Source organism: Contarinia nasturtii, unplaced genomic scaffold (genome assembly GCF_009176525.2).
Source record: "Contarinia nasturtii isolate CC-2019 unplaced genomic scaffold, AAFC_CNas_1.1 Cnas_scaffold_695, whole genome shotgun sequence".
Lineage (NCBI taxonomy): Eukaryota > Metazoa > Arthropoda > Insecta > Diptera > Cecidomyiidae > Contarinia > Contarinia nasturtii.
Window position 1 is genome coordinate 8,995,635 of NW_022198046.1, and position 125,301 is coordinate 9,120,935.

The window sequence follows — 125,301 nt, forward strand, 5'->3', positions numbered from 1 at the left end:
TTTGCGCTGTCTGTTTGTATATTTGGTTTTTGCTCACATAAATTTGTATTCGTCTTTTTGCAGAATATTCTGTATGTTATTGTTTTCTTCTTAGGCCGTCAAATGATTTCGATGCTATTGTTTGGTGGGTGAATGGTTGATTTTGAAACCAAATCACTAGCACAAGGAAACTCATTTTATTTTCGATTGTCATTGTGAATCGCAATTATTTGTGGTGACAAAAAGTGTTAAAACATAATGGATTGCGTGGAACAGTGGCAAAAAGTGGTAATTAAAATCCTGAGCCTTTGAGTGGCATCGTTATTTGTGTGTGTGAGAGAGAGTACTTTTTTCTGTGGTCGGATGGTTTGCATCGTCAAATGGATAATGCGACAAACGACGCAAACTAAAAGAAAAAGAACACTGTGGATATTTTTCTTTCATTCTCTTCGAAATAATGAGACCTATTAAATGCAAATCACTTACAAATAATAGAGTTCTTCCGTTCATCCCGCTTTTTTATCACACCCTTCTGGTTTGTGAATAAAGAAGAAAATGAAAGATTAGACTTTTTTTCTGAATAATTTTGTGAACGTTCAACCAAATCCATGCTTTTTTATCGGTTTGTTTTTTTTTCGACTTTTTTTTGACGCTATTTTTCTGTCTTTGATTGCACTCAATGTGTAAGCCGACACTTGGAAAAGTCTGAAATTAATGAGCTGAGTTTTTGAATCGACACTTTTGTTGAGTCACTACAAGATTTGTGATGAAGCTTCCTGCATGATTTTTAATTTGTTCCCTTTTTTTCCGCCGAATAACCGAAGGGATACGGAAAAAAATCAAGAGAGTGGGATTTGATGCTCATCCGATCCCCCAATGACGTTATTTCATTTCCGTTTAAATTATATAACATTTATTCCACAAGTTTGCGATTGCAATTGCATTGAAATAAATTGCTTTTGAGATGTTTGCATTTAATAGGAAATTAAATCGATAGGATCTAAAGAAATGCCAGACAAAGGTGATAAACCCCATTTTAAAGGAAAAGGTACATATTCATGACGCTTTATTCAAATGAAATCGAATTTATCTCACTTGAAATGAGGTTTTTTCTCGCTTCTCGAGAAATTTAAACACTTAAATTATTCGCTTTATATTTCCGATTGAATTTTCCACGATTTTTTTTTTGTTCACTGGCAGTGACGATATGACGTCTGAAAATCACTGGCCAATTTAATTGCAATCGCCTTTGTGGCCGTAATCATGGTTCAGTTTGATATATCATATTCAAATCCGATTTGCAATTGAAAAAACGCTTTTCAAATACGTTTCAATGAAATTTCAATTGGCCGGATCAATTTCATGAGTGTGCGTCAAGCTAATACATGAACAATGTAGATAACGAACATTCTCTTTTGCATTGTCTCTCTTATTTCCATTTTCTATTGGGCATTCATTGTATGAGAAACTTTTTCACCGAACTAATGCCAAACAATGAAATGAATAAATCGTCAAAATTATATCATAAAAGACGCTTATGAAAAAAACTTCAACAAAAAAGACCTGATCACATAAAATCGCTACCACTTGCCGTACTCGTGTTATCAATTACACACCAAAACTTTTCTCCGATTCCTATAGTTATATTTAACTTTTCGTTTGTTTTCGTTTGTTTCTCTATCATATTTTGAGCAGAATTATTTTTTTTGAATGAGAAAAAAAATTTTGTTTGCTTTTTCCGCGCGAATAGACGGGGCAGAAAAAAATTAAAAATGTAAACGTCTTTAATGGGCAATCATAAGAAAAATATGTTTAGTAATTTTTTGTTCGTGTGGGCTGGTGTGGGCTTTTCGTTTCGATATGACGATTCTCGGCTGGTTGTTGTTGTTGTGTACATTAAGTGCCTTTCATTCAAATATATATTATTTCTCGTTCTCTTTCTCTCCTTACCATTGCACGAATATTTCTCCCATTTATGTTTTTGTTACAATTCTTGCGCTTACGAATTTTCATCTTTCAACCTATTTTTGCTATGATTATTGGCCCTATTTCTTCTTATTATTACTTATTACTTGGTAAGTTTCGTTTAATATATATTTTTTCTACGTAGACACAACTTTTGCACAACGTAATAACAAAAACAGTCAACACAAGCTAAATAGCATTGTTAACAATAAGTTTGTATTTTTGTGAAATTGCACATTGCAATTCTGTTCCATGGTAAATCATTTGCCCTTGTTACCGTTGTTTGTGACTTTTTACAGGAAAACTAAAGTGAAGCCCGCATTTCACCTTCTTTACCGGCTGAAAGAGGAAAAGTATCGCTCACAATCACTCTCGGCATATTTTTTTTTTTTAGGAAAATTGGAAGAATTCTAGTTGATGTAGATCTTTAGATTTTCGACTTCGAAAAAATGTATCAAATCGGAAAAGAGTAGTTTTGCATGCGCCATGCCATTTGTGAAAATTATGAAATGTACCTCATTTTCCTATCTTTAAGTTGGGTTTGGTTGCTGTTATTGTTGGGCGTTGCGATATTGAATTACTGATACACTAATCCAACTTTTGTAAGTGGCTCACATAGGCTTCGCATCGACCATTCCTCGTCTTGCAAATTTAACTTGCGACGACGACGACGAAGTCGTCGACCACGACACATAGAGATGGGATGAGAGAAAGAGCGCGCGCGAGAGCAAAAAAACTGCTCTTGAGCATTCATTTCGACATTATATTTCTGATTACAATAGAAGCAGAGAGAATAGCATATAATGAAATTTGTAATATTTTCTTTTCGCTCGTAATATTAAAAGTTTCGTCTTGATGTTGTTCGAGGCGCTGTTCACCATAGAATTTAGTGGATTGCGTCGGGTTTTGATATTCCTTTTCATCCTGATTATTGTTGAACTTTTAATTGAATGGTTTTCCTTCGCATAAAATACAATTTTTTTTTTCTGTTCACCGTGATTTCCATTCAAATCTATTACGAGTGCAAACAATGTATACATATAGGTTCGCTCAAGAATGTGGTTTGGTGAAATTCGTTAAAAAAATCGGGACAGAACTTATTATTTTGATTAGCAATTTCAATTCAGAATTTGTTGAGTAAAATATTTAATAAAGTAGGATTAAAATGAGTAAGTTTTGAAATTGTACAGTTGCATAACGTAAATCTCGTTGAATCTATAGATATATTTAATTTTCGATGTGGCACACGGTGAGATGCAATTGGCGCAAACACTGAATTCTCAAACTGATAATAATAATAATGATGCTGAATTGGTTCGGGATGAGGTGGCGGCGGCTTATCGTTGCACTTCATTATAATCGACACGTTTCATTTCGAAGTTGAACAATTAAATTCGTATTTGCTGATTTATTTAAAGAAAAATTCAATTTGCACTCGCTTCGTTTGTCAGATCATCAGCTTCGAATTGAGTTTGCCAGATACTTGCCAATTTATCATTTATCCATTTTTCGTGCGCACACAGTGAAGATTTAGTTTGAGCAAACAAAACATTGAAACCATCAATTTAAAGCAATGAGACCGAGCGAGCCGAGCCAGAGAGAGAGAGAGAGAGAGAGAGAGAGAGAGAGTGTGTGAGAGAGAAAGAAATGTATTTGGCTACTGTTAAAAAGTGTTGCTGATACTGCAGTAGTCCAACGGCTGACTTTCTTCAGCATGGAAGATTTTCACTGCTAATTTTCCGATTGTTGTTCTTTTATAGAAAATTGTATCGGATTTTTCGTACATTCATTTTCACCGCTCATTCTTATTATATTATTTATTATTAAGTATGAATTATTGTAGCGGGAATGCACAAGTCAATGGTGTTTATTTATTGTATCGCATTACACATTGCATCGACACGATTCAAGACTTTGAACAACAAACGAGAAAAACTAAAACATCGCACCAGCATCCGGTAATTTATTGACGCTTAAACTTCAGTTGTGCACGTAAGCAAAACGAAGACCAACTATTTTATACGTTTTACGTTTGCTGTGTTGGTTTTTTGTGTTTGCAATAGATGCGAATACAATTACCAATACATAATCTAACGAAAACATGACTATACACATTGCATAAAATGAAACACACAAAATCCCCAAACAAAAAACAAACTTTTCATTACACAAAATTCAAATAAATTGAGAATAATTTGCTCGATTGCATTGAAGAGTGCGGAGAAGAATTGTGATGACGGTTATTATGCAAACAGAAGCGTTTTCCATTGCATTAAAAAAATAATAAATAAAACATTTCACAAAACAAGCTCAGGTCAATATTTCCATTATTGGTTCTAATTCTGTAACATTTTCCTTAATTTAGTCGACGTTGTAAAATATTTCACTATCTACACCGAATCATATAATTGGATAAAAAATGTGTTGAAAATAAATTTTGATTTTATGCCACTATATTGCGCGTTTTGCAACTGAAACGGTGCCCTCGAACAAATTATATTTGAAAGAGAAATGAAAAATCTAGAACTTGAGATGTTTGTCATTCAAAACGAACCTCATTCAAATTGCAACAGATAGAATAGAATCGAGAAGAAAAGAAAATGGCAACGACAACGTAGAAAATTGTCATTCCATTTCAAGGAGGAACTAGTCGAATGGGAAAATTTTCAACAGAAAACATAGTTATAAAAATGTGAAGCGGATAAATTTGATCAGTGAAGAAATGGCACTAGAGATAACGCGCGAGAAAAATATGATAAATGCAATTTTCTTTAGTCAACTGTGCACAGATTACAAGACATCAACTTCAATCTACAGGCAGTCTGTTACAAAACTAAGTTTATGATGTATTTCTCATTCGTCGACGCTACAATCTCTTCACTCTTCTGGCACGGTGTATGGCATTAGCACACATAGCACCAGTTCTAGATTTTTCTTAAGCTGACGAATGTAATAAAACTACAACTACCTGCATAACTTGTATGCCATGCCCCGTATATTTCTTTTTATGTTATATCATTCATTTTATTTCAATTTTTGCTTTGTATTTTTATTTCAGTGTGATCTGAATGTGAGAGTAAAGAAGATTGAATGAGATAGAAAGATGAGAGACAAAGACAGGATGGAAAACGTGTGTACGAGAGAATGAAAAGTTTGGGTTTATCATGTGTTGCCAGCAAGCGAATGCAACCCAGTGGATTTATGCGGCAGGCATTAGAAAATTTATTCAAGTCGACCGGATAAATAAAAATATGAAAAACAAAACAAAACGATGTGATGGAATGAAAGTTCTAAGAAATAAATGAAATACACACACCCATTTGTACTACGGCATCGTTTTATTTGCTTTTTTCTCATGGTGCGTGTGAATATTTTTTGTGTGTGTGTGTGTGAGGGAGCGTGTAGAATACTTTATGGCCAAAGCTCACACCGGTGAGTGTCTGACACCTTCATTCCCACTTGTAATGCATTTTGAGCAACGCTTTGTTTGTTGTCTGCTCGAAATTTAATTTGTACAACGTTTCGTGTGCGCGCGTATGTGAAGGAAAGGGTGTGAGCATTTGTTGGCTGTACGAATTGCTTTGGTCGTCCTTCGAAATCGTTAAAGCTGAAACGTGAACATTTGTTGTAAGAAGATTAAAATTCGCAAGTATCAGAGATAGGAAAAAGATATTGTATACGATGTGGTCGAATTTACTCATATCACACGCGTGCACACAATTCTCTATATGCATTGTAACACAAAAAAAACAACAGCAAAAAATATATAGTAAAAATACATCTCCCAAGCTTATTTTATTGTATGTACCTTTTTTTCTGATGCTGTTTTCTCAAGTAAAATAATACGAAAATTGTTTGATGTCGTGAATTCTTCTCTGCGTTTTTCTCAACACGTTGCGTTTTTTTTTCGCTCTCGCGTCACGCTTGTGATTTATGGTGGCTGATGAATGGATGCAATCTGCAATTCTTTGGCATCGTTCTGACTCAATGCTGCACAGCAATAAGGATTAAATTTACCACTAACTCTGGACACAAAATGTACACTATAAACAATTGTTTGTACGCAACATAATCTCATTTATTGCAATTAAACGAAATTTCCGCGATTAAAATCAAAATTGAATTTTTTGTTGTTAAATAAAAATGAATAAAGTGAGCGTGAGCGCATGGTGTGGATTTGCATCATGCAAATTGGAGATATAATTAATTTTTTGTTTTCTGTTTTAAAATATTTTTGTGAAAATTAAATTAGGCAATGTGACCGCTTTTGCTAAATGGTCAATTCTCGTCGTGGCTGATGGTCTCGTACGAAGTGTGAGCGCGTTTGAGAGACAGAGAAAAAGTGAGTATTTTATGAATTGTGGTTTTAATTGTTGCAGAAAGCCAAATTACACTCACTGCTGGTTGTCGTTGCACGTTTGCATAAAATGTAGTCATTAGAGCTCGACAGCACATTTGTATTCTGGATTATTTTTAAAACCACAATATTTCCAGGGAGAGAATGCACAACCACTGAATACCCAGATATAGAAAATTGGGTACGCGCAATTGCATATGAATTGTGTGCACTGTGCTCTAGGAGGTCATTTACGAAGACTAGGGTAACGCAAATTCATTTAAATGCAACCATATTTTTAGCACCTGAAAAAGTCATCTTTTTTTTTTATCAGCAGTCACAAATGACTCGTCTCCTATTTTCACCATTGCACATTTTTAACATCATCGTTTAATTCCGCGTCGTTTTGGAAGTGGCGTAAAATTGTAAGATATGATCGTTATAATTCACACCCTAATCGTGTGGTCCGACTTCTACATGTGTGTTTTTGGTAGCAATACTCACATTTAATTGAATAATAAAATCATAAATTTTATTTAAAAAATAATCGCTTCGAATTACTATATCGCTTTGAACTGCGAACAATTTTTTTTTTTCATCGATGAAAGGGAAATATTTGAATCCATAGAGTGCAATTAGCTCATACTGTTTGTAACTTGGATTTAACATTGGATTATTGATTACCACCCTTGAATTCGATATTAGCTGCAATGTGTATACAATCCAAAGCAAATAATTTTTATCATGCAATCCATCCATATTCTATCAGAGTGTGTTCGAATTTTTAATCAACTGAAAATTGGAACTGATTTCTAAACTTGAATTTAACACTTTCAATCAGAGTGTTTTCAATAAAACAGGCATTTCTATCACATTGATTGCCACTCAGAAAGCTAATTTAGTTTGGTGACAGCTTTAACTAATTTAAAGTTACCCTACCTCCTTTTGTCTTATTTAATCTCATAAATTGGTATTTTGTTCACTATTAAATTCAAGACATGAGAATTTAATCTACGACTTTAACTTACATGCTGGGTTCTTGATGATAATGCCATCGAAGGGAAACACAATATGAAGATTGAAGACCAAATTTTTAAATGATGATCCAACCAAAAACGTTTGAAATTCATTATTAAGTTTGACATTTTTGTGCCAAAGGACGTCCGTGAATGTGATATAAAGTCACGTGGAATTTCCTCATCACTCAATTATCGATAGTTTAGTTAATTTGATGAATGTAAAAGTCTGTTACGTATAAATACTGTAGGTAAAGCAAAATAAAATCGATGAAACGCAATCCACGATGCAATCGATATTAATTGAGTTGTTGAAACAAAAACCTTTCATAAAATGAAGTTGTTTACGTTTTATTGAAATGGCTATTGATTGAGTTGATCAACAAATGGGGGTGCAGTGATTGTTGTCATTAAGTTTCGAGTTAGAGCAACAACAACAAAAAATAAGCGCATAATTTAAATTAAACCTGCTTGTAAACAATAGAACGTAATCAACTGAAATAATGGTCATGGGTAAAATGCCAAGTTGCATGTAGTGGTAGTTGTTATGCAGCAAAAAGTGTTGTCAAGTTGAAAATGCGAAAATTTATTTTATTTTTTTTCAGCAAAAGCTGCAAAACGGAAAAGCGACCAATTAGAATGACTTTTGTTGTTACTACAATAGCACCGAAAAAAAATGTGCAGCTTGTGGAAAAAGCTTTACGCAATAAGTAGAAACACAAACTGAAATACGTGTTAGGTTAATAGTTTTGATCTTTTAGTAAAATGTAAGCAACAAAACATCAGCTGAAAAAAAAGCTAAATAAATAAATAAAAACACATCCCGTGCAAAAAACTAACAACGACGGAAAATGAGAAAAACCATGCGAATTATGTTAACGTGCAGAAGATCATCAAGTGAAGTGCTGTGTGGGTACAAACTAAACCCTAAACTAATGCTTGCACCGTAATCAAGTTTGAGTTTTGTTAGTGTGGATAGCGCGTAAAATGCATGTAATTTTTTTGTTGTTGTGCGGTTGATTTCTTATTTTACCGCCAGCACAAAGCATTAGGCAAAGCGTGTGAATGGTATAAATTTTCTTCGTTTGTATGAATTACCTCAATTTATTTTTATTCATTTCGTTTTTCGATGTTTTTTTTTTCAACTGCCATTTCATTCACTCGCTTTGGTTTACGAATTCATCGACGGCGGCGACGACGATGGCGATAGTGTTGGCGGCGATAGCAGTGGTAATGGTTACGACGGTGTGGTAGCTCAAAGCGCCCAGTAAAAGAAAGATAGAGAGTGAAAAGTTTGCGTGAATTCAAGCACTTCTGACAACAGCGGCATAATGATCGCAACATATATTCGCTATAGCAAAACACAACCACCAATGCTACACGGGAGTTAACCGAATGTTCATTGCATCCCAAATTCTGATAGTCCGCATAAGTAAATGATGCCACAAATCGTGTTTGCAGCTCTTTCTCTCGCCCTCCCTCTATCTCTCACCATTCAAAAAGTTAACTAGGGTATTTTGGCGATTCGTTCGCATTTTCACTAGCGATTTCCTGATAGTTTATTGTATCGATTAAATGCGGTGTGTTTCACGAACCAAAACAAATTGTGTGTTCGTCGGGATCAGCCAACGTTCTCTCTGTCTCTCATACGTATATAATTTCTCTCTCTTTCTTGCTCATCAGCGGGTACTCTCAAAAAACGTCACATAATTCAATGCTTTTGATAGTTTTAACTGTGAATAAACATCGTTATTTCGTAAAAATATTCTGGAACAAAAAAAAACTGTGCATTGAGAATTTGAGACTGAATTTTATTTTTTTGTTGAATTTTTGCACTTCCGCCTTGTAAATGCGATATTGTCTAGCGGAAAATTCGCATTTCAACGCTTAAACTGATCTATTTTCGATTCAAAAAACAAACGGGGTGAACAAAGCAACTGCAAAAAACGGTCTGTAAACAGAATTGCAGCCGGGTTTCTGCAAATACACAAATTTTTTCTGCGCAATTAAACTTTTACGGTACATAATAAATACATGATACGATGTATTCTTTTTTTTTCTCTCTCGTTTTGCGTCCGGATGGTCTTTGCTGTTGTGTTGTACATACATTGAATGAAAAAGCATTCCCTGAATGAAAACAAATGCTGACATTTAGAAACTTTAGTTGGATAAGGGGTGGCAACTTGTTTACACGTTTCCTAGTTCTCGCGAACACTTTTTATTTGTATTTTGTTTTGCAAGAAAAGTAATTAACTCGAAAACTACAAAATGAGAACAATTTCGGTATTTTGTTTTTGTTTTTTTGCCAGGCCATTTTGTAAGGGAAAAGGTAATGAAAGTGGATATTGTAGCCAAAAGGAACGAATCATTCGAAGAAACGACACAAAATAGTAGCTCAATGATCAAAAATTATAAACGTAAAAAAGGAAAGGTCATTAGAGCATCGAGTAATTGAGTAAATAAGCAAAAGTAGAGCGTGCACAATGAATAACATTAGCATAAAATGTGAATCCGAATATCAGTCCGAATTACTTAACTTTGCCATATAAAAGGCCGGAATTTGTTTAGAAACAAGCACTCATTTTGTAATGATACGTGAAATGTGTTTTGGCTCGACTCCTTTTTTTCTCTCCAGTGTGGGCTATTCGAAGAAAGTCATTTCACATGCCGATCATATTTTGCTGGCGATAATATGAAAAAAGTGTCCATACAATGTAGATGCTTATAAGCTTCTTCGTGTGTCTGCCGTTCCCTGACTGCATGTGTCTATGAGCACGACAATGGTAAGGCAGCGAATCATTTGCATAAAGATATCCATGGTAAAATGTGTAAAAATTACATTTCGCATATGTTTCGACGGCAGTTGGAACTGGGTTGCATTGTTATTTATGGCCAGATTTTTAACTCATGGTTGACCATGTGTAGAAAACTTTATTTTGCGAAACGCTTCAAATGCCTTCTGATGCGAATGAAGTGGCGTTGATGCTACTGCTGCTCTACTGCTGTGCCTTTTGTTCTATGTGCCGATTCAAAATAACAAAAACTTATTGAGCAATCCATCCATTCTAATTTCATTTGTTCTCGTTTTGAATGTGTGATTTCATTTCAGACTTTTCGGTTTGGAGCATGTGATTTGATTCCCAGAGCATGTAAACAGAATGGTTGCGTTGGATGTTGTCTGGCAAGAAGAAAAAGACACACACACACATTCGCCCAAAAAGTGTCTAGCATTCGAATAAACTATGTGTTTGCACTTGTATGGCATACAAACTAATATCACCGAGAAACGACAATGCGAAGCAACGCTGCACCAAAAACCATTTCAATTCAATACAATAAAAGCGATAAGAGATACACACATGCACACGCACACGCACAAAACATTCTACCGAATGAAGATTGCCGAAGTTCAAGCGATTTGCTATTGTTCGCTTGTATTTTAACGGATTTTGCAATTAGTCTTTGCCTCATGCTTGTCCCCGTTCATTATTGCTTTGGGCGAAACCATGACGTATCTTGGTTTCTCCAAATTCACACAGTCACATATGCCATTTATTTGCCAAACCGAAATGTGCACGCTTGGCTGTATAAAGAGGCAAAACCTGCGAACGCACCACCGTAATAAATGCTTGTGTGAAACAAATGCCAACTTGTTCGATAATATACTGCAGCAGATGTACTTAATTCACATACAACTCAAGTAAGCAAGCATACAGGCACATGCTTTCACACACACACAACAATAGCATTTTATTTATCACATCTCGGCGCGGCGAAAGTATGTTGCAGCACCACTAAACTGTCATTTCACATCACACCAATTTATTTTTGTCAGCTCTTCACCATTTTCGCTTGTCTAACCGAATGAGATGCTTTAATAAATACTCTTCGCTTATTTAAGCACGCATTTAATGGCGATTTGTTGGTGCTATATTCACATGATATCTCGATGAACTCTCTTTCCATGCGATGAATTCGAGTCGAAAATGTTTTGGTTTTTAACGAAACAAAAACATCGAATATAAAACCCAATTAATTCTATCGAAGTCATCTTGTTAATTATGTTCGATCGATTTGTTTATAATCAGATTCAATCTCTTAATCCAAAGATATCGAATACAATAAATCAACAGTTAAGACGACGAATTTTAAAATGTTGTTTCTTTATTGAAAGAGTGAAGGCAATTTGATGAGATGTCGAGTAGAAGGCGAAAGATAAACAAGTGGCCGAAAACAAATCTGCCCTTGTTCAAATGGCCACAGGCACTTTCCTTTATTTAGTTTTATTTGTTCACGCAACAGACACACAATGAAGCGGAAAAAAAAGGTATATGACCAAAGTGTATAAATATCAATAAAATCATTTTGAATTCAGCACGGATACCGATTTCAGAAAGCTAAACCAGCCAATTCACTCAATATCGAACGCAAGTTAATAAATATTTTCCGAATGCGCATTGAATTGTAAAAAAAAAATTCGATCCCGAATCCGAAATATACACATTCGTAAAAATGTGAGTAAATGTTGAAGCGATAGCAAAAACAATTCGATGACGGGAGCCGATTAGTCTGAGAGATAGATGAAGCATCAAAAAATCAAAATTCTATTTGGATAATGCGAAATGGAAAGGTTTTGATTGTACAAGATTGAGTCAATATATGAAGTGGAAATCAAGGTCAAGTGGAAGATTTAATTGATTGAAAATAATTCGAAAAAGGGAAAAAACACATTTTGAAGAGAAATACGTTTTTACTTTTTCTGTGTTTTACTTTCGTACAGTTTTTTTTACATTTTGCCTTGAATTCACAACAAACTGTAAAATGCGTCATATTTTCCCATGAGTCTGAGGCTCAGACTCCGGGCTCAAACTATTTGCAGAGTCAAATATCAAAAGCATTTAGCATACACGTTTGTATATTTATTTTTAGCACAGAATTTCTATTTGGAACTTACAAATGTTGTAATAGTAATTTGGAACCAACACATGGGAAAGGTATACAAATTTTAATAGTTTTGATTCATTGCACATGTGATTTGTTTAAAATGTGAAAGCTTTACGCCGGTGTTAACGATATTAAATATGGTTTTTCACGTTGTAAATCCGTTTCGTCAATGCTGCTGCAACACACACACCGCACCATAAGTGAAATTAATTAGTTGAATAAATAATTAATGGGTTCGTCAAATAGAGCGTCTAGCCATTCGTACCGCTCGATGGAAATGCCACCGGTTTTGGTGCAATTTAATGAAAATGAGAGTGCAATGTTGTCTGCGTGTACTGCTATAGCAGTAGTGTACTGCTGTAGCTATGAGCATCCACAATGAGCTCTGTATACACATTGAAGAAGCTATTTATATTTCAAATGTTTGCGTAGCAAATTATTATTTGATCAGTGAAGAAAATCAAGGTTGTCATTCTAGACCAAAATGAACATTGTCATCGAGAAAACTCATTAAATTAAAGCCGGTCACAACTCTGGCCTCAAGCAAGTCTAACGATTCTAGAAAAAGTTGTGTGTTTTGAGTTTTTTGTTAAATGGACGGCAATTCATTCCAATCGTCACAGAGCGCATTTACCGAGTAGTCAATCCAAATAAAACGTTCAATTAGCAAAATTAAAAAACCACAATGGGATGCTCAAATAAACAGTCGCTTTATTAACTCAATTTATTTCATCTCGGCACATACACATTTGACGTTCCATAGAAACTTTTAATAAATGAAAATTAGTTTCGATCTATAGTTTTTTTCCATCGAAGCACTACGGACTCTTTACTGCTTCATTTAGTATTCAAACGGCAAATCATTACAAAACCAGAAAAGAACGGGTCAAAATTTAGTTTTCGCGCGGTTTGGAAATAAACAAATTTGTTTTTCATTCGATGCATTTTTTTTTCTCCAAAACTCTCTCACTCTTGTGCAGTGTGTAAAATAAATAAAACTTTTCCGTTTTTTAGACTCTTTTTCCGGTGATTTCGTGAAATTGCCTGCTGTGCGAATAAAATTTACGGCTGTAAACACAAAAAACCAGATGGTTGCCTCCATAAAAAAGCAAGCGTCAATATAGCTTTGAATGAATGAAATCTGGAGGTGGGTGAGATATAGAGAGAGAAGAATAAGAAATAGAGGAAAAAAAAATTGTTGAAATCACGAGCGTAATTTTTTCCGTCGATTTCACCTTCCAACTTTTACCCAACATGCGATGTTGTGTTTTTTATTTCCATTTTATTATTCGATCGTTCAAGTTTTACCTTTTGACTCTCTCGTCGATGTAAAAAAAAAACAACCGACGAATCCTTTAAATTTTAATTTCAAGTGGTGCATTTGCGTAACATTTTGACTCGAATACCGAATAGAAGGCAACAGTGAACAGCGATTTATTTAGGACAGGTAATCAAATAACATTGAAGCGTTAAGAAAGTTTTGTGTGCCCGAAAAAAAAGTAACTAGCAAAGTAAAAAAAAACACACAAAAATGTGAATGGTATCAGTAAATGAATTGATGGCGAAATATTTCGGCGGCGAACCACTCGAATGAATGAGAGTAAGTTACATGGGTATAAATAAAAAAACAATGTTAAGTATCGAAAATATGCCGAACATTTGACATGCAAAGTACGGTTGCAAAAAGTTGCAAACATGCTTTTAAGTATCGCAATTAAATGAGCTAAACTCACGGTGCTCATAATTAGCGACTATAAAACGAATAAGTGTGAATCAAGAGGGAAAAAAGACATTTGCATTGATTTGTTGAAATGAATGTAAACGATTTCCCTAAAAATGAGCAATGCGTTTCTTGTACGAATGAACAATAAATTGCTTAAATTTTTGAAAGCCAAACAGAACAATCAATAAAAACTTGTATTATTACGATTACGGTACACTCGCGCGTCAATCGTCATTTTGATCTTTTCCAATTTTCGATTACGACTCACAATTCAACGCTAATGAGAACGAACATTTTATGATGCTTGAATTTGAAGCAAACAACTGTAACCATTATTGCAAGCGAACGCGGATAGATTGAGTGTGGGCGAAGGATATGTAAAAGGATTGAATCGGTTAAGTCGTGAATGAACCACATCAAAAATTGGTTTAATTTAGAGCAAAAGATTCGGCTGTTGCGAATTTCAGGTACTCCACAAAGTAGTTCATTGTTATTTTTCTTATGGGGGATAGGTAGTTTTCGATGAATTTGCATGGGGAAATGCGCATCTTATTTTTCGGTTTTGGTTAAATAGCACGGATATAATAGTATTATGGTAATGATGATGATGACAATGTGCTGCCATTGACAATGCAAAATGAATGAATACGCGGGCGCTCGAGACAATGCCCTTTCAAAAAATATACGCACAACGCGCACCTGAAAATATGCACAAAATAAGAATGAATAAGTGAAAGAGATAGATAGATAGACACTGAATGCGACAAACTTACGTTGTTCGTGTCTGCTGTTGGCGTGACACTTTAATTTCCACTTCATAAAGTTTATGCTAATCAGAAAAGGTATTGTTTTTATTACAACAATGGCAGCCGCTAGCATTTAAGCTTACGATCCGAATAAATTCTTCACGGAATTCTCAGCTCAAACTTTTAAGTTGATATACATAGAACAACAGAAAACGACCGACAACGACGTCGACGATGACAACAAGCAACATCATCCGACCGACCGGTGCAATATTCTCCCATGAATGAACCGGTATATTATTACATAAATTATTTTTTTTTTTAATGTGTGCATTTTGTCTTCCAAATTCGTTGTCTTCCTGCAACCATTACGTCGCGCACACTCTCAAATTTTCCACCTGTTTTGTATCGCTCGGCGACAGTGACGGTAGCGGCAAATTTGGGCTACGACCATATATGAATACAATGTGCCTTATGTGCATTGTTAAAAAATAGTGCACAAATTCACATTCGTGCAAACAATCCGAAATTTATGGAGCGTATGCATATTTTATGTGAATCATTTTTTTTTATTTGGCGAACTTAATTAGTTCATATTCAACGATGCTGACGAAAATTTTATCGTCTGACTTATTTCACTTATATACATGCATTCATATAATATTTTATTTGTGCGATTACGTTTTTACGCTGCCAAAAACAGGGCCCAAAGAAAATAATGAGTTGAAACGAACTGTCTTCAACCTTAATTGACGACGATTTAATGTGCTTGTGCACCAATGCAAATATATACACCAAAAGAAGGAAAGGGAGATAGAAAGAGGGAGAGAAAAAACAACCATAGCAAAAGCTTTCACTATTCTATTTCGTTCCGTGAGTTAATAATAAATATTTTCTCGGGTATTTAGCTGAAGGTGCATAAACTTTTAACAAACAAGATTGAATGGGATTTAGTGCGAAAGTCACATTGAGACTTTTTCTTCCAAAAATTATGCATAAGCGTTGTATGCTGTGTGCTCCGTTTAAATTTTAATTAACTTAAAGTTTGTGCTTAGTGCACAAGTTGACCGAAAGTAAATTCAAACTCCACTATAAGCGCTACAACTCTCCGAAAACACAACTACTAAATAGCTTGTATTGAATGCTGATATTAATTGCAATTAAAAACATGCGCTTTCCACTTTAATTCACATGGACCGCGCACACTGAATACAGTTTATGTGCGGGGACGAGCCCGCAATCAATGCGGTTGACTATAATTAAAACTTTTTGAATGACTCATTTGGAATCATCAATTCTTTGATTTCAAGTGTGCACGCTCATACATTTACACAGACAACACTTCAAATTAAAAGTAAAGGGTAACAATGCGTAACGAGGAAAATAAATCCGGTTTCATTTTATAACATGCATACAAGTTTATTTCAAAGCCACACTTAGCGTTTTATTTCAAAGTAATATTAAAATTTCTTCATTGTTACATTTTTCTTAATGTAAAATGTTCATCTTACCCGCTTAAATTAACAAGAAAAATAGTATGTATAAAAAAACCAAAGTGAATCACTTAAAACGAAGAAGTTCTCATTATTCGGAAATTGACCTTCATTATTATTTCGAATAAAATGTTACATTCACATCAAATTGCTTGGTTTTCTCACAAAAACTTTTTTGCATATATTGTATTTAATCCACTTTGAATTGAAAAGCCTGAAAAGAAGAAATCATGTTGATAACCACGGAATAAATTGTAGTTTTTCGCATTTCATTTGAAATTTGACTCAACTTTTTGTGGTTTATTACGGTGCATAATCTATATAAATGTCTTCATCATAATTCCCTATTTGAATTTTAAAAAAATATTGTGCTTTCAATAAGAATTGTGTCGAGGCAAATTATGGTGATTTGCAACTATCAAGTGCAATCGCAGCCAAAAGTGCAAAGCTTTTACTGTTGCAGAGCGCAGAGAGGAGCGAAAATAAAAAATCGACAACTCAAAAATCCGCTTTGTAAGGGAAGTGTAGCAATAACGATAAGCCGCGTGAAAGTTAATAAAATACCAAAAATATGTTAAGCCATTAGCTACTTTTAACAGTTCAGTTCTTGTAGAGATATTGTGTGTACAATAAAAAATTATTCTCGCTCAAACAAAAAGAAACAAGAAAAATAAGAAACTTTTCTTTCGAACGTGATTTGGATTGAAAGTTGTGGGTTTTCAACATGCCTGGGGCACAATGTCACCATTCGAGAATAACTCATGATTTCTTTTTCGCTTTGAATTCATAATAAAAAATCAATTTTCTTATTTATGTATTGCGTAATACTAGTAAGTGACTTTCACTTGTACCTAATGAAATTAGCTACTACCTCAGTCGAACGAGCAAAAGCGAGACAAGGAGATCTATAAAATTGAAGTGTAATAAAAATAGATTTGCATTGGTGGTGAAATATTCAATTCGGTTTATTCGGTTAAGTAAATGTTCGTCCGGTACAGGGAAATTAGACCGCAAATTTGTAATGAAATCCATCATAACGGAAACGAAATCAACCCCATTTTGCGAAAGATTGAAATCTTTTTCATTAAATCGTCTCTTCTTGCTCCTCAAACTCTCTTCCTTTTTCCTCTTTCAATTTTGCTCCGTTCGATATGCTTCAAGTAATCAAAAATGGATTGTCTTCCGTACACCATGCTTCGTTTCGCTGATCGCATCAATTTTGCCTTTTCAGAAATAAAATCTTCTATGATTTAATAAGATACTAGATTTATATTTGTTGGTGCGTGTGTTTTCATATCTTCTTCTTCTCTCTCTCTCAATTCAAAAGGATAGAATAAACATAATTTGATTTAAAAACTTCATCTCCGCTGGAGTGTATTCCAGCACCATATATTTGCTGCAACAAACACTCTTTGATTCAATGTCAGTGTGAAAATATAACACCAAACAGATATCTGCTACCGGCTTCGGAGTCACGCAAATGAATTTTTTTCGTGTATGTCTGGACGAGCCAACCGGCTAACCCTATGAAGAGACAAAATGCGAATTCCCCTCATCTGTGCCATCTTGTATTCCATAGTTGAACTCAATTTAGTTACAATGAATTGAATCGAAAAAGAGAAAAAAAACAACAACAGTAACATGGCTACATAGATCTGTTGACCAGTGAGATACGTATAGCAATGGAATGAAAGAATGAAGAAAGCGTATATGTGTATGTATGCATCAGCACGCATAGATGTACAGCTCTGTGTGGCCGTGCTATTGTTGTTGTTTTTTCACTTTTTCATTTCAATGCTACAGAATTAAATTCAGTTTTTGCATCTAATTCACACTAAAATCAGATGGCGCTCATTAGCGAGATTCGCAAAAAATAGTCTCCAATCTCATACAAATATACACCGGCTGGGACGAGCATAACGGCACGAAATAAAATGTTAGAAATAATATGAACGTGTGTTTTAAACAGAATGAAAAGCGGAAGGAGAGTACATGAAAAAGAAAATCGTTTAAAAGAGAGACAGATTGATGTGAAATCGAGTCCTACGCAATAGAAAAATTTGCTCTTATTTTCACAGAACAGTGTTGTGATTTTTTTTTTTGCGTCATGTTGAGCCTATAATGTTCATGCTTTTTTATGAATGGTGAAAAAAATAAAATTGTTAAATTGGCATTATTAGCGATAGCTGAACGAGTAAAAAAATCAAGCCACGTCAGTTGAGTTGGTTACGAAACCTTGCACAGCAGAAACCCGTCAACCTCTGTATTTACGTACTGTGTACATATCTCATTCTTCCAGGGCCGGTGAAGAAGAAGGTACAAGAAACAAAATACAACGATATGGAGAGAAAAAAGCGTCGGTATCGAGGCTGAAGCGCGACATGTTTTTATTCCTCTTCTTCTTGTGTTTTTCTTCCTTCATCTGTATCGTGTTCGTTCACTGTTCGTCGAATATAAAGTGGAGTGCGTTGATTGAATTGAAACCCTAAAGAATAATACAATTTAATGTAAGATTGACTTCGGGTTATTTAAAGTCAACAGCCACAACAACAGAAGCTGACAACCAACTTAAAATATACAAACAAATGTTACAACAAAAAGCAAAACAAATTCAACGACCGAAAGTGAGAGAGAGAGGGAGAGACTATAAACAGAAGAAAAAACCGTCAACCGTTGAACAGTGGCAGTTCTTTTCATTTCTTTCTTTTCGTTTGCTCGCTTGTTCCCCGTGGTAGCGGATGCCTCCATTTCTCTGCCTCCCATTCACTTTTCAATGATGTTCTGTTATTTTGCCTTTTGTTTGTCTGATGAGAATCATATTGTGTTACGATGTGACACACATTTTTATTATAAAAATCCGGTAACAATGTGAACGTAACTGAGCCGAGAGAGAGGGAGAATAAGAAGACGAAGGAAATGTGTTGTTCTCGCATACGCAACGACGATAACCAGAGGTGAAAAATGTATTTTGGCCATGTTAAAAAATTTGGCGTACAGTTGGCATTTGATTCTTGTCTTCAAAGGATTTCCATATAAATGTATTCGAGGCGCGTGCTATGCCTGTACAAAACCTTATACACATACGACATGCACAACTTACGCAAAGCCCATAAGATTACACATAAATTTTGCGTTGAATTATATTAATGCTGTTGTATGTTGGTGCGTTCATTGCTCGTTGTTTATATTCTGGTATATTTTATCAAGAGATAAGCGATGTTTTCCATAATAATTTCCATTGAATATTACATTTTAAGAATGACTTTCTCTTTTATGCTTTTGCCATAAATACAATAAATTCATATTTGTTATGTGACGAATAGAAGCGCAAACAAGAAATTATTAGCTAATTTCATTCATGGAACTGTCATATTTACCTGCAAATTGATCCATTTATTTTTCTTCAGAGGAATGTGTATGATGACAAGAAATTGAATGCGCGACCCACCCTATTGCTTCTTTAGATTCCAAATGAAATGTTTGGCAGAGTTTTATTTTTCTTTTCGATGATATGCGATTGACAGCAGATAAATCAACAGCTCAACTTATCACAGTCAACTGTACGGTCGAAGGCTGACACGTACCATTTACACACTCGCATATTGCATGGATAATTTGGTTTCACTTTACGGTTCCGGTCAGTTAGGCATACATTTAGTACAATCTATTTATTCGCTTAATCTTTTTTTTGAATTTGCCGTATGGATTTTCTTTTGGGTTCAATTTTTTTGTTCTTGTCAGAGCGATAAAGTTAGAGAGACGGAGAGCGAAAGAAAACTTCGAATTCAAATAATGGTGATGTTTTCAATTCAGGTGCGGAAGTGTCTGTTTTTTATTAGAATTATTGGTCTGGTCGGCATATAATAAAAACGCTAACTTTTTCCATTAAAACATGAATTTTGACATTGAACTGTGGTGCCTTTAAACACTTTTGTGGTCGAAGGGAGTGCAGAAACGTTCTTTTATGTTTCGGAGACAGACAAAGTGAGGGAAACAGAAAGAGATCGAGAGAGAAATAAAGAACTATTATTATTCACACGCAAAATATGAAGAAAAATACGATATACAGTTTGCTGCAGGTACTAATAGGCCGGTAAACAATTTCTAAACCGTTTCATTGCTATCTCTACATCAATATTTTACTATTTCATAATCAAGTAATGGACGCCTTTTTATCCCTAGCCATTCATAATACCTGGCGTTGATGTTTCTTTTATTTTGCGTTTGATAAATACTCGGAAAGTATTTTTTATCGCTTTTTTGTTGATATTGATGGCGGTGGTGTTGTTTGCCAGCCGCATTTTCGAATGAATATATATTGACAAATAGCACATCCGATTGAGGCGTGTCAAAGACATCACCATAAATAATAAATTGCAAAATGCGCCGACAACAGTCATCATATTACACACGCTCAAAGAAAAAGCACTGTTACATTGCCACAGCCAGATACTCACACTCATCCACTGACTCATTCGCACACACAAACACACGAGAAAGAGAAAAGGAAATAAAAATAATAAGTTAGGCGTGGATTGTGTGAATGGCAGTGAGAGAATAATAACGAGAGGAAAAAAACGCAGCAAAAGGAGCTATAAATATGTTTCGACATCACTTCAGTGTATATCTATCGCAACGGCTATATAAAGTACGGGCGTTTTTATTCTTTTTTCAATTTTATTTTCGGCATTTGGTCGCACTTTATCAATTCAATAGCAGCAAGCTGTTGTCAATATATTTCTTTGCCGTCGACTTTTCAATGTGAATGAGAAAAGTTTGGTAATGAATTGGAAAAAAAAGCAATACATCGAAATAACAGCGATTCCAAATGCGAACAGAATGTAAATAAATGGGCAAAAATTGCGTTGTTTTGCATATTTTCGGCCACTACCCTGTACAAACATTTACATTTGAAATTAGTTGTACATCGAAGTGGTTGTCGTGTTTTCAGCCTCATCTTTGGCCAATACCAATGCTCGAACGGTTAATGAAAACATTTATCCTTCACCAGATTTCCAACAATACACGATATTTATTCATTTGAAATTCTTCGCTAATACCGAACTGATTGAAGCTTATCATTGGTTCGTACACAATCATAAAACAGAGCATTTTTCAATGGGAATACATATCGTTAAACTAGGTGAATATCTTTTGTACAGCACGTTCATCAACTATTATTAGTGGTAACAACACCCGTGTATGATATTTCAAGCAACCGAAAATGTACATCTTTTCAAAAACTCAAATTACATCGCCAAACTTCAAAACTAATAACATTCAGCGAACAATCATAATTCAACGAAAGCATTAAAGTTCATAAAATGTGCAAGAATTAAATTCAAAAATTGACGACTCTAACAACAACATAGCATAGACAAATGAAATGTGATGTAAGTAACGTGGTTTGGTGTATTCACTATTCAGTGAAATTGTCTGAAAACATTCACAATTTGGATAAACACTTAAAACACACATACAAACCACACAATACCGTTTTATTTAAGCGTGTTCACTGTTTTGAGTTTTTGGGGCATAAAAAATCTTCAACTCTTCAATGTTGCTAGAGATTGTTCAACGATTTCGACAGAAATTTTGTGAAGACGCCGACGATGTATACAGTACCGAAAATAAATAGAAGTTGAATAATCTTGAAGTGTGTTGATTTGTCTGTCTGTAGTCTTGTGCCGGTAAATGGCCTGAGATTACAAGAGTTTGACATTCGAATGTACGCTGCGATGCGGCATCCATCCTTTCTATGCATACGTTGATTTACACTTCAATTCGTTTAAGCAATAATATCTAAGTTAAATAAGTGAAATGGGAAAATATGAAGTGAACTGTTTATTACTTTACTTGAGGCATCAACAAACTAACGATTGTCGAAAATTTTATTTAATTTTATTATTTGCACTGTCAGTGTGCTCTAAATATGAGAACTAGTGTGCGCTTTGAATCGAAGTGAGTATACACAGAAATTGAAATACTTTGTGTGTATTTGTTTCTTTTTTCAAAGTTCTAAAGCGAGTAGAAAGAGATAAGCAAATTGGTTTTTGAACTGAATATGAAGTCTCCCCAGACTGAATCGGTTGATGAGTTCAAAACAAATTTCGGCAACAACAACAATATATTTCCCAAAGCAATCAAAGATACATTTGAAACTATAGATTTCAATTCTCATTTCATCAGTTCCGCTCCTGAATGTGATTTATAGTTGAATTGTAGCGAACTTTCCGACAATTTCGTATTCATTACACTTGGTTTTGATTGATGCAATAGCTGTCATACAAGTGCCGCTTTTCAATATATTCCCTCTCATCCTCAAGAGAGAACCGACTTTCAGCTATCAAGTGATAGCTGAGTGAATTCGCCTCCGACTAAAATGATGCCATTTCGATAAAACGATGCCAAACCATACAGACGCAAAGTGTAAGCAAAGTTTATGCAAATGAAGTTTATCTAATATCATAAATATCGCGTATTTGCATTTAGAATGTCTGTTTATTCATTAATATGCAACTGCACATATATACAACGAACATTTTCGCCGCGAAATACGCAACACAGAAAAATTAATGATGCCGAAATGTATTTTGCGGCTAATATTTATTTTAAGGAAAATTTACATAATTTGGTGTTGTTTAGCGAAAATTTACTTCTTATTTTTTTTTTTGTGTGTCGTACCAAAGTGCAGTTAGAAATTAGAAGAGAAGTTTGGTCGGATTTCCAAGTATTTTTCGCAGTGCATCAAGTTTCAACATGGTTGTGATTCAACGTGGATTTTGCTTGAAAATGCGCAAAACTAATTAACAAGCACAGAGTTCTCGGAATCTAAATAAAGCTTCGTAGCAAACTTGATTAAATCGCTGAAAATTGTACAATTTTTCGACAGAGATTCATGAACAGATTTTGCATTTTCCAAAAACAAGCCAATCATCGAAATTTACATTGATGCTCATGAAACTGAAAAGTCGATGTTTCGCAATTCATTTTTTGGAAATAGATTGGACTCAGTTAGCAGATTCTTCGAAAAAATTGATATGTTTTACGATTGGAATTGATTTGCCATAATTGATTGAATAAAAATTTGCCGGCAGAAATTCGAGTGGCGATAGTTGTCTGCTTTAATCGATTGTCTTTTTTTTTGACGGCTTATCGGAACACTATTCATTCCATTCAGCATGACTTCGGCTTTAGTACACTTTGATGCTGAATATTTGCATAATTGACTGAATGACCATTGTTCGGTGGAGAAAATTTGCCAATGACATGGACTTCATAAATATCTTGTATTTATGAAGCTTCAATTCATTCGCTACCCGTTGAAATTCATTTGTTGTATGCAGAATGCTAACAAAAGGAAAGACGGTGGATATTTGTCGAATGACAGCTGTGAAAACTCGCATCGAACAGATGGTTTTGTCAAAAATGTTGGGAAGTTAATGCACTCGAAACCGTTTTGGAGTGGTTATGATGGCGTTGAATGTCAGTGAGTCCAAAAAAAAGCTAAATCATCAACAAAGAGCCTCGAGAAAAAGTACAGGGATTAACGAAAGAAACGAGAAATAACATACGGATAATAACGAAATACAACGAAAAACAGCGAAAGCAACACAAAGGCACTGTGTTTATGTGTATGCACATGTGAAGCAAAAGCGAGTGGAAAAACGAAATGCAAACTAAAAGCACACGTCGTCGAAACGACAAAATCTATGGAAATGAAATGGTGAAACCAATTTATTTGATGGCATTTTTAATCCCATTGGCAAGAGTTGTTGCTGTATTGCATCCAGTTTATTTTTGTTTCGTTGATTTTTCCGTTTTCATTCTGCTGGCATATCATGTATGTGGACTTTTCAACCATCGACACTAATATGTGCTCGTTATAAAATGAGAAAATGTGAACTGGGTGAAACAAAAAAAAAAGAGAACAAGATACGAAAGTGAAAAAAAGCGAAAACGAAAGAAGAAAACGATTTTAACAGAGACAAAAAATTGAACAAAAAGCATATTTTTAACTTGACAGCGAATATCGACATCTACAGTCTCTGGCTATGCCATTTGCATTTGAGTGCCACCAGCGGTATTGATAGCATCGAAAGCATTCAATATAATTCGTTCTTTTTGTCGCCCCTTTTCATTCTGTTATTTTGCTTTGTTTTGCTGTTGTTGTTAAAACTGATCAGCGCTTGGATGTGAGTGAATTTACGGTTTATTGTCGAACAACAAACTGATGCAAAGTCATTTCAATCTATTTGTATATATGTTGTTTGTGTATGTATTTCTGTCGAGTTGTAATGACATAATGTCATTTAGTTCTCGATATACTAAAGATTGAACGAGCACATTTCGAACATGATATCAAATGAATTTTAACAATACGAACAACACAATGCATTCCTCCCAATCATAGATGAAGTGCCTGTGGCTCTAAAAGTACCCGCCATGAAATGATTAAAAATCCAATACAAATGTGACTTGTGCTCTTACAATTTTTCTCGCTACTGTTTGCTTCAACGCGTTGAACCCCTTTTTTCGTTGTCAACAGTAAGACACGATAATTATTCGAATGATTGGATGAAAATTGTCAAGTCGTTGAGGATAAACAACAAATCCAATCCACAATGCGAAAAATGTGCAGTCGAAACAAAGGGAAAAAAAGCAAACAACGAACTGAAAACGATGTTAACGCACATCGTTCAATTTTATGCACAATTGACATTGGAAACATGCATTCCTTTTTTCGATTTCCTTTTTTTAAAAGATTCAATTAAATGCCAAAAAAAACCGTTGAATGTCTCTTACCATTTTTTCCCTTCAAAGTAAATCGAACGTTTGATGCAAACACACCGCAATGTTTGCTGGAGTTTGTCTCGGGAATACGGGAGAATCAAAGAAAAAATCAGATACAGATTGTCAGATTGACCAGTTTGTTTATTTGTAGGTTAGAACCTTTACATTTCAACCGGCAAAATTCAAATCATTGGAATGCGCAAACGCGTTGGAACACCAATGTCCCAAACGAAATAACACGATAGAATGGAAATGTGGAAAAATATCCCACCGGCGGAGAAAACGGAGAAGATATTTGGTTATTGTTTATTTTCATTTGGTTGCATCTACTCCATGTGCAACCAAAACCGTACGTTCATAAGTTGCTTTCGAAAAAGCAACAACAACAACAGTGGAATGTTGAAATCTCTACGGTTCGAAACGAGTACGGTGTAGAAACGGTCGTCGGTTGTGAATGGGATGATGACGATTGAATAAAATGGGTAAACCTGTTCTCGATTTTTCATTGTTGCCGTCAGTAAACACTCACTGCTCGTCACATACGGACGCATTATTTCTTTGGTCGGTGTAACTATAATAAAGTGGTCGTAAGATACATCGACATACAAAAACCAACCGAAAAAACTGTCTGACAAGCTGACTGACCAACAAAGTAAAGAAAGTATCAATTGCACTAAAGAAAACACTAATCCGATTATCTTTTAATAAGAAAAAAAAAACTGCTGGTCACAGCAAAAACAGACAAAAAAGTAGTTCGTGTTCCAAAAAAAAGAACCAAATCCATTTTGAATAAGGTGAAATAAATGTGTTTTGTTTATATTCGTTAAATTTGTGAAAGAAAAGGCAGGTGTTTTGTTCGCAATATAGCATTGTACGCATAAAAATAGAAGCGTTGCATTTTTTCCACGTTAAATACAGGACTTGATCTATTGTTAACGGTGTGTTTTTGGTGTATTTTTTTGTTGTTGTTCATTTTCCTTTGAAATTTTATAGATTTTTGTGCCGATTCACGCTTTTCTCATCCAACTACGTTGGTTGACGAGATAAACATTAAATGTGTCGTTGAAATTAAAAAATACCGGCACAACGTTTGATAGAAAGAAGAATCTAACAAACAAAAGACCGTAGACATGACAAAATTCGCGACAAAAACTATGAATTGAATGAACAACTGACTGAAGGGGAAAATAAAGTTGAAAAAAAGCACAGCATCTGTTATTGTTCTTCCGAGTGAGTGCACTTAGTTCCATTCATTCATTCTCACTTTTTTATTCTGTAAAACGTTTTTGTGTTGCAGTTCGTTTCTCGACGTGATGTTTGTTTGTTTTCTCGTGTGAGTGTGTGTATATTTTTTGTTTGTTCATTTTAATCTCGTCTCGGCACGAGTGCTATGTGCATTCTCCAAAACCGTCTACTTTTCCAATTCTCACTAAATGCATCCAAAGTTACGGAAAATGGCTCAATATCACTCTCGCGTTACAATCACACAACAACATATATGTGTCAGCCAAACAATAATAATAATGATAGTAATTGCATCGAGCTTCAGTCCATTGAGATTTTACCGTACGTTGAAACTGGGAATTAAATTCAATGCAACGTGACAAAATGATCAAAAAAAAACACTACGAAGATAGAACATGACGAGAGAGAAAAAAAACGTAATATGTGCAAACATGAATGGAATTTCCTCGCAAACCATTTTACAATTTCCTTTTTTCTCTCTCTTTCTTTCTCATTGCAATAATAACAGCCATACCGAGTGATTTGAAAATGTATTGAAGTTGTTTCAACTCGGTAATGTTAGTTAACGCATAAAATATACATAGTGATAAATGTTTTTTCCCGTTGTTTTTCGCTTCGATATGATGCACCATCGATCACATCAATAAATACGACAGATCTCCTCTGCATTCCTTGCACACCATTAATTTTGTCCCATGTTTCAAAACTGAATTCCCAATGGTAATCGAATCGTTTAGAGTTGGAAACGGGAAAAATGGCACATATTTCACGTAAAATTGAACCATTTTAAGTGAGTTCCATTTAGATCGAACAAAAGAAAAAAAAGTCGATAGCGAAATTAAAATATATTAATTTTATTGTTGAATTTCGTTTTTGTCGTTGCTTTTAGATGTTTCAAATTTAGTCGCAACTCGCGAACAATGTAACACATGAGCTGAAATGAAATTGTATCATTTTTTTTTAACATGTTTGCTATATAAAAAAACGAATTCAATACTTTGTGCTTCACGAAAAAAATGGGGCTAATTTCGATGTCGCAATTCATCAAACAGTCACATGAATTAAATGTGCATCTCATCCAATTTCAGCGCAAATATATGTATAAGAAACAATTTTGTAATTTGTTTGAGAAACCGAGTGTAAGTTATTATCCAAATGATTAAATTATTCAAGCGTTTTTTTTTTCAACTTTGTGTTCATCTTCGAAAGTTGTTTTTGAAACGCGGGCATTACGTTGAAAATAAGCGTGAATTTAACGAAAATAATGCTTTCGATTGTTACAATTGTGCATGCAGTGAGTGCTCTTCAAGCAAAAACAAATCAAATAAATTCAGCGTATCGTTTATATAATTATCTTTATCGTGTTTTTCCCCTTTCTTTCTTTTTCTTTTTATTTCAAGCGGCATTATTCTCTGAATACATTCTTAGTGTGAACAAAAGCGAACAAGTGTTGCTTGTGTATGAAGAGTATCAAATGATGAAGGAAAAAAGGAAAAAAACCTGTCTTGTTTCTTTTCGGAAAATAATATTCCCACATCAGTACGCCATTAAACATCGTAAAATACACTGGCAATGGTTGCTTTTATGTCGGCAACGCTTAGATACATTGGGAAAATTCTCTTTTGTTCGCTCGCAGAGTGTTTTAATTTCTTTCTGTCTAGCAAAAATAACACTTTTTTTCTTTTTTTTTTTCTCATACTCAATGTCTGCTGCAGCGGTGGCAACGCATAAGGTTGTACCGCTTTTATGCTTCAACGTAGCACAATTTTGAACATGATCTCAAAACACTTTTTGTAGATAACGAAAAATATTATGAAAGAGAAGAGTTTATTTTAAATGATTGCTTGGTTCATCACAATTTTTTTTACCCATTCTTCGATTTTCTAACAAACCTTCGATGCACTGACGAACAAGTGGATAGATGAAAAATCACAACCAAGATTTCTATTTTGAAAAATTTCACTCTTGTTGAAAAGGGAATTTTGCTATTTAATTTTCTGTTAGGGCTACAAGTAGCTTCGATTCGGGACCTACTTGAAAAATACAAAAAAAAAATCTAATTAAATCATTTTTACATCAAAAAAGCAAAGACCGTACAACAATATGCCTCAAAGACGTTTTGCTATTTTTTCCACCTTGTCGTTAGTGTTTAATGGAAGTGTTCATAAAGGGAAGGCAAGACGAATTAAAAAAATCATTTTACAAATGCTTGCATTTTAATTCAAAAAAAAAATCATTCACTATATTTAACGTTTTTAATAGGGAGATAGAGTGGGGTGAAAAAAAATCCACTCTTTCCCATCATCCATCAAATGCACGCACCATATAAAGTAGTTAAATACGTGTCTGCAACTATGTTAAGCCCGCAAAAATATCATACATTCCATTTGTGCAAAGAAAATGCACCGACAAGAATAGATTGCAAGAAAAATTGCATATTCCTCACGTCGTCGAATTTCAACATCCATATCATGATTCATGAAATTCATATAAATAAATTATGATAAATTGGATGAAATGGAAAACATTGAGCTCAGTGAACGGAATTGAAATAAAAAATATACCAAATGAATAAAATAAAGTGGAATAATATGGTAAAGCGTACTATATTTACTTTTTTTTCTTCATATAAAATATTTTCTCGGCAACTTTGTTTTAATCGCATTTTCCTGGCTTGGCACGCCGCTAGCTAGATCTTTGTGTTTCTATGAAATCTCGCTGATGAACTGCATACAAAAAAACCCAAAATGCAGCAGCCGAACCACGGCCAAATTCAACAACAACCAAAAACTCTCAAGCTTTACAAGACTGAAATTTTTGCAACAACCCAGATTCCTCGTTGCCTTATGTAATGTATGAGAGAAGAAAAAATTCAACTACTAATTACAAAAGTTGAACGCGAATTTTTGTTGTCGGTTGGAAATTCTTTTTATATTTCCTGTGGCGATTACCGCTACGACGATCTTCGAACTCTTGCACTTTTGCTTTAGTTTCATATTTTCTCGACTCCACATATATTTTTTTTCGGTGTTTTTGGTCAATGTTGTACGTTTCTTTGCTTTTATTCTTTGAAGAGAAAAAAAATTGCAGAAAAAAACTTACCGAAGATATGTTTCACTTCAGTGTACATAAAAAATGAATCTGCAATGAAAGTTTTAAGGTTTACCCAAGATTTTCATTCGAAATGCACACCGAGTAAATGGTAATCAGAAAAAAAGCAGCAGCAACAACAAGAATATCGTTGAGTGCATTTAAGGCGGAATCGAAAGCGATTCATTTCCACTTTTCAACACTAATGCCAGCTTAAGTCGATGTCATTTGGATATTATCACCGTGGTCGGTGCATGTACAGGGCAGCATCCTAATGGATTTTCATATTTATTACAGCACATTTTTGGTCGATGGTGTACTGTGAAATTCTCGTGAAATAAACAACTGAGAATGAAATCGATGAGTTCACCAAAAAAAGGAAAAGAAAATAAGAAAGCCTGTTTATTATGAGAATTGTTTTAATATCCGTTCTGTACATTTCTTTTCCATGAACGTGTACATCAAAGAAAATTAACGTTTGAATATTGTTCACACCTGTAAGAGAAAAGAACCGTTCGTTGGCAGCTCAAAAGTTGCCGGAGAAGAACGAAACTTATGTAAATAAAATAAAAACTTCGAATATACATTTTTATTGGAGATTCATGTTGATGAGACTTTTTAATTAGTATAGTCAATTTTTTTCTCTTCATGCAAAAGTTTGTTGACCATGTTTACACTGGCTGCAAGAGTTTTTCTATCTTTTTTTTACTCCTTGCGCACCGGTATTAACATGATCAAGCAAATGGAAAAGTTGTGTATGACAACAATTTTGCATGATGTCAACATCAAACGTCTAAAAAAGTGTTAAGTTTATTCTCCCATTTGAGTTGCAACTACCGTCGTCAAACCGTAAAAGTTTCTTTTTAAATTTAAAGTAGAACATGGTGCATTTTTAAGTAGCAATGTATTCGCTTGTTACTCTCAATTATAATCTACAATTCATGAGTGAAACAGGCATTCAGTTGGACTTTTTTGGAATGTATTTTTAGTACCTACCAAATCTTGAGTCGAATAAAATAAAACCGAAAATGTACGTAACAATCGATTTAGTAAATGCAATGCAAATGAGCTACTAATCACTGACACCAGCTTGTTAAAAAATGAATAGCTTAAGGAATTCTTAAAGTGGATACCAGAAAATCGAAATTCCAAATTTTACATTCGCATGTAATGAAAAATGAAAGCTTCGTGTACCATAGACAAATCCATTGGAACGCGTATGTGTCAGTCTTTGACCCGAAAATGTCATGACTATATGTGCGCCACTAATTATTTCTATTTATTGCACACAATTTTCACTGAATTGGCATGTGCTCCGATTTTCAGAGGGGAAGAGAGAGAAGGAAAGAGGTGTTGATTCATGTGCATATATATTTTATTAATTGCTGCTATTTTTCAACCTTCATTAAAATTCCATGTGAAAATTCTCTCTCTGCTTTGATGTTTAGTGTTACGAGATGTCTTTGCCGAGACTTTTATATACTAATAAACAAGTGTACCGCAACACATTATAAATAATAATGAAAAACATTTTCGAATCAAAAAGATTATGGAGAAAAAGGATAAAAAATACACATTCAATGAAAAGAAAGCTAATACAGATTGCATTTAAAGCTTAATTCGGGTGGTTTTTTCCAACTTTTACTTTTGAGAAGAGATTTCAATGCTTCCGTCTTATTCAACTTGTTCGAGTATTTGATGTGTGTGTGTGTGTGTACTATGCTCGCATTTTATGGATGAACTTTACAAGTGGTTGCTTTTATGTAAATCAACTACAAGCACCCCAAACATCTATTTTAAACAAGACAAAATGATAATGTTTCCATGTTTGAATTTCTGTGTCTCTCTACCTTCCTCTTTGTCTGAGCTCAACTCGTGAATCTCACTTGGTTAAAACTTAACTTGGATTTTCTCGTCGACGCATTGCATTAAATGCATACAAATCGCTCGACGTTCGTACAAACTGATGAAAAAGACTCAACAGGAAATAAAACTCAAGAATAGCTTGGCGCTATGTAGTCTCTCTCTCTCTGTATGTGTGTGTATGAATTTATCGCACTCGCTTACAACATTTCAACTAGAAAAGCATTTAGAATTTTAGCCACTTGAAGAGATTACTTCGTTCTGTGAATCAACGATGCGTTTTGTGAGAAGGAGTGCACATACACACATACACGCACAGATATGTAACTCGAAAACAAAAGACACCAGTCGAAAGAAAAACAAATCTAATCAGAAAAGTTTGCTCGGCAACGGGAAATCATGTTGAATGTGTTATTTGGTTAGTTTGTGTGTTGTGGGAAGCAAGAAACGGATATGAATAAAGTGCTGCTTGATTTTGGAATTGTGTTTGTCGCAATTGCGTTTAGGGCCACATGCTTTTGCGCAAACACTAAGTGAGTACATGGTTTGCATTTGCACTCAATGTCGAGCGATCAAGTTTATTGAAAGAATGAGTTTCCGTCGTCTCTTTCTCTATCTCACCCAAAAACACATTCACCACATTTGTTTGAGTGTGTCAGCAAAGTAAAATTGAGATTGAGAGTCAAAGAGCGACAGATAGAATGATATAGATACAATATAAAACCCAAGCATCGCGGTTACTTTGACACTGCAATCAAAGGTCTTTTTCATGTCCATTTTCACAATGTGATTATTGAAATAATTTCAAATGTGCTGAACATTTTACTAGTTTACAAACATCATCGCATCAAATCGAACAAAAGGAAGTTTTTAATCATGTCTGTATTAAAGAGATTATAGTTATAAGCTGGAAAGTTTAAAGAAATGCTCGATTCGCCTGGGAAACGAAATAAATTCCTACCGTTGTTTGGAATCTTTGGAAAAACAAACGAATGAATCACCGAAATACTCGATTGAATTGTAATATAATGGTGGTATTAACATTGATGGAAACAAAACACATCCATCGATTTCTCATTTTCAAAAGGGATCATTGTAATTTGTCATTATTAGTGCGGTAATTACATACTCTTTGGAGTATTCGGTATTCACCTGAGCCAAAATCGAAGATCGACCAATTTTCCAAATTCATGTGAAATAATTTCCATTGCCGAAAGCATTACACATGCTGTAAGTGAGTGTGAGAGAGTAAGAGAGAGGGGGGGAGACTCATGCGAAAACAAAACTCATAATGGAATGAGAATTGAGCACGGCTAAAGCCTGTAAATAATAACATACACTTTATCCTAATTAGCACTTGAAAGTTAAATTAAAATAGTTTTGTTTGCACGTTTTTCCAGCAGGCATTCCTAACCCTCTCCCATTCCCAATTCGCACATCCACTACTTTGAGGTATTCAGTTAATGTTTGGTAGAGGTTACAGCTTCGCTCGTGCTTTGAGTTTTAATTATAATGAATTTATCGAATGTATATTACACGTTATCCGGAACGATTGTGTGTTAATCGTCCATGCCATTATCTGTGCGAGTGTGTTTGAGTGTATAAAATACAGATGGATATGAATGAGATTCCATGTTTGTGTTTGTGTGAGTGTAAAGAAGGGAGGAAAATGAGGGACCACGAATATTTACAAATTTGTTTCAAATACGGTTAGATTAAAGTGGATATTCGAAATGTGATTGTAAGTACTTCGTCATATTAATGAGTTTTGGCGGGATTAAGTTTTATGGAAATGCAATGTAAAAGCCATTGGCATGGGCTACGAAAATGTAGTTTGCATGCCATTCTTGCTTGGAATATCGACTTTTCAATGCCGTATGGGTGTCTGTTGTTTTTTGTTGTCGCCGTCGCGTAATTTTAGTTGAAGGCAGGTGAAAAAATGCAACTATAGCAGGCACCAAAATGAATAGCATCATTATTCTGCCACAACTACATTGCAGTTCGAAGCAGTGCACGTTGTTATGCATGTTACAATTACTACCCCCAATAAAAATTAAAAATTAAAAAAAAAGAAAAAAAAGTGAACGAAAAAGGACGAGCTAAACTCTCTGTCTCGACTCGAAAACGGAAAAGGGAGAACGTATAAGCTATATCAAGTGGCATATCATTGTTTCAATGAAAATTAATAGTTTTCAAAATGTTATTTTCAAACTGTGCTAAAATTTTACCTTCCTGCACGTAATTTATCCATTTTGTAGGTTAAACTCGCTAACCGACCAACGCCACACGCTTATAAATTGCATTCAAAACGGGCCACATTGTACGGCTAGTCAATGCATACTGAAATATGCATGCATTCATTTTGTGTTCAAATTTCAAAGGGCTCTCTTACCCTTTCAATCGTGTCTATCGTTTCTATCGTTTTTCACTCGGTCTGTCCGTCTCGTTTTGCCATTATTAACAGACGATCGAGCTTTATTTGGCATTCGGTTGTTTACTGTCGGCTGCCCGTTTGCTACAGCTCAAGCATCAAACAAACGTGTGTATATGTGCTCTTTACTGCGCGGTGCATACCATTTTTCGGAAAAAGAAAAACAAAATTTATGAAATTGCAATGCAAGCAACCGCCAACGATGTAGACGACGACGACGACGACGATGACGACGGTTGAAAGCTTCATTCGTTCAAATATGTAAAGCCACATGTAGTCCATCGGTTCTAGATACCGAGCTCTTTGCACTTCGAAAATGCAATACATTTTCGCTGTCGTTTGATGATAAAATGTCGAGGCCAAATGAATTCCAACATATTTCTTGTCGTTGTTGTTACCAGATACTTTGCAACGCAAAATGCTTTTCGCTTTGCCACTATCGACACAAACGAATATAGTTGCATACCATACTGTTCAAAAAGATGCATGTTCTACACACTTTTACCGGCGTGAAATGCCCCGTTTAATACCAACTACACTTTCGATTCAATTTCAAAATGAATACAGTAGCAGTATTGCTAAAAGTCATGACAAAGGGCTCATCGGTTTGAAGTTTTCAACACACCGATTTTTCGATTACACCACACACATATGTATATTCGACTGACCATTTTGTTTTATGAGAAAGCATTTCTGGGCGCTGTGATTTTTCTTTACACTAGTGTGTTACATGCGCAATTTACACATTCATTGCTGAGGTATGAAAGAGGCTTCGTTTAAGTGAATTGATGATAAGCATGTTATGGTGCATTTTTAAATGGTTTATCGTTTCAAAACGCTTGTATTCAAACCACGTAAAATAGCATTCAATCATAGCTGGCTCCCTTTGGCAAGTGGCTTTGAAGGAAATTCCATCCAGCTAACAGACATCACAAACTCTCTTGAGATTCTCGCTTTAGTGTCTATGCTGTCTGTTTGTCTCACCATACAATAGGCCATTTAAACTACAACAGAAAAAAAGAGAATTCAGCAAACAAACTTCTTACAACATAATCGACTGTTGATAATTGTATCTAACACCTTTCAAGTAGAACAGCCACATATTTTTTCCGCTCGGCGGCTTTGTTCCATTTATAAAAAGGAATAATAAAAGTACATCAACAACAACGGAATGTTTCTGCAGTGGAATACACATATGTACACACACGCATACCCACACAATTCACATTCAATTTTGTTGAACATTTTCAAGCCTTCGGTTGCTCATAATGAAGCGGTAAATTTTGTCTTGTCGCCTTAAGATATCTAATTTCAGATAAGTATACATTGTTGTTTTGTTCCCCCGACCCCCCCTCTCTCTGTATGTCTGTTTATGGAAAATAAAAGACATTCGAAACTGACTGGCACACATTGTTAACCGGAGAAACACAATTTCATTGCATTGCGCTCCGTGTGCCACTTTTTTTTGCTTTCTTTCATGTTGGTTTTTTTTCTTCTCTTTTTGCTTCCTCGTGTGAAGGGGAAATTAAGCTTTCTTTTCCATGCGAATTGGAATCGTTTTTCCGGAGTTGTGTTTGTCGTTAAAGTAAATAAATGGATTTTCATTACGCTAAGTCGATGTCTATAGAGGGTGAGAGTGTGAAAGATTTAGTTAGCGGTGTGATTGCAAGCGACATAATTACAAAAGGTTAAAATGTCCAGCATCAATTATCGCAAAAGAGTGCACGGCTAAAGGTTTCAATTTCAAAATACCTATTAAGTTATTTACCTTTCCGATAAATTAAACCGATTATCATGTGATAAATAATGAATCAATGAATGTCAGAATCGAAAATTGTGCGACCCAATAAAAATATCGAGTTAAGATTATATCTGTCATTCACTTGAGGTGATGTGTTTAATTAAATTGAAAAATTGAACCAAAATAAAGCTTTTATGCGTTCAGCACCAAGCTTATTGGTAACTCGCCAATCGGTCACTGCACTTTCCATTTGATTGAACTGTGGATTTATAGAACTTTAAAAAAATGTTGGCAATTCAACGGAAATTCCTTGGTATTCCGCGAATTATGTTAAATAATTAAGCGCTGACTTTTTTTAACCAACCAAAAACCACTTAACACAAATTATCAATTTGTCAACAGTTCATAGCATATGGCAATGATTTCCATGTGATGTGCGACAAAAATATCTGATTTTAAAAATGAATGGCATACAATTTGGTAGTGAAAAGTGGATTGATTCCACTTATGTGTGTGTGTGTTTCTGTATATGCTACCCATAATTTTTATGAATTATACAAACCGAAACGTGGCACACATTGTCCAGCACAATTGCGCTTTGCGAATGTAAACAGTGACCAATCTAATAAAAAGCATCATTTATCATCATCATCATTACATTCGTGGGGCTGAACAACGTATACTATTCATTCGAACATTCAATTTATTTATTATTGTTTCAGAATTAATCCATAAAAATCGCATCTGAAAGCCATTGAAAAACACAAGTGAAAATGATCACGATAAAAAAATAACACTCTGAAAATATATTAATAATAATAAATGGAAACCCAGACAAAATATATAAATCACCCCAAACGAAAAAAACGTTAAAAAAACACATACATCGGATTTTATATGACGATGGAATGAAACAAACGCTTAAACAAAAGTCATACCCCTAGTATCATATTATTCAAATGTAAAAAAATGTCAGTTATGCCATTAAATAATATGTTTACACGGAGTCATAAATGAAAATCGAGAGCAACTTGTAAAAAAAAACCATTTAGCGGAAGAGTCTGTGTTTGTGCTGCATTGTGGTAAAAATCATTTATATTTTTATGAATATTCGATTTTTCATTCTCTATTTTTAAATACTCACGATACAGCATACGTGAATCGGAAAAAAAATGGCCAATTACTGCTTTTGCAATATTTTCCGTGCATTTAAACTTAAAATAGTGGCCAATATCAGGCGATAGCATCGAGTGAATATCGTTATCGATTCCATTATCATTATTATTTTATCCAAAAAAAAATACGATGAAACTTTTTGTATGCGTGTTGGAAATATGACAAAAAACGAACCGAAAAGGATGCCTTGATAAACGAGATGACAGAAACGAATAAAGTTTCAAAAGGAAAAAAAACGGACATTAACAGAAAAATGTCAGTGAAAGTTAAACATGAAAAAACATCAGAAAAAAGAGAAGTGAACAAAATTGAAATGCATACATTGAGCGTCACACAGCATCAACATCGCTCAAATGCACAGCGATCACTTCGTTTTCTCTGTGTGAATTTCGTTCGCCACAACGAAGTTTTATTTAACATAAATTTCATCATATTCAGAGGATAGCTTCGTACAAAACAGTCATGGACCGCATACGTAACACTATCTCTCCTTCGAACAAAAAAATAAATATTGTCATGTTTCTTTCATGTCTTTTTTTCGTCTCTCACCCATCGTAAAACGAAAATATACGCATTTTGATGAGATACAATGGTGCGTTATGTGTTGATCAGAACAAGTGAGCCGACTGCCATTATAATGTGCCAATGCGAATACAGTCGGAACCCGTGTGCATAGAGGGAATTCCATCATTTCTTTGCCACAATTTTTATTTATTCGACGTTTTATTTCAGCTGTTTAATAGCGCGTTGCGTAGAGTTTTTTGCTCTTCAGCGTGTTTGCATTCTCAATATGGCGTATATACGATACTTTACATCCTCATTGGATGCTTTTAAAAGCTTAAGCGGTATTTCGCAAATGAATTATTAGTTTATTACAGCATTTTTTTCTGCTGCTTTTACTGCATTCAACCAGCAATTTGAATATGCTTTCTGTTTTGTCGGCATCCTTGTTTCATTTCCTCTATTTCTCTCGCTCTTGTTCACTTTTTCGGCAAACAAATAATCATGAATTTGTTCGTGGAAAGCCAGCGCTTAGTAGCTCAAAATTTATGAATTACTGTTTTTTATATTTTTAATGCACATGTTTTACTTTTATTATGTTCAGTCCGTCGAACCGGCTAAGCATACAATTCATACCTTAGTTATGTATTTTTTTTTTGTGTCTGAAATTATTGTAAAAAAAGTTCATTCTTCTCGTATAGAGCATCTCATATAAGGATAAACGCACTTGCATAAAATTTTTATTTCCATCCCATTTTCCATGTTCATTTCTCTTAATGACCGTTTGTTAATCTGTTTGCATTCTTCTTTCAATATGGTGAAAAATCCGGATGCAGCGCTTCAATTACATTTTAATTAGGGAAAAACTTTATCCGCAAACAAAAGCCGAAATGCATAAAAAAGCATTTTTTTGCTCTTTTTTTTGTTTGTATGCAAAATGAAGAGAATAATAATGAAAGAATAAACACATGGCAAAAAAATAACATTGGCAAATAATGCACAATTAATTGAGCAAAATTGAAATTTAAATATAATAAAAAAAAGGAATCACAACAGCAACAACAATAAAAATCCATACTGAACAAATTTCCATTTCTTGTTTCGTTTCAGTGAGCGACGGTTCGGGTGATTGAACAAAATCAGTGGAAAAGAGTTGAGTGAACGGTTCGATAATAATGATGTAGTGAAACCGAAACGAAATAAAAAAAATGTTTAACTCACCTTGCACTGGACAATATTTTAAAGCATAGTTCTGAATAGTTATAAAACAGCAAGACATCAGGTGAAAAAAGAGCAGTGAATTGCTATTAAAAACAACCTCGAAAGTTGTAATTGTGTTAACTTAAAACGAAAAAAAGAGAGAAAGAGAGAGTGTGTGTTGCAGTTTGAGTTCAAAATATTGCACGTGATCAGAGGGTAGGAGTGATGTACCGTAAAAGTTTATTTGTCACAGTTTGAATGACATGAATTTCAGCCGTTACTGAACGTCATTAACTTTGTGTTCATTTTGTTATTGAATTCATAAACAATAAGCAAGTAAATTAAACTTTAATTACTATTTATGAGTTGATGAACAAAAGCAACGAGGACAAAAAGAATAACACAACACATCAGCCACAAGAGTTTTATGAACGAAATCATGAAAAAAGCCGAACGTTCTTTTCATTAAAATGTATCATTGTACACCGACGCACGACGACCAAAGCAACTGAACGAGCTTTAACACACAGAATACCAGAGAATCAATGGTGAGAAGAAAGTGTGTAATTGTATGCATTGAAGGTACAAAAAACAACTTCTCTATAGAGGCACTGTTGTCGCATATACGTTGAGCTGAATTCGGCGGTGCGACAATCCAACAACAGCCAACAGTTAAAAAAAAAAGAACAAAAAACGAAACCATCGATTATCACAACGTCGCAAGCAATTAGTAAACAACGAAATTATGGCAATTATAGCATTGGTCGCGTGTCTCGTTGCTATTTTGCACACACTGCTTCAGTTGCAAGGTCAGTATTTTCTAAACTATTTATTATTTCCCATGTATATTTTATTTGTTCTTTGTTCCAACATCATCATCACCACCACGACCGTCCCAACTACCATCATCATCGTTGTTGTCGTCATTGTTGTCGTTTGTTACATTTTCAAAAGGGCATTCAAATGCAAATTTTAAATACTTAAAATTGTTACTGTTTTCTTTTCGAATAAAGGACAAATAATAACATTTTATGTGGAACGCGCTCAACCTTCGTATGAATAATGTGATTAATTTTCGTTTTTTTTTTCGGTTAAAAGTTTTATTAACTATTGTATGCACCATTTTGCAAGGTAATTTTGGAGTTGAATACATATCATGCAGAGTTTTATGAATTGAATGTGGTTATAATCGGGTCATTCTTTCAAATCACATAAACCAACGCAAAATTACGACTTTTAAAATTGACGCATAAACGAATTTATCACATAGAAGGAGAAGAGACAACCGTAAATTTTTTTATAGATTTAAACCACACAATTTCTCTATTAGATTCCATTGGCCTTTCTTCTAAATCCTTCGCACATTTACACCTATGGCCGCATATAGATCGTGAACAGAAAGTGCAGCAGTCGAAATGTTTTGGGGGCGACTGAAGACCGAAAAAATGTTGAATGAAAAAAAAGAGTAGCACAAACAACGATAAAAATAAACTGACCCAATCGCAGCAATGAATCAATAATATTGCGGTTGTGGCTAGTGAGTTGGGGGAAAAAAATGAGAAAAAGTGCCGCAAGTGCATTTCGATGCGATTGAGAAAAAACCGCACATACATACACACACATACTGAACACTTTTTTTATTGCATTAAACTGTGGATAATGAAAGCATGCGGTGAAAGTCGTAAAAAATATTTTTATGTATACATTTCAGCTGTTTCTGTTATTTATTCTCGCCAATCGATTGGCCAGTAGCCAAACGTCGACTTCACACCTATGTGTGTATTAACTGACCATTTCAGATATCGACTTGCCAACGCGTCTGCCATTCTGCAAAAGAAAGTGACACACTCGCTGGCTAGCGTTCTAAAAAGTTCTTTTGCTTCTAGTGTATGTGCTGTTTTTTCCAAGGCACAGTCTCTGGTCACCCATAAAATTCACATCGGACACATATGGATCGTTAATGTTTACTTTAGAGTCTGCGGTTAAGTCGAATGGTCACCATTTCAACATATTCTCTTCCATAATAACCGTTCGAAGTGTATATAGGATACTTATTATTATTATTACTGTTTTCCTTCTTGATGATATTTCTTCTTCGGTCAACGAAAAAGATATCATGACAACGTAACCGTTTAGTTTTATTGAAAAGTGAATGTTTAATTTGCTTCCATGCGATTACTTTTGGCATCGTCGATTCTTCTTTTATTGATGCCGCTATGTTGCGCTATATTATCGATAAACGATTTAAACCATTTGTGTCTCATAAAAATTGAATTCAATGCCGAGTGAGCCGCTTTCATTTTTGTGTGTATCTATGTGTCCTGAAAATTTATCGCCGACAATAATCGATGGCCACATATTGTTCGTATTGTTAATGCTGCATTCAAAGTTTATGGCTTTATACTTTGAATCGCTTCCAATATCAAAATATGGAAAAATCGCAAAATTGCTGTGATTTTTTTGTCATTTAACTGTTTCAAAGTCAGTTTTTCTTAAATAATTTTGACTGCAACATTTGGAATGGCATTTTTTGTTGTTGGATGCGATAAACTTCTTCGAAACTTGATGCCATTTTGCTTGTATTCAGTCACACATCATTAAAAATGAAAAGCCAGAACTCACTTCGTGTTGACGCTTCATGTAAAAACTTTTCAGAACTGCAACTTTTCGAAATATACGTCATGCAAAGTGACTGACACGTAACAAATGGAATGGAATACAATGTCAAGGCGATTTAAAATTAAACGAACAATTTATTAAAAATTCTTTCGTCAGTTTTTTTCCATACAATGATTTTTAGATAGGATATAGCTTGCGGATCTCCGCAAGATCTGGATCTCGCCGTGCGTCATAGCCGCATGCCGTATGATACATTCACGCGCATGCTGTACACATACGTTCTTCATTTCTTTGAGACGAACGCAATCCATTCGCGCGCCGATGTATTGTATGTTTTTAGCGCATGCGCGAATGTGAAAAAGAGAAACGCAAAACGAAAGAGTGTGTACGAGTGTGTCGTAATTTAAAATAATAAATTTATTCGATTCATTTTTATTTTTATTTATTGACGAATTGAAATTTATTATCATTCCGGGACAGAATTTATAAACACTAGACCAAAGCCAACTATGAATTGTGTGCTAACACTTCGTTTAAGGAAAATCTACGTATTTTATAATATACGAAATAAGCCGGGAATTGACTTCGATTGCATGTTTCTCAAAGCACTTTTGATTGGCGTATGCACATTCCAGAAAATCAAAGACGCGCCGGTTGAAGATGGCATTGTGGCACTCATAAAAGGTAAAGTAGATTGATTGAAACTAAATTCATTTGAGCTAAACTCATTTTATTTCAAAATTATGCATTGTATTTCGTTCCATAAAAATAAAAATGAATCGAATAAATGTTATTTTTCTTAAGTCTCACTTTTCATTAGCTGACGTATTTTGTCTGCGTGCGAACTACAATGAGTGTATGTTGTTATGAGTGTATGTTGTTCAAACAACGACAAATGCTATTGTATGCTTCTTCGTTATTTAAAATAACGACACACTCATACACACTCTTTCGTTTTGCGTTTCTCTTTTTCACATTCGCGCATGCGCTAAAAACATACAATACATCGGCGCGCGAATGGATTGCGTTCGTCTCAAAGAAATGAAGAACGTATGTGTACAGCATGAGCGTGAATGTATCATACGGCATGCGGCAATGACGCACGGCGAGATCCAGATCTTGCGGAGATCCGCAAGCTATATCCTATCTAAAAATCATTGTATGTTTTTTTCTGATCGATATAATGTGTGTTACACCTTGACTTGAAGGTGTGTTCAATGCTTTTCACTATTTTTCTCCACCTACAGTGGATCGGTATACCGTATACGTATGTACATAAAACCGAATTTTCGTAGGTCACAATTAAGTGTGCGGCTGTGGAAAAGTTGATTTACTCAAAAGCTTAACACGTCTGACATTTCGTATATCGTAAAAATCAAATTATGATTTTAATTAATCGTTTGTATAAAATCAAGTGCAGTTGCTTTCATAACTTCGGGGCAGGTAATTCATCGCAGGAGAGATTGTCAGAGCACTTAGAAAGTTGGTTAATTTGGTGTGAATGAGTCTGTGAAGTTTAACCCTCAGGCGGAGAGAGAGAGTGGCAATCGCATACGACTGTTTCACATTTCCGAAGTGAAAAGAACAACAGTGAGGGTGAGAAATAGTCGCACACGAAATACCTTTTAATCTTTCTGTTAAACTTTGTCGCTGCTGTGCACCATTCAAACGCCTTCCCTTTCTTCAACAATAAAATAACATCTCAGCGAAATTTCATTCACTTAATTACATAGCGGAAGCACTTAAAAATGTGGTCGTATGTCATAAAAATGATGTTGCCACACATTTTAAATATGAAGAGAAAAAAAATTGTGTTTAATTTTGACGACATAAATTAATGACTATTTTCCATTGCTGTGTACGATTTTATTAATGAGATTCATTCATCAACAGAACTCGTACTGGACACATTTTCATTGCAAAACATTATGATAAAGCAATTGGCAAAGTAAACCGAACGCACAGTCCATGTTTTAGACGATGAAACATGCATGTAGTTGGCTGAATATATGGGTGATGGAATGGAAATTTATTTGCTATGCTCATCAAATCAACGCAACCAAATCTCGGTGTTAATTCAAAACGATAACAAGCAAATGTATCTAACAATGAACGGTTAAAGCGTTCAAATTGTTGAACGGAAACGCTTGCTGTATCGTCGTCATCGGGTCTTGTGTTACCATTTGAATGTGATTATGTCTCGCGGCAACTTTCATGCATACAGCGAATGAGCTCAAGTCAACTGTAACTAATTTGGTGTGTTATTTTCGCATGTTATCATTTGATTTCATTAGAAATCGGGTGTATTTGTGTGTGATTGTATGTATTTGTGTGCATAAAATGTGTAAAATGTGATGATGATGTGTATGGTATGGTGCCAAAGATGTTTGGGCGCACAGCCAGCGAGCCAAACACACTCAAATTTCATATGATTTTCAACATTTTTACGCATATCCACAACATAATGTTCACGGGAATGTCACGTTTTACCACATCGGTGTTGAAACGAAAGGAAGCGAAAGAGGGATTGAAAGGGAAGAGGGAAAGATGGAAGTGCACAGAATTTTGATGTATTGCTGAAATGATGTCTGTTATTTCGAAGTAACTAGTTGAACATAGACAAAGGTATTAAAATGCCTGCACGTATTGTGAATATATGAACTACACATTATATTGATATGTGTTGGCCATGTGTGCGTGTGTGGATTTAACTGTCAACAGCACAAGCTAGTGATCCACTTTTCGATTTACAATTTTCCATATAACACAATATAACTTTGTTCGGCATGTGAAAATGCAAATACAAAATTGATGTGTTTGATAGTGCACGTTTAATTTGGTGATTTTGCTTAAATGCGTTAATAAATTATAACTGGCAGGTGCACATAAACACATTAGCAAATGTCGTTCATACAAATCCGGTAGCCGTCATGTAAATGTGCAATGTTTATTAAGGGAACAGCAGCAAACGAGAATATAATGATTTTGATAAGCATGACAACAAAGCTTTGAATAGAATTCAATACACGAGTGTAATTATGGACAAAACGTTATTCACCACTTTACACTTGAACCAATTACCACGCCATTTTTTTACTCATTCAACTAATCCATCTACTCATATCATTTAATTTGACCAATTATATGCTGTTATACGTTTTTATGTGTGTGTGTGTGTTTCTACATATCGCATAATGGTGTCATAAATAAGTCATTGAAACTCCAAAATGGCACCAAAAGTGGAAATAAATTAAGCAACGCACTTACCAGCAGATAGTTTTATACTTCAATCCGAAAATTGGAACATTGTTACAAACAACAATTCGGTAATTTGTAGCCATCGATTGGATTTGATTTCATTCACATGAAAGTTATGGCAGCATTTTTTTCTATCTCTCTCTCTGTCACACTCGCTACATCGAATGACATTTATCCGCATCTGGTGTCTGAAACTCAACGAGAGATGAAGCATAAAATGTGAACGCAACAAGTTGCCACTCAAATTCATCTCTTCGTTTGAATTAAGAGCGTCACAAAAACGAAAATCAATAAAACGACAACCCACTCATCGAAATATGAATGTCGCACAAAACACCCGGCTGTTTTTCATCTCGTTTTCGTTCTTTTTCTCTCGATGTCTCCTCATCTTACTCGTTTCCACGTTACAAAGTCAAGTACTTGATATTGTTATACCGATATCGATGTCGATATTGATATTGTTTTTATCTATTTGATTTCAATGCTTTTACAAGGGTTCAACTTTTTTATTAGCACCATTTCACTCAAAACTTTGGCAATACTTTTCATCGCATTTTCATGTTGTTTGCCACACAGCAATATGACACCACTCACAAATTTCTATCTAAAAGCATCGGAACTCACTTGCTTAACGCATTTGAATTTTTGATTTTGAATATTGCTAAATAACCGAGTGGACAAAGTGGCTGAATTCGAAGCACATTACAGCGAAGATAGCGAGAGAATGAGAGATACACCACAGAGAAAAACAAACACTAATAACCACAAAAACTAAAACAACAATCATGGAAATCAGTTACCATCTGCTTGAATGTTGAATTTTACTTGGAAAATTGTCTCGAATTTATCGATGCAATAACATCGGCTACGGTGGATAAATTCGAATTTGATTGAAAAAAAAAAAACATGTGAAAAAAGTTGTCGCTTCGACGAAAAAAACGAAATTCATGTTATGTTCTTTGAAGCGTACAAAAATTGAATTTTTTTTTTTCTTTGTATAAAGACTTTGGTTCAATATTATTAAACCATTTCAACTGTAATTCTAATCAACATGCCCAAAATACGAGCTTTTTTCCGGGATACTCCGTTTTTTTGTTTTCAATTTACATTTTTTTGTCGTCATCGACTTTTTGTATATGTTTCCATGCCCATTTTTAATTAGTGACTGGCAAAGTACGTGCCACAGCAATGAAATCGCACTTGTTACAGAAATAAAAGACTTTGAAACTGATGTAACACACAATAACAAGGAGAAAAATGTCGATAAATTCAAGAGTAACCCAAATTTGATATTAGGTGAAAAAAATAGAACCGTCTTAATTGTGATGTTGAGCGCTTTGGCTGAGATTGTTATTGTTTGCGACTACGGAACTTTGAAAATCAATAAGTTCTGTTTCATTCCAAATTGAAAGTAAGGAACCAACTGGTTTTTCTCCTTTCGATTGAGTGTAATTGGAATAAAAGACAAACGTAGCTTGAAAAAAAAACGAACATTTTTCTTCTTTCAATCAGTTTTATTTCAATCTCGTGCTCTATTTCGTGTTTGTGTGTGAACGTAGGAAGAGAACGCGAAAAACAATACGGTTAACATTACGGAAGCTCGAGTAATTAACAAAGCTCGTTGCAGTTTTGCAATGGCGTTGCATGTTTTGGAAAAAAAGGAAACATGGCAAAAATTTGCGCGCGCTCATTTGTTCCGAAAATAATTTGCGTTGTTATTTTCCGGAGCATGGAATAAAAAAAGAAAGAACACAAGAATTTTTTAATTAAACGGAAAAATAATGACTGCTTCAATGTTTGAACGGCAAACAAAACATCGAACACAAAACAAAAAGAAGTTGAGTATAAGCAAAAGAAGCAGTTCTATTTGCATTACGTCGAAATGAAGCACATTCATTTCAATTCTGAAAAGTTAAAGGAATCAAACATTGCCACTGTGAAACAATTACAGACATTCAAAAACATACGATTAAATGTAGACAAAGAGAGAAATAGAGAGAGAGAATGAAGAGAACAGCAAAATATAGAAAATTCATCATGTAAGTGAATCGGTATATCGATGATCGCACACCAAAAACTGGGTGGAGACCGTCTTCAATATCCATTCGAATAATATTGATTCACCAAATAATTACGGAATAAATATCGAATCGTGAGCGTTTTTTCCTCATTCCGATTTTAGTCAGCAACACAACGTTTTTTTTATTAGTGTTTACTAATTATCACTCTGGGTGTACATTGTGAAAATCGTGTTCGATGGCGCACCCTTTATCGACATTTTATTTCATGCGTTTTGCTTAAATACACACCTCAATTTTGTTACACGTTCAATGCATGACAAACGCTTCGATTAACTCGGTTTTGTCACCACCATTGACGTTTTCATTTGATGTTGGATGTCTTTTTGCATTTGCACTCGTAATATTATTTCGTAATTTTTTGATTGATTCTCGAGAAATTGAAATGTGAACAGAGAATGTTGATGAAACTATAGTAATTCAATATAGAAAGAGTCAAGGGGGTAAACACGACTTATAAAACTTATTATTTATTGTTTTACTAACATGATCTTTCAACAAAATTCTAAATATTACCGTTGATTTTATTTGGAATTTACTAGAAAAACAAGAAATAAATAAAAATGATGAGTTGATACATTTGAAAAAACGTCAATAACTCATTTTTTTCGAAGACAAATAATTTTAATAATTGTTCATTAAATATTTCTTGTATGACACACAAATAACATTTCAAATGTCATCTAAACAATCTGAATCTTTCGAATCACAGTGCATCAGATGAAACATGTCTACCCCTTAGGAAAGAGTTTTATAAAAAATGAAATATGAGACCGACCGAGTCCTCATAATAGTGAAATTAATTATATAAATTGCAACAGCCACATACAAATTCAATTTAGTCAATATATACAATTTATCAACAAATACATAGATTCTGATGAATTTTAAAACATACATGTGTTTAATGGATCTGAAAATAAACAAGAATCATGTCAATTATTATTTATTTATTCGATCATTTCTATTTGCAATGTGCAAACACTGTGCACTACCAACTTCCATTATCAAATATCAAATTTAAAATTTCTTTTTTCCTCAATGAATTCATGGAATTTATGTAATTATTTCATTTCGATTGATAATGATTTCTGATGAAAATGGAAAATCATCATTTTCAATGCGAAATTTGTGAGAAAATGTCTTCAATATTTCTATGAGGAAAATCGCTTTAATAGTTTTTCGATACCTGAAAATAATTCCGACTTTATGGTTATTTATGCTCTGCAAACAGAGCTGGGCACGAACATCAATGTCCGACTGTGATCGGTCGTTCGTGTGCGTTTTTTTCTTTTTTGTGATCGGTCGGTCGCTCGTTGAAGTTATTAAAAAATTCGTAAAAATTGAAATGTTCGTTGTGTTAGTTCGTATGTGCGATCGAACACCGAACACGTGCGGACGTCTGGATTTTCGAAGCAAAATTGTAAAATCAGGTTTGTTGAATAATTTATAATTGTACAAATTCAAAGGAAAAAATATTTAAATAAATAAATTTTCAAATTATTTCTAATTCTAATAAAATATTTTTTTTTTCACGAAATGTTATGAAATTCATCTATATTTATTTCATCATTGAAAATATGAGGTTATTTCAGGTATAGACTATACCAAATATACGGAATTTCTTAAAATTCGTAATAAGAAAATTTAATATTTTGTTAGTGTGCAAATTAAGGACAAAAGCTTATGTGAATTGAAAAATATTTGAAAATTCATTTATTTAATAATAATTATTTTTTGTAAAATTTCGAAATATTTAACAGAGAATTGCAAACTCGACTTGACAATTTGTGCGCCGAACATCCGGACGTCCGGATGTGTTCGGTGTTCGATCGCACATACGAACGAACACAACGAACATTTCAATTTTTACAAACGAATGAATGAATTAATGATTTCAACGAAAGAAAAAAATCGATGAAAGTTTATATACTCGGTTTAAATTTAGTTTCAAATTATGCACTATGTTCATTGTACATTCAAAAAAGTATTTAATTCATTCAAAAATGGTATCTTTGAATATAACCAAAAGATAACAGGTTGAAGATAGAGACTATTATACAAATATCTTCATGAAGAATCTCAATTGGAGAATTAATATGAATATTTAAGAAAAAAATAGTCATTTGGAATCGTTTGCTGGAAGTATTCCAAAGGGTTTTATTCTGACGAAAAAATGAGGTTTGAGTCGAGTTGATCGAGGCCAAATAAAAATTGTCTTTTTTTATTCCATTTTTGCTTGCCAATAGCTTTGGTCATTGCTCAATGAGCGACACCGGAAACAATTCATAGTGTTTCCGCCTTCTCCGACAAATAACGTCCTAAGTTCAAAACTAATTAAATATTCGAGGATATATTGTCAAATTGTTCCATGCAGATAAAGTAAATTTGTTATTTGACATTTGCCAACACAGACAATATATTGAGATATTTTCAGGCAGCTGACTCAGTTCAGGAAGCTTACGTCAGGTGCTGAAACAGAATGAAAACAATTGACTGTGTGACTGTTTTCAATCCGTTTCAACGCCAGACGTTAGCTCCGTGAGCTGGCTGAAAATATCTCAATATAATGCCTGGTGCCACAAAGCACATAAAGCATTTGGGTTCTTGTACTCACATAGGCACAACAATCAAAATTGGTTTTCGTTGAAGATTGAAATAGAGCAAAGTAAGAGACCAGATTGACTTACCAAAGAAAACAATTTGTTGTTTTGTGGAATGTTTTGTTGACGTTGACACGGCTTTTGGAGTCAAAGTATTCATGTGCCGGATATATTCATACGAAATAAATGCCATTCTCCATATCATCGTAACCTAAGCCAATCAAAGTGATGACTGAGAAGACGGGAGAGAGAGAGAGAGCGTTGTGGATAGATATGTCAAATCGGTTTCACCCAGCAAAGGAAAACCCATACATATGTTTTCGACCAAACAAATGGATGATTTATTGTATAAATAAAAACCAGAGCACAGTGTGTGCATTGAAAATGAAGACAAATTAAAAAAAGCGGCTCCATTGTGGTAATAGAGAAAAGTAGCCGCAAACGTACGTGTGCATATACATTTTGGAATATACATTGTAAATTGAATTTATTGGGGGTATTTTCATGCACTTCCTGTTAATGATATCTGTCAGTTACGGTAAGTGACATTCCGAAAATTGAAAATTTATTTTTTGATTTGGCTGCAAATGAAGTGATAAAAATTGCTTCATTTGTTTGCCCAGTATCAATGGTGCAAAATTGGCGGTACGGCAATGGCGATGACGGACTGCACAATAGCAAAGGATGAAGCGTAACGACGAGAAAAAAATATGCATGTTCACAGGGCAGAACTAGCATTGAATGCCATCATCGAATATTCATGACATTTTTTATTCAAATCGTGGTCGTGCTGTGCTGTTGACATTTGATAAGCTTAATCGCTTAACTGTGATGAGTGACCAATATTGAATGGCAACTATTTTTCTTTCCCTATTTAAACGAATAAAAAATGCTATTTTTTCACGAGAACAATCGAAATTGACGAAAATCGAATTAACAAGAAAGCCAAATGAATTGTTCATTAGACCGTAATCGATATTTGTAGTTAGCTTCAATTATTCCAGAACTTGTTTTGTTCATTGTGCACGATGGAAAGTGTAATAAATTGAAGCAATTTGGTATCGTTGACATCTATCAACAATATTCCCATACAATTAATCAACCGATCATTATTGATACTAAAATCCTGACTTATTGATGAACAACAAAAAATTTTTTTTATGTAAAATTACCATCGATCATGTATTCATATTCATAAAGAATTGTTTGCATTAATTCTGATTTGTACAAACCAGCTTTTCATTAGGCATATACCAATCAAATAGAATTAAACGAAATGAAACGATGCGTGTATCATACGATTTTGTTTATAATTTGAATTTGATGATATGTGTGTGTAAATATGTATACTTTGTGATTTTATTGAAATAAATATATATGTTTGCATTTATATGGGCATGTCTGAATGCAAGACACCTCTGCCAAATGGATTTGTAGTTCACTTTGCCTCAGTGATTATTTAAATGATTCGACGCGAAGCAAGAGTTGTTGATGTATATTCTTACTTTTACTTTTAATTGTATTTAGTTTACCTTTGTTGCTGTTGATCCTTTTTCGGTCACCCTTTTCACCATTATTTCACGCCAGCTTCAAATTGAACGCTCAATCAAAGAAAAAAACTTTTACGGCATGCATACCACGCACAACATCTAAACAATTAAAAACGAATTTATTGTTTTTCGTGTCCCTGATGGAGAGATTCATAATAGTTAATAACGACTAGTTTCCGAATGAAAAAGTTTTTGAAATATAAATTAAATATCAGTTCCATTTAGGTAAAATGGATTGGACAAAATGTCAGACCATAAATATCATATTTCATATTTATTTCGTTCGTTGATCAGCTCACATTTATTTTTCACCAAAAATGACAGTGTAAATGAACGTTGTATGATACTGATGATGATTTCCACGTCGATTTCGATTAATTAAGCAAAGTTTTAAACTAAAATTGAAGAAAAAATCACAGATGGTATGGAAATTATGAGGTTATGCTCAAATGCTTTAATGGATTTTTTTTTGTTGATTCAAATATTTCTCGTGGTTTTGTTGCGTGTAAAAATAAAAACGCGTAGGAAATGATAATGTTTTCCAAACTTGAGGCATTTTGTAAAGTTGATTTCAATTTTTAATTTTTTTTTTTTAGTGACGAGTGCTGTTAGCTGGGAGGACTGGTGGACTTATGATGGTATTTCAGGTGAGTCAATATTCAATGTTTATAAATAAATAACAAAAGACCAGTCGAAACATATTCTTTCAGGCTAAATATAATGGTTTTGAAATCTCAAAAGATTTCTATCGACAACCTATTACAAGTCGTATTTTTTTGCCTTTTTTTATGCCAAAACGCCTACAGCACAACTCATTATTTTCTACCAAAAATATACTTATAAGCATTTAACGAAAATATACATATTAGATATTTATGCGCAAAAAATGCAAATCCTACATTGATGTTTTTGGCATCCACATTGATCACAAGCGGTTTTCGGAGAAGCCTTCTGATATTTTTTTTCGAGTTTCAGAAATCGATTTTATAAACATTGTATCAGAAATTGTGGTCGAGAATAAACACCACAAAGCATGTCACGATAGGCTACATTTTTCACAGTCTAAAGTGGTCTCGAGAGGAAACCGAAAATTATTCAGACACTTTGCATTTTGTAGCAATTTTACAGTCACTAACTCATTAACTCGACCTTCCGAAGGATGGTAAAAATCATTTTAAAAACCATACATACATAATTAATTCGGTGCGATCCCATTAGTTAAATTCATTTTTGGCTTTATTATTATCTAATGCGTTTTTTGTTCTTTGTCTCCTCGGTGTGTTTGTGTTTTTTGTGCGCACAAGCGACAGCAATTCTTTTCATCTATGTGCTACCCTTGGTGGTTGTGCCGACTGCCGAGTCACTGTGTACTTTTATTTGCATTTCGTTAATGTGTCTATTCCATTTTCCCCTTATGTTCTGCTGCAAACGATTTTATGTTCATATTGAAAACTTTCACCTTTTTGATCATGTGACCTCGCCGATAATCATAATAATTATCACCATACCGAATCCTTTTATATGGAAAAATCACTTTATAATCACGATTTTGAACAAAATCACAAACCTTTGCTCACAAAAAGGTTTATCTATCACTCCTAACCAGGTAAAGTCATGCTTTACAATATCCATTTTATGTTTGATGACGAATATTGAGAAATTTTATCTAATTCTGTCTTCTCAAATTCGTTATCAAACTTAAACCATCAACTTCCGGTTTTTTGGTACTTAATTTTCCACCATTTGATTTTCAACATTGCAATCTTAATAATATAGGAAATTCATAGAATTTATATTCATAGTTTTGAATATAGTTTGATACATACATAGTCAGGGGGTGTAAGCCCGGGGATTCCTTTGCTACATTTTCAGAGCTACCACTCCCTAATTCAGTCTGAAAATTCGATTTTCTATGGTTTTTAATTAAATTATGTGTTTTGATGAGTTGAATGAAAAACAACTTTTTCAAGAAAAGTTCTTTCGATTTGCTAGGGGTTTTCGATGGACCACCTTTAACTAGCCACAACCGTGCGCACACTCTGGTTTGATCAATTTTTAATAATAATATTGAATAAATGGTTTCCATGAGGCGAAAGCCAAAATAATCATTTGAGGAATGTCTACATTTTAGTTATTATTCGAGACAATTCAATATTCTCTCAAAATATTTTTCAATGGCATGCATTCCATATTATTGAAACTATGCGAAATATTCACCATTGTCTTTTACATATGGATGCATTTACAATTATACCATTTATGTATATTAAATATATGAAAATCAATAACAATGGACCACGGAAATACATAATTGCTTGAAACTTGGAAAATGCATTGTCCATTTTTAAATGGACGCAAAAGAATTTAATTTAAGTCAATTGTATATTTTGACCACTAAAAATTACTCTAGCATTTATTAATTAGAAAGTTCATTAGTTCTCTTTTCAAAACCATTCTACCGACGAAAGCATATTTCGAATATTTTTGGTGCCACAACATGCTTGTCATGGTGAAACCAAAACATCTAAAATATGTTACTCATAATTTTGAAGATATGTGTACATATACACCTCGGTAATTTTAATTCCTCACTACAAGAAGCCGACACACAGGCACATGTCAAAAATGCGATTGTGCGAAAAGCATAAATATAATTTTAGGCTCAGCAAGTTTTAGCCATGTGCATCGATTCTACTAACAATATTGAAATTAAATACCTTGTATAACAATGGAATTTGGTTTTCAGATTCAAGTAAATTACAACGGTATGTTTACAATCTTTGTAGATCAAAAAATCAAAATTCATCAAAAATTCACCTTTCCATCAGGTTTGGTTGTATTTATTTTGTTATGTGATTTTTAAGCCGTTTTTTAAAAATCATTCTCATATTAACTTCGACGTGAACCACCACCAGCACTCTTACAATTTACTGCTTACGGTTACGCGTGTTTAATGTCAGGATGGAAGGGAATCTTTGAATCTTTTGTTAAATTGATGAATCACGAACGAGACGCTTTTGTTAAATGTGTATTTCGGTGATCTTTGCATGGTTAACGCACCCAAGATGAGACTTTGAATATACACATTTTGAATAATTGAGTTGGAACAACGGGTTAAATGCCATGCGAAAGTATCTGTAGTCTGTTCTATATTAATTTAAACAGATGGTGATGATGATAAAGAAGAAGAAGATGTGAACCGCGAACATACATATATTTGCTTGTGGCTACGGTTTGTGGCTTTTAGTACCACAAGCAAAAAATCGAACACACGCACCGGATACTTTTAACCCGGCGAAACAAAGCAAGAAAACCAAATTATCGACATCAATACACACACACAAAACATATACTGAAATTAATTCACAGAGAATCCTAATGTGAATAACTTAAACAGAAACTTGAAATATTTACTCATTTTGTTTGCCGTAAAATTTCATTTAAGGCATTCACATTCAAATACACGCCTGCTTTGGTTATTGAACTGATACATGCACATGAAAACCACAACATACGAAACTTTTCTAAAGGGCAACACAAAAATAGAGAATATTTAAAATTGGGTGAATGTGTCGAAGCTTTGGAATGATATCAATCTCCGAAATGAGTATTGATATTTTTGAACAAATGTATATTTGAGTTTTTTGAATTAACAAAACACCTGCTTTCCATTTTACCATAAACATATTCTATTTGCTTCCACTTTTTTAAAAAACCTTTGAATATTTTTAATTTATTGAATTAAACCCTCATGGAAAAGTGACAAGACTGGAAATTCAATATCTTTTTTTTTAATTTCAGTTGTGGAAGTCCCTAAATGTAACTGCTCATAATTAACTACTAACAAATTTGACAAACCTTGAATTGCAAATGCGTTTGAATGCAAAAACCGCGTCTAGATGGTCGACTGACTACTTATTGGTTTTACTTTTGGTCAAGGGACAATTATCAGAAATTAGATGTCAAAATCACACGACACTAGAAATCTAATATTGAGAGCGCCTTAATTTTTTATTCTTTTTCCACTTGAACATTTTATATTGATTCTCACACATTAAAAAACCTGGCTAGAATATCAATTTTCATTGTGCTTCTAATTCCATCCAACTGTTTTCAGTTTGGCTCTGTTAAATAGCCTTTTAACATAATTGAAAATGGAAAACAAATGGAAAGTCAATCTTTATTACGTTATTGATTAAAGTTTATGGAAAAGTTACAATTGGACAATCTAACCAAACTCCTCAGTTGCCTCGAATCATAATTCAATTCGAATTAAAATCACCAAGGGAATAAATCGTCACCAATTATGTATATTTTTAGATTGATGTTCTTAGCTTCAATCCCATTGTCAATAAAAATCATGAAATCAATTAAAAATTAATGTTACGCTTACTTTTTGTTTATTAACACAAATTCCCCAAAAATGCTTGTCATCCATAATATGTTGCCATCGATTTTGAAATTTGTGCGTAATAAATTTGGATCGGATGAAAAAAAGATGCCTTGAGAATTTTAATATAAAAATATAACAATTGCATTTCATTCCAGACGATTCGCTCTATTGAATGATTGATTTGGCATTCATGGAATTTGAAAAATTGAATTTCAGAGCTGATATTGTGTTGGTTGGGCTTGTTCAATCCTTTCTATTTTCTATTTGTTGTAGTACACAACGCCAACTTAGAATAAATTCAAATGAAATGTGCCTCACCTTTTTTGCCAATTGACATTAGTAATAACTGGTCGTGAATAGATTGTCCAATTAGCTAATTATATCGGAAAGGGTATTCTTTATCAAGAATTTATGTCAAACACAGTCACTCGATTCGAAACGAGTGCTTATTTTGAAGTCCATTCAATCAGCAAATATGTTTTTTTGCCATTAAGAAATTTTCTTAAATACGATCAAAACATTTGTGGTTATTTGCCCACATTCAATTGATATTTGAAGATTTGATTTTATATTTGAGCTAAACTAAAAAGGATATTGTCTTGGATCACATGTGTTTCTGTAAACTCAATAGCGTTAATGATGATTCATTGTCATTAAAAAGAGATTGTAAATTGTAACGAAAAAGAAATTATATGTATTGAGAATGTGAAGCCTTCAATAACCAATATCCGGTATATCTTCGGCGCGTGTGCATGCAAAAATGTTTCATTATCTTATCAATCAATGTAATACATTTCAAGGTGATTCCATCGATTTCCATTTGATAATTGAATTGATGCAAACAGGAAATTATGAATTTCAAAACATATAGCACATGTGTGATCTGATCCATATATGTTACTCTGTTAAGCGTAACTGCTTTCTATTTAGACCATCTATACACCAGTGTTGTTATATCAAATAAAAATTTACCAAGAATTTTGCATCTTTTTTGAAAATTTACCTCATAAAATCGAATCGAATGGAAAATCATTTTGCCGGGAGAATAATCTATCAAATAGCATTTAACAACGTCATCATCTCATCATCAAGCGAGACAACAATGATGGACTATCGATAAATGAACAGAAGCGACCACATAAATCCATTGTTATCGATGCAGAGTGTTTTTCTGCTCTCTTCCTTGCTCTCATCTCTATTGTGCTCATGGCTTGTTCAGTATTAGTGGTGGTTTGATGCTTAGTACGGGCCACACAGCAATGTAAAAAGCAAGTAGATAGCGGGAGAGAGTGAACAAATATGCCACGTTCAATGGCTCAAATTTACGACGAGTAATAAATAGAAATTTTGCTTTGCAAGCTTTTATTCATGCACAAGATATCCGGCTTTGGATGTTATTGACGGAAAAGGCGATACATTTTTCCCTTTGTGCGAAATACGAAATTCAGAGAAAGCAAGATAGCTCACGTCGTACACGTATCACATTGTGATCTCTGACTCGCTTTGTGAGATGACTACAATCTCTTTGTGACGTTGGTTTTGGCAGAGACTTTGATTTTAAGAGAGTCGTGAGCAACAATCTGCTTTTTTTGCGCACTTGAGTCTTTGGATGGTCTATTCTTATGAATGTCAGAAGTTGAAAACCACTTTATCACAGACGCCTTTTCAATCAATTTTTCGTCGTCGTTGCAATCAAACTGATTAAGCGTTATGAATCACATCTTCCTTTTTTGAACAAATGCCAATGATCGACTTTTTGGACGACAGATTTTCAACACAATAAAATACGATTCAATATCACAATTTATTGCAAAAAAAACCATATCATATACACACACACATCATGAATGACAACAAGTCGTGAATTTTTCATGTAGAAAATGTTGATTGCGAATAATTGGAGAAACACTTCACCACAAACTATCACTGTCTGTCACCAATCTCAAGAGTTCATAATTGACATAATTTGCTCCACTCAAACAGACCCAATACCATTTTGTAATCATAATCAGTCGTAATTTATCCAATCACTCGGCATTTCGATAACAATTATTCGCAAGAGTTTCTACTTTATTCCACGGTTAAATCACACGAATGAGAGAGAAATAGAGGGAAAAAACGAATGTGGTTGTTCACCACTCGCACAAATTTTATAAAATGTTGATTTATGATTTTCAACACGAGCAAAAATTCTATTCGATTCGTTGATATATTGTGCTGTCGTTTGTGGATTTTATGAATCGATTGCATATAAAGATAAAACGTTCTGGTGAATGCGAATGCACTTTTTTTGATTCATTAAAAATGTATTAATGGCATGCGATGCAATTGGTTCCGTTTTGCTGAAAACATGAACATTCGACACACCATTACATCCATCAAATGCTATCGTATCATCAAATGCATTATTCCCAAGGTTGAGTTATTTAATCATAAACTTGATAAACGCGCACACACAATTTCACACTTACATACAGACACCATAGAATGTACACAATTTTGTGTTGTTAAAACAATCGAGAGAGAGAAAGAGAGAGAATAGTGTAGATTCACTTTATGTTATCGTTGCAAAGCGACTCACATCATCTGTTTTATCGTGCAGATGAAATGTATTCACATTCAGAACTTTGGATAAATAATGAAGTGTGAATGATTTATCTCATTTACGACAAAACGACAATGAAAACTTTACAACGAACATAGTAGATGAATTGAGTGATTTCCAAGTCGAGACTTGGAAAGAAAACTTAAAAAAAGCAAACTCCCTCAAAAAGTGTACAGATTGCAATGGCTGCATTTAAATCGATGTGACGTAAAGTAGTTTCTATCGCTCTTCTCTTGCAATCTTCATCGATGATTTTCATAACTGAAATAAATTGTGTTTTCGGTGAATTTCAAATCACTTTGAAAACTCTAAAATAATAGGATTTGCCATTTTCGAACGAGTAACGTTCACTTTTGATTATTACAATCGAATGTTTATAAATGCATTCGCTGAACAGGAGCAGCGTTGATGTTGTTTTTAAGTTTGAAAATTGCAAATTGAAGAAATTGCACAGGATTTGTGTGTCTTATAGCTGAATCTTGGTTTCGAGCTTATACGCATGTGACTGCTATGAATGGGCGGAATGAACGTTCGAGCCAAGGAATTTAAGCGCATCGAATGGTATGATGGATGTGCTGACGAAGCAATTTAGGCACGCCGCATGTTTTTACAAACTATATACAAGAACGCCGAGCATCGTCATCACCATCAGCATTCGGTTGAATGGTCTTTGGTTTACTATAACAACACTTCATGTTTTTACTGCATTACCTCAGCACATAATTCGCATGCACGCATACCATTTTTTGTGTTAGTGCTGGCGCTACTACTGATGCCGCTGCTTTTTTTTCAACATGTTTATCATGACTTTATCGCAACAAAAATGTTTTTGGCACTGTTGAATCTATGCGTCTATTGTGAAATATGCGCTTGTGGAAAAACTGATACAATTCAGTCATACAAAGTATAAATATAATAAAATTCTATTATAAATAAAATTGAGCATAAATGGCTCACATCTTGCAAATTTGATAAAGTTGTTGCAGCTGATGATAGATAGAAAAATCTTTTGATCAGATATATGTAATAAGGCGCTTATCATTTTGCCTACATTGTTATAGTTTTATGTTATTCGGCTGCGCACACTATGCCAATATCTGTTTTTAAACGTTTGCTCTTCCTTTTCTTTTCTCTTCACTTCCGCTGCCACTGTTTCATTGGCGACGAATTCGTATCCAGGACCAGGTTAGTGAATGATTGTGAATCGACAAAATTAATTTGCAGATAATTTTTGAGGACGAAATATAAATATTTTTATAATTTTTCTCCAACAGCATTTTGGGGTCTGATCAATCCAGAATGGTCGCTATGCAATAAAGGAAGACGTCAATCGCCCGTCAATTTAGAACCACAACGCTTACTATTCGATCCGAATTTAAGGCCTTTACATATAGATAAGCATCGGGTGAGCCATCATTTTTATTACTGGTGTTACGATAAAAAGTTTAAATCATCAAAATTTATTAATATCGACAACAAATAAATTCACTCTATTTATGATATTTAAACATTTTCCACATGCAAAATAGATTTAAACATTAATTTCAACGTGGCAAAAAATATAATAAACATTCTTTAATCTCACTATTCAACAACAAAAATGTTTTTTACATTTATTTATGTGTCAATAGATAACTGGCGTACTCGTTAATACCGGCCACAGTGTTTTATTTCGTGTGGATTCAAACAGTAGTCAGATTTACGATGATTCTCGTTTAGCTATAAATATTACGGGTGCTTCTTTGTCATATCGTTATCGATTCGAAGAGATGCACATCCATTATGGGCTACACGATCAATATGGATCTGAGCATAGTGTCAGCAGTTATACATTCCCGGCGGAGGTTAGAATTGAACAAAGAAAAAATAAACTCGAAAACCAAATCGAATTCAATTTTATGCTGAATCAATAATTAAATTATTTTCCCGAACTAATGCACTTTTTCTCTCTCTATTTCTCTCTCATGTTTGGACATAGATACAAATATTTGGTTATAATTCACAACTCTACACAAATTTTACGGATTCAATGAATCGAGCTCAAGGGATTGTCGGCATTTCAGTATTGTTACAGGTAAATATTAGATATCGAAACCGAATTTGTTTCATCCATTTTCAATTTTCTCTCATACACACACACACACTCTCTATCTACATCACATCATTCAAATAACATGTGTTTGTATTCGATATATATTGAAAATATTAATTCGATTTTGTGTGTGTACATTTGGTTTTTGATCCAATCAGAAAGGCGAACTATCGAATGCCGAACTGAGGATACTCACCGAAGAGCTGAACCGAATTCGTTATGGTGATAATGAAGCTAGAATAAAGCACATATCTATACGTGGATTGTTGCCTGACACCGAACACTATATGACATATGAAGGTTCAACGACAGCGCCCGGTTGCCATGAAACTGTCACCTGGATTGTACTGTAAATATTGTTTTTTTTTTTTTTTTTTTTTTTTTTTTTGTATATTTGTAACTTCAATTTTTTTTCCAAATTTTTCTTCCCATTTCAGAAATAAACCGATCTACATCACATTGCAACAGGTATGCATTTTACTTTTTAACTTTATCTAGCACACACATGAATTCTGTCTGATGAATTTTACATCAGCTAAAATCACTCAAACGAACTTGAGCACACACACCCGCGCACATATATTTGCTTTCCATATGGATCAATCGAACATGAAGCATTTCCATTTTTGTTTTGTTGCGTTAATAATAACAACAGGGAACGAAAAAATATTGAATTATACTGTCACAAAGTCTACTAGATGTCAAGAGAATTTTTCCATTTGTCCCGACAAATACAAATAAACCAAAAGAATCGTGCTTGTGCTGCTACTGCACTTCGTTATTATTTGTTTTCATATTCCAAGTTTGCTCATTCTCTTTGATCGAAATGCAATTTCCATTCGACTTCAAATGAAATATATCGATTCATATTTTCAAAAACCCTGAAAAAGCGATGCAAATACATAAGTTTCAGAAATGTAAACAAAAACACATTGCATGCACATAAAATTGTAGCAGGTTTGTTTTTCAGCAGCACTGCTCTGTCAACAACAACAAAAACGGAAAATAGAATAATAAGATGCAAGGCACTAAATATACATATAAATGCAGTTGCAGTTTCAAACCACCACGTCATCGAAAGTTCGAAACGAGATAAAGATCGGGCTTTCCAACATCATGATTCATGACATATCGCGATAGATAGCAGGAGGAGAACGAGTAGAGAGATAGAGAGTGACTGAATGAGCATTTCCCAGTTACCGTTCGATTCGTTGCATTGTGTTTGTTTGTTCGCTATCGCTATAAATAATATAAATCTCATTCTGTTTACCACCACACTTCCCTTCGAACCTTCGATTGAAGTGTTGTTTGCTCTGACATTTTACCATTTTATTTATGTACCCATTCCAAATGAATTTAGTTTTATCATCGTGTCATTGCATTTTCCGAATGAATATGTAAAATATATTTTGTAACATTCAAGTTGAAACTGGTAAACAAACACAAGTGAGCTTGAGTGAGTATGTGAAAGCGAGAGAGAGAGCGAGAGTCAAAGAAATGTTTGTCTGAAAGATATGTCATTTATTCTTGTGTGCTAACAGTTTGCAACAATCCTCTTTCCGTGCGCTTGAGTTCGTTGCTGCGTGTATAAAATTTGACATTATTTCACGCGATACTGTACTATATAATAAACGAACGCGCACGTTCTACCTCGTTTGCATGCAGTTAGAAAATTGTTTTTATAACATTCAAGTAAAACGCATCGATGCACAAAGTATTGCTAGATGTCTATATATATGTACATCTAAATGACAGTTTGGCATCGCCGCATACAACAAAACATTCACTTCGTCTCGCTCACATATTCGATTTGAATATGCACACAATGAGAGACTGTTTGTGCCCATGTTAGTGACATTTACCGAGATAGCGAATTGATAGTAGCTCGATATTGTGGTTGATGTCACCGATATTGATTGAATAACCGTAACAAAACAACATGAACGCATTTATCCGAATGATGGTTTTGTTCGTTCGCCCATTTGTTTATTTTCTAGTATACAACCATTAGAATGAGTCCCTTCAATTCGCTTAATTGAATGCACACGGAAAAATATGCATTCTCAATTACAATGAAAACGTAAAAATAACTTGTGATTTGTGTTGCATACTCATTCTTCATATATACAAAACCATCAATCTTGTTCAATTAGAATATGTTCGATTTTCAATTTGTAATTTCTTTTAAATCTAGATTGTAAAATGTCGAATGGATTTTCTGTGAATTTTAAAATCTAAAATGTAATCAATTTTCCGAAATGAAATAAAAAGCCAATGACTCAAAAATGAAACCAAAACAGCAAAACTAACATTTTAGCTATAATCGTATGTGCGGTTCATTATATGGACGATCAAATGATTTCAATTTTAAATGTCGCAATTTTAAATGTCGATGGGCACAGTCGAAATAATTGTTTTTTTTTCCTTCAAATTTTCATGATAAGAGCTTATTTTGAAGATATCAATTGTCAGTACATGTCAATAGAGACGTTGTGTATCATCCAGTTTTATCATGTTTTTCGTGTTCCTGTTGCATGCATACATCCATACAAAATATATATAGAGAGATTTATACAAAATCCTTTCGTCGTTGTTTCCTCCTCTTCACGTGTAACAGTAATATACACACAAATTCAAAATAAACAAGCGAGCAAGCAAGAAATCGCATTGAAATCGATATTTCTGATGTCGAAACAAGTACATGGTTGTGAACCGAATATGGCAATAGAATGTTTTGATATTTATGCGAATGTGTGTGTATGATATTTGATTACATTGGAAGTGATATATGATGACATCGCAAGCAATATTCAAACAATGAACATTGCAATTAGGCTTTTTCGACATTTGCCAACGGCCACTTCAATACACGACAACAATTGTGTGTATTTCGGTCTAAACTAACACAAACCACCGAATATCACTGGTTACAATCTTCGAAATTTATTCGTATTCTATAATAGAACGTTGAATTTTTAATCGGTTTCGTTTAAAAAATTCAGTTTACAATCGTACAATAGCATACGTATCTCAATTTATTGCATGTTTACCGACGAGATTCAAAATATGATATTTCTATTTTGTAGCTGGATTTTCGGTTCGATAAAAAAGAAATTCACTGTTTTGTCTCGCTTATTTTGGATAATTTATGAATGTGAATAGAGTGGTTCGAATAAATCGTTTCCGAAATTGTTGTCTTCGATATATATTTGCGATTGAACATTCATAATTTCCACATTTTCCAAACAAGTTACAATCAGCACTTTAAGCCTTGCCAAACTTAATAGTTTGAATGAATATCGGGTAAAAAATACAACAGTCCACACTTCTGGCTGCACACATACACACACACATACACACATCATACATAAATAGTGGCATATACTTCAATTTCATGGTCAAATAAACAATTTAATTTAGTTCTCGATTTTTAAATGGGAAAAGTATTTTGGGTTTATAAATAGCCGGGAAATGTTGTTGCTTTTTTTTGTTCGTGGCACATTTGGTCGGTCAGTGTATATTTTTTGTGTCATCTAACTCGTATAGTGTGTTTGATTTACGGAATCAATTATTGCTATTGTATCAAGCATGTCGTAGTCCTTTAATTGGGTAATTTCAACAACAAGAGAAAGAACAAATAGAGCAAAAACCACACGGCAAACACTGTGCACTGTTATCATTGTATAAAATGCCCAATGTTGTCGCAGGAAATTCTCGTAATGAATGTTTTCAGTGACTATTTACAATATGTGCAGATTGTTTTTTTTTTTTTTTTGTATGTGAAAAACCACCAAATTGAAATTCTAATGAAAATGAGAAGAATGAGTTTTTACCTCTATTTTCTATATACGAAGAGGCATTAAACTTCCAATCATTTCAAATGGGGCATCATTTTTTGCTGGCACAAAAAAAAATCCATTTTGATTTCCTATAACTTCTTTTAATCTCTCCCCTGCTATTCGAAAGTATCAATAGCTGGAGCAAATCAATTCAGGTTGCCATTCATCATCGTTGAATGAAAGCATTCAGTATATATGCATAGAGCCATTAAAGCATTTCATTGTTTTAATTCAAATTGCAAATAAAGAACTTCCTATTTGCTCTTCCTGCGTTTGAAGGACTCTCCGGGTTTTTTTCTACTTCTATTCTTCCTAGTGTTCTGACGTTACTCATTTGGTTTTTGCTAATATCAAAACATATGCCAAAAGTTTAATATCTATTTTGATTCAACGAATGGTAGCCTGCTGCATGAAAGAGCGAGAGAAAGGCTTACGCGGATAAATGAATAATAGAAGCACATAACTCATCTGGGCTCATTTTAACATGGCACATTTTTTGGACAAAAAAAGAGACTGGCCGAGAGAAAAGAAAACAAAAAGAAAGCAAACAAGCGAAAACCTCATTGGAAACAATAGCAAAACGCACGTGTATTGGTCAAAAAGCCGAAATAAATTAAATGTGTGCATGTCCGTGTGTATTTGTGCGAACAAATGCAGAAAAAATGAGTACCGTTTTTTTCATTTTTGGTCAAAACTCCACCGAAACTATTCGACCGAAACGTAATGGAAAAACGAACATTGATGTATATTTTGTACTTTTGTATTGTTTGCTTTTGCTGAACAGATTGACTTTGCTCATACTCTTGCGTGGCTCTAGCACGCTCGCGCGCGTGTGTGTGTGTGTGTTTGCACACGTCTGCCTTGTATGTACAACCGTTATAACATTTTAATCTGTAGCGAATGTGAAAACTCGTTCGAAATTAACAGCAAATACATTTTTGTATTATATTAACTGAATGTATAGCCGTAATTTTTTATTCATGTCTTCTCACTTTGACCGTTCTTTGTTTTCCCGTTCAAACGCTATTTTCGCCGATGATGATTCTCTCTATCTCGTTTTTTTACAACTTCATTCACTTCTACGGCCTTAAAACACTTTTATTAACTTTCCAACTACTCATTTGTTACATCATTCTGTATGTGAATTCAATTTTTTTATCGATTTTTTCCTGTATTATTTCTTGTTCATCCTTTTCGTGTACTTCCGCATCCGATGATTGGACGTGCCCATTTTGTGATTGGATGAAATTCTCGGAATCGACAAAAACTAACCCACCACCATAATAAAGTTGCATGCATTGAGGCGGCTCATGCAAGGAACACCCGAACATCCAAAAGCACCATTGGGAAATAATTTTCGACCACCGCAACCATTATTACATCGACCTGTACGTACAAATATTGACTTTCGAACGAAACAAAATGGAAAACTATGTCCGAGCATGTATCGCGACGTTCATTACAAAGGTAAGCTTCACCCGTTCACTATGGTACTGAGCTCATTATAATGGATTTTCACGAAAATTAAAAAAAATTATATTTATCGATTTCCACCCCTGATTCTTTGAAACTCTCTTTTTTTCCCCTATACTGGCTGGGCAACAATTAAACAAATTATTTACTGGATTTTTCGCTACGTGACCGTCTGCTCCCTTTTTTTTGCTTTTCTACATTTTATTTTTTATCTTCATTTTTATGTGCATGAAAATGGCATGATGATGTTCAGTGAACATTCACGAAAATGCCATCGTTCGCCACAACAAAGACACACATTTAATTAAATACGACTCATTTTCCAAAGGGAATTACGATTAATTGGGTTATATGTGTATGGCGTTACGTCATTTAGACAACAATAAAAACCAATATAGTAAAATTGTAATTGCCGTCATTTTGTATCATCGTTTTATTTTGTTTTTAGAATAATCACTTAATTTCAAAAAACGTGCGCGGCTTGAGCTGAAAATTAAAATAAAAATTCTTTTCTTCTCTTTTTCTTCTTGTTTTTATGTGTTGTCCCTTTGTACATCATGCGAACCATCACAATCAACCATAATGCAAAAACCTTTATCACATGTTGTGTCATCATTGCTTTTTTGTTGCAACGCTTCATTGCCCTACCCTTGGTCATCGTCACACCATCAACTCTTTCATTATCTTATCACACCGTCACCACAGCAAATAGTTGGAAAGAGCACTAAAACGTACGTCACAACAAAATTGAGAAAAAGATTATGAACGAAAAACAAATAGCAACATGAAAACATTATGAAAACTATAAATGATTTTGTTTTTAATCAAAAATACTAACAACACGAATTGAAACAAGCAAACAAGTGAAATAGCTTTCAATATATATTGAAGAGATGAAAAAGAATTATATTTGCATGGAAAAAAACAACATCTCAATTGTTGTTTACTTCGTCGTCTCTCAATGTGCTTGCCATTACAAATAAGAGTGACGTTGGATTTAGACTTAAGAAGAATGGCGTTTAAAAAAGAGACGAAATAATGGCATGAAGCTGGAAAAAGAAACTGAATGAACTTGTCTATGGAACGTCACATCAAAAAAGCGAACAATCCAATTTCTTCCATTGTTTCCTTCGTGGGTGCTTGGAGTTCACAATGATGCCGTCGTCGTCATCGTCATCACTGCCGCTGCTGTTGCTGCGTCGATAAAAATACAAACATTCAAGTCGTATCGTCGAAAAATATTACATGCAAATTCTATCAGAAACACAAACGGCCAAAAAAAAAAAACAACAGAACCGAAGCGAACATAAATCAAAGACGAACGAAAGCGAGAAAAGCATTTGTGCATGTCTGTCGGGTGTTGGCTGCTACATGCACATCGAAACACAAACGAAAGAACAAAAAATTACTATCGTATCCATTGCATTCAACATGAAACGGTTCGAAATCAAACAATTTAAAATGCAAAAGTGAAAGGGAGAGGGCGAACATTTTTTTTTGTTATCTCTCACTCAACATCCTCAAGTATCACATAGAGTCAAAGATTCATTCTGTCATATGAACGAGATGCAATACAGTTGTACCAAACAACTTCCGCTGTGTGTAAATCTGCCTGAATCTCTGTGTGCTATGCACATCTTACTCTATCTACTATTTGCTTAATAATTTCAAAATTTCCAAGCAAGGAACATCACAGCAAAAAGAATTTTGAATATGTGCCGTTCTCAGCATTGTGAGCAACAAAAAAAAGAAAGAAAGAAAAACTGAACAAAGAATAATAAGAAGAAAACGAAAGACGCTTCATAACAAAAGATAGGAAAGTAAATTGAAGACGACAAGTAGTCAAGAAATGTAATGGAATTTTCTCAAATACTTCCACTTGTAAGTTAAACAGAATGCATTTTCGCCCGAAAATTCATCCAAGTTCGAGTGAAAGACACATATAAACACAGAGGAAAACATCCACAACCAAAGATGGCATTGGTACGATGAAAATTTTTAAGTAATTTTTAAAGGATTAGGTAATAAAATGAATTTATTGTGATTATAATTGATCACAACATGTAAAAGAATTTGTGAATTTGCAAGAGCTCTTTCTCTGCCAATAAAATAGTACATGTTAAGGTATTGAATCCAGTTTCAGTGAAAATGCCATTCCAAGTGTTTCAATTTCATTATTCAATGCATTTGAAGAGTGCTTCCGTCAATTTTGCATCGATATTATTGCTTTGAATCGTCTGTCACAACTATATCACATTTCAGTTCAAGTTCTTTTAGTTTCGATTAGTTTTTTCCATTTCTCTATGACAATTAAATTGCGTTGAAAAATGCATTTTCTTCCAACTTGACAGATTCTTTTGTTAGAACTTTAACATTACCTTTCTTCTGTAAAGTTCTAATATGAGTATTTACAAAAGGAAAAAAATAATTTGAAAATGTTAAATTTATTTTTTAAAATGTTTTTTTTTTGCTTCAAAATCTCTTTCGAAGAGATGCTCGTTAACTAACGCAAAAATTCCAGTGGCAGAAGTAAAAAAAAAGTCAAAAATCCAAATGTGACCACATTATAATATATGATATGTTTGTGCAATGAGTTTCCGTATACTATGGCACTGATGGCAAAAAAACACTAGCGCGTAAGAAAATCAAATGTAAATAATTGAAAATCTAATTTGTTATGCTTCAAATGAGCGCTTGATGCAAGAAAAAAACTAATGTGCAAACTCAAAAATTGAATGATTTCGTTTAAACAAAAAGTTTCGAAATGTTTCCCCATTAAAATCATTGTCTCAAAAATCTTTGTTTGAAAAATCCAAACGTACAACTTGTGAACAATTTATAAAAAAAAACAACAACAACATTTTCAATGAAGAATGCATAGTTTGGTGTATACAACTATGAAATGCTTAAATTTAAACGAAAAAATAACAAGAATTAAAATTGTATAAAATAACATTAAGGACCTAACATATTTAAAATGAATAAACTATAAATAATAATGGATAAAGATGAATGACGAAACTAACCTAAATTCATAAACTAGTCGTATCTGTAGGAAAGAAAAATGAAACAATTAAGACACATATCAGAGATTTTTATTAAGAAAACTAATAATTTTGAAAGCAAAAACCTAGAAAATTCAACGTGTATTTAATTAATCTGAGAATTAACGCTTGCTGAAGGTTGATTATTATACAGAGAGAGGGAGAGAGAGAGAAGGAGAACAAGAACAACAAATTGTTAAAAGTATTTAATTTTCATTTCGTTTTTTTTTTTTATTGAAAAGAGAATTTGGGGCAAAAGAAGCGAACAGCTGGAAAGGTTCCCACAATGCGGTAAAGTCGATTCAAACTTGCACACCATTTTTCGGTAATGCACATTTTGCATCATTTAGAATGTTCACCTGTGCAATTGGCCTATATTTTTCATTACTTTTTATCCCAAAATGAGAAAGAGAGAGCGTTTCATTAAACCAGTTCATTCATGCACACACTTAAGTTTTAAAGATGGAACTTAAGAGCTTTTATACTACTTACATTTCGGCTGTAATAATTCATTGGATACACAAGCTGCATACACTACTATCAAAAATGGATTACCTTTTAAGGGGGCTCGTATGCTCTTTATTCTATGAGATAATTTATAGTCTAATTGAGGAACATTTAGATAAGATATGATCCATTTTAATTATCAGTCGAGACAGTGAAAAATTGAAAGCGTTTAATTTATAATGAAATAAACGCCGATAAATGTATATGGAAACAAACACATAAAAATCGAAATAGATTTCAACGATTAAAAATGTTAAATTATTCATGTGACGAATTTAATAACTCAACAACTAGACAAAATCAATAAATGGATTTGGGTTTGGAGTTAATGGACAGTGGTGTTGAATTATCAAAACTTTCAATTGACAAAGATATACTTTTATACACAGTGACGCAAAGACGTCTCTCGGAAGTGGCACACACCAACACAGTATTTATATGCACGGCATTTCGTTCTTATCGAACATTTAGCATAGTCTTCGTCTGTGCCGTTTAAAAGACATTTTTCATGACTGCTTCACAAAGCAGTCCAAATGTGTTGACGGCCGCTTGAATATTCGAAAACTCGTTAAAAAAAATAACGTTTATACAGTTTGAATGTCAAAACAAATCAATTTCAATGGCACAGACCAGTCAACAGGTGATATATGAGATTTAATAAAGTGCTTACTCACACATACCGATCAGCGTATCGAATTGTAGACACGAACATGTTTTTCTTTTCGAACAGTGGGAGCTTTTGTTATGTTGTTATTCTTTTCTGTTTATTCGCAAATCTTCGATTTTGTTCAAATTCTTATGAGATTCAATCACGAAATAATCATTTTTATTGAAATTTATTTTATCCTTTCAAGTTTCAATGTTCAGATGATTACAATCATTAGAGATTTATAAAATAATTTTAGAATACAGTTAGCTAGTTAATCGATTGGATTGGTTTGTTTTGTGACACATCATCCCTTTGATTACGTTGATTTGGTTTAATTCGACTGTATTCAATTATTTAAATAAATAATGATGAAACCTTCTAACTAAGACAGAGCAAATAATTGAAAATGAAAAAAAAAGTAATAATAATAATTTAAAATAAATAATATATTGTTGTGTATATTGAACATTACACACCGAAATCAGCAATGATGCAAGAAAATTAGTAAAATTTTATCGGTAATTTGTGACAGGTAATTCAGGAAATTGTGAATGAGAATATCGAATTGGAGAATTTAAAAAAAAAAAAAAACGATAAAAATTGTATTGAAGGTGATGAAGAATGCAGAAAATTGTTGTTGTCATTAATGAAGAAGAAGAAGAATAAGTAAATAGAGAAATATACAAAATTGACTAAATAAACTTGGAGTATATAAAATGAAAATAAAGTTTTGTGTATTTTTCAAATTAATTTTCCAACTTTCTGGCAATGGAGTGGGGAGTACAAGGCGAATAAGTTCTTGTAAGTCATCGAAAAGGTAACTTGTATATTTCAGGTGTGTTGAACCAAAAGTTTTTTTTACCGAACACACTCGTGTTCCCCTCTTCGACCATAAAAAGAACGGAAACAAACAATTTGTACAACAGCAAGACTTTCTACGCTGAATCGATTGTTGTAGACAGTATCAAACTTTGAAATTCTTCTGGCTAATTGAAATCACCGGAAAATTATTAAATTAATCTTGATCTAAAATTGATGTGATGTAACTGCAATCTATTCAACGATATGTAAGGTAATTTATTAAGTGGACGCATTTGAGAAGTGCAATAGCGACGATTTTGTGAAGTCGAGCCACTGGCATTAGTGAAATTGTAAATTGTTTTACAAAGTCATAACACCCAAGGCGATTTGTGTGCCGGTTGTTTGTGTGACGCGATGATGAGATCGATGTTGTGCGGATGTATAGGTATTAGAAATATGTTTGGAGTCCCATGATAGTGTGTATCGCATGCTACCTACCATAAGAAGTGAATACACATTGAAAAACTATCATTACACACAATACAAGATTCAGCGATTAATTTTCGGAGTAAGCACTTTGCATTGGCCACTTTATGCATGCACATTTGTACACAGTTGGGTGACCGTAACGTGTGTCATATAAATGACGATGCGATAAACTATAACGATCAACCTGATAAAGCCAACAGAGTGTCAGTTAAGAAAGCGTCTGTGCTGCAGTGCTCGTAAGTATACATTTGCTCCAACCAATATATGAACATACGAGGGTTGCTCCATAATTTTTTTTAAAAACATATATAACACAGTTGTTTTTTGTCGAAAATGGTTTTATTGTTTTTCAAAATATTCCCCGAGATGATCGATACACTTTTGCATTCGATGAAACCATTTGTCATAGCATTCGTGCCACTCCGAAACTGATATCTCCAAAACGTGTGTTTTGAACGCTTCAACTGCTTCTTCTGGTGTCGAAAATCGTTGACCACGTAGTTTTTTCTTCACGCTTGGGAACAAAAAAAAGTCATTGGGTGCCAGGTCAGGACTGTACGGTGGATGACCCATCAGTTCGATGTTTTGACCGGTCAAAAATCGAGTAGTTTGAAAAGATGTGTGAGAGCTCGCATTATCGTGATGAAGAATTATTTTGCGACGGTGGTTGTTTTTTCTTATTTCACCAAACACTTCGGGCAAACAAATGGTGGTGTACCAATCAGAATTGACGGTCTTACGAGCCTCTAGTGGAACTGTTGCCACATGACCACTTATCGCGAAAAAACAGGCGACCATTTGCTTCGCAACACTTCGAGCTCGAACAACTTTTGTTGGGTTATCTTCACTTTGAAAGACCCATACAGTCGACTGCTGTTTAGTTTCGGGCTCATACGCGTAGATCCATGATTCGCCACCAGTGACGATTTTATTAACGTCTTTTGAAGCACCACGATTGAATTTCTTGAGCATTTCTTTACACCAACTCACACGAGCCATTTTTTGTTCATCGGTCAATTTATGTGGGATCCAACGAGAGCAAATCTTTTTTACGGCTAAATGTTCATGCAAAATTGTATGTATGCTGTGGGATGAAATGCCCAAAGATGCCTCAATCTCACGGTAGGTCACATGACGATCTTCCATAATCAGTTTTCTGACAGCATCGATGTTTTGTGGCACAACAGCCGATTTTGGACGACCTGTATGAAACTCGTCTTTGAGCGAACTACGACCGCAACGGAATTCTTGGTACCAGTTATAAATTGTCTGAAGGGTTGGTGCTTCATTGCCAAAGGCCAAATGAAGTCGATCGAAACACTGTTGTTGAGATAATTTACTTCGAAAATCGTAGTAAATCATTTTACGAAAATCTTCACGTGTAAAATTCATTTTTTTGTTGAGTCGCAGTTTACCAGTCACTGTAAACAATACAAATAGCGTTCGTACGACAAAAGGTTCAGGGCACGAATACATACCAAAACATCAAACTTTACGAATATGACAATGGTTTACATCGGGCAACACTATAAGTACCATTTTAAAAAAAATTATGGAGCAACCTACGTATAAATGCGCATATCGTAGCAAATGCTTCGGACTTTTATTCGATCTCTATGTGTGCAAATTAGTGCCGAAACTCTTAATTATGTCGTTACTTTCTTCGGAGTTGATTGTGTGATGTTTGGTGAGAGTCGCTTACTCCATTCTATTTCTCTCTCTCTACGTTTCTTTCTTTTTGCTCTCGCAGCGTACGTATACATTTGGGTTATGAGGAACGTAAGCTGCATGATGCGAATGGAATTTTGTATGAACGAGTCTAGCAGTTTCAGTAGACGACGATGTGCCAGTACAAAATTATCCCATGAGATCAATAAACAACGGTCTCACGTTTCACATAAAAACTGATGCTTCAAAATCTTTTCGTTTTTGTTTCTAGTTCAAGTCTTCAAGTGCTGCTCATCGAATAAGAGCAGGCTTTGTCTTAGAATTGTTCTGTACACTTTGACCTGACTCATTCACACTGAAAACAGTGCATAACTATCTATTTTCTCTTCAGTTTTATTTTTATCCGCCTCTTTCTGCGCAATTTTTCTGCTGGTTTTCTTCTATTTTTTGCCGGCATGTTATTAGATTAACTGTCTTGAGATATATACACACATTTATACAAACAATTTCATTTTCTCCAGCCATGTTTTTCTTTGTCTCGTTCTCTCTATCATTTACACACATGCTCTTCCACTCGTCGCATTTTAATCACACATTTAGCCATTTACTTTTATTCGGAATGGGAATGCTCTTTCTTTTGCACGAAATAATTGTGAATTGTTCGGCCCGGTAAGCGATATGGCTAGAGTCAATCGACCAGATGGATACAATTCCCCCGTTGGAATATCCAAACCACACTGATTTTTTTTTGTATGAGAAAAACAGTGAGAAATGGTAAGAAAGAGAAATAAAACATCACAATGGAACTGTGCCAAACGGTTTTGATTTGATTGCAAAAAAAATCAGCTTTCTCAATCCATTTTTGATACAAACACACATTTTAATAAAACTGAAATTTTCTCCCATTTCAAAAAAAAAAAAAAACAAACAAACAAATGTATTGGCCAAAACTCAAGTTTTAGTAGTTTATTTTCGTAGCATCGTCAGAGATTGTATTTGTTATGGAATATTTCTGTAGAAATTTTAGCCATTCATAAAGTGAACGAACTCGTTTCCATATGGTTCAACAATTTCGATAGAGCATATCCAAGTTCTGAAATAGTTGACCAATTTCACTGATTATTTCGATACATTTTTTTTCTTCTTCTTTCGTGTTGTGACAAACTTTCTTTGCAAGAAGTTTCGTCTATATTACCATTTTAGTTCTAATGTCTCAATGCGTTTGGAATGAAGAAACGACGAAAATTTAATTATGCCATGAACTACCATTACAAACATATTTGTTCCAATTCAAAGTTTATGAATGGCCGTTTGTTGTTTGTTTGAATTGCATATTCATTAATTTCGAGCAATTGAACCACGGAATGAATGTGAACGTTTTTCCATTCAATTTCGATTTACCAAGGAGTTTTCTATCGCATTAAATTTAGATTTGATTGCATTTTCGTGATTTAAATTTAGTGAAATAACATACGCTTTTTGTCATTCACAAGTAAATCGATTGATAGGTATTAATTTTAAACTGTCTACTCCCGGAAATCAAATAAAACACTAATTTTATTTATAGATTGCTCTATCTGTATCATTTTTATATGAAACTAAACGGATGTATAGTCAAATGTCCAGTCATGTGAAATTCGAAACCAGGGACTAGGATTTAATCAATAATGTGCGAGGGGGGGTTACCCCCCTGTAATTTGGATGAGAAAATCTTTTTCGCGAAAATTATTCAAATTTGCTAGGGTTTTTGATTCTAAAAGTGAAGACCTTTTTTTAGCTCATAAGGTTTTTGGTTCCGAGTGAACTATTCCGATTTGCTAGGGTTTTTCGCGGAGAAAATTCTTTAGATTTGCTAGGGCTTTTCGCCTCAAAAAGTGACTTCCAAAAAAAAACGAAAATTTATCTGATTTGCTAGAGAAATTTTTGGTTTCGAAAAACCACCAGCGACAACGATATTTTTAAATTTTTATGGCTGATAATAAATTATTACCTTAAATGTACTTAATTGTACCAAAATTTATTTTTAATTGTACCTTACTCGTTTCGATAATATTTGGAGCTCACATTTCGGAGCATCTCAATATTGTGATAGAATGACGAAAAAAAAACTCAACGATATTTTTTTTACAATTATTATCAGCCATAAACATTTTAAAAATATCGTTGAGTTTTTGTTCTGGCCTGTTGTGCCCCGAAATTTGATTCTCAAATATTAGCCAACGAGTAAGGTACAATTAAAAATAAATTGCGGTACAATTAAGTACATTTTAGGTACAATTATTTAATCCTAGTCTCAAGTTTCGAATTTCACATGACCGGACATTTGACTATACATCCAACTAAACAGTTTTAAATAGTAGCACACTTGGTTGTTCTTTTTCCTTTTAGAAAATCGGTTTGCGTAACACTTAATATTTACGATAACAAATTTTAAATCGTATATTCGTCGAATTCAAATACGATACAGATATTATTCACTACATTTATTAGCTAATATTTAATAATAACATTTATATATAATATCGCAACCATGATAGCTCGAAAATAAAATAAAATAAAGAAAAATGCTTTTTTCATAAATGAATTTCTGCAAGCGTTTTTAAAAATTAATCATTAAAGTTGAATTTCTTGTCGACATTTGCCATCGATTCTAATATCACCTCTATTCGGACACATTTCGGGTGCTGACAATGCGATTCGATCATCAAGTGTGATGTCAAGAGTTGTTGACGCAACTCCAGTCGTCACCGTTGTTTCTGTTGTTGTTGTTGGTAGTTCAAATTTTAAGGGTAGGCTGGTTGATAAATTGATTGGCGAATCGTCATCTCTGAAGATGATTGTTTCAGTCGCTGCTGTTATCACTTTCGGTACGATAGTTGATTTTGGCTCGATCTTTTCAATTGATTCGGTTGTTGTGGGCAGGCTTGTTGGCACATAAACTGGTTCAGTGGGTTCGGTTTCAATTTTCGGTTCTATTGTTAATTGTGGTTTGGTTCGTACAGTTGTTATGGGTATTTTGGTGGATGAATCGATTACTTCCTCGTCACTATCTTTGAAGATAAATAATTCCGACGATTCTGTAGGTTCGATTCTTGTTGTTTTTGGTAGTTTATTTGATGGATCATCACCACTTTTGAACACAATTCGATCTTGATCATTATTACAATTGGACTGATTTATGATGACAATAGTCACGTTATCGGTTCGAATATGTTTTATTTCAGTCTTATTTCTACTGTTATATTCATCAAATTTGAATTTTAAGTATTCGTAGCCATTTTTAACTTCTTCTTTTACTTTCTCAGCGACGGGACGTAGCTGACAACTTGCTTCCGCAAAGAAATTCGCCAATTTTTCCATTGTTGTTTCAGTCACATTACCCTCTTTGGGCTCTCGTTCAATGCATGCCGCATCAATTGCAAATAAAAAACTGGCAAATGCCACAACTAACAATAAATTCACACTTTTACTCATCACAATCATCTTTTGTGTGTACGTCGGACCGTTTGAAAAAGTAAAACGTTTTTTGTACTGAAATTTCTTTCTTTCAACTTCTACAATCGACTTTTTTTTATCTGTCCAAAAGCAACAGAATAAAATGAAGGGAAAAAAACGCAAAAAAACACGATTCATTCGCAGTTGTACGAACCGACTGCGACCAGCAAACAAACTGAAATAAAATGAACAGCGCCCAATGGCAAAACACCGACACAACACAGAAAGAAGAAAAAAGAAACCAGAAAATATGTAGCAATACAAAACATCAACTACGTATCTATCTGTGTGTTATTTTGCTTCTCTTTTTTTCACGTCACAAAACAAACACTGAAAACATTTCATTCGCTAACATCAAAGCAGTAAACAAAACTAGCATATATTCAAAATATCGAAAAATATTTTGTGTATATTTGTGGTATTACTGTTAATATATGAACATCGCTGTTAAAGATAAACAAATGAAAAGCAAATCGATAATGATGGGTTCAATTGATCGGTTCAAATCAAGACGTTTGACGAAAGAAGAAAAAAAAACACACACACACAAAAATATGAGCTAGATGAAAAGAGACAACAAACCGGTAGTACGATTTGATAATGTATGTATGCGCGTATATGTGCGAATGTCAGAGTGTTGTGCTCAACATTTGAATATTAAATGGGAAATGCCCATTGCCATTAAGTATATTTTTATATTTTAATAAATATATGTATTTCGATGCCAAAACAAATCGATGCCAATGCAAATCACCAAGATTACAAATCAGATTACGTGTTATTTACTTCGGTGATCATGCATATAAGAATTATTCATTCATGATTTTGTGCGTAATTGAAAAAAAAAATGTGTTATGTCAACCGGTATTTATTTTGATTCGAAGGCCAACACTTCACACTTCGTTCACGCCGAATGTAACATTTTCGTATATTGTTCCTTAATCATTTCTGTGAAATTATTTTGCATTTATGACAAAATTCAGTTCCTGAAATATTCTTCTCAGAATTTGGCCTTTCATACTACATTTTTAAAGTATTTCTTTTAATGTTTCATACAGCCATGCTTTTGATGGTATCTGTATTATTCTTACGTTATATGTTATAATATCGTTTGAAAATGGATATTTTTTCACACTATTCCAGAATTAAAATGTGTTTTACGATGAACTCACTAAAGTTTTTTTTCCACTAAAGAATCAAGTAATAAAGAATATTTAATTATTGTACCTCTTACACCGCATACAAGTTATTACTATGAGAGATTAAACTCAACCTTGACTATATGCTTCACTGAATTAGCCTCGTGCACTATTTCTTTATTTCTGTCTCGAGGTACTTAAATAAAAATGCGCTAACTTGCCGTTTAATGTCGCATTTATTTGGTAGTAAGTGTTACAGATTCGTTTTTATTGAGTAATAAGTAGCTATAACACAAATCGATTAAAATATAAAAAATGGCTCTTGACACCTTTGTGTTAGGTCGTCCCAGTATGTGCCGTTGTCGCACAACATTGGTGCTTGTAAAATGGTTCGATACAGCATCGAATCGGTAGAATCATCGTGAGATCTGGCCAAACACATAACACTCAAGTGAAAATGCGATCTAATCACGAAAATCACACAAAACCAAAGTAAACCCATTCGATTTTCAATTGTAACTATCGAATGATGTGAATTGTCTGTACAATTCTCTCTAATTAAATAAATATATAGGTCGGTTTTAACAGTTAAATAAACTGAATCAACAACATTTGACGAGAAGGGATTGGAATCGTTTCACCAAAAAAAATATATACATACATACGTATGAACTTCGTAGCAGTTAGAGGGGGACTTACCTTGGGCATTTAAACAAAAAACTGGTACTTCCAGTCATCAGTTGTAACGAACTAATACTTTCCATAGAATTGAACTCAATTCACACAAAAAGATGAGTGTAACGTTTATTTTTATGGAATCTTTTGTTTCTTAAAAAAAATCATAGAAAAAAGTTTTCAGCTGAATCATTGTTTGTATTGATAGCGAGTCTTATCGGCTACAAGTAAAAAAAAAATTAGTATCAATTTCAAGACTATAACCAACACGTAAGCACTCAGTGCAAAAGTCTCTCTCTCTTTCTCTTCCTTTTAGGTCAGTAAAATTTATACAAAATTAAAATTCCAAATACCAAAATTTATTTTGAACAAAAACACCATTGATTAAAATTAATTAATTTATTTTTTTACATTGTTTATTTAAAAAAATATTTTATTCCAATTATTGTGGTGGCGGTACAGTTGCCAATGGAACTGTCGGTTGAGGGTCAGAACCGGAGTCACCAAATCTCAAATCAATATTGGGATGTTGTGGTTGTGATGAATCGGTCGTTATCTTTGTTTTCACATATTGATATCCATCTTTAACTCCCTCGGTTACATGTTTCACACCAGTTTTAATACCACATCCAACTTTGTGAATGAAACCCGAAATTCCTCCGGTTTCAGTTGCGTTTTTGTCATCACAGCTACATTCGCCACTTACTGTTGTTGGTGTTACAACCAAAAAAATCGCCACACTAACTATCACAAATGCCAAACTAATTCCGTTGCGTGAAATCATCTTCACACAATTTTTTTTTAAATGATTTAATTTGAAACCAACCTTATGCGATGTGCTGCTGTGCGATTGTCAAGTTTGTTTGCCACTGACTGAATAAAAAGCAATCTCTGCGCAGTATTATTTACAATGATGTTATGCGTTCCACCTTTTATTTCGTTCGTTTATCTGTCAGTATGTAGCCCAATTAAATCACTTCAGAGCGAGAATGGACGATGAAACGTTCACTAAAACAAATGAGATGCTGGAAATTCCAGTAAATTGTGTCTGTGAGATTTATTATTTGTAGTCAGTGTAGTAGCGAGAAACACACACAACAGGAATTAATTAATCTTTAAGTTCGTTTGAAATATGTATATATACAAGTGATGAAGGCATATCAAGATGACATCAAACGAAAAGGGCAAACTGTGTTTAATTCTATTTTTCCGTTAATGCCAGAATTGACATTTACCAAGGCTTATTTAAAAAAAAAGGAATGTCATAAAACAACGTTCAGTCGTTAAGTTCGTCATGAGTAACTAGCAACCGATAACAAAATTAATAATCACCATGAATGAACGAGATCAATAATCAGAGCGCAAAATAGATTGAATATGCGAAAATCCCCGCTGATAATGAGATCGATATTAAATTGCGTATATTACTGAGTGATATGACTCAATAATTTGACATGAAATATGTGTGATGCACATAATCTGAAATTTGTGAACAATCAAAGTTTTGCTAGCAATCAAATTGAAGAATTCGAATGGAATCAACCAAGAATTAAACTTTCCGTTGTAATTTATCAAAATTGAGTTCTCAACTAAAAACCGGTTTTCATTAAAATGTTATTTGATAATTACCGCATCGATAGTAATGACTATTTGACAAAACATTTACTTTACAGGGGGAGGAAAATTTTTTAAGCCTGACATATAGACGGCACTAGATACAAATTGTTCTTGTGCTGTAATTGACGAACGAACTGTCAATAGTATTGCCGAAAAAAATTGAGTTGATATCTGTCGTCGTTTGTTTTCAACAGCATTGCATACCAAGTAACCTCGATATTTTTGAAAAAATGGATAAAATCGAATATCGTGCGGTGATTAAGTTTCTCACAAAAGAAGATGTGACACCAAAGGATATCAATGATCGCTTGCGTGCTGTTTATGGCGTCCTTTCCCCATCGTATGCTACAGTAAAACTATGGGCAAAACAATTCAAGTGGGGTAGAGAATCATTGGAAGATGATCCTCATACAGGTCGACCAATTGAAGCAACAGCTTCAGATGTAGTGCACAAAATTGAACATCACGTGGACAAAAATCCTCGAATGAGCAAGAAAGTGTTAGTAGCAATGTTTGACACCTCAGAAGAGTATTTACAACATACTTCATGCAAAATTGCACATGAGAAAGGTTTGCTCACGATGGATTCCAAGAACGTTGAACAAATCACAAAAAGAAGAAAGAATTGCTGCTGCACACGAGTTTCTCGAGTTGTTGGAATGGAATGAAACGGACATATTTGAGCGAATAGTGACTGGCGACGAAACCTGGATCCACTACTATGATCCAGAGCTCAAATCACAGACGATGGAATGGCACAAACGTGGTGAACCAGCATCGAATGTGCCACGCAAACAAATTGCCACAAACAAAGTAATGGCCTCTGTATTCTGGGATGCCAAAGGCATATTATTGGTTGAATTCCTTCCAAAGAATACCACAGTGACGGGCTATTATTATACACAACAAATGCATAGATTGCGTAAAGCGATCAGAGAATAGCGTCCTGGTTTGCTCACTCGAAAAGTTCTTCTTTTGCATGACAATGCACCAGCTCACAAATCATTGCTTGCACAAGCTGCCATCAGGGAATGTGGGTTCGAACAACTCCACCATCCACCGTATTCTCCAGATCTGGCCCCCTGCGACTATTTCCTGTTTCCAAACACCAAGAGATATCTCAAGGGAAAGCAGTACAAGACCGAAGAAGAGATTTCAACCGATATTTTCAACGTATGGGAGGACAAAGATGCCGAGTGGTTTGAAGGAGGAATTAAAGCATTGAAGCATCGATATGAAAGTGTCATTCGTGTTCATGGAGACTACTTTGAATAATAAATATAGTCATTTAAAAATACAATGTGTGTTTCTATATCAGGCTTAAAAAATTTTCCTCCCCCTGTAGTAAATACAAATTGTTGTTTTTGTATTATATTAATTGCTACTCCGAAGTCGAAAAGGCTGGTAGCTGGGTATACGATCGGGTGATGTTCCATTGTGAACGATATTGTACAAATTTTGTGATAAATTCAGTCTGTGATCAGACGGTGAATAAAAAATAAATAAATAAATAATTGAACAGTTACACCTTTCCGATATCGAATATTCCAATCAAAGCCACACGATTCCATTTCTGTGTACTGGTTTTCCCGTCTTTGATAATATTTGAAATTAAATTCTATAGAAGCTTATAAGCAAATCAAATGCGGTCACATTAGTCGAATTGATATTTGCATAAAGTTTAATGCGATTTGGTATGGAACAAATTCTACGCACAGCGCATTCAGTAACGAAGGTCAGTGTTCGTATTGTGGCTTGTTCGCCTTTCATTATGATTTGTGTTTCTACTACCGATTGTATAAACTATGGACACACACACACACACACACACACACTCATACACACAGAGACAGTCACTATGCCAGCACAAAACGAGAGGAATAAAAATAGACTAAAGTATTTCGTTTTACGAACCGGCCGGAAATTAAATTGATGCCACAAAAATCGATGCAATGTTTGTCATTTTATTTGGCTACATTTCGATTTGGATTTATTTGTTTATTTTAATGAAAATACAATCTTTCTGTGTATTGCAAAACGAATAGACAGGCCAACAAAAATGCTTGAGCGCAAAAATTTATTGTCTGTCCCATGCACAAAATTTGCATTGCTCGTAATAATATAAAACGAGAGCCAGAAATTGCATCGGTCATTTTCATTTCTCGGTGAATTCATGCATTTATGTACAACAACATTGGTGTGTCGGTTCTAAAAATGAGTGTGTATGTGTTCTTTTTTTTGCCCCATTCAGTTGAATTTTGTGGCATTCGCATTTGTTTGAACTGAAAATCAGAATAAAGACTTTGTTGACAGAAACTCGGCATGCAAATGGTTTCACCTACAAACTACACTGTCACTACGATGAAATTCATCTGTGGAAATGTGTCATATAAATAGAACATATCAGTTACCACATCAGATTCAGGGAGATGAACAAATACTGAAGAAATTGTGAAGTTCTGATTCCTCGGAGAATTATAAATACAAAAGACTTTTGCTTCGCATCGAAATCCACCTAAACGTTTTGCACCGAATGATCGATTCGGGTGAATACAGTGCGCAAGATGTCATTTCAAATTGGCATCACAATGCCTATACTTCTTCGTTCGATTATAATATTCATTGGAAAGATATGACACGGTTCATCTGTATTCATCGTTGGTGTTACACATTTACAGTAATGCTGTGCGCAAAACTTTTGCCAATTGATAATACTAATAATAGGGAAAACATTGAGAGAACTATCAATAGAATTTATTGTCATGAAATTTTATATCATAACTGCCGTGTCATAGTTATTGTTGTAGTGTATATTTTTATCGGCCGTGCTGTATACTCAAAAGATCGACCCATTTATTCATTTATTCAAGTCAGCTCGTAACATAATTATTATTGTTAACTGTTTACGACACATCAACATATCTATTGTACCATTTCATCGAAAACTTCTTTCCAGCGGCATTTGAACAAAATTGTGTCCTCTTTTATTCATTTCGTTTCAGTTTGTTTCGCATTTGTTGAGCTGAATTTCAGTTGCCGTTTTCGTTGACTCGATGAAATCGTCGTTGTATCGAAAAAATATGGAAAAAATAAAGAAATAGAAAATAAATCATAACGAAAATACATGGACACAGAAATGATAAAAGTGTAAAAGCGAAAAAAGACCCATACTATTTGGCGAAGACTTTTGTTTTTCTCTTGTACGCTCCATGTATATAAAAAAAATAATCCTCTTTTGTTGGCGTACGTGTTTGGAACACAAAGTATTAGTCAGATCAAATGAACTATGTGATTCACTGTTGTAGTTTTACCAATTCAAGTGATGCCAAAGAAGGGTAAAAGAAATTGTGAACGAACGAGGTTCAAGACGAAAAGTTGTAAAAGATGTTAAACATCACGTGAATTCTTATGACATTCATATCCAATTCAAATACAAAACAAAGGTGAAATCATTCAAGAATTGCCAGGAATGCGTTCGCAATGAGCGATGAGATATCTTTTTTCGCAAACTCATTTCTATCACTCATCGTGATGCGAAATTGGTATAATACTGAGTTCAAAGTCCAGTTGTTTTTTATCGTTTATCGCTTTATTTCGAAACCATTCGTCATTTTTATAGCCAATTGACGAAATTAAGAGTGATTCATTATTCTACGTCAAACAGGTTTTGGGGGTATGGTTTGAATCACTCTCACATATTATTAAATCATAAACGTATTTTTATGATACACGGTGAATAGTTTAATTGTCTTCCGCCAAGCCATAAAAGGAATTTGAAGTACATCGAAATTGTTGAGATAATCGCGTAATTGTTTGAAGTAATTTCATAATCAAGTGGTAAATTTCAATTAAAAATGTATTAGCGGATGCTTATCATCTATTTAATTGATGGATTGGAATGTGATTTTCAAAAATTCAGTCGTGTTTGAGTGTTTCTTTTTCTCATTCATTCCCCTCTGAAGCACATTTTCGTATGAGTGCTATGACGAAACAAAAATGCTTTAACATTCATGTCAATTGATAACGGTGTGTGTTCAGCAGTGATACGAATCTCGCCTTAAAAATCGATGCGTGAGCCGTTTCATGTATCATTTGCAGTGGATAATCTGAGCCAATACCAACGTACCTCGATTTTGAGCTCACTTTAATTTTAAAACATTGTTTCAGTGCTAAAACAAACAAAAAAAAATAATGTTGAACTGGTTTTTGATCAACTTATATTTGTGGCTAATGCTGATTTTAACCAGACCCGATACCATCGAATCAAACAAATTAATTTTCCGACTGACAAGAATGGAACCGGATATTCAAATCGCAAATGTGGTGAGCGTGCCGAGAGTGGAGTGTAAATCAAATCAATATCTGGACCATCGAAACAAATGCCGAACCATAGTGAATTCGTGGTTTGAGAAGAAAAGCTAATGCGATTGAATATTCAACAAGCTAAAATAAGTGATAAAATTTGTGAAAAAATGTACTTATTTAAAAATGTATTTGGTTGCATCAGCCAATTGAATATTTTATTTTGGAAAATCTCATATGTAAACTATTTAATTTATTTTATTAAAGTTTTACGTATTTATTTAATAAAAATCAAACGATTTATATTAGTAGAAACATAAATATAAAGTCTTTGAATTATTTACATAAAAATCACCAAAACACTAAATCAAAATACACGTATATTTGGTGCAAACCAACAGTCTATTGTGAAATAACTCCGCCGAATGCTTGGTTCGATAATGAATTGTTTGCCATAATATTCCAATTATTAACCACTTTTATATGCAAAATGATCGCCGATAAGTTATCTATTTTCCTTTCTAAAAATAACTACAAAAACTAACAGTCGTATATCATATACTTCACGAAATTGTGCAACAAAAGCAATTAGAAAAATTGTGTTTTTTTTTGTCTCACAATATGTTCCCGTATAATTTCGTGAATTGCGCGAGTTACGCGTAAAATTATTCGTATGGATTAGATTTAGATGCGTGAATCAACATGTATATACATGTTTTGGAGGTGAAAAACCACGTTTTTTAAATACCAATCGGTCTATTACAGAAATGAATTGCAACGTTCCTATGATTCTCGTTTCAATGAAGCTCTGAATTTTCAACTTGAACACAATATGTCTGATGCAATTTTAAAAATAAAATGTGATTCAAATCATTTTGAAAAACATGCAATATCGTTTTTGAAACGGAAACGTATATTGTTTGATTTCTTATTAAAAAAAAAATACACATAAAATTCATTCATGTGGAATATACCAGGCAATATATTGAACTAACTGGCCAGTTGAGCTGACAGTACGTTAAAATGATTGTTTTAATAGTAGTGATTGATCATTATAACAATAACTTCTGTTGTTTTAGCCCATTTAGCTGGCTAACGTAATGTCAGCTCAGCTGACCAGTTAGTTCAATATATTGTCTGGTATATACATACGTGATGATAATGTTTATACAAATAAAATTGGCGCATTCATTCATTCGTTCATGCCGACAATCTTGTATATGTATTGTGATAAGAAAAACATGAACAAATCATACTAAAATAGCTTGTGTGATAATTGCTATGCTAATCTGAATCAATCGTTTCTTCAAATAAAACGTATTTTAACGTTGTCCAATTAAACGTCGCAAACGCCGCAAAAATCAATTTTATAAAAAGAGCAAAATGTTTAAAATTCATTTCCTGGCGGTATGCCATTTGTTACTGGTGCTTTTCTCTATAGTCACCACACCTGTATCGAGTCGCGAAATTTACCGTGAAGTTCCTACAACAAAGGTCCATATGACAAATATAGTTTCAGTGCCTCGTGTTGGTTGTCCCAAAGGAGAGTTTCTTGATCATCGAAATAAGTGTCGTAAAGAATTTTGGAAATAAGATTATTGATCATAAAATTGTGTTCCTATTAATTATTCCTGATAGATTAAGCTAATATAGTTTTTCTAAAACGTTCATTATTTCAATGTTTATTCATTAGTGTGTGGGCTTGCTATTTTTTGCATTGAAAAAACTTTTCATTTTTCGTTTGAAAATAAAAATCGTTCATAAGATAAATAAATGTTTCACACTAAATAAACATTGAGTGTTGTTTTATTTGTATCAGTAAAAATTGAAATAGCCATTTGCAACTAATGACCCAGGTACAATTTCAAATCTTTTCTAAGGCGCAGTGAAACATTTATTATTTTATTTCTTTTTTTTTTCACATCAAATTTCAGTTATTGAATTCGATTTACGCAGCTAATTTAATTCGAACGATTCATGGTTTTTATCACTATATTTCAAATATAAATTAACATCCACAGTAAATATTTATACAAATAAACACAATCCAATAATTATTAATGAGTGTTTGCAATTGGTTCTTTGATATATCTTTTAAACTGAACAATTTTTTTTTGTGATCGTGACGTTAAAATGAACTATTTCACATTTTTTACATATTTAATCATACTCAGTTGGCCTCAATTAACGAACACCAACGATTTGATACAATTTGGTACGATTTTTGGAAGTAGAAACACTAGCTAACACATTTAATTAATCTTTATTATCAACAATTCTGGGTTCACTTCCTTTTGCTTCATTGGAAACAAATTCAACGACAATGATGTATGCTCACGAAACGACTACTTGATACACGAAATAGACATATACTTCATACATTCTGAACTCTTATCAGCACTCCTATTCAAACAAAATATACATGAGAATTTTTGTAACCAAACATGTTATTTGCAATATGATAATAATAGCGAAACAATTAAAATGGCAGAATTATGAAAAAAATCATCAAAGTGTATGACAATTTATCAACCATTAATTTCTCAATTTAAGCTAAAAATTCATTATAAAATACCTTTCCGAAACTAGGTGTGCGGAAAAGTAAAAAAATTATAAAAAAAAAGCAAATGAATTTGTGACATTTTTGGAAAATTATCACATTTTATGAACTAATTTGTATGAGGGTTAAAATATAGATTGAAACTGTAGATTTAACGTGCTTTTCTTTTAAATTTGATTTAGTTGTTGACATTCCAATGATTCTTATGCCATGATATTTATTTGAAATATTCAGCATACAATTTTAAATCAGGATCACATGGTAAATTTTTTTTTTACACTGATGGCAAATGCAATTGTTGCGATGAGTTGTTATGTTACACAAAGAGATTAAATATTTCTTTTTTCGAATGTTTTTCGATTATATGTCGCATAACTCAGTGTAGCTGATGTAAACCATTCACTTTCGTTGTGAGCTTCTCATCACTCACGTGATTTTGGATAGCAATATAAAAACCGATTTTCTATCACAAGTTGAATTACAATAAATTTTTGATGACGTTAAACTCAAACATGTTTTTGCTTTAAATTTAGTTATTTTTATAAAGAAGCTTTCGAACTAATCACTGCACTTGCATATTATATCATTCATCAAGACTAAATTTTAATTGTAAGCAGAGATTGTTCCTCTGAGGAGGAGGAATGGTGAGGAGGAAGAGGAGAGCGAGGAGGATCCTCCTCACATTGATCCCAAATAAAGGCAACTAATTCATTAAAAAATTAATTTAAGTCTATTGCGTAATTTGTAATTAAGTGGTCGCGTGATTTTGCAGTTGTTTCATCCAAAACCTGAATACAAAAAGTTAAAAAGTTAATCATCGAAATAAAAAATATATATATTATTGCGAATGACTCATTTTGACACCTTTGCGTTCTTGCCCCTCGGCATGTAGCACTTTGTAATAATGTAAATAAAAACAAGTTATTGAACAATTTTAAAATGATGTTTATATAATTCGCCGTTATATCTTCGAATAACTTCATTGGATATTTTTAGCACTCATTGATTTATTCACAAGTGTAAAATATATTAATTATCACATAAAAGTCTTTATTATGGCTCATACTATGTCAACTTTTTGTATAAATATACGTCCGTAAAATTGCAGCACATTAAAAAACCGCTTAACATGCATATTAAATAATTTTATAATGAATTTTAATACACAAATTTTATTTTATATGAATATTTATAGATTCATTTATTCACTTGAGAAAAAAACAACTTAATCGATTGATAGACGAAAATCTACTGCGAACAACAAAGCTAATTGCTCCACTTTCTAAATTCAAGTAAAATATAATTTATATTTTTATGGCTTTTTTTGGAAAACCCCAGCGAAACGAAACAATATTATCTGCTATGAGTCATTTGCGATCTTCTTCAAGCAAATGAGATGACTTCATTTAAAGCAAATAAATTATGACGTACTAAAAGATAATGTAAACAACTACAATATCTATTAACTACGTATGAACAGAATGAACAAACAACACAAAGAGTAAGTACAAAATTATGAAATTATTCATCTCCTGCTGAATGAAATGATCAAAGTGACATTGATTTTATTTTGATTTTATTTATATTTGATTGATGAAATCATTTTCAAGTCTTGAAAGTGAATTTTAACATCAAATCTAAAAGAACAGTTTCAAGCTCGAATGATTTTCGTTAAATATAAAATGTGTAAATAAATCTACGTTCAAATGGTGAATACATAGAACGTTTGCTTCGCATTAAATCGCCCTGAACGGTGTAGCACTGTAATCGATTTGGGTAAATAGTGCGGAAGTTGTCATTTCGAATTGGTATCACAATTTCAATACCTCTCTGTTTATGTGCGATATTCAATGCAGAAAAAAGTGTCACGATTCATCTGTATTCATCGCTATACATTTACGAAGATGCCACTCGCAAAACTTTTACCAATAAATAATAATAATAACAATAATATTGAGAGAACTATCAATAGAATTTATTGTCATGACATTTGATATAATAACTGTCGTGTCATAGTTATCGTCGTTATACTCAAAAGATCGACCCATTTATTCATTTATTCAAGTCAGCTCAATACATTATTATTATTATTGTTAACTGTTTATGACACATCAACCTATCTATTGTCCCATTTCATTGGAAACTTTTTTCCAGCAGCATCTGAGCAATATTTTGTCCTGTGTTTTTCAATTCGGGTTCGGATTTTCTTCGCATTTGTTGAGTTAGTTACCGTTTTCGTTGACGATGACTCGATGAAATAATCTTTGTATCGAACAATATGAAAAATAAAGAAATAGAAAATAAATCATAACGAAAATACATGGAATAGAATCCCAAAACCAGACAAAAAAGTATAAAAGCGCAAAACGACCCATCCTATTGGCGAATGCTGTTCGCTTTTTTTTCTCGCACGGTCCATGTATATAAAAATAATCCCATTTTGTTGGCGTACGTGTTTGGAACACAAAGTGTTAGTCAGATCAAATGAACTATGTAATTCAGTGTTGCAGTTTTGCCGATTCAAGCAATTCAAAGGGAGAGTTAAGCAAAAATAAGACAAAACTTACAAAAGATGTTAAGCATCATGCTGAACAATTGCTCGTATGTAGTTCGAATCCGGTTCAAGTGCAAATGCAATAGGTAAAATACATTTTGGTAAAGTTCATTCTTTGAAGTAGTCATGAATGTGTTTCGATTGAAGACGATGGTTTTGCCACACAAGTAACTAGCGTAACATCAATTGCCATTAAACTAAATGAAAGTTCGTTCCAGCGATCGAGAGCCTGACACCATTGATGTGTCATTGTGGATATGCGTGGCATCGTCATGGTTTTGGTCACCCTGATACGGAGCTGAATCGAAACTTTCGCTTTGTCTGATTTCTCGAACTTCTTTGATACGTTTGCTTTTTTTATTTTACGTGCATTTGTATGCCGGTGAAAAGAACCATATCGAATGGCGAAAATGTGTCGTGTTTGGTGAATCAGAATATACGATGTCGTTGCTGGCGTCGATGTCAATAGAAACATAAAGTCACATGGGGCATTTTATAGCCATTATCCGTGAAATAGTTCGATACATAAACATTTATAATCATCAAGTGCAAAGAAGTTTGGCAGCAATTTCATGTGTTTTTTTTTTCTACTTATCACACCAGCACTTCTTTTTCACTTCACACAGTTTCTATTACTGTATTCATACAATATTCAGTTGTGTATTAAAAATGCGACGCACAAACAAAATATAAAAATGATGTGAACTTTTGCACAAACACATACTATCTCACGCACACACATTTTGCGAGTGAAAATCGTATCGAATTATTCATAATAAAGACAATCGCCCGATGGAGTGCCATTCTGAAATGCTCTTCTATGTAATTTGAAAATGTCATCACACCACACTAACTGGATTACATTGACTGGAATCATATATATTTTCGTTAAATTTTTCTCTCTCTTTTTTGTCCAATATTTTCCATTTGAGCATGTATGTGGAAAAGCATTTCGTCAGTTTGAGAACTATGTGCTGGCCAAGTTGACACCTTTAAATATGCAAGACTCTTATCAAGTGAATTATGGTTTCACATGCATAAAAAATAAATGTGTTTTGTTGTGGCAGAATGCGAGTGAAAAAAAAATTATTTGAAAGGAATATTTATTTTGTTTTCGTTATCCCTATATCAAACATGACATAAATAATAAAAATTTATTGTTTGCTTAATAAAAGTTCCAAGTTATCGGACGTTTCGCATCTTTAGTTTGAAAATTCCCAACGATAAGGATATATAAATGTGTGATTTAGCACATAGCCCGTATAAACTGTCATTGATATGAGTTTGTGTCGGACGGAAAAAAGAAACCATTTGCTGGAAAACAATCAGCGATACTGTCCCCCAACATTCAGTATGGCACAATGACAGACTGAGACAATAGCAAACTCAATAAGAACAATAAACGTACGTGCATCCACAAATCAATGGATCCGTTTAATTTGTAATGATCTATTTGACACATGAAACTGGATTATTTTGACTGGATCAACCAAAAAATTCATTTCATTCAATTTGTGAATACAAAAAAAAAAAATGCTCGGTCTCTTTCACACTCCTTCGTCGTGTATATATTTCTTGTGTTTTCCTTATTTGCATTGCTCACACATGGAAAATAACGTCTCGACTCAAAAAGTGATAAAACACGTTTCCGTGTCTTTCGTAAGCAAAGTACAACGTATTCACCAAATAATTGAATACATTTTTCATGTTCACGTTGAGCACGCGCTCTCTTGAATGATCATTCGGCTCACAACTTCAGTATACAACCAAACAATGTTGCAATGGAAATTCCTCTCGTTCGATTAGGTTGAGATATCAGCGATTTCTAGAAAATGAACCACATAAAGCATACATCAGCTCACTTGTTCTCCCTTTCTGTCTGCACGGCATGCATCCCATTCACATGTTAATTTTTTTTTCAAACACAATAGCCATACATTTCACTTTTATCTGCTATTTATTGATTGTTTTGTGACATCGAATACGGAATATTTACTATTAATAATGCATACAGTCGATGCTTCAAATGAAATACATAATTTTTTTCTTTGCTCTCGCCGGCATAACAAACAGAATAACATTGGTAAACTTTGTAATAAACTGAACAACTATCATACCTGTGAACAGAAAGCGAGAAAAGAAGTATGTATCAAGTGGAAAATTGTACACATTTATTGGATGGATGTTTTTGGTTCGGCTTATATGTGTTTGTGCACTACAAATGTTCGATATGTCACATCGTGTTCGATGTAAACATACGTGATTCGATTGTGTACGGTCTTTAAATAGATTTTCTTCATCCGGTTCGATGGTCGTATTGAATGCGAGGCACCGACACAGAATTAGAGACTAAGAGTCCAATTTTGAAGCATGAACGATGCGTAAAAATGTAAGTATGTTTAAGATATTTGATGGAAAAATTATGTTTTATCCCGAATAAACAACAGATCACCGGTATTTAATTTCAGATCGTGTACCATAAATAAAACATAACGAAATACAAGCAAAACTTGTGCAAAATATTGTGTGTGGGTGTTATTTCACCTGGATATCATTTTCGGCTATAAGAATAAGCTTAATCTTTCGGTTAATACAAGCGCGTGTTGAGATGATGTGCGCGATTTTCGAACGAAAATTGTTGCTGGCAAAGCGATTAAAAATGGTTTACGTGTGCAGCGAACCAAAACCAAATGTCTGATGACAATATGTTATCGTGCGTAACAGCAACGCGCATTAGATAGAGCAATGAAAATGATGACCATAAAATAGAGCGAACTCTCTGAATTTTAATGAAAATTCATTCTTCGCCAACGTAAACGCATTTTATTTGTGCTCTGATTGCGCTTTTCTTTCTACGTCTTTCGATTCTATATCGAAATAAGAAGCGTGAATTCAGCACACGAATTGTCATTGCCACCTTTTCTGTTATGGTTGTTTTACATTTATGCGGCAACGTGCGACATTTTATTGTATCTCTACTGGCAACTGATGCGTTTCGACGGGTAAAAATTGTATTCGAATTAAATCTTTAGTTAGCCGGAAAATCACTTTCACTTATGGGTCACCGGGGAATTCACCGTGCGAATTTTCTTTTCCAGCATGTAAGCATATACAACGAAAATGAAATTTTACCGTAAAGAACGAAGACTAAAAGGAACGAAAGCGCAACTAATTCCTGAATCCCCCTTAGAAATATCAATGAACGTTTTAATATTTATGCATTTGACACGCATCGAATATCATTTAATTTGCATAATCGTCGAGACGAGCAATTTTGCACAAGCAATCGGCTGATGTCTACTGACGATAAATTCGATTGACTATAGCTAGTTATTCGGTGTTCGCTTTTTTTTTCGGCAGCTTGATGGCCGTACTTTGAATCAATGTGACTTGTTTTTTTTTTGTTTCTTTCTTTTTGTCTTTTGTTATTTGAATAATTTTTCTATCAGAAGTAAATGGAGTTTCTATTTGACATTGACTTTGCACGTTATTCGATTTTACGTTAAATGTGCGAACTCTCGATAAGATCAAATCCGACTTGTTCGTGAATCGATTGAGAAAATACATCGGTATCAAAACATTAGAATTCATGTTGAATGTCGTCCTTCTCGGATGACTGCCAGTCGTATCTGGTGTTCAAAACACCCAAAACGAAATGAGGGAAAACACATTTTCAGCTTAACTCCTGAAGAAATGCCGGATTAGCAACGGATTTTATCCTAAAAATATAAATGCGTTGTCAACACTTCTTACATATGAATGCGAATTTTAATGCGAAGGGGCCGTTGTCGATAAGACCGCCGCAAATATGAGCAACGTTCGCAATTTTTCTCTATGACCATGAAAAATTAGTTTATTTATTGCTGTTGCTAAAATCCAATTAATTTGAACATTAGCCAAAAATGAGTTTGTCATTATGCAACAACCGACCGAAATGATGATGATAATGAGAGCTGTACGATGATAATGCGAACAAAAATGAGAGAGATAAACACCACATTCACACCGAATTACTTTTCGTCCGATGTGTATGATGTGTAAAAACAACAATTTTTTCGACGTGAAAAACGAATGGCCAGTCACCCAATTTGGAATTGAATGAGAGAAAGAATCACATACAAAACACCGTAAATTTACTCTGAATTGAAGATAATTTGAAGAAATTACCCTCGAACACAATTGTTTTCATCCAAGGTGCGATTGTTTTTTTTCTTCTCTGTTTTGACGAAATCAATGAACTGAATGCATATAATGAATCGTCATTTGGATAAACAGCATTTATAGAGAGAATAAGTAAGCAATATATTCTATTTATGATTGTGACGTATTTTAGTTAGCGCTTCTTTTTATTGTAATGCCGACAAACGAATATGGCCAATCGAAAGGCATCTGAAAAGTCCCTTTGTTTATATAAACTCGTATAATTTTTCAAAGTAAATATAGAACAAAAGAAAATGAGAATAAGAAAAGAACGAATAAATCCTCAAAGACAACAAAAACAGAGGGAAGTGAATTATTGAAGCTCTCAAAAGTGTGCAGCAAGAAAACGGAAAAAAGTCAGTAGCAACTTTTCCTCTGGGGCGTTTGTTGTTTTTTTGTTCTTATTATTTGAACAAAAGACCAACTTAACAATCCGTAAAAGACATTTAACGCATAAAAATGCAGTAAAAAATACATTAAATATGTGTAAAAGTATTATGCTCACAATCAATTTTCTTTTAACGGTGTTGTGCGTGATTTCCCTTTTTTCTGCACTATTTTTTGTTCATTTTGGAATTTTTATAACGACAAAGGACGAAATTAAATGCAAATAGGATAATCGGAAGCACTGAAATCAGCATCATCAAGTATCAATCGAATACTTTGATTAGAAGAGGATTCACACAAAAACCATTATAAAGAAGGCATATTAAAATGGTATGGAACCCATTTTGACCGTATTTAAAAAACCATGAAAAACAATATAGCAAAAAAAATTCCCATCAAGAATGATAAAAATCATTTTATTTTCACACATAATTAACTGTGCGCTGGAAAAATTGACACTCGGACATTTTCACACACAAATTATTCCATCAGCATGTGCGTGAAATGTGTGGTGTGCGTAAACAACGGCGACAACAAAGCATAGCTATGATAGCGTACACATTTTCAGTGGGCTGGTAAATTATGAACGAAGATGCAATGAAAGCATTTGGGTTTTATGCGAAAATAACTTAGTTCCGCCGCACAAAATCAAGGCATTGAAGCCGTATAAAATACGACACACGCAAAAGTGCTTGAATAGGAGTGGCGAAGAAAAAAAGGAAAAGAGAGGTAATCGATTTGTCTAAAAGTGGTTTTATTTGAATTACGCTGTTGTTTTATGATTATTGCTCACAACACAATAAAATGTGGATGTTCATTCAATGGAGAACAACTTCGAATTGATGTGATGCTCTCGTTGCAAATTAATACGATTTTATTTTTTGCAATTACTCATTCCAAGCGGCATCACAAATCGGTCGTGGGCTGCTATTCGAAGCAATCATCAATACACACTTACAGTATTTCAAGTTAAATCGAAAGTGATCAATGGTTTGATTTTGTCTTTGTTGTGATTGTAGGTAAACCAAACCGAACACTTGAACAAACAGAATAATGGTTTTTGTTAAGATACATTCAAGACAATACGAAAAAGGTGTAATATAATGACGTTATTCATTTGATTTAATTGCCAATATCAGTTTAAAACGAATAATTTCCGAGAAAAAAACTCGAAACGGAAATACGAACAAACTGGTTTAAATCCAGTATGACACCTCCCTTCGAACCTGCCTCAAATGAAGTCAAAATCGGATATTCTATTATGAATCGATGGAATAATTGACTTGCTTCGGGGTAAAAAGTGTGATATACGAATTGTATATATTTTACAATCAATCCATGCGATGGTAAACATTGAAATTTATATTTTGTAATTTCAATGGAATTTCGTTGTAGTTTGCAAACTAGCATGCTCAATTTATTGAATATTCGCCATAAATTTTGAACATTTAACAAACACATTGATGTAAACAGAGTATGCTGTTGTTCACATGCCATATGGTTTACAATTGAAATTGTCACTTCGAACAGTATATATTGGGATAATTTTCATTTGGGGATTTAAATGACCACAAACAATGATTTGTATTACAAAATTCTGCCATGCGAACAGTATCCTCCACTAAGACGACTTAATTTGTATTCTCTCTTTCTCTATCTCTCTGAATGAATCAGTGTTCAATGGGATCGAATCAATGTCTAGCAGACAGAACCGCAAAACCGACCAAAATTTCATTTTCGGCACTTGTGTCTCTGTCATAAAATGTTGAATTAAAACCAAAGAACATTCAAAGCATAGTCTTAGCAGCCGCACGCAATGAACATATTGACTGGAGTCTTCTCTACATGACAGAATGAGTCGTATTGAGTTTTCATCAATGCAAAACACTTACATATGCACTACCTATTGTATGACGGTAAATGTGTTCCTTCATTTTCATACACAAATCATGACTAATATTTCTTTTGTTTCATAAAACGTAATCATTTGGGGATTTTGTCGACTTGAAAGCATCTGCTACAAGTTGACAGACTGTTCTCGAGGTCCAAATACCGTTCAAATAATATATAGACATTACACAACCAGATATCTAGCACCGCATACAAAAGATTAATTAGAATCATTTGTTGTTTGTTTATGAGCCGATTTATTTTGACGTGGCCGAACATAACATTTGTGTGTTATGATTGCGTCAAAAGGGGTGAGTGAGTGAGAGAGAGAGAGTGAGTTTCTATGAAGTGACGTGTTGAAGCGTCTACTTAAACAATTAGTAATTCTAATTTTTGGTTGCATTTAACTGGGCGAAAATTCACTCGAATATGCGTTGGCGTTAAATAGTCGTTAATCCATCCAATTGTTGTCATCCGGTTTGTAGCGTGAACAAACGGTGTCAGACGGAAAGCAGAGAGTGTGATGACACAGTGAGAGAAAATGAGATAGGGAGAGAGAGCATTGATCCAAGACAATTGTGTGTGACATTGTCATTGAGAAACCATTGTGTATTTTACTTATACATATTCGTACTTTTTTTGTGAGCATTTTGATAAAGTTTCATTGTAGAAAACTTTCAGTTGCCCAAGACATCAAAAATGACAAACAATGAGAAAATGCTTTTTACTGTTCGGCCAGAACCGCATCAGTGTTATTTTTTCAGTGTTCGTTTCCGCTTCGTTCGCACCACCGCGTCGTTATTGTCGTTGTCGTCTTCGTGTATACTTGAGTTTTCTTTTCGGTTGTGGTTTTTTTCCCTGTTTACACATCTTCTTCATTCATTTTCGGCATTTCTTATTGCTGCCGGGTGTGAGCGATATTTTTATTTTGTGCTTTTTATTTAGTTGAATAATACAAAAGCACTACTCATCATGAGTCCTTAACAAGAATGCATTGAAATCGAGATGTCGAGAGAATACATAAAAAAGCAGCAGTGGCATCAGTATCACAGTAGCACATGAACGTAAAAAGCAGCAGCTCATAACAAGCAACGACAAAAAAACAACAACAACGACAAAAAGAGCATACTCTATGCTTATGTGTGTGAGTGACTGAGTATAGGAACGAAATAGAGAATGAACAAGCGTAAAAGAGATTGTGTGAGGATGAAAATTTGTTTTTCTACTCATTTATTTTGATTATTGAGAGTATTTGTGTGATATGTGGAGAATGTAAACTGCACAATACTACTCTGTGTGTGTGTGTTTCTGAAACCATTGCCATTAAATGGTTCATGTGACGGTTTTTTTTATTTTTCTTATTCCTTGTGTGTCACTTAGCTTGCCTTCGATTTTATCCTAGCTACGGAATGTAGTTGCATACCTTTTTCTGTGCAGAATGATTTTTGTGGTGCACATTTTGTATCTTTTGGGACTTAGCAAAAGAGGATTGACGAATATTGGGAATTATGTGTCGTAGCTGACGTTCATTGCGTCCGCCGAGCAAAAGAACAAAAAACACACATAAACACACCAAAGTTCACATTTTTAGTCACGCCAGCCATGCCAAAGAGCATCGTATTGACTTTTTCTTCAGCAAGTCAGACCGTAAATGGTTGAAACACTTTTTACATGCATACTATATCCGCTTGTCATGTGTGAACCGATCGGAAAACATGGGATGGGGTCATAAGAAAAACAAACCACATCGTAAGCACTACAAACAACAAAAGCCTCAACGAACACGACAAAAAAATCACTCGTTTAAAGAAATCCACTGCTAAAACATACAAGGGGAAAAACGAAGGAAAAAAAAAACATTGTACGAAAATAAATTACCGTCTTGTGGTTTCAATTCGGATTGCGTTTGTCCCGAAAACGTTTTGTATAATCTGATACGTGCATGATACTGGCTAAGATGCAAGGCGCTATCGTATTACGATATTTTTGTGTCAAAGTGTAAAATTCTGTCGCTTATCTCTTAATACATATTCTCAACATCTAGGTTTTTTTACGTTTAAAATACATAACAGTTTACCAAAATTCTATTAAACACGTAAATTGTCATTTGGATTAAAATTGAAAACGCAAACACCTTGTCTCAAGACATTTCATATTGTAATAACTATTTTTCATTTTATTTTATTTTTATTTTTTAATAACTATTTTTCAGGAGACTAACGCTTCAGTCAAGATATACCTCATTTGAGATTTCATGTGTTCGCGTAACACATAAAAAGAAAAAACCAATAATTCAATATAATTCGCCTTGACACTTGTTTTAAAGAAAATTCACTGTATGTTTATAAGAAAACAACTTTTCATTACATATTCAATACATATTTTCTACAGCTTCAAACAATTTTACGAAATAAATATACGCTCAATAAATTCAAATTGCTTTATGATTTTTAAATGAATGCTCGAACCATGTATGAGCATTCAATGATTGGTATTGCTAATTGAAAAAAAGTTATTGCGCATAATTAAAAATATATACTTTTATTTGAATATAATGAGTTTATAAGAATGATAAAATGTTGTTTTAAAATTGCTCAATGAAAATAAATATAATTTCAACAAATTTGTTCGCAATCGGTTTCGCCATTAATTTTACTCCCGTAATAAAATTTGAAAGATAATATTTGTGTGGCGTCTCCATTATGTTGGATAGCTTTTATTTAACGAAGAATGCAACATGTTGCTCTATCACATAACCCAACCATTATTTGTTTGATGTGACATAAATTTCAAGTTTTTAAGGCGTTAATTACTACTTGAATTGTGTGAAAAGGTCTTTGTAAAAATAAATGGCTTTTATGCGAATTCTTTCACCAAAATAAATGTTTCACCACTTTACTTATGACAGAGATTCTAAATAATATGATAGATTTGGCATACTATAATGGATATAGAGAATCACAAGTGAGTCTCTTTTGTGTTCGTATATCTGCTGAAACGATAACGGTGTGTGCAGATGATCGATGCGATCTATTTTATAACACGTTGTGTCAGTTAGTTTGTTGATTACACTTTGACACATTCAACTCGACAAAAACGTGGCCAGAGCCAACAGAACAATGCTAATTAGTTACCGGAGAAGGGACAACAAAAAGAATGAGCAAAAATCATGAAGGTATGGCTTGAGAATTTTCAGAGAAGTTGCTTTCGGTTTTTAGATTATTATCGATAAAAACATTGAAGCGGGTTTAAAATACCGCTTAAAAGAAACACTGTTTACACAAAATAAAATGTCCAAAGTTTTCAACAAATTAGCATGTTTTATCATCAAATATTTTACAGAACTTTTAGCAATCTTTATTTCAATAAAACAAAACTGTTGTTTTTTATGCGTATGCGAAATTTCAATTTATTTTTCCTTTGAACTGTATTTGATTTTGGTAGAATGACTAACGATGACAACGGACAATTTAACTCTTTTTCTGAACGTATAAAAAAAACTTGGGCACTTGGGTTGTGACTATAAAAGCAAGATTGATATGATGTGACACGCGGGTAAATTCGGTGATTTATTTGAGTGCATCAAACGATTCTATTGTATTTCCTTATGACAAAAAATTGCCACAAAATCGCGTTAGTCTTTTAATAACATGCAATTAAGAACGAGTTCGCAGAAAATATTTTGATGAGAAATTTATCACTTTCGTTTTAGACCACAAGTTCATTATCAGAGTCAGAAAATCCGTTAATATCTGAAATATTTGATCGCTATTTTGTCACTTAACATTTAATTAACATACTATAGTTTTTATGAATTCAGACTTGCACGGAATTTTATTTATTTTGTTTAAAAATGCAAGAAATGGTATTTGTTTGATGTGACATCTATAACATTCAATTTTTTTTATCACATGTGAATATTCATGTTCAGTTATGATAAATGTTAATCAGCACTATACAGATAACAATTTTTCTTTTAAATTTCAAAAAAAGCTTGATTGCACAAGTGGGTAGATGGTTATTTCCAATGAAATTGTTTTGGAAGTTTAATGTTATCTTTTGTTTATCATAAAATGATGATTTAACGAATGATTTGGTGAATATGTTCCCATCACCAGAAAGTATTTATTTATTTGTGTTCCGTCTCAATCTCAATTCGCATGATTCACTCATATATTATTGCATTATCAAGAAAAAAAGACAAAAATAATACCTATCATTTTGCTAGCGTTTGTAAACAGAATAGTACAAACGAGTACAAAGTTGATGCAGTGATTCATCATACAGTCGGTTATTTTTACGTTCAGACTTTATTGCATTGCTATTTATTTGATAAACGAACATTGATTGAAGCGAAAGCGAGTTAACGGCAAATTCGACTTATAACTGATATCAGAAAATGTCGTCTATGGTAAAGGAAGGGGTGGGGTAAATGAGGAGCAACACTTTTTCGTAAAAAGGATATTTTCATGCTATATTTTTTTTTTAAACATTCTGCAACGAGATTTGAAAGTTGAACATTAGGAATGAAAATCGCAAAATCGAAAATCGTATAAAAGTAGACAGTATAGATATTCCTATCATTCAAACAATGAAAATATTCAATGTATATGTTGTTTCAGAATGGTTTTGCAAAAATACAATATTATTTTTTGAAAAATTATATATTTTTTTATTCGACACTTTTCTCTTCATTTTCCTCTCCGTCTGAGTCTGAGACACGAAGAGAGCGAAAAGTACTTTAGAGACAATGTAAATGATAAAAGAACTGTATATGCATGTGCAGAGAATGATTAAGAAAAAGACTTTATAAAAGAAAGATGCCTATAATTGCTAGAGGTCATCGCCAAATGTTACTGATTGTTTACTGAATCATATCGATAATGAACGAAACTTAATGAACTAATTAAATTGTGTATGTATTATTATGATTGTGAAAATACTGTTTGCGAATAAAAAATATAAAAGTGCGATCCAAAATCGGTCAGTTCTATCCCAGAGTTCAGAGCAAGTATATCATTTCACAAGTTGATTCATTTTTTCAGTGCAAAAAGAGGTATAGATAATTTATGGATAACAATATATGTATTAAGTACAAACTATAAAGAGCATAATTCAATATTCTTTCTTATTATTTCAGAAATGAACGCAAAAAATTGGTTTTTCATCTGTGCGTTATTATTTATAGCGATAATAAATATAGCGAACACAAATGAAGTTACCCAAAATTATGGATATATCACGTCAGCCTTCCAACCACAGAGCTTCGGCCAAAAATGCAAACCGCCAGCAGTACATTGGAATGGGAAATGTAAGATAATTGTTTGAGATTTTTCCCGATGATTATTGCAAATCCAAAATATTTAAAAATTTGGAGAAAATCATTTAATTTTTATTGCTGTAAACTAATTCAATAAATGAATAAAGATATAGTAGATAAAATATTGCAATGAAGATGGATTGAACCACCCATTTTTCATTTATAAAAACATGAACCATCGCTTTTTATTTTTCACAAAACAATCATTCGATTTGAAATAAATAACTTGGCCAAAATACTTTTCAAAAAATTATAGTTCTTTTTTTTTGTTGAATGAACTTATCTACTTATTTTATTTCTATTTTTCTCTCGTGTATAATTGGAATGTAAATGAAAGTATAAAAGAAAATTGAAAATTATCAACGGAATTGGATAAAAATTACCATCAAAGAAAAATGTTCAAGTGTAACTACCATTCGTGGTAGTTAATTTTAGTAAACAATTTTCCGGTAATATTATCAAAAAAATATTAGTGTTGTACATTTGTAAATGATAGAGTACAAAGTTGAATGAATTCCGTTCTTAATCACTTAAGTGATCCGTTGGTGGATTATTTTTACGTTCAGATTTCAACACAGTTCCACTTTATTGACAAATATAAACATTGATTGAAGCGAGTTAAAGTTAACGACAAATTTGACCTTTACTGATACCAAGAAATGTTTGTCTGAGGTGTAGGAAAAGTAAGGGGGCAAATTACGAGCAGAGCTGTTATTGACACCGCAGAAGTGCGGGCACTATTGGCTGCCCGCACTTAATCCATATAACTTTTTAAGTGCCAAACCAAAATGCAAGAAAGGGCGACAATTATAAGAAGAGTGCCCGAACATTCGCGGTGCCTATAACAGCTCTGATAACGAGTAACTGTTTTTTATAAAAAAGAAGAAGATCATATTATGTGTGTATTATTATGATTGTGAAATAATCACCAAGTGTGAATTACGCAGTATTTATTTCAATTATAAAAATACACTGCAAAATCAGTCAGTTCCATTTTAGAATTCAACGAAACAACATTCCATTTTTAATTTGTTCAGTGCCAAAAGAGGTATAAAGCCGATTATTTAGCGTGTTATATATTTAATAGTAAATAGATACAAAGAGTGTGATTAGATATTATGTATTCATTCGTTCTTGATATTTCAGAAATGATCGCAAAGAGTTGGATTTTCATCTGTATGATATTATTTATAGCGATGATAAATAGAGTGTTCTCAAACGAAAGTCCCGAATTTGGAGTCAGTGCAATATTTTCAGGATCAACGAGCAACTCACAAAAATGCAAACCGCCATCAGTTTATTGGAACGGAAAGTGTATAAAACGATTCGGTTAATCGGGTGATTAAATAAAACATCCAACTTATTCGATAATTTTGAGTAAACAATTCAATTACCATTGCTTTTAAATAGATGTAGACATCAAAAATGACTCAAGAACGAATGTGATACTTCTTCCAAAATGAAAATTGTGAAGTTTCGACAGAAGTCATTCAAGAAGGGAATAGATTGTGGATACAGCTAGAGCAGTGCTATTTCCGCAGCTCCTATTCATAGGCGCAATTTGTGATTTTATGATACAATTCCGAACGAAATGTTTGGAATGCAGGACAATATATTGTTTTTTTATATAAACAAAATGCTAAAATCAATAAGTATATTCTTCTACATTTTGAACATTTCGTTCAGAATTGTATCATAAAGCCGCTGTCATATGCGTTGATCACAAACGCCCATGAATAAGAGCTGAGAAAATAGCACTGCAATAGCTGTAACCACAATCTAATCACTCAAACATTCATTCTCAGATAATCATTTTTTCATTTATAAAAAAAAGTATAATTATACGTATGGCTTAAGCCATAACTGTTTTAAATAAAACTGATCTCCAACATCCTGTGTTTTACATTTCTTATCGCTTCTTTCTTTTCAACGAATAAGGCAAATTAAGTGTAGTGGGTGCAATAAAAAAAACTATTCAAAATCACAGACTTGTACTTCCTTTTTTTACAGATGTTTTTATGCAAAACATGCGAATGTCACGTTATCAGTTTAATGAAACGAATGATTGTGTTTCAGCAATGTATTTTCTACCGACTGATATTGGATTCGGATTGTGTTTGAGTTTCGTTTTTCGTCGTAAACATCATTGTACAGTGGCGATCAGTTCGATTTTGAAGCTTGAAAGAAACACAGTACCTTAAAATCAATCAGTCAATTTCTATTTGAGAAATAAAAGTGTTTTCTATTTAATCCTGGTAAATATGTTTGTGATGTAGATTTATAAATATTAAACACATACATAAAAATATCAAAAAAATTTCATTAATGATTTAAAAAGACATCTCGAGAAAGAAGTAAATAGTGTACAAATAACGTTAAAAAGAGTTTTGTTTTTTGAAGTTTCTCAAGTAAAACCAATAAGTTGATAAGTCGAAACATGGCTTAAATATAGCAGAAATTTAACTTTATTTACTATATAAAGACGTACAAAAATATTATTGATAAACTAAAGAGAGTAAGAGATAAATGTGATGTGACCGATTTGAAAAATTTTAGATGTCATCGGATTTTAAGTTTTACCGTTCAATTTTAATCAATTTTCATCATTAAAAATTATAGGTTTATTTTGAAATTGATTTTCTCTCCAAAACTTAGAAATGGAAGAAAAAACGTTGATTTTCATCAGTCTGTTATTGATAGTGTCAGCGGTGATGAACACAGCTACGCCTTTTGGAAGACCCCAATATATACAATGTAATCCACCGGAAATATATCTAAATGGAGAGTGCCAATATGTAATGGGTGATAGCCCAATTAGTTCAAATATGGTGGAGTCTCGAATAGCTCTAGGTCCTACCTTCATCTCACAGAGATGTATACCACCACTAAGATATATACCACGACTTGGAAAATGCAAATAAATTAATGAAATAGAGAAAAAAAACATACAATTCTTGCGAGCTTACCTCCATTAAATACACTTTTAGATACAACATTTGTATAAATGACTCAAATGTAACGCAACATGTTGCATGTTTCTTTTGTATTATAAACATAACAATTCGATTTTGATGAACTCGAATACTATTTAATTAAGTAATTTTATCAAAATCTCGTAGCAAACAATACATTTAAGTTTTTAGTGAAAAGAATTCGACGGGGTCAATATAATATTATATTTATAACGAAGACAATGACAATTATTTTGAACGATAAGCGATAAGTGACTTTGTCTGAATTGGCGAACCATGTGAAAAGGGAAGATAGTAAAATAATCATGGCGTTAAAATCAAAATGAAATGAAATAAGCGTTAATTACTACTTGAATTCTGTGAAAAGGTCTTTGTAAAAATAAATAGTTTTTATACAAATTTTTTCGCCAAAATAAATGTTTCACTTTACTTATGACAGAGATTCTAAATAATATGATAGATTTGGCATACTATAATGGATATAGAGAATCACAAGTGAGTCTCTTTTGTGTTCGTATATCTGCTGAAATGATAACGGTGTGTGCAGATGATCGATGCGATCTATTTTATAACACGTTGCGTCAGTTAGTTTGTTGATTACACTTTGACACATTCAACTCGACAAAAACGTGGCCAGAGCCAACAGAACAATGCTAATTAGTTACCGGAGAAGGGACAACAAAAAGAATGAACAAAAATCATGAAGGTATGGCTTGAGAATTTTCAGAGAAGTTGCTTTCGGTTTTTAGATTATTATCGATAAAAACATTGAAGCGGGTTTAAAATACCGCTTAAAAGAAACACTGTTTACACAAAATATCTCATGCAGCAAACAGAATGGAACGAAATGTCCAAAGTTTTCAACAAATTAGCATGTTTTATCGTCAAATATTTTACAGAACTTTTAGCAATCTTTATTCCAATTAAATAAAACTGTTGTTTTTTATGCGTATGCGAAATTTCAATTTATTTTTCCTTTGAACTGTATTTGATTTTGGTAGAATGACTAACGATGACAACGGACAATTTAACTCTTTTTCTGAGCGTATAAAAAAAACTTGGGCACTTGGGTTGTGACTATAAAAGCAAGATTGATATGATGTGACACGCGGGTAAATTCGGTGATTTATTTGAGTGCATCAAACGATTCTATTGTATTTCCTTATGACAAAAAATTGCCACAAAACCGCGTTAGTATTTTAATAACATGCAATTAAAAACACAGAAAATATTTTGCCGTCACATTTATCACTTTCGTTTTGGACCACAAGTTCATTATAAATTGGGTCAGAAAGTCCGTTAATATCTGAAACACTTGATCGCTATTTTGACGCTTAACATTTAATTAACATACTATAGTTTTCACGAATTCAGAGTTGCACAGACATAAATTCTATATTTTGTTTGAAAATGTGAAAAAATGATTAAAAGCGAAACAAATACGGTTGAAAGTACAAAAGACGTATTTCTGGCTTAAACTTAACCCAGACCTTTCATTTTCCGGTTTTTTATCGATTGATGTGCATTCCGGCGCCTGACGTGATTTTCCTGAAATTCAGCCATTTCAATAACAAAAAATAAATCGACTGTGATCTAACATAAGAAATTCACAAAATCACAACGAAAAGGTTGAAATTGAATGGCCAAAGAGGCGCTAGATCGGCGTTTGTATAGTATTTTCCGGTTGGTTATCCACACTTAAAATGATTTGATGAGTACGTTGCCACCTGTTGAGTGGAAGTAAGTGTTACCAGCACGGCGTTTTTATTACCAAAGATTACGTTGTCCATATTTGCATCAACTTTTCTTAGCTAATGATGCGCGGCACGGACGATGCAAAAAATGTACATCAATACAGTGGTTAAAATCAGTTTAACATTGGACAATGATGAATTCCAGAAGCTGTTCAACATTATCATGAATCGTAAATAAAATCAAACTTGCTCAAAATCGATACAAATTTGTACCATTTTATTCTTATTGATACAACCAATAGATGATTGAATTTGATGCCAGAATTCAAACAAAGTATGGGAATTCACGATTTTTTTACACTTTAATTGTGCAGCTGAGAATGAAAAGTCTGCAAATTGTATGCCAAATACTTCGAACATTCGTATGAAGCACCTGATGCATAAAACCATCCAGATCATATCAATCAACAGTTCTGAATAAATTGTCATATGGTGAATGTATTTTAAACGGTCTCAAAAATTGTTATATTTAGAATGTTTTTATGTGACTTTTTCTGGGGCAACCAATTTAAAATCAATCCGTTTATTGTGCGGCTTAAGAATTTCTACATAATGCGATAAGATTTGTATTCAATGTAATGAACTAAAAAGGTAACGTGTATGAGTACGGAAATGATTCACATTATTAATACGGTGTTTTATCTTTATTTCCGATCATTTTATTTGTAGAGCCAAAACGCACCAACAATAATGACTTACTTCAAGTGGCGTTTTGCACATTCTCATCATTGGAAATTCAAGATTGAACTTTTTTATTTCGATGTATGCATTCACTCCTCTTGATCGAATAAACGAAGAACGAGAAAGAGAGAGAGAGAGAGAGAGAGAGAGCGAGAGAGAGAATAACGTAATTGAGTGAATTGTGTGTCTCAAGAAATCTGTATTTTAATTTTATTTATTATTTGAAAAGAAACGTCATTTAAATTCATGCCCATCAATCTTTGTAGTCTCTGCAAACGGCGACAAAGAAGATAAAATGACGACGATATTATCTTGGCTGGTTTTCCAACGAAATTCAAAGAAAAAATTCACAACTAGTCACCAGACCAGCGATTTGATTTAGCGACTTAATGTTCCAAGTTGCAGACACGCAATCAAACATCATATTCAAGATTGTCATCGTTGCTTTAGATGATGAGATTGAAATTATACGAAACTAACAAAAATGCAATTAAAAATCAATCACAAATGTTTGAATACGAAATTTATGAGTTTACTCAAAAGACCAACCTTTTGGTAAATAGTAAATTCATGCGAAGTTCTACAGAAAAGACAGACAATAAAGTTAAATATTGATTTACAGTTTTGACTCGAATAAGTTCACACATTTTCTATATTTGTTTACGATGAATTGAAAAGACCCCCTGAGATGTGAGACCCTCTAAAATAATGTTCGTGAAATTTCGGCTGATCACATTCTGCATAATTTTACACATGTTATTAATTTGTTGTGTGTTTGCCATGGTTATTTAGCACTGATATCATTGATACATATTCAATCAGCTACGGCGTTGATCAGAGCGCCAATAAAAAAAATATTTACTATAATTTATTGATTTTTGAGTGCTGCCAATTAAATTCCTTATCTTTTATTCAACAGACAACTAATTAGTGTGTAACAGTGTTTAAACTTTGCGTAAATCAAAATGAAATTTATCTTATCTATCGAGTTTACGAGTTTTGTTGAAAGCGTTAATGAAGAATGTGAAATATATTTAACAGCGATGAGAAATGCGAGCAAAAACAATAGTGTTGTTATGGAAATTAAGCCGGCTACAAGACACGGTATGCTTTCATCTATCAGAAAAAAAATTGCGTATTTCTCATATCAATTGGAAATTTTGTGGTAGTTACACTACGATGTGGCGATAAAGTACTTGAAATAATATTTGCTTGAGCATTCCAACGGTTTTTGCAAGCACAACGGCCAAAATGTTAGAAAAACGCAAATCCCTTGTTCTGAAATGAATGGCCAAATAAAATAAAGAATCGTGAAATTCCATAATTTCATTGAAACTTGCATTCTTTGGCCAATTAATCTTCAGCACATTCGGTTTTTCAGCGTGACCATCCATATGTTGAATTAAATTAATTAAGTTATTCTATCATTTGTAATATTTTATTGTCAGTGCGGAATTGTTTTGGAATCAAAAACCTCATATGGGAGGTATTCTTTCGATCTCATTTGAATATTTCTCGATAAAAAAACTTTGATTCTCACTTGCATTTGAAAACCCATTGATCTGATTTCATTCGCTTAACTGATCAGCCACATGATCGGTTCATCGACAATGAGAACGTGCATCTTTCGAATTCTCTACGCATGAAATGTACGCCATGTTTTTGCTCGTTTTTTAGCTGTTAATAATGCATTTGTTTTTCATAATTATGTAAATTAATAAATGTTATGGTACGGCATAAAAATTCAATTACTTTGTTGCAAATGCGTGTGTATGTTGTCATTTGCATATTGCGTCATTGGGAAAAATGCGATAGAATCGTTTCATCACATCAACGACTATAATAATAAAAAAAATAAATGCAAAACGCTGTCAATCGACATTAGAATGCGACATTTGACTTCACGGTGAGTGTTTGATTTAAGATTATGTTCAACCATCAAGTTCAAATGGCAATGGACGTACGTCGCAATTCCATAAAATAAATAAACTTTAAACGCCAACAACAATAAAAAAATAAAATGTCTTACATACGTAAGATGAACTTTTCCGCACTGTGATCCACAAAATTCATTTATAACTTATCTTTTACTTGAATTTGAACTCACGAAAAACTGAATCTGACATTAGTTTTGCGATACACATAATTTTTGACACACTTTTTATATAAAAATTACTTAAAATGGGAATTTTGGAATGGAATCAATCCTTGCATGACGACGTGAAACTTGACACAGGGTATTTTTTCACAAAAAGCCAACATTCTGGAAGTTTGAAAATACAATTTAGGGGTACTTCCCATACAAAATTTTCGTTTTTGGGTGAAAAATCCAAAATTTTGTTCGGAAGGTACCCCTTATATGTATTGAAATGTCTTCAAACTCTCGGAATATTATTTTTGTGTGATAAAAATAACCTGCGCAAAGTTTCAGGTCATTACGATATCATACAGGCATGGCTTCCATACAAAAATCCAATTTTTTTGAAATATTTGTATGAAAGGTGTGTCGAAATATATTTGTATCGCAAAACTAATGTCATATTCGGTTTTCTCGTACCCAAAAACCCCCCAATACATATTTTTGGATGTTTAAGAATACATTAAATATCACTTTTGGGGGGAAAATTGAATTTTTCCCATGGATGGCCATGGGCATCACACCAGACATGACACGTTACTCTATCAACCAAAGTCGCTCAAAATCTAATGGTTTCTATTCCTCGGCACCCCCAATCATCCTGTGAAGTCAGATTTTGAATTACTTTTCTTGTTTGAAAGTTATCGTGTTAACAAATTTTTGCGTACAGGGTACAGCGTACAGCGTACAGGGTACCACGCACATACATTCGGACATCGAAAAAACGCTAGATTCGTGTTCCCTGGGTCCTAAAACACCCAGAAAACATGTTTTTTGAGGGTGTTAATTTTTCGACCGATTCCAATACTTTACCTTACACACTAGGTGTGTGCGGAAAAGTAAAAACTCATTACATACGAGAGATGTTGATACTCAAAAATGCTAATGCTCCCAATATGGTTATGGAATGGATACGATTGTAATAACTGTCAATTACAACGATAGATGAGTAAACGGTTTACAGTGAAACGTACTCAACCGGAATGATGAATTATTTAAACATATTTCATATCAATATTATATTTGCTCGAAAACCCATACGGACGCTCTATAAAATTAACGATCATCTTCTTCAACTGACTTACTTTTATTACAGCATAATGATATTTAGAGAAGGAAAAAAAAGAGTTCTCTTGATGAATAATTTATTTTAAAACATTTTCTATAAACCATATATATTCAATCATCACTCTGACTTTGTTTACATTCAACAGCCCGCATCAGCTTCGCTGCATATTATTTCAAAAGTATCATTGAAATATCCGTTTCATTGCTTCTTCTTCTTTTTTGTTCGTATTGTGCGACTTGGTAAACCTGTAATTAAGAAGAAATTTTATAATTATGATTCATCGAAGCGCCAACACATCGACAAATTCATTTTTGCCGGTTTTTGTTTTGCGCTAATCCTCGAAAACACTTAAAACCCCAAACCACTTATGCAACTCGAATGGATTTTACATTTCATTCGGCTATCGATTAGATTAAAGCATATGATCAATCACAATTTTTTTTGCTCGCATTGTGTATTAACATCATGTTCGATTGTTATAACTATTTATCATCGAACATTTGTTTATTTGAATTCAAACTCAACCAACAATTAAGACATTTTAACATGTTTTTTTTTTCTTGTCGTTTTAAACACGCGTTAATTTGGTGTTAAGCAAACTAAAGAATGCGATGGTTGAGAGGTTGGAAAAAAGAAAAGAATCTACACAAATTGTCTAGTTCTGTCCTTTGGCACAACGAAATTGCTTTATTTTTAGCCGACCATACACCATTCCGTACTATACATACTATATTTACCGTTTTGATTTCATTTTATATTTCTTCGAATCATATGTGTGTGCAAACAAGCGAAATATTTCGTAGTACACCTTGCCGGTTTGTTTGACGTTACCAACGTCACGTTAGCACTGAGGTAGAGACAACTCCAAAAATATATGATAATAAGTTTGCATCTGTCCAATGCGTCATTAAGCAGATACTTTTTGTTCTTTTGCCAAATCATAGTCTCTCTCAAAAACCGAAAGAAGCGAGGTTCACTCACAAATGTTAATATGAACGTATTTTTTTTATTAATAAACCGCAATTTGAATACACACATAATACGAATATAATAATTTTGCCGACAGCAGTGACAAGAGTGTCAGAATGGGCCGGCCCGTACAGGTAACATAAATCGGTTGATACAATTACCGCTTCGTTTGAAAAGATGAAAACGACTCAGCAATAAAAAGAAATGAAAACAAAGCGCTACCGAACATATGAACACTTGTTCTTAGCTCTTCGTTCAGTTTGGCCTTTTAAATGACAAACTCATCGGCGACGAGTTGCAAATGATTATTATGCCCACCGCGGTCACAGAACATAGGTTATCAACAGACATCATTCGGTCGAATTAAGCGAAATTATTTAGTAATTTATGTGAATGGCCGATGTCGCAATCGGTATGTGTGCCGCAATCGGTAACGCACCGCACAAACCAACGAGAAAATAAAACAATCACATGCACTTCATTTTCCGTTAATTTAAAATTAAATATATTGCTAATGAAGGTCTTTTGGATCAAATCACCGTTGAACCGTATACATATACGGACGAAATCTGACTTTTGTGTCGAATCTAAATTTCGAAATCATTGCAAACACAAGAAAATGTTGCATTTTGTAAGATTGGCAATAATTTATTCGAATTAGTGCTAATTTCACGAATATACTTTGTTTGCAGCATGCATTTTGCACAATGCACTCGATTTGATTTAAAACGACAAAAAGTGAATTGATGATATCAACATGTTCAACAGATAGAATGATGACAATTAAATAAAAACATACACAGTGGTTTTCTTTGGCTTTCAACAAAAAGCAACGTTGGTTTTGATGTGAAAAACCATTGCTGTTCACTTCTTGACACATCAATTTAAGATGTAAAGTACGCGGCAACGAACTGAATAATTCGTGTCTTTGATCATTCGAAGATATGCACGAAATTCATTTCAAACACCATTCATTTCGCTTTTGTAACCTCTTTTCTCTTTTTTTTATTCCTGCATTCTTTTGTATATTAATTTATGGTTGCTTCCTGATCTGTGCAGCAGAGAGAGCAAATCGTACTGTAGAAAATTATGTTGTGGCATTAAATACAGTAGCGAAATGAAAACGATCGAGTGAGTCTTTTCTTGCAATCGGATTGCAAAGTGAAAGAAAACGAAAGACATGATTATGCAAAGAAAAGTCTTATAAATTAAGCGACGAACATGACGAAAAGGGGAAAAAATGACGATGTGCAAACACACACACACACACGTAGAATCAATGTTAAATAGAAGAAAAGCAGATCATGTTTAGTTGTTGGCTGAAGAACCAACAAATCAGTAAAAGGTGCAACTTGTTCACCGCATTGAACCCATTCTAAATGACTGCTATAATCTGTTTTAATCATAATTATTATAACCAAGAAAATAAAATAATATCTATGATATTTCATATCTATCTGCTCAGGAAGGCATAGAACGCGGGAGAAGAGAGAGAGGGAGAGAGGAGAGAGTAGTAGTTGTGGTAATCGATGTGACGCACAACCTTGTGCTTTGGCATTGGATAAATTTCACATCGGTTAAATGTGTGATGTGAAAACAATTGACTGTGAATACAGCCGGCACACCAAACAACAACTATCATCATCTATTAACTACCGGTAAATATCCAAGCATGATCGGTGCAAATAGTAAACACATCGACAGTCCGGCTTTATCATTAAAAAAATGCACTTGCACTTGGTTCTAATGGGTGTATGTGTGTGCGCTCGCGCGCGCCTTCATCGCACAATGCAATATTATTTGGATACTTGCTCGATTCGTTGGCCGTGATTAAAACACTGAATATATGAAAAAGCACACAAAAGAAGCAATGCGATCACAGCACAACAACACATTAAACAACAACAAATTAAAAAAAAAAACGATAACAACAGCAATCAAAGAAATGGAAGAGAAGCAGAACGATGGAAAGCGCGCACACACTCAATGTAAGGTCGCTAACACGCTTGCGACATCACAATCCAAACAGTTTGCGTTTTTTTGTACTCTCTTCTGTTTCATTTGTTCTGTCGATGATGATGATGACGGCGACGACGACCGCGATGAAGTGGAAGAGAAGCGTATGTGAAAGAGCATGCGAACCGCTCTCGCTGCTCTCTAAGGTTTCACCAAGTGAGTGAATGCTACTGTTAGTGGTATGTTGCAGAACCAGCCAGTTGTACGTAAACCACAATCATAGCGAATATTTTATAGATATAAGCGATCATTCAAACCGATTCACCGATTCATTATTCTTTCGTTCATTGCGTTGAATAGACGTACCGGCCCAGCCAGTCAGCCAGCCATCCAGCCAAACTTGGAAAGAAACAACGAAAGAGAAAACCAACGCACCAACGATCCCCATTCAGCAAACACAATTTGTGCGCATTTCCCATTTGAAAACGGATCGATTGATCGACCAAACCGAATGACCGATAGTGAATCAAGAACATTACCAAAATTCAATAATAACGCAAAATTTTGTTTTCTTTTCAATTTTTCAATTTTGTCCCGTTAATTTCAAAGGAAATTTTTTCGAGGAAGAAAAAAAAAAACAATTTGTGAAAAAGTGTTTGGTTTCAACTGATGTAAAATATAGAAACAGATTGTGATAAGTGAAAATTAAATTGGTTTATCACAAACGACAATTTATCAATTCACGGAGGTTGTTTTGAAATCAGCAAGAGGTAAATTATATGCATATTTTTGTCAACATTTTTACGTTAATTGTCCATTTAATAAAAACAAATATAATTGAAAAATGTTCATGCTGCGAACTCACCGCAAAAAAAAATTAAATAACATCGTTAAATAAATATAAAATATTTGAATATGATATGCACAAACAAGCAACAAAAAAAAAGCGAACGTAGCGAAGTGCAATGACAAATTAAATGAAGTGTGGAAACTATTTAGAGACATTTTTTTTATCTTACTTTAGATAAAAGTTGATTTAATCAGAAATATACCGTCGCCCGTTGTGGCAAAAAAAGGCTATTTAAATGGTGCATCGAACTGTACAAGCAAATGGTACTCAATGTTAATATTGGAATAATGAAGAAGAAAATAAAAATTGTGCACATTTATCTTGATTGCTCATAAGAAGTACATTGTAAGACATTTTGCCAATGCCAATTTCAAACTCTCTTTAATAAATTTGTTCACGCATTCGAAAGAGAACTTTAAACGGTGGATTTTGTTTTGCAAGTGCTTCTATACTTTGGTCATCGTAAGGTGGTAATATTTCATGAAAAGTTTTATTCGTTCTCAAATTCAATGCAAATGCACACATATGATTTCAATCTCCAAACACTGAATGCATACACAAATGCTGTTCACTCAGCAGGCAGTTATCATAAAATTTTACGATTTTTATTACGGATTTCATTAGGCATACACACACACACACATTCTTTGCGCAATCACAATCAAATAAATGAATTCGCATTTATTCATTTTTAAATAGACACATCTGCATTAAGTCAAATGTATAATATTTTTGATGGCTGAACGCAGCCTATCAGCAACGCTCACACAAAATTCATTCTGGCTTGTATATTGATTGTCGAAACTGTACCGAAACCTGATTTAATAATGAAAAATATGTGTAAATTAAATGGAAATGGTTGTTAATTCAATTTTTATTGGTATTTTACAAACGAAAAAACGACAAAATCGTCTACACAAAATGAGAACAAATGAGCAATCGCGGTAATTTCAACACAAACCGATCTATTTCTAGATCAACTTATTTATGGTTTTCTTCTATTAAAATGAGAGCAAACTTATAATCCTAAAGTCGTCGACGAATGAAAAACCGCATGCAGAATGTATTTTTTATTTTATCAGTGACTTGTGCTGATCAATGTTTGGTTCACAGCATGTTCGTTTCCACATATGGAATAGCACGAAATTTTCCTGTTTTGTCACTAGTATGGAAAATGCACGAATTGTTGAATTCATTGTGTCGACCGGCAGGCCCGCCTGCATACCTGCGATCGCCGGCACAATGCAATTTGGCGGTAGCAAAAAAAATTTAGCGAATTAAATTTAATTGGTTCACAGCACACAAATTCAAATCAAGCGGTCCCAAAAGAAAAGCCACACAATCAAAACACATTCGAAAATATGTAATCCTTTTCCAAGAGATTTTTTCTCTTTTTTCATTTCATCTTTGTATTATTCTCTATTTCTAATTATATTATGATTGTTTGCATTGGGCGCACATTCATTCGTACTGATTCTTTTTGCACGGAAAACTAAAGTGCATGAGAATGGTATCGGTTACACAATGAATAAAAAAAAGCAGTTTAGAAATGAGCGTCCAAACGTTTATTGTATGCATATATTTTTTTTCTCCTCTCGATTCACCGCACACTCAGCCAAGGCCCAATGGAAAAAGAAAGAGAACCACAGCAAAAAAATTAACGAAAAGGAAACGAAACGCCTGCATGATACATGCCAATCGCTTATGTTATTAACCATTCTTGCTAGCTATTCATAGGCCAATTGTAACAACAACAAAAATGCATCGTAGCATAGATTTTTTTTTTCGCTACTCACTCTTTCGACAGATAGAAAAACAACGGCTTTGTAGACGCTTGGACATTCGAATAGCGCGAGAAAAATGTCGCATTCAATTTAATTTATGAAATTTAAAACCAATGTGAAATCACTGGTTTTTCAGTTTCAATTCATTTCGAAAGAAGACGAACATTCAGTTTCTATGATGATCGAAGCGATACAATAGGCCGTACACCTCTTGCGCTTGTCTAGCTTCATCTTCAACGTGTATGCACATATATTTTTGCTATAATTTATTCACTTTTCTCATCGCTTTTTAATGAAACATAATAATATATTTTGTTGTGAAGTGAGAAAGAGAGACTCGTAATGAAATACGTAACCAGTGCCATCTTCAACTGAATCTCAATGAAGTGACTGTGAAATTGCGACCAAGAAATAGATTAGAATTGTCGATGCCTGCAATGAAAACGATCCAAATGCCCCAGAGTGTCGTTGAATTCTCAGTTTTTTTTTATTATTTAGGTCCTGTTTTTATAGATGTGTATTGTATGCATGGATCGTTTGTTAATGTATTAATACACAATTGCATTTTTTTTTGTTCGTTCAAATGCGGCTATTTTTAGACATCGTCATACGAAACCATTCGATTATTAATATTCATTGGCCGAGTAAGTGATCGTCTTCAGACACAAACAGTGGAAAAACAATCACTCTATTGCATTTGCAATCGTGTTGACGCCGTGTAAACCAGAAAAGATCAATATATAGCGATAGTTTGTGACATTGATTCGAAAGCACGAACTTGATCATTTCTTATGCACAGAATGAAGTTGCTGGGAATCACACTCATTAATCATGTTCAAAATGTAAACAACATTCTTTAGCCAGGGTTCTTTTTCCTTATATTCATTCCCAGTCAAGTCAACTTTGGATGCATTCGAATAGAATACAATGAAATTGGGTTGATAGGCTCATTGATTCTCCAAAGTATGTGGAATATTTTCATGAATCACAATGAAAAAAAATGGGAGTGAAACAGACAATCGTGCGAATATGCTTACGGTTGTATTATTATTGTTCAATAAAACTGTTTCTATAATAAAATAAGTATCTATTTCAATCGAACACTTTCCACTGGAAATTAACTCAATACCGTCTGAAAATGGCATTTGTGCAGATTTACTGGCCATTGAGCATTTGCCTATGAATAACTCTATTTAAGCATCTAATCATGATTTTCAAGCGAGAGATATTGATTTGACGAAAAAAAAAACTCCCCTTCGGCTCTGTTTCATTTCACCAATTGAAATGCCATAATTCATGCAGAAAATTTATTTATTTTGCCCATTCAATAAAAAAAGACTATAAACTGAAGCGATTCGTATTCGCGTGCCTGATTGAAATTTAGAAATTGGAGCGGTTCACAAGATGAAATTCCAATGAAAATTATAAATATGGTGTGCTTATGCCGAAGCGTTAATATTGTTCCAAAGGCATTTTGCCATAAAGTCAAAGCTAGTTGGTGGCGTGCATTTGAAATATGTGCATTCCTAAATGGCAAACGGAACATCGACAATGAACGATCTTTAACAACTGCACACTGTGTAAAATGCCTTCTTTAAAATGAATTATACTATGCCGAAAAAATATGTAACGGCTTACTTCCTCGTTCAATCGAATGGCCATTGTTTCAATATTTCTCGGTCACTTTGAACAATACACAGACCTACAAATGCAACAAAAGAGAAATGATTTAGATGGGAAATACATGGACGTAATTGACACTGGCATATTCGTGCCGGCAACCATAATTCATTTGAATGAATTTGGCGAATGAAAGTTGATGAGATTTGCCAATCGATTTTGGCGATCAAATTCCCATTTTCCACCATCGAATTTGGAATTTTATTCCAATCGCAATCCTCCGGCATTTGGAAACAGCTCATTGTTGCATTTTTGATCTTGATGAATTTTTATGCCACTCTTCAGAAGCAAATACAGCGCCATATAGACACGCATAACGTGCCAATAGTGATAAGCGCACAAGTTTGGTCGAGTAGTACCGCAAACGAATCGAATCGGGTTGGACGCAAGCCCAAAGCACATGTGCCGATAGATCTGTGTGCGGAATATTAAATACGATAATCATCTATTGAATTCATTAGTGTTTTTTCACAACGGTTATTTTTCGATGCATTATGTGATACAGCATCCGATCACTAGGCTTTTGAGCACGCTTTTGCGCACGCTTATTTTTCGGATCGTCTTACAACTTTTCTCTCTCTCTCTCTCTCTCTCTCTCTCGTTCTTTCTTTTTATCTGGTTCGATACCGATACACATATTGTGAATTATCCACTGTTTTTTTGTGTGACTCAAAAACACTTATTCGATTTCATGGATTGTACAGTTACTCATCGCGGCCAGAAAATACATTGTATGCTTGACTTATTTAATTCTTGCAATTTTCAGTTCGTTTGTCTATGTGTTCGTTTTTTTTCTTTTTCATTTCATTCATATTTGTCCGATTTATGTATTCATGGCATGGCATAAAAAATTCGGTCACGCTCCTTCACAGCCGGATAACAAAAGGCCAACTTATAAAAGTGCAACGCTCACTTGTGTTCGCCATCAATGCAATATCTGTTTAATCTTTCCGCTATTGTTGACGATGCACAAATATTAAGTGAGATTGTGTTCACCACAAACAATGTTCGTTGGTTTTGTTAATTGGCTTCAAGTGCTGGCGATTTTATTTTATTAGAAAAATGACTTGAGAATTTTTGGCAAATGACCTGTTATTATTATCCTGACCGAGCGATATAAATCAAAACTTCCTTCTTTAATTCAATTCAGTTGGGGGGAGGTGTTTCGTTAACAAGAAGCGATGTACATCTTCAATTTAGTGCCCACAGTATTTCTTTTTTCTTCTTCAGCTAGTCATATGTTTTGCATTGCATGTTTTATTTGATGCACCGAATGACGTTGATGAAGACATTTAATGATGATGAAAAATTAATGTCTTTTCACCGGATATTCTTCGGATTGAATCCTCTTTGCGCACGCGTAAATGATTCTCTTATTTTTCTGCTTGAATAAATTAAGCAGCGCGTACAAACGAAAAACGAAATGATTTTCATTTTGAATGGAAATGAGTTGGGATTTATTTATTCTTCTTTGTTTGGAGATGGTATTCACTTTGGAAATGTCAATCAAATGCAAAAAGGAACACATTGGCAAAGTGTGAAAAATGTTCATTAGCTATCATTTGCGCGAAGCATTTAATGCGAATGCCAAAACCAAGAGATAAATGACACCAATTAGTCCGGTTAATATATTCGCATTCGCGCAACTTTGGTGCAATGCAGCAACAGTGTGTCGCCGGCGATTGAATGTAAACCACATTGTGTCGATCTTTCAAATGGCCGATAATTATGAATGCGGCTACTAACAACAACGGCCAAAATGTGTGCGCGCACATTTCAATGCATTCAAATCAACTGCACACTCCTTCAGTTGGAGCAGCACATACTCGACACTGAACAAAAATAATAATAATAATAATCTCAAGTCATTCATTCTTTTGGCATCTCGGGCTTATACGCACAAATACACTTTATCATTTCAAGTGAATATTCGTAAATTGCTGTGTGCACACGTTTGTTTTGTATTGACACACAAAAAAAACAACAAATAAATGAAATGAAGCCATTGGCTTCGAGTTTGAAGAAATGTTTTCAACTCGATGACAATTACCGGCATTGCTCTTCACCTTGTACACCAGTTCTTCTTTTTTTTCTTTCATTCTCTCGGTCGTTGTGTGTTTTATTTTTCATTGCACATTTTTTTTACTGTTCATTTGGATTTTCTCTTTTAATAAACGCCATCGAGCGATTACGAAGCTCATTTATTTGAATCGACGAAAGAAACAAAACGAAACCAAAAGAGGAAGAGAGAAAAGAGAGCTCATGTGCGCCGCAGCCAACGACTTTGAAAATCCATATGGTGAATATTTGAGTTAAGCAACACGGCGACGATCGCAACGACGACGACGATGAAACGAGAAGCCTATCAGTACCATGTCAAACACTTGTCTACGCTCATCGTACATGGTGTCAATTAGTTTATTCTATTACGGCGATTTAAACAAGCACAAATATTTGTCAATTGATTTTTTTTTTTGTTCGATTTTCTTCATCTCATTCTTTTTACATTCGTCGCATTTGTTTCTATCGATTTGCAACTAACGAATTAAATGTGTGTTTGTAGCATTTTTTTCTCTCACTCTTAATGTTCGGCATGCAAAGGAGAGAAAGATTTCATTTGCAACGGTCGATGTCGATACGAGTTTGGTGTTAATGGCGAACCGATGTAATTCCTGAAACTTACATGCATACAAACACACAATTGACATACATTCTTTGCCAAGTTTCGTCACAGTTAATTTGTTTAATCAAGTCAACAACCAAACGATAAAAAGAAATATGTATGCAAACGCCATGCGGGGGAGACGAGAAGCGGACTTATAATATGTGGACAAATAAAACAAAAATAGGTTAATCAAAATTCGGATATGGTAGATACTCTACACTCCGTCTCCATAGAATACACTCAATATTTTATTCATTTGCACAAATTCTTTCGCATTTTGTCAAATGCCGTTCACAAGCATTTCGTATGTCGTTTGAACTCTTGTTGGCGATGCGCAATGAATACTAATCAAAGCAAAGATGATCGTTTCGTTTCGTTTTTGGCAAAAAGTCATCGATTTTAAATTCCAAAAACGATTTTTCGTTGACTTTCTGATTGCTCGAAATAATCAGAGAGATGAAGAGGGAAGGAGGGAAGAAGAGAGAGAGGGAAGGAGAGAGAGAGAAAGTAAAATAACGTAGTCAAAATGAATCTATTTCAGCCGGTTAGAACTGTCGATCGCGTTCGGGCTGGCTTGCAAATATTCATCAGAATGTATTTGTTTATCACGTGATATGCCCGAATGGAATTTAAAATGTTGCATTTTCTCATTCGCCATTTCCCAGCGATGACGGAAATTAACTCATAAATCTACTTGATAATTATTAGAAAAGTCCACAGTAACCATTGAAAATGCTACTTTGTTTCTGTCTCGTCTCCATTTGTTTTGTTCCCTTTTGTTTCTTTCCTGAATTAACATTGTGCAATTACGAAACAACACAAACCCACATAATTATGCTTGATTCATTTGATTATTCTTTAAAAAAAATACCAAAGACATAAACCTCCGGTTTGTTAAACTCTTCTGAAATGTGTGTATTCTAATTAGTTACTGGAGGCTAAGCAAAATATATGCGCGCTATAAAGATATTTCCAAACGCAACTACAAATCAACAGAGTCAACAATGTAACTTTTATGTTAGACAACGCAATAAAAAAAGGCCGCTTCGTGCATTTTACACACAAACACATATCATACGATTGATGGACGTCATTTCGTTACACTTCCATAATTAATTGTTCTATATTCAAATTGATTTCGTTTTCAATGAGTGTTTTCCCATCCATTCTACGCGGCTCATTCAGGCGATGCTGGGACAAAGGGAAAGAGAAAGATAAAAAACAGATATCATTTACTATAGAACAATAATGAAAAAACGTACTTAAATCCTTAGATTAAATGATCGCCCATCAACTTTCCAAGATCACAATAAACGCTCTTGTTTTATTTATGTCAGTTTATCTTTTCTTCTATTTAATTCGAATTCTTAACTTTTATTTTATTTTAATCGCCTTAATCAGCTTACCGTTTATCATTCAGTTTAACACTATTTTCGATTTGTCGAGTGAAACCGATTCATTTTCTTGCATTACACATTGTGTTTGAATACAATGAAACAAAACAAAACAAAATAGAGATATCGATTTTGATCTGTTGTTCGATTAACAATTCGATTTAATGGCGGCCACCTGTTAAATTGTAAAACAGCATGCATTCTCAAAAGCTCATAACGTAACGAAAGAGTTAGAAAAAAATTAACGCTACTGAAAAGTGAAATGAATGAAAACAAAACAAAACTATGCGAAAAATATGCGTTCTCATCAGCGACTTCATTCAACGGATGCAAATTTAAAATGAGATCAACGTGAATGCGTACGATCAACACCAGATAAAAAGGTGTGCTTTTGTAAAATTGACCGAAAAACATTTTTTTTAACATGAATGTTCACAACTAACGGAATTTCGGAAACGGAACGATACGAATTGAAAGTTATACACATTTAACACAGTCGTTCCAATTGTTCTCAGACGAAGAAAAGAAAAAAAATGGTATAAAAATTGGTGTGATCGTAACATTTGCATAATTTACGAGTATGTTTTGTGTATGCTCATTGCTCATATAAATGATAGCTGAATGGTATTTATATTTGTGATCTCGAAACGATTTGCAAAACAATGAAAAAAATAAATAAATGTTTGAAACTATAATCCATCGAGTATTTAGCGTTGGAAGAAGCTCATTGAAAGTGGATCGCACGTTCTTTCCTCAGCTGCTAACTGGTTCAATGTTGGGACTTTCGACCTCTGGTTGTGTCAACGATGTACGCATTTCTTGTTTGACGAGTTATTCGCGCGCGATTCCAGAAATTAGGATTTAATCAACGGACTGGGACAATTTAATTACATAATTATAGATTCGCCACTATATTCTCAACACCTTAACAATATGTGTGAGATAAAAACAAGTGCGCATCGCGCGCACGTACTACAGAAAATGCACTACACACACCACAAAAACGGCTGTGTGTTCAATCGTTCATTGTGAACACAGTGTCATTATTAAATCATTAAATGTTCAGAGTGCTTCATATCGGCTCGACATTGTTGTGAACAAGTGTTAAAAAATTTCGATTGGATTCCATTCAATGCAAGCAGCCTGAAGCAGGCTACTGGTCGATCGGTTATAAATAGATCGATTTTCATGGGCCCCAGGCAACGCCACGGACATTGTTGTAGCGTTTGAATTATTATAAATAATATGCGAAAACATCAATGGAACTCCACCACATTGGATTTCGATGATCGAACCGTTTAGCCACATAATTTGCTTTTCTATTTAATTCCATGTGCAATTTCGATGAGAGAAAAAATGATAAAAACTGGTAAAATTTCTACACGAAGATTTATTATTCGCATTTTAAGCATATTTGTTCATGATTATCGTTTCACACATCGTTTGCAATGGGTCAGTGCGCGGCACACTAGTGTTGTGCACAGACCACAATATGCCAAAAGCACGGCAAGAATGTGCTCATTGAATTGAAATTGGTCGAACAATTATATGGTATGAATTCTTTATCACCACTTGATAAGACTGCGTTTACAACAGCGTTTTTTTTTCGTTTGTGTTTTGTTTCAATGCGTAAATTCAATAAATCGATTACACCAACAAACAAATGATCGACAACAAGCAAGTATGAAAAAAAAACCCGGAGAATTTGAAGAAAAAACCAAGCAAGAGCCAAACGAACACTTTAATTGCATCGATAAAACAATTCACATAAAATCCCTCATTCACAGCATTCAGTATAAGGTGAATAGTGTAACTGGTTAACAATTCTTCGTCGTTTGACTTTAAATTGTCCAATTGAACGTTTTACTCTTGCTTTTTTGCCATTCTCTCGTTCATTCTTTGTCGTTAACAAGACAAAATTCGATGGCAAATTATATGTTTAACCGATTTATTGAATAGCAACAACAACAACAAAAAGCCAACGGAAGAATCAACACATTTGTTGATTGTGTGTGTATTGTGTCTTGATACCAAAGACTAAACTGTGATTTGTTCAGACAACAAAAGAAAATCAATAAAAATCTGCTTCTAAATGAGATTTTCATCGCCTTTGTCCAAGCGATTGACACACAGAGAGAGAGAGAGAACAGCAAAGAGGCGTCAACAAAAATGAGGTTAAATTTTTTTTACAAATTAAGATAATAAAAAAGCTAAGACAAAACGAACCAAAAAAAAGTATGCGGCACGGAACAAAAAGTACAAATAAATCTCAAAGAGACTGGAAAAAGAAGCACAAAAAAAGAATGCGATTCACAAACAAATGAAATGTAAATAGCGGTTGTTTTAAAGTGAAAACTGAAGCCGACATGATGCAAAGCGTTGCGTGTAAATGCTTGATAAATTGTTGGGAATTATAAGACTGTCGTTTAAATCTCAACAAAAATAGAATGGTCACTTGGCGCTTCGAGAAAGAGTATCATCATCATAAACGCATTCACGAAGCACACGCATCGACAACAGCAATAACGCAAATAAACAGACATCGGTTCCAACGTTGAAATACCCAGCGCGCCTAATTGGACCGATATGAACGATTCCATGTTTACAATTGTTTATATATGGGTTATAATACCATTCTTCACTTTGATTTTATCTTTGTTAATCGAAATCAAATCGAATTTTAAGCATGCAGTTAAATCATCAGCTATTTTGTTTACGGTATATTTTTTTGCTCTGTTCACATTGGCTTCTTTGCTTGTTTTTGCCAATCTCTAAAAGTACTACTATGGTCGTCTGCGATTTCACAATGTCATTTCTTTTCATTTTCATTGAATTTTAATTTATTTAATTAAAATATGAACGAAAAAATAGCCGTGCTTTTGCTTTCTACAGAAATGTGTGCGAAACATTCGTTTTTCCCAGGTTTTAATCGATGTGAGAGTGCCTACAAAGAAAATCACCAATTATTTTCTTAATGAATCAAGAATAAGATAGAGAGAGAGAAAGAGAGAGAGAGAGAGAGAAGAACGTTGGGACAATAGGAATATTAAGTGATTTGATAAAAAATAAATTTGAGATATGAATGAAAATGCCCATATTATTCATTCAGAATGCTACCAACACAATACATCGTCATTGAATAATTAAGACATTATGGCCAGTGAGTTGCTACTTCAGTTGTTTTAGCTTTCCACATCGAAAAATACAATTAGTAAATTGTTTATTGGTTATTTCAGTATAAAAAGAAAAATATGAAAATTCATTAATTCAAAGTTAAAACAAATCAAAGATTGGAAAACTTGTAGAAATCTTCATAATTCTTTCTGCAAAATGCACATATTTTTCGCATAATAATAAAATTTTATTATTTATCAAAATCTTATTGAACATTAGTGATTGTAATATTTTAATTAATTATTATTATGCGCTTGGAATGAAAGTAAAAAGCATTCACTTTCCGTCTTTGAAATCGTGGTGAGCAGCACGGAGTGTACTAAAAAGAAAGCAAAATAAATCATTTGCGAAATCACTCGCGATTTCATCAATTAACAAACTATGTACTTCATTTTATCTGCGGTGATTGCTCAAAAGTTTTCTTCCATTCTGGATGGTGCCAAAGCACTTGTAGCAATTTGTGACCTATGTAAAATTAAGGCAAGCATTTTATGGTCATAAATTTCTATTCAATTCAAATTAATCAGTTTAAAAGTAGTAGTATCTATTAAAAAGCACATAAAATTGTCGTAAAATATGTGCTGCACGATATAGATTTTTTTATAGTCGAAAATAGTGAATTGAAATGAACTCTTAGAGATAAACCCTTGCTGCGACTGCGTAAAGAGCTCCAGATAATGAATGAAACGTGGTCGAAACTTTATTCACATTTTGATCGAGAAATCGACGTTTCTTTGGTGGTTTCTCTCAATTTTCAACAATTTCCACTTACAAGCGCATAATCTTCTTACAAAAAATTTAAATTTTCAAAGGTGCTTACAATTTTTATCTGCTTATAATTCAATCGGCCATATATTCGAAGACATTCGTACGTGATTCAAATAAATTAATTTATCCAAATTATTGTCTATATTCATTTGTCATTCGAATACAAAGCACGAATGTCGAAATAAAAAAGAAACAAGAAACGAACAAATAAACCATCAACGAGAAATGTGATTTATGGATATTCACAGCCACGGGTTAAATAGTAGGCATATATCAACGGCATTTTAAAAACCAGGCAAAGTGAATGGTCATTTGGAACAAAATACATGTCATGCATAAGTTAAATAGAACATATTCTTCTTTTTGCATACGTTTATTTGCACATCGGGTTAATGTTCTATATTTTAAAATTTCATACTTGATGAATCGGCATTCGCGTGTGCTTATGTGCGGTTAGAAACAGTAGCAAAATTAAATTATACTGGATTTGCATTATACCGGAAATTATTAGTAAAAGTAAATTCGACCCCTTGGGCTATTTGTGAAGCATCGCGTAGTAGAAAATTTTCTCATTGACTAGTCATTGGATTGGATTTTGAACAAAAAAATATATATATTTTCAATCGATCGACAGCACAAGCTAACGAAAAACACCTCAGGCAATATTCATCAAAAAATAAAGTAAACATTATTGAATATAGAGAAAAAAGAACTCTCAATTAGCCAAAGAATATATCATCTCAACTGTTGAATGATTTCTCATAATAAAAAATGAAACAAAAAGATTGAGAATGAAATAAACGTATGTTCTCTGGCTGGGTGTTTGCTCTGTTAATGCATTTGATGTGCAAGTTTTGTTCAGCCTCTGCATAATGAATTATTCATAGAGTACATAAAAATTTATTTACCATTCGCAATGTGAGCCGTTCATTTTATTAGCAATAATTACTCCATTTTTCATGTAGCCATTTGATTTCGGTGATCTTGAATAATTACCGCTCTTTATCTAAGAATTCTTGCGTTTTGTTTTGTTTTGTTCTTTCAATGCGTGGACACACTGTCCAATGTAGTTGATTGCAATTTTTCTTGTTACGGGTGGTAATCATATATAAAAATTTATTTATAACACAAAAGCGTATTGTAAATTATTACTAATTGGCGTATTGCTATCATTTTTATGCGCCAATGTAAGAATAAAGGAAAATCAGATTTATTCACTTCATTGTAAATTAAAACACTAGAAAAATGGTCAAGATTTGAGAACAACAAAAACGTCATACAAAAACACAACACGCATAATTATTAAAATTATCGCGTAGTATTTCATTTTAAAACGGGAGATTGTCTTCATACTCTCTCTCTCTCTCTCTCTCTCTCTCTCTCTCTCTCTCTCTCTCTC

The 125,301-nt window shown here is 33.7% G+C and overlaps 2 protein-coding genes and 1 long non-coding RNA gene across 6 annotated transcripts in view; all 3 read left to right on the forward strand.

Moving 5' to 3' along the window:
- Positions 1–25,535: 25,535 nt before the first annotated feature.
- LOC116341157 (carbonic anhydrase-related protein 10) lies at positions 25,536–67,108 on the forward strand. 3 transcript variants are annotated; one of them, XR_004201137.1, is made up of 12 exons: positions 25,536–26,225; positions 38,153–39,051; positions 50,947–50,997; positions 58,528–58,533; positions 58,623–58,753; positions 58,980–59,192; positions 59,327–59,422; positions 59,599–59,789; positions 59,878–59,908; positions 64,569–64,746; positions 65,006–65,157; positions 65,458–67,108. XR_004201137.1 is itself a non-coding variant. In XM_031768067.1 (11 exons), the coding sequence occupies exons 2-11, from the start codon at positions 38,988–38,990 to the stop codon at positions 65,478–65,480; spliced, it is 984 nt and encodes a 327-aa protein (XP_031623927.1). In that variant the 5' UTR covers positions 25,536–26,225; positions 38,153–38,987; the 3' UTR covers positions 65,481–67,108. The 3 variants fall into 3 exon arrangements, 1 of the variants encoding a protein (XP_031623927.1); XR_004201138.1 differs by having other exon boundaries at positions 25,536–25,789; XM_031768067.1 differs by lacking the exon at positions 65,006–65,157.
- A 32,616-nt stretch (positions 67,109–99,724) lies between these two features.
- LOC116341029 lies at positions 99,725–103,420 on the forward strand. 2 transcript variants are annotated; one of them, XR_004201123.1, is made up of 4 exons: positions 99,725–99,785; positions 99,870–100,040; positions 101,196–102,304; positions 102,705–103,420. It is a non-coding gene; the product is annotated as an uncharacterized LOC116341029 (long non-coding RNA). The 2 variants fall into 2 exon arrangements; XR_004201124.1 differs by lacking the exons at positions 99,725–99,785; positions 99,870–100,040 and adding an exon at positions 100,981–101,097.
- An 8,418-nt stretch (positions 103,421–111,838) lies between these two features.
- LOC116341020 (extensin) overlaps positions 111,839–125,301 on the forward strand; it is a 26,694-nt gene continuing 13,231 nt past the window's right edge. The window contains exon 1 of the mRNA XM_031767850.1: positions 111,839–112,357. The gene's annotated coding sequence lies outside the window, so the exon portion shown is untranslated. The remainder of the gene's footprint in view (positions 112,358–125,301) is intronic.

Bases quoted from the DNA above. Each gene is read 5' to 3' on its own strand.
- LOC116341157 (XM_031768067.1), top strand. From the start codon at position 38,988: ATGGCAATTATAGCATTGGTCGCGTGTCTCGTTGCTATTTTGCACACA. The intron at 59,423-59,598 runs GTAAATATTAGA...TGATCCAATCAG, and splicing joins GCATTTCAGTATTGTTACAG to AAAGGCGAACTATCGAATGC. The intron at 59,790-59,877 runs GTAAATATTGTT...TTCCCATTTCAG, and splicing joins ACTGTCACCTGGATTGTACT to AAATAAACCGATCTACATCA.